The sequence below is a fragment of the Aythya ferina genome, assembly GCF_964211825.1.
Source record: "Aythya ferina genome assembly, chromosome: 25".
NCBI lineage: Eukaryota > Metazoa > Chordata > Aves > Anseriformes > Anatidae > Aythya > Aythya ferina.
Genome location: NC_140323.1, coordinates 3,400,107 through 3,517,876, shown reverse-complemented (window position 1 = coordinate 3,517,876; position 117,770 = coordinate 3,400,107). Strand labels below are relative to the sequence as shown.

The 117,770-nt window shown below is 58.9% G+C and overlaps 2 protein-coding genes across 10 annotated transcripts; both read right to left on the bottom strand.

Moving 5' to 3' along the window:
• Positions 1–11,926: 11,926 nt before the first annotated feature.
• On the bottom strand, positions 11,927–27,037 carry MDFI (MyoD family inhibitor). Its single transcript, XM_084497791.1, has 4 exons — positions 26,785–27,037; positions 16,646–16,828; positions 13,403–13,657; positions 11,927–12,986 (listed from the first exon to the last, which is right to left on the bottom strand). Exons 1-4 carry the CDS (start codon positions 26,888–26,890, stop codon positions 12,730–12,732), a joined length of 801 nt encoding a protein of 266 aa, XP_084353917.1. The 5' UTR covers positions 26,891–27,037; the 3' UTR covers positions 11,927–12,729.
• Positions 27,038–34,054: 7,017 nt separating this feature from the next.
• FOXP4 (forkhead box P4) lies at positions 34,055–95,578 on the bottom strand. Of its 9 annotated transcripts, none has more exons than XM_084497493.1 (17): positions 95,445–95,578; positions 74,873–75,068; positions 65,509–65,598; positions 57,647–57,769; positions 55,739–55,825; positions 50,157–50,304; positions 49,662–49,866; positions 49,355–49,459; positions 47,173–47,260; positions 45,076–45,159; positions 44,152–44,353; positions 43,973–44,049; positions 43,671–43,772; positions 39,736–39,857; positions 39,570–39,636; positions 39,172–39,338; positions 34,055–38,926 (listed from the first exon to the last, which is right to left on the bottom strand). In XM_084497493.1, exons 2-17 carry the CDS (start codon positions 75,050–75,052, stop codon positions 38,779–38,781), a joined length of 1,995 nt encoding a protein of 664 aa, XP_084353619.1. In that variant the 5' UTR covers positions 75,053–75,068; positions 95,445–95,578; the 3' UTR covers positions 34,055–38,778. The 9 variants fall into 9 exon arrangements, with proteins under 9 accessions (XP_084353619.1, XP_084353620.1, XP_084353615.1 ...); XM_084497494.1 differs by having other exon boundaries at positions 34,055–38,923; XM_084497489.1 differs by having other exon boundaries at positions 50,157–50,307; positions 95,445–95,577.
• Between the last annotated feature and the right edge of the window lie 22,192 nt (positions 95,579–117,770).

Genomic DNA, 117,770 nt, shown 5'->3' with positions numbered 1-117,770 from the left:
AGGAGGAAAAGGGAAAAAAAAATGAAGAGGTGAGAAAATTGCTCACATTTGACAAATCTTTCTAATTAGGGGCCAATTATGTCCTCAGATTCCTAATTGGGATTCCGGCAGGTTTTCAGGCTTGTAGGGTAATTACAGGCTCGTAATTCTATTAAGATGGAAATTTGGGAGAAATACCTTATCATAACATTTAGATTTTGCCATCTGTGTTGACGGGCGGGAAGGGGGGTGCTCGCACTCTGCGTTTGGGAGCCCGATGCTGCACTGCTGCCTGCCAGCGCTGCCAGGGGCTGAGCCTGGCTCTGGGGGACAAAACCAAGCGGGGCAGAGGGGGCTCAGCACCTCCTCGGTGCCTTGGGGGCTTGCTGGGCTCTGCAGGGTGCTGGGAGCGTGGATTTAAGCACAGATCCCCGGGGTTGTGCTGGGATGAATGGGATGAATGTGCTGAGACCCATCCCTGTCTCATCCATCTCCACCTCCCTCGTCTCTGAGCATCGCCTGGGTGTTTCTAAACAGAAATAACCGCGATGATCCCCCTGCCTCCTTCCCCATCTGGAGAAGAAAAGGGCTCAATTAGTCCCCAGACAGTCCTGATTTTCATTTGCACTGATGTTCACTTGGCTGGTGGGACCGCAGCTTTAACCCATCCCCACGCAGGGCTGGTGCCTCCTGGAGCATCACCGACCTGGCAGCCAAAACCTGGAAAAAAATGCTTTATTTAAAATAAAAAATAATGACCACTGACATATTTTGTTTCAACAACTGCAATATTTCCCTTTTTTTTTCCTGCTATATTATTTGCAGGAGCTGTGTGACCTGGCTCAGGCTCACCAGTGGTTAGGGTTGCTGTGCCAGCACCCTATACCGTGGGGAATTAGGGGGCTGGGGGTCCAGCTGCAGGGGCACAGGATGCGGGGTGAGGTGCCAGGGATTGATGCCCATGGCACGGAGAAGTGCCTGGGACCCCGTGTGCAGCCCCAAATCCAAAACATGCCAGAAAATCCAAGTTTCTCAGTGGGAAATTCCCTCCTCTCTCCCAGAGCGGTGGCTGAGCTGGCGCTGAAGCTGCATTTTCTGGCTGGTGCTGTTGCAAACCGGGGGGCTCCTGCTCCGTAGGGGGAAATACCGAAGGTGGGAGCTTCAGGGTGGAAGCAGGAGCCTTCTGCTCCATCAGTGGGTGCAGCAGCCCCGGCGGAGAGGACAAAGACCCGCGTTGTTTCCTGCCCTGATTTGGAGAGGTGCAGCTGCACGTGTCGTGGAGCCGTGCCCAGGTGGGTGATGGGGACGTGGGACAGGGGTAAAAGATTTCACCCAGCTGCTGGGACACCTCTGCCACCCACCCTGCTGCAGGGCTGGGGATGTTCGGTGCCAGCCGGGGCTGCCAGGTCCCCACGAGGGCACAGCTGCAGTTTGGGGCTCCCTGCGTTGCGGCGCTGATATTTCTTTCCCCTTGGCTCGTGAAGCCAGCTGTGGGTAATTATTTTAATCTGTGTTACTGGGCGGGAACGCAGCTTCTTCGGGATCTGTGAATTTATACTAACACTAAAAAAAAAAAAAAAAAGAGAGAGAAAAAGAAAGAAAGAAGAGAAGAAAACCCTCCTCGCCGTAAGAGCCTTGCTTGCTTTGATCTTTTGTCTAAGGCCTCTTATCGGGACGAGAGTAGGTTTACATGCTGGAAGATAGGGGAATAATACTCAGCAGAGATAAGCTGCAGCCCTGGCTCGCCTTTGTGTGGCAAATTTGATAGTACTGGGAAAATGTTTACTGGGAGACTCTGGGAGAGAATTAGTCCCCGGTGCAGCTGAGAAAAATAATTGCTTTGCATTGTAATTAACGGGTTTGGGCTCTGCCCCCTGCCCCCGGCTGGGGTTGCGGGGAGGCTTTGCTTTGCAGGGAACCCCTTGGCATTCCTGGTGGTGCCCTGGGTGTGGTGATGGATGTGTCAGGGTGCCCCCATCGCTGTGGGGACACAGTCAAAAATCCTACAGCATGGCTGGAGGGAGCTGCAGCCCCTCAGGGCATCGCTGGTGCTCAGCGGGACCACCTGCAGCTCTGCTCCGTGGGCACGGGGAGATGGAAGCGTTGGGTTATTTTGGTAAGGATGAATGGGGAAAGGGAAATGTTGGCATCTAGATACAATCCCTGGAGCGTTGTCACCAGCTCCAGGGTTGCAGCAGGAGCCATGTGTCGGAGCAGGGCTTGAGGTTTCCCTTTGGCCGCGTGCAGCCCTGCTGGAGCATCCCCAGCAGCTCCCAAACATCCACAGAAAAATCCGGAGATGAGGGAGGAGGAAAGAAAATCCTGCTGAATGTCTGCAGTCCCCTCTGAAGCGAGTTTCCCAACTCTTACAGGTGCCAGGAGGAGTTTCCAGCTGGCTCCATCAGCATCTCCAGGCATTGCCTGGCAAGGACATCATCCCCCCAGGGGTGGGGGCTCAAGGGGATGCCCAGGGGTCACCGAGGAATGGTCCCCCCCTGCCCGCCACCACGTAATCAGTTCCCTATTAATCTGGCATTTTATTATTATTATTATTGTTATTATTATTAAACATCTCTCTTCTCCCAAATCATCTCATAGCTGTGGCGAGGTCCCTGGTAATAGCTCCATAAATTTCAGCCATAAAAAGTAATGGAGGGAGACAAATGAGATAATTAGGAATAAATCTTGGCGAGGTCTCTATTCATCAACATCCCCCAGAACCGGCCAATATTCCAAATCATTAGCAAAGCCCGTAATTAACAAAGAGCCAAGGCTTCCAACGTTAATAAAGCTCTCTCAACTCTATATTATCAGGTAGCGGCTGACGAATCAGCCCTGTTAATATTATGGCCTTTGTTAAGGATCTTCTTTCTTTCTCCCTCTTTTTTTTTAAAGCTAAAAACTGTGTCTTTTTTATTATTGTTATTCTGCTAAATTTTAATTAGATTTTGCATGTGCATCTGTAGCGGGGAAGCGAGGGGACAAAAGGACAGGGTTTTTTTTTGTTTTCTGTTTGGGGATAGCAGCAAAAGAACTTGATAGATTATTTTTTTCCCCCATCTTACTACTTTTATCCATTGCTCTGCACCCCCACCCTTCTGCAGGGAGGAGTCCTCATGCTAACAGCCAACTTTTTTCCATTCAACCTGGCACCAGATGCCCAGAAACCCCCCCAAAACCATCTCCAGGAGGGATAGCTGCAGAGCAGCAGCAGCAGCATGAGGACAAGTCCCTCTTTAACCCCCCTCTTTAAAAATGCTGGTGGGTTTATGCCCCATCAGCGTTTTTATTTTATTAACCAGAGCGCTGCTGTGCTTACACAAACAGCAACAGGAAAAGGGAGAGGGGTGGGGAGGGCGGGAGGCTTCGTGCTTCAGGCTTGCACAGGGGAGCACAGCAGTGCAGGTGAGGATGGGGCTGCAGGAAACGCTCCTCCCTGCCCTCCAGCCTTCCCCCTCATGCCTGGACGAGCTCCTTTTAAGAGCTGGTGAACCCTGAGGTTGCCCCTGGGAAAGGAGAGAGCTGTTCTTAGGGATTTTGATGCTCCCCCAACACTGCTGCCTGCACAGGGCAGCTACGTTTGTCCCTTTTTGCTTGGTTTGCTGGGATGATGCAGAGGGGGCTGCCTCGTGCTGTCTGAAAGCCACAGAGGGAAAGAAGAAAGTGAGAAAACGCGGTACATGTCCTGGCAAAACTCTTCACGGGACAAAAGTCAAAACTCCCTGGATCTGGAAAAAGCAGCAGCAAGGAGCTGAGCCAGCCCCCAGCCAGCCCCAGGGGCGCAGGGCACCCCCATCTCAAAAGCCAAAGCCCTGAGGTGTAACGTGCTCTGAGAGCATTTCTCACCTCTCTGCAGGGGGGTTTGTTAAGTGAGAATTTATCAGGGGCTTTTTTTTTTGTACTTTGTGCAACCATATCGGGAACGGGCGTTTCGTTACGTTCCTGCCCTTTTTACAGCACCAGATCGAGCCATCGCCAACAGCAGCCTCTGTTGAACGTGAAATAGTCGGGACAATAAAAAAAAAAAAAAAAAAAACTTTATTGAAAATAATTCAATGTAAACATAAAACCAAGGGGACATAAACCACAGCCTGGAACAGAGCAAGCTTTACAGGGCGTTACCGTGTTATGCACGCCCAGCAAACCCCAAACAGAGCAGCTCAAAGGGACTAAGGGGCACCCAGCAGGGACAGTCCCAGACCCCAGCACGTTCTGCTTTGTGCCCAGCGAGTCCTTGCAGAGGCCACGGTGATCTCTGGAGAAAGCCAGCCCCTGTTAGAGTAAGGGTATTAAGCATGAGGGGTGTTCGTGTCCTCCCTGGAAGGAAGGGGTATCGATACTCCTCCCAGGAGGGGGGGATTGGAGGTGCTTATGGGCAGCACAGAGGAGCATTGACCCAAAAATGGTCCCTGGGGGGTCCGAGCCAGGATGTGCCCTGCCAGGCAGCCGGGGCTGCTGCTGGGCTGCTCAAAACTGTAAGTAGGAAAATAATCAAAGGGCTATTTATGTGCCGTGGCCACAACAGCTTCCCCTTTACAGCCAGGAAATACTGCCTGGGATGTAAATGTTCACCTCCCTTATTTGCTTCCTTTCTCCCATGGGCGAGTGTTTGCTCTCAATTAGGAGGCTGTAGGAGAGCCAAAGGCTGGTCTGGCAGAAGGACTGCGGGACTGGGGCACCAAGAGGGGTTTCGGGGAGGGGTTTTGGGGAGAGGTTTCCTCCTGGCACAGCTCAGGGTCATCCCTGCACAGCCTGGAGCAGGGCGGCCACAGAGGGGCTACCCTGTGCTAGGTGCTCTGCAGGGCCTGGATGCCAACACCGATATTTTTAATTAAAAGAGGTTGGGTGGGAAGGGGAGAGGGGTTTTCAGTCCTACTTGGTGCCTGAGTGAGGTGAAAGGAGCTGGCTCTGCTGTCTGCCATTCGGAGCTGTGCCCACAAGGCCAGCCTTGCTCTGCGCTCCGGTACATGGGGATAACGGTGGCTGAAGCATGCACGGAGCTGCTCTCACTGCAGGCTTGGAAAGCACCATATAAATCAAAAAACCTCTGGAACAGCCCCACTACAGGCAGCGGTGGCTGTGTGGTTGCTACAGAGGTGCTCAGTCCCCTAGTACAAGGCACGGGGATGGAGGATGCAGAGCTGGGGGCCGTGGGCACCTGGTGTGGTCCTGCACACCAGCCAGGTGAGGGGAGCCCCAGATCTCTACTGCTTTGAAAACAGCCCCGAGGTCAAGCTAGTTTGGCAAAACAGCCCATGAGCAGACCTGTAACAGGCACTCGGGGAACCCCAGGTCCTTCCAGAGGCTGAAGTTTTCCAGGAGAACAGAGCCACGGGGCACCACAGGAACCCGCGTGTGCCCCCAGCCACCCTCCCCTGCTTTATGGGTGGAAGGGGAGCGCGTGCTTACCTTGGCCACTCACTGCAGTCCATCCTACTGACCCCAGCAAAGAGAGCCTTGCCTTGCCGAGACCCTTTTATACCCCAGTCTCTGGGCAGGTGGCTCAATGCAGCCTCCAACATCTTTTTTAATGTCTCTTACAAGGATTTCCCCCAACAAGGGAATTGTCTTTTGGGCTAGAGGCTGCTTCAGATCAAATTCTGTGACGTCTTGGCTGACCTGATGGATGGCACCGAGCGGGGCAGATGCTGAGCAGTAAAAATGGGATGCTCATGCCCTGATTTCCCCCGCGAGGAACCGACCAGAGGCCGGGCAACTGGGCCCAGTACGAGCGTGACTGGGAGCAGAGGCCAGCCCTTCACTAGAGGGCAGCAGCATGCCAGTAACTTCAGCTCCAAATCCGTGCGATTGGGGATTAAACAGGTGGGAGCACCCAAGGAACTTCACACCTTGGTCAAGCTGGCATCGAAAGGCAGCGGCTCGGGTGGAAAAGGCCAGGTCTGGGCTGCCCAAAAAGCCCGGCTGTGATCTCAGAGCGTGGCCGAGCCCGTGTTGAGTGCGAGGGACAGCCTTTTGCTTTGGGGCTGAGCCCCGGAGCAACGTGGTCCGGTTGCTCACGACATCTGGAAACCATCTCGGAGCAGCCGATGCGCAGCGAGGGGTGAGCGGCGCAATGCTCGCACGGCCAGCGGAGGCTGAGCACAAATGAAAGGCAGCGCGGCGATGGCCGGGGTTGGATTTATTGCAAAGCAAAAAAAAAAAAAAAAAAAGAAAAGAAAAAGGCGGCTCGGAGGCGTGAGGTTACTCGGGTAATCGCCAGCACAGGCTGCTCACCCAGCAGCGTGTGCGTGTTATGAGAGTTCCCTTCGTGCTGCCAGAGTCTTGAGTAAAATGACTGCAATGAGCAGCAGCGAGATGACTTTCTGCCCAAAATGTGGCACGAAGTGCACAGCCTCAAGCAGCACCCGGACACCCAGCGGTGCTGAGCACGCAGGCACACTGAAACCCTGATCCTTAAATGCAAAATATTTTGTGGTCCATAGTCTGGAAGAGGCACAGGCACTAAAGAGCTTGAGAATCAACAGGGCTTGGGTGGAAATGGAGCTTGGAGCCACCAGCCCCATTTCCCTCCAGCACCAGCAGTGCTGGCAAATAATTAACACCGAACGGTGCAGGGGTTGGCTCCCGGATTGCTGAGGGGCTGCTGAGCCCTGGTAATTGCAAACGAGAGGGCAAAGGGGACGTCTCCAGCACGGGGAGGGGAAAGCAAACAAGGCTGGGGCATCCCAGTGTTTGGGAAAGCCACCCAGAGCCAGATGAAATCCAGAGCCTGCTGCTGGGACGAAGCCTCCAACAGCAAGATAACGCGGATAGCAGCACCGGGGAGGGTGCGTAAAAATGTGCACGAGCAGATGAATGCATAAAAATATGTCTCTGTGTGTATATGTGTGTGTGTTTGGCTATATATGTGTGTGTGTGTCTATATATATGCAGAAAGGGAAATATATATATAAATACGTGTCTGTCTGTATACACACACACCCCTGCCAGACTCTCTGGCATCTCGCAGGGTCCGTCTCACGCACACACACGAATGGATGGAGGAGGCAGGGGGCTCGGCTCGCCCCCCACCCCACATCTGTGCACACAGGGAAGTGCAGTGGGTGTGAGCGGGAGCCCACACGAGGCCGAGCACGTAAAGAGGAGCGAATTTAATGCGTGGGAGGCGCCCGGCTGCCTCCTGCTCTGTCACGCACGTGTGCGCGGCGTGTGCCAACTTTCCCTGCTCTGGGAGGGACGAGCGCTTTGGTCTCAAAAAAAAATAATAAAATAAAACAAAATAAAAAAATGGTGCCGCTTTTTTCACTCTATAACTCACCGCGGCCGTTCGGTGCGTTTCGGTGTGGGGTTAAAGGTAGGGCTGGATTTTCCTCCCCAGATATTCCCGTTAATGGCTTTCAAATGTTGGCATCCCCGGCGGGTGCCTGCGCATGTGTGTGTGTGTGTTGGCTGCCGGCGCTGTCTCCCGGCACGGCGAGCTCCCCAGCTCCCAGATATTTCAGCTAACTCCGTCTCCTCTCCGGTTTCAGCTGCGTTTTTAAAGAAAACAACTCCCACCGACTGCAGCAGGAAATCACTATTTGGGTTTATGAGGCACCTCTTCCTGACGGGCTGCGTGGAGACGGCTCTGCTGGCTCTGCGAGGTCGGTGTCCGGCCCGGCAGTGTCACACGTGGACCCTCGGCATCGGAGAGGGACAGGGGGACACGGGGAAGCCACTCCTGCAAGGGCTGCAGCTTCTGCCAGCAGGAAAGAAGGAGATGCCTGAGCTGATGGAGCTTGCGTCGGCTCCTCAGATGAAATAGGGGAGAGGAGAGGCACAGCGGTGCCTTTGGTGCACAGAGCTGTGTGCATCGAGGCACTGAAGGTGTGAGAAACGTTAGTCAAACGAAAATAAACTCACTCTGGATTTTGTTGGCCACGTTTCCCCTGCTCTGCACTTACAGAGGACCCAGGACGTGGCTCTTAGGTAGGGACCTGGGGGATGCAACCAGCCCGGGACAGGACGTGTAGCAGCAGCGCTGCTGGGGCAGGATCCGGCCACCCCATGGCTGCTCCCTGGGTGTCTGTGCCCATGGGGACCTTGGTCCGGCTGTGCTGCACACCCTGCCTTCATCCCATGGTGTGTCCCTGGGGTCTTGGTGTTTTTTTTGGGGGGCAAAGCCCTGTCCTGCCCTCCCTGCTGGATGTCTAGCAGCGTGCGAGAGGCTCGCGGGGCTGCTCGGCTCGGCTCGGCTCGGCTCCTCCGCAGGCACCCAGCAGAGGGTTAACACAACCCCTCCTGCATTTTCCTTCTCCAACTTGGTAGCAAGGCAGAACATGGAGATATATGGTCTCTGCTTGGGTCCCGGCCCCCGAGGCTGGCTGGAGGAGGCAGTGCTTGCAGGCAGCTTGCTCTTTGGCAGCGAAACCCTCCAGTGGTGGCCAATTCTGCACTGCTGCACATATCGCCGAGCTCAGACGGCTTCTGCACCCCCCTTCCCCAGGGAAAAGAGACATTTCTGGGTAATCCCCGCTGGCAACAGCAGCGTGGGGCTGTCACACCCTGCTCCCAAAACCCACCATCACGTGGAGCAAAGGGGCTGGGTGCTGGGCTGGCACCCCAGGAACCGGCACCGAGCGTCCCCCCTTGGCACGGGTATGTGCACAGCACCAGGACACCGAGCAGTGATGGTGAACACAGGCTCCTGGGGGGGGTCACTGCCCAATAAACTCTTTCCAGCACCTTGCACTCATGCAGGATGGCAGTGGTTAGCCATCACTGAAGGTCCTGGGATTTTTCCTCCCGCTCCTTGCAGGTTTGGGATCAAAGGCGAAAGCAGCGCCGAGCAGATCCCGCGGGACGCCAGGGATCTTGGAGAGCGGGGAAAAAGTGATGCTGTCAGGCCCGCGGCCTCAAGCTGCTTTTTTGGGGAAGGGTGAAAGCGAGGAGAGGAGCTGGTGGACCTGCAAAGCTAATTCCTTCCAGCTGTTGTCAGTCTGGCAGGCTCTCAAAGGAAGTTTAATAGACTGCAGTCGGCTCCCCTCGGCCCGTCCCCCCATCGCCGCGCTACGAAGACAGCCCAGCAGAATTGGGGATTACACGAGCTGCCGCATCTTCCAGAGCCCTAGTTCTAGGGTATTTTTTTTTTTTTGGTTTTGGCTCTGGCAGGGTTTTCGTGTGTGTGTGTGTGTGTGCACGCATGCACACGTGCGATGCTGTCCTCTCGCTTCCTGCCAAACCTGCCCCTGTGGTTGCGGCGTGTTAGATGGGGCAGGGATTGCACGGGGCCAGGATGGGGAGCGTGGAGCAGGAGTGGGATCAGGAGCAGGAGTGGGATCAGGAGCAGGAGCAGGAGTGGGAGCAGGAGTGGGAGCAGGGACGGGACTGGTGGTGAGGAGGAAGGAGGAGACGGCTCCGTGGGCCTCCTTGCTGGAGCGCGCCCCAGTCCGCCGTGTGAACAGGGAGGAAACAGGATGAAGAAAGCATTTGGAGTGGAAAAATAAAAACCCTCTCACTTGCTTTATTGATTGTGATTGTAGACAGAAATAGCCTGGCCTGCTGAAAGCAATCACCACCGAAGGAGCAGAGGCGCATCCGCACCGCCCGCCCCCCCCAGCATCCTCCTGCTGCCCTCAGCGATGGGGCCGGAGGGGCTCAGCCGTATCCTGATGGGTGCTGCGTCCCTACACACCGTGCTGCCCGCTGACAACGCTCGATAATAAACTTCCATGAGTAACACATTCGATGTCCCAGCCATAATAAATTGCCTGCAGAGAGAGGCAAACGAAAGCCCCGAAGGCAACGAGTGTTGCGGCTCTCCCTGCCCTGGGTGAGGTTTTGGGGAGAGGCTTTGGGTTATCAGCAGAGGGATCAGGGAGCAGGGAGGGCAGGGGTTACCCCCAGCAGCACAGCCCCATATGGGATGAACAATACACCCACCACGTACTCCCCAAACAGACCCAAGTCACTTTGGGAGCCGGTCACCGAGCTTTAACAGAGTGAAGCTATTGCAGGCGCTCAGTAGTTGAATGAATTTTAGCCCATTTCAGTGAATTCCTTCGGTGAGGACCCCATTCGGGCTGGGGGGAGGACACGGATAAGCCCGGGCACCCAGCACAGCCCAGTCTGCAGGGCCAGCACCTGCCTGGGCACGGTGTGACGGCGCCCAGCTCCCAGCAGCTTGCAAGGGAAGCGTGAAAACCAAGTGCTGGCAGGAGAGTAATTAGTTAAAAACTGAGCACATCTGCTGTTAATTAATTCCCAGGCAGGAGGGTTAACCCCTGCCTCCCCCCGGTGCTTTGCAAGGTGCACGGCCAGCAGCAGCTCGCATCCAGAGGAAGGTTTGCACTTTGCTTCCCGAGCCCTTGCCAGGCGCTTGGGCAGCTCGGCTCCCTCATTGCCACATCCCCGTGCCCCCGAGCCAATTTTCAGGAGCAGCTGGGGTATGAGCAGAGCAGCCAGCGCTGCCCAGGGTAGCACATGCTTTTTTTTCCAAACCCAGGCTTGGAAAAAAAAGGGTTTAAAATAAAAATCTGGCCGTGCCCCTGCCAGTGCCCAATAAAGCCAGCGGACGTCGGCCTCCTGGGGGCAGAGCATCACTTGGCAGGGCTGAGCTGTTTCTTTGGGTAGCCCTGCGGAGTCACCGGGTGCTCTTTTATTTGCATTTTTTTGGAAGCAGCCCTCACTAAAGTACATTTGTAGGCGTGAATATCACATACACTCAGCAGCACATCATGCTCCGCGCAGAGCCTGGCGCTGCTCCCCCCCTCCAGCGGTTGAGGACCTGCTCCTTGGGGGCAGCGTGGGATCGCTCCCAGTTCCAAAGGGCTTTTGGAACTGGGGAAACTGGGGGCGTGGGGTGCGTGCCACCCTCCCCACAGGGAGAAGGAGGATCGGGGACACAAGCGTGCACGGCACCACCAGCCGCGGGGCCCTCCCGCACCGGGGAATCTGTTCCCCATTAAGCGGCTCCGGCAGCAGCGCTCGTTACCGCGGCTGGTGGGGTGCTGCCAGCTCCAGCCTCCCTAATTAACACCACGAGTGAGGCCAGGCTGGGGAAGGCCGGCGCCTCCGTCCCTCCTTGCCAAGGATGCGAACGGCTTGGAGCCGAGCCGCAGCCAGAGCCTGTGGCAAAGCTCCCACCGGCTCCGCGATGGGGCCCCGCTCCCGTCCGTGTCCCGGAGCAGGCAGCGAAGTGCAGCCCCCCCAGTTCTTCGTCCTGGGGCTCAGCTGAATTTTGGGAAGGGTTTGAGGCTGGATTTGCCACCCTGAGTCCCATGGGTGGGGTGGAGGAAGGCTGCTCGCACCGTCCTCTTCCCCTCCGTGCACTTGCCCTGCGCTGGGCTCCGGCCGCCTTGCGCTCACCACTAAAAATAGGTTTCATGGCTGAGCCGCAGCCCTGGAGGGCAGGCAGCCCAGATCCCAAACCAGCCTGTGTCACCGTGACCAACTGACCCATTTGGCCTCGGCTTTTAAGCATTTTTCCCTCCTTGCTCAACTGCAGCCCAGCCAGCAGCCTCGCCGGGGCTGTCGGGACCCCGAGGGGCCACGAGACTCTGGGGGGGGTCAAAATCTCTTGCTGGCACAGCACGGCAAAGCATGGCACGGCACGGCATGGCACAGCATGCTCCACAGCCCCTAGGCAGGGCTGGGTGGGTGGCACAAGAGCACCCAGGCCACCAAATTTGGCTGGCGGCCACCTCCCGCAGCACCCCCAAACCCCGGGCACTCTGCGCCCTCCCAGCCCCACAGCTGGGAATTGGCATTTTGATTTTCTCCTGTAAGGACCCCGTGCCCCTGCGGGAAGTGAGGGGTAAAGGGCAGAGCTCCAGGGCTGTCACCGAGCCATCTCAGGGGCTGGAAAGCCTTGCAGCCCCTGCCCGAGCCCCCATGCCCTGCGGTGGGATGAGGGGACACGGCACAGACGAGGGGACACAGTGCAGGGACGGGGGGCACGGTCCCCCCTGGGAGCACCTCGAGGAGCGCATGATGCAGCAGCCCCCGGTCAGAAATGAAGAAAGACCTTTATTTACAGTAACAAAAGGGACCAAAAAAAATATATATATAATAATAATACCATGACACTTATTCTCCCTCCCCTTCTCCCCAGCTCTCCAAGGGGGCGTGCTCCACCCTCACCCAGCCACGAGCCCCGTCCTTGGGGTGACGGCAGCTGGGGGTCATTTGGCCCCAATAGACCCACCAAGGGATGCTCATGGGGTTGGTGCCAGTTTGGCACAGCTGCCCCGGCCCCGCAGGAAGGGACCAGGCAGGGGTGAAGGCATTCGGCTGCAGGGGGATCCCCGCCGTGGGCCGTTTATTGCACTTGGCTGCCGATCTCAGCACTGGGGAGGTGCTGGGGGGCGGCGCTGCGTCCCCGTAACACCAGTCCCGCAGCCTGGCTGAAGGTTTTGGTGTCCGTGGGGTCTCCCCGGGGAGCTGCACCCAGTCTTGGAGGGTCCCAGGGGTGAGGATGCTGCAGGCTCCCCTTTGTCGCCGTGCCCGGAGCAGCTTCCTCGGGCAGCGGGGGCGCGGGATGGGAGCTCCTGCGCTCGGCTCAGGTGGCAGGGTGCTCCCGCGACCCTTGGCGTGTGGGGAAGAGGTAGAGCCCGAAGGCACTGTCCCCAGACAGGGTCTGAGCGGGCTCAGAGGCTCCAAGGACGAGGTTTGCAACGGGGGAATTGCGCTCTCCTCCCTCACCAGGCTTGGCTCTGCCTCGCGCCCGGCTTTCCCCACCGGCGAGGCTCAGGGATCCGCAGGAGGGGGAATCCCGCTCCTGCTCGTCCTCCCTCCCGCTGCCCCCAGCCCTCAGGAGGAGAAGCAGAGCCCGCAGCACTCCATGCAGATCTCCAGGCAGTCGGCTGACTCGCAGCAGGCGTCGATGATGCCGCAGTCCATGTCGCAGGGCAGGTCGCAGTCCGCGCACTCGCCCGAGTTGCAGCAGCAGCAGCAGATGCAGGAGTCCTCGGAGGTGCAGGAGCCGCAGGTGGCGCAGTCCAGCACGATGTTGCAGAGGGTCAGGAACTCGCAGAAGAGGCAGGAGAGGATGCAGTGGACGCAGCAGTCTGCAGGGGAACAGGGCAGGGAGGTGCTGACACCCCAAGATGGGCCGGGGCAGCAGCCGGTGAGCAGACGCTCAGCCCCCAGAGGATGGAAATTCTCCCCTGGGAATTAAGGGATGGGAAGGGGCCGGGAGCCCAGCACCGCTCTAGGGACCTGCCTCAATGCCTGGGCACCAGTTCTGCTACCTGGGACATGCCCAGACCCCAAAAGAGACCGATTTTGGGGGATATGAAATGACCCGGTCAGCGCCAACCCTGGGGAAGAGCAAGAGGTGCAGACGCAGTGGGGTCCCAGGAGGGGAGCAGGGCTGACACCCGGGGTCCCGGTGAGCTGGAAGGGTGCTACACGAGAAACCCCAAGGGATGCGGGGCTGGAGGGGACCAGCTGGGAAGGGCCCCCCCTTGGGGAGAGCCGGTACCTTCTTGCGCCTCGATAGGGATGTGGGACGAAGCCGACTTGGAGCTGCCCTTGCTCTTCTTGCTGCTCTGGCTGTTGATGGAGTGGTGGGACTGCAGCTTACGGTGAGGCTTCTGCGAGCTGGGCAGGGGGCGGAAGACCCCGTTCCCCGCGTCCCCGAGGGCACCTCCCGGATCCGGCCCTCGCCCGGCCCCGTTCTGCAGCAGGTGGGTGCAGGGGCCGGGGGGCTGCGGGGCTGCTCGCACCTGGGGCTGGCCTGGAGGGGAAAGCAGTGCGTTACCATCGGTCCTGCCGCCCCTCCAGCACTGTGAGGGGGGAAAAAATGTGGTCCTGGTCCCCGTCCCCTGCCACTACACGGGGACCTGGTCCCCAGCTGGGCACGGTGCGGCCCCGTAGCGGTCTGAGAGGAGGGAAGAGGGAAAAGGAGCCGCTGGCTGGAGGGAAGGAGGGAGAAGCAGAGCAAGAAAGGGAGGGAGGGATGAAAAAACAGAGCAAGAAATAAAGGCTTGGCGTGCAGGACGTGGCGCAGCTGCCAAAACTCAGCGGAGGACTTGGGGAGGAGGTCCCCAGGGTCCCGGCATCGCCAGCGCAGGCAGCAGGGATGGAGCCACCGGGGGGGGGTGACCGGCGGCACGGAGCGACGAGCTCCCCTCGTGCCGAGCAGGGAAAAGAAGGATCAGCCCCTGCTAGCACCAAAAGGAACCCCAGGGCCATGCCACCATCCCATGGCACAGCCCCCGTGCTGCCTGTGGCCGTCCCCAACGTGCTGCGGGCAGCCAGATAAGGCGAAGCTGGAGAGCTCAGCACCACGACCGCCTCATGAATGGGCTCCCCAGCCTCTGGCTGAACTTTCCTGCTGGAGGAGGGAACAAAGATTTGCTCCGGCTGCCTCTGCCTCCAGCCCTCGCATGCTGGTCCTCGCTCCTGCCCGGTGCCGTGTCCCCCCCGCGGACACGAGGCCCAAGGGAGGGGGCTCGAGCGCTCGCCCCCCGGCGCAGCAGCTCCACTCGAAGGCACAAATCACCCCCTGCTTTTGCCAAACTTTGATTTTTTTTTCCTCTCCTGCGCCAGTAAACAAGGGATGATTCAGCCCAGAGGCTCGAGGGCAAAGGCACCTCTGGCCGCCGGGGAACAGTAGCTGCTTTCTGCGAACCGTGGCCACGGGGGTCCCACAGGAGGAGGGGGCACGGCCGAGCTCCCCCCCGCGCATAGCCCCACCACCTCTGTCTGCACTGGCAAAAATAGATGGAGGCTCGAAAACCACAAGTGTGTGCCCCTGCCCCTTCCAAAAAGGGAGCTGGGCTCAGACCGCGGAGGGAAGTTTACCGGGAGTTTGGGTGAAAACTGCACGAAACGCGCTGGGGAGGGAGCTGGAAATAGGCAGGGCTGAGCTGGAAGATCGGGCTGAAAGCAGGAGGGGAGAAAAAGTAAATGGACCTTGGATAAAATGGGACATTTCTCCCCAAAACCTCCCGAGGCCCCAAGTAGATTCCTTTGGTTTCCAAGGGGCACCCCCCAAAGTGCCATCGTGCACAGGGCTGGGGGGGATGGTGGCACCTGGGGCTGGCCAGAGCCACGGGGAGGGGACAAGGACAGAGCCCAGTGCAGCCACTCACTGGCCCGCAGGTTTGCCTGCTGTTCTTTATTTTATGATATATATATATTCTTTTTTTTTGAGAAGCAGCAGGGCTTACGGCAGCACGGAGTGTGCTGGGTTTGGCGTTCTCCATTTCGCTGCATTCCTCAGATTAAACTGTTTGTAAATCAAAATCACGCTCCGGCTCCAGCCAGCAGCAGCGAGGGCCAGCCAGCCGTCCCCCCCCCCCCACCTCTTCAAGCCACGAAAAAGAGCTCTCATTTCTCAGGGGGGCCTACAGCTCAGAAAGCTCTTCTGACATCTTCAGCCTGGGGCCACCAGGAGCGATGCGGGATGCTCTGTAAGGTGGTGGCACGGCTGGGAGGAGTAGCCCATGGGACAGATCCTGCCTGTGCTTGACCGAAACCCTCCTGGAAGGGCGAAACTTCGTGTTTCACACCGGGGGGATGCTCCTTGGGGTGGCAGTGGCCCCGCATGGGCACACCACCAGCGTGGTTTGGACACCCTGGAGGATCCCTGGGGCTTGGTGGGTGGATGTCTGACCCGTAGCCGTCCTCACCCCGCTGCCACCCAGCTCTGCCAGAGGTCCAGAGGTGCCACCAGCAGGGCTTGGAGCACCTGGCACAGCACCGATGGGGAAAATTGCCCTCCAAAATCAATGACAGCCCCACCGACCACAGCCCCAGCCCTCCCTTTGCACCCGAGCAGGCTGCAAAGCGAGGGCTGCTGGCAACGATGCGAGGAGCTGAACCTCCTGGGGAGGAGATGGAAAGGAGCTGGGGGGGGTTCCCTGTACCCTATGCCCCCGGGTGCCTGCGCTCCTCCCGGCCCCGGGGCCCGCGGCGTGGGGAGGGGGCTGCGCGGGGCCGCACCACGCAGGGTGCAGAGGCTGCGGCGTGACTCAGAGGTGCAGAATGTCTGTGGGCAGCCGGCCCAGCTCCCAGATGCTTGCAAGGGCTCGAGCTGGGGCTGAGGAAACGTGCGCTCGCCTCGCTCCACGTACGCCGCGCCGGCAGGAGCGCCGGCGGTGCGCCGCTCCCCCACCTCCTCCTGCCCGCTCGGCGAAGTTTGTGGCCCCCTTCCCACTTTCTGCTCGCCCCCTTTCCACCTTCTCCTCTCTCCCCCTTTTCCCACCCTCTCCTCTTGCCCCGCGGGGAAGCATCAACCCGCTTTCCACCCCTTGGAAGGGAAAGCTGCGCGCTCGCGTCCAGCGAACGGGGAACGGCCGCGTGCGCCATGGGCAGCCTGGGAGCAAAATCCCAGCAGCCAGGCTGGGAGCCAGGGAAGGGCTGGATGGCGTGGCTGCAGGAGGGGCTGGCCCCCAGCCTCCCCCCTCGGCCAGCTCTCCTCTCCCAGCCCCATAACAGGACCCAGAGCCATGGCCCCCAGCCCTGCTGTTAACCCGGTGTGCCCCAAATCTCCTCTCAGCCCCCATTTCTCCCCAAAACCAGGGGCTGCTCGCTGCCACCCTCGGCTTTCCCCAGCTCCCGGTGACTCACGCTCAGCCCCAGCCTTTTCCTTTGATGTGGGGAAGAACAGAGCGAGGAGGAGCCGGCTTCCCACCGCCGCTGCCCGCCTCGTTAATCAGCCCCATCGCTCATTAACGGGCCGAGCCCTGCCGGGGAGCGTCGTGGAGGGAGCACTCACATGTCACAGCTTCGGGAGCGCCCGCGAGCTCGGTCCTGGCCGGTGCCGTGCCGTTCGTCAGCACTTTGTGGGGCTCCTCCTCGTCTTCTGGGCACTTCTCCTGCCTGGGGGCCGCGGGGCGGGCGGGGGGCCGGGGCTCCGCCGAGGGGGCCGCTGGCGAAGGGCGCGAGGTCTCGCCCGCCTCTGCAAGAGAAACGGGGTTGGAGCCGAGCACCTCGGGGTGCCACCAGGACGCACCCCCCTTGCCATCACGCCCGCTGTGCTGGACAACGCCAGGGGTTGTGTTTTGGGGTATAAATCAGAGCCATCTGCCCCCAGTACACGGCTGGGGGAACAGAGGGGCCGTCGTGAAGGATTTGGGGGGCCGCTCACCCTGCTGCAACACCAGCGGTGTGCGGGCACCCTCCCCAAACTCCCCAAAGTCACAGATTCCTTCTCCAAAAACGAGAGGGGAGCAGGTTACACACAGCCTCCCAAGCTGTTTCTCCCCCCATTCCGATGAAAAGGGCACTGTCGTCCCCACGGGGAGCTGGCTGCCACCACCCCCCCCCGTCACATCCCGCTGCTCTGGGACAGGAGCAGCCCCCAGGGACTGCAAGCAAAACCCCAAAAGCAGTGGATTTATCCCCAGCAGCCTCACGGGGACGAACCCCAGCATCCCACATCCTCTTGCAGAAGCGGTGTGCCCGGGGGGGCTGCACGGGGCTCGGCGCAGAGCTCTGAGCCCCCCCAAGCCCCCTCCTCCTCCCCGGCCCAGGAATAGCTCCCGCTTGCACCACAGGGGCTGGGCTGCACTTTTTATAAAACTAAATTATAGCCTGGGCGAAGGGAGGGAGACCAAACACCCGTCATTTTCCCAGCTATAACAAGAGGCCCTACATGCAGGCAGGCAAGAAGGGGGGGGGAAGAAGGAGAGCTGGGCCGCTTCGTGATGCTCGATATAACGAGCAAAATATTCCTGCAGGCAGGAGCTGGGCAGGAAGGCGAGCAGACCGCACACGTATAATTATAGGGACTATAACAAGAGGCCCTACAAGGGAAGGGGGGGCACCACCCGCAGTCCTAGGGGGGCAGGAGGAGCCCGGGGTTGTCGCAGAGGGGCTGCAACGAGCTGGCAGCGACGCTCGCCCAGCCCCACGCGTGCATCCCCCTGCCTCAGTTTCCCCCCTGCAGAGCTCGGTGATCCAGCCCCAGCTTGGTTTCGGGTTTCCTCCCCAAGACAAAAATCCCCTGACGGAACAGCTTGGTGCGACTTGGCAGGAAAGGACGAACCTGCCTTGGGTTTTTGTTTTACAAACCACCTCCCGGAGCTCCAGCACAGAACTGCTCCCTGGCCCCAAAGTCACCTGGTGGAGGAGGTTTTTTTTTTTGCTGAGTAAAACCTGCAGAGCCCTGAGCGTGGCTCTCCTGCAACCGTTCCCACAGGGGTGGCGATTTTGGTGCTCGACCGAGGCAAACCCACCAGTTCCGGATGAATTTTGCGCATAAATCCAAATGGAGTGGGAGCAAGCAAGCCCTGGAAAGAAACACGTTCCCTGAGAAAGCCCGGGGTGAAAGGGAAGGGAGCAGGCTGTCCTCTACCCCCAGGTATTTGGGCATAGGCGTGGTGAGAAGGTGAATAATAACCACAGGTTGCTGCATCCGAGTCCTCTGTCATGCCCCGACCTGGACCGGCCTGAGTCAGCCCCGCAGGGTTTGGCCCACGCCTGATCTCACGCCTCTTAGCACCAGACACGAACGCCCCGATATCTGGGCAGCTCCAGACAGAGCCCTGAGCCCGAGATGTGTGATTTGGAGCCGTGGATGGAGGGCACGGCTCCAAAAAGTCCCCGGGAAGGGGCTCGAGGTGCTGAGCATCGCTGCGGCCGAGCTCTCTGCAGGCAACGCTTCCCCTCCGGGTAATTACCCCGCACACGCGACCGCAGCGAAGGAGGGAGGAAGCTGGCGATGAAATTACCTCCCACTGGAACGAGCTGGCCAGGAGAGGGACAGAAATAGACGGGAGAGAAATTCGGGTAAAGCTGCTCCCATCCCTACTGCCCCAGTCCGTGGGGTGAGGAGCACGAGGAAGCCTCCTGGAAAATCCCTGGGGGAAACGGAGGTGACACGGGGAGCTCGCCCCGGGGGCTTTAGGAGAGCAGAGGTGACACGGCGTTTAAAACACCAGCTTGGGCTTCAGTAAATCACTGCAGTGCCGTCGGGTACACGTGGATTTAGGGAGGCCGATGGATGTGGAGCTCCTCTGCAAAAGCCCCAAGAAACCGCTGAGCTCCGGTGCCCACCGAACAGCCCAGGGCTTGGGAAAAAAAAAAAAAAGGAGGGAGAAGGGGAAAGAGCTGGTGGATGTCAGAGAGCTGTGAGCTCCCCTTGCCTTTCACCAAGGATCTCACAAGACTTTCGCAAAGCAAAAGGCACAAAATGAGAGTTTTGGGACCGGGGGGAAACCGGGATTGGGATGGACCCCGTGCAGCACCTCTGTGCTGGCTAGGGGTGAGCACACGCATGCCTTGGAAACGCGTTTTGTTCCCAACAAGCTCTCAGGCCTGAGCTGACCCATCTGCAAAATCCCTGGGCACAAGCCGGAGGACACGGCAGCGTCTCAGCAGCCGCCCAGCAGCACAAACAAGAACCACTGAGCCCAGGGTGACTGCGGGTGTCCCATGGGTGGCTTTCCTTCGTCCCCGTGGTGCTCAGCCCCCCAGCTGGCAGGCACGGAGGATGTGGGAAGAGGCGACGCCGCAGCTGCATTTTTGGGTTAAATCCTCCCAGGTTTTCCCATGGCTCCCCCTTGGGTTTTCTCAGCTGCAGCCGAGCGCTAGGGACGAGCTGTTCCCCCGCCGGCTGAGCGGTGCCTTTGGCTGCAGAAAGGGAGAAATCTGGTGGCAGGAGAGGGCCTCGGACACATCTGGAGCCACATCTGAGCTCTTCGGGATCTGAGGAGCACCCAAAGCTGGCACCGGCTGACGTGGAGGAGCTCAGGAGCCTCGTGTCTCCTCTCCCTTTCATGTCCCAGGGCAGGGAAGTGATGGTGTTGGACGGAGACACAAACAGAGACGGTCTAGCGAGGCATTTGCCATGAACAACACGCTACCTCGCAGCAATATTTAGTTTGGGAGCTGTCTAATCTGCTTCGTGCAGATAAAACGGGCGCTTAATCTCTCTTGGTTTTCCCTTACACGCCGCCTGTCCCAATCAGGTGCCTGTCTGACCTATTCGAGGGATATTTCAGAGCTTGATTAAGTGGTTTCAAGTGCAGAAGAGACAGCGCTGAAGCAAATCCTTCCAATCCCACGAGCCAGGCTGGCGGAGAGGAAAGCAAAATCCTGGTTTGAAAGTTTGCTCGACTGGGAGAAGTCCAAATGGCTTATTTACATTCAGTCTGAAATTAATGCACTAAAGCATTTCGCATTCAATGATATTCAGGGAAAGGAAGAGGAGGGCGGGGGGGGAAGGCCCAGAAGTCGCGATGCTCCTGAGCAAGCCCTGGCCTCATCCAGCAGAGCTCAGCTCCCAGCTTCACCCCCCTGCAGCTCCCCATTTGCCCCCGCGCTCACCTGGGCCGTGCTTTGTAAAAACATTTCGGTCCCGGGACAATGAGGAATCCGGTGAGAAAAAAAAAATAAAAATATTGGTTTCTATGAAAAGTTACTTCCTAAATGCAAAAAAGCAAAACAAAGCAGAAAAACCCACAAAACCCCAAATAGCTTGCCAGCCTGGGAGATGTTATTATTTGTTATTTATAGCCAGTGGGTGGGTAGGAAGAGAGGAATTTTGGGCTGGCCAGACGGGCAGGAGCAGCGTCCATCCCGTCCATCCTCCTGGCACAAGGCAGGGTCACAGCACCTGGGCAGGAGCAGGGACAAAACCCCACAGGTCCCACTCGTGGCCAGGACCACGCTCAGCAGCCTCGGACCTGGGCTGAAAGCACACCACCAAGCCTCTTCTCCAGCTGCAAAACCCTCCTGAGAGTTTGGGGCACAGAGCCTGGGCCTGGCTGTGCCTACAAACCCGTCACCCAAAGGGCCTCGTCCACCCAAATGGCTCCTGCCAAGGAGGCACTGACCACCCCAAATCCCTCCTGGAGTACCTGCTCTTGCCCAAAATCTGCTGGTGAGGATGCGATGGTGGGGCAGGAGTGATCCCTTGTCTCCTAAAGAGAGGAAGAGCAAGACTTGGAGCCGCGTCACACCACCAACCTGCCCGAATATCTGCAAGAAGGGAGCCCAGGGAGGGTGAGAAATAAATCACTGCAGGAAGCATCCGTCACTCTGAGCAATGCTGGGGAAATATGCCTCAAGAATATATTTAACATACATATAAAAGGTGGCATTCAAGACCCCTCAGGGGCTGCAGATCCAAGGGAAGAAGCAGTCTCCAAGCCCCAAAGCCCTCGGACTAAACTGGAAGCCGTGGGAGAACGCAGCTTGCCAAGGACACCCACGGACCCAGCAGGATTAGGTTCCTGCCCCAGCTCTGCCTACGGAAACCAAAGAGCATCGTGTTGCATCCCAAACATGTTGTGGGGTCTAGGAGTGGAGAAAAAGGATGGAGAACAACAAAGGGTGAAGGATCCAGTCTGGGATCGAGTCAGCTTTCATGGACACCAAGGAGCACTGTGGTGGCTCGGTGCTTCCTCACCGAGCTGGCCAAGGGGACTTTGAAGCCTCGTAGGATGGGGAGGAGGTCCTGAGACGTGCAAAGTGTCCCTAAGAGCAAGCAATTATCCCTGAAGCCTGGAAAGCAGCGAAGGCGATGCCTATCAGATCCAAGGAGATTCTGGGAATTACAGAGCAGCGAGCCACACCGCTGTGCCGGGGAAAATTATGGAGAGTCTAATTAAGGACCATGCCAGTACAGTAATTGCGTAACCTTACGGGGTCAAACCAGCACAGGTTCTGCCAGGAAAAATTTGTGTCTTTCTAACCTGTTAAGAGTCCTTAAAAAAAAGTTAATTGAAGAGCAGATAAATGTGAGCTGGTGGACATCATTATTAACAAGAATAATAATTTGCACTTATGCAGCACCTTTCATCCGGAGATCTGCCCAGCCTACAGTTTTAAGCCTGTGCCCATCACACGTTCCCCAGTCTTGATGAACCTCATTTTAGCACAGCCACAGCTCTAAGGCAGCATGAAATAGCCTTAACGCTGCTTGGCTCAACAGGGAAGCTGAGGCAGAAGGGATTTGCTCAAGGCAACACCGTACGGTGACGGAGCCCAAAATGTTGCAGTCGTGGTGCACAATCCTTGCGCCGGGCTGCGTGCTTGCAAGGTTGGGGCTTTTCCTAAGCACAGACACTAAAGCAGCTTTGAAGGAGCTGCAGCGAGGTGAGAACAAGCTCTTCTGCAGAGGTCAGGGCACGGCACACGGGGCAGCAGCGTGCCGGCTCGGCGAGGCCGTCCAACGATGAGCCATTTGGGTGGAGCGAGTAATTAACAGCTCCTGGAGCCGGCGAGCCGACCCGCTCCTCGTGAGGTGGCCCTTTGGGAGAACACGCCGCCCCAGCAGCCCAGCCCTGGCACTGAAAGTGGCTGAACCGGGCGGGAGCTGTCCCGTCCCGTCCCTTCCCATCCCGTCCCATCCCTTCCCATCCCGTCCCGTCCCTTCCCATCCCGTCCCACCCCGTGCGCCGCATCCCGCACCAGGGAAGGAGTCGGTGCTGCAGCCAAGAGCCTCCTGTGCTCATGGGGGGTGACCCAAGGGAAAACGGGACTGGGATGGAAGCACGTCCAGAAGCTGCTGTGTGCTCCCTGATATGTCCCATTGCAGAGCAGGACACTCGTCCCAGCAGGACAGCACTGGAGCGAGGGGGTGACCGTCCCCAAAGTCAAGCGCACGAGGCTCAAGCGGGGAAGACGCTGCCAAAGCCTGGCTGAAGGTGAAGCAGAGCTGTGGCTGTGGTGGCTGAGGAAAGCCTCAAGATGGAGATTTGGGGCACAAAAAAAATCCCATTAACCCATTTCTGCTGATACCCAACAACTCATTTCCACCAGCACAGCCTGAGCGGGCAGCACAGCGCCCGGAGCATGCGGGAAGGACCGAGGTGTCCCCATGTGGAGCCTCTCCCACCCCAAACCCAACACCCTGGGTGCTGCTGCCCACACCAGGAGGTATGGCACGAGCAAGGCAGAGTTCTGGGAAAAAATCAGGAAAATCACAGCAAATGCCCAGAGGAGAGTTGAGGTTTCTGCAGCTAACAGGCTCGGGCGAGCGCTTTCCAAGGAAATTCAATTAGGGGCTGGAGCAGCAACGGGACGCTCGGGTGGCAAGCGGCACAGCCCCGAAGGGCCTGCTTTGTTTTGCTCCAAATGAGAAACATTTGAAAAAAGCCAGAAATCTGATTCTTGGCTCTTTTTTTTTTTTTTTTTTTTTTAAAGATTTTCTTTTTTTCTGTTTAAAGAAAAAGGAAAAAATTGAGTGTTTTCATGAGCAGACAAGTAACTATAAAAGAAAAGAGAAATGAATCTTTGGGTGAAAATAAATGAATCTAGGATTTAAAAAAAAAATCTTTGGGGGGCTTTTTTTTTCCCCTCCTTTTTCTCCTTTGCATTTGCTGTGCACAAATCTGCAACGAGTTTCATTTAAATCAGTGCTAGGATTAACACAAACCCTTTTATATTGACCTTGGGGGGAGGAGGGGGGCTTTGTTTCTCCCACCTCTCCGTGCAGGACTGAGCCCCAGCTCCTGCCTGGCGGGGGGGCTTGGGACAGCACCCAGGGACAGCACCCAGGGACAGCACCCAGCACCCTGGGCTCACCGAGCGGAGCTTTGCTGCCATGAAAGCTGCCTTGTTTGGGGCTTGGCCTCATGTTCCACCTCGGGGCAAACTCCTCGGGAACAGGCAGAAAGAATTAAAAAACAAAAACAACCAAAAAGAAAAAAAAAAAAAGAAGAAACACAACAACGAGAAGTGCCTGTGTGCAAGCAACGAGGCGCAGAGCTGCTGGCGCCTGCGGCTGAGCCCGGACGTGGGCACGGAGGGGGGGACGTGGAGGTGGCCCCACGCAGAGTTTGTCCCACTGGGAAGGGTGGTGGGAGGGAGGAGAGGCAGCCTGCAGGGCAAGCTGTTCCTCCTGGAGGCAGTTTTGGGTCCAGCATCCTCACATCTCTTTGCTCCCCTAAGGGCAGCCCAGCTCACCGACCCCCGTCCCCCTTCTTCTGCCTCCCCACAAAGGGAAGGAAGCACAAACCCAGTCCCGTCAGCCAGAGGGGTGCTGGTTTCTCCTGTTTTCAGCTAATTCCTCCGGAAAATAATTACACCCCACATACTTCACGTGAGCAGACAATTGCCTCTTCTCTCCGAGGCTCCTCCGCAAACTCCCTGCGGCTATTCCGAGGGCCGGGCTTGCTGCGTGCCCGATCCCCCGGGCAGGAGGAGGCTGCGGTGGCACGGGGCCCATCCCCAGCCATGCCAAGGAATAAAATCCAGGAGCAGAACTTCCTCTCAGGCTGGGAAACGAGACCGAGCACGGCGACACCATCCCAGCTCTGCCCACATCACCCTGGCTTCGCCCAAACCCCTCCAGCACCTCAGTTTCCCCGTTGATTTTTCCAGGCTTGGCATCGCCAAATTTTCGGGTCCGATTTGAGAAGGGAGAGGAGCGAAAATTCCCAGGCTCCACGCTGCGTGACAGAGCCCCTGGAAAGGGCCCAAGAGATAACGCCTCTGCGCTGCAGCGTCACGAGGCCAAGCCAGCACCAAGCACAAAACGGCCCGTGTCCATTCATCCCTCAAAAATAATTAATTAATTTAAAAAATGGTGCGAGCAAAAAAGCCCGAGCTCACGCCATGCGCCTGGGAAGCTGCTCTCCGGAGCCCTCCTGCTGGGTGAGGAAGGATGGGGAAGTTCTCTCGGTGTGGGACTGGGTCCCTGGAGCCTGGGGGGGGTGTGTGGAAATTGGGGTGTCCTGGAGACCCCCTCTGCACGCCCCAGCTTTGGGGAGGGTCTAAAGGGGGCAACCTTGGAGCAACTCCGCTCAGGTTTCCTCCCTGAGAGGAGCTGGGGAGGAGGAGGGTGGTGTGGGTGCTGGTTTGGAACGGAGATGACACCCCACCACCAGGGTGCACCGGGTTGGGCACCCATGGGTGCCCCCAGGCTCCCTGACGTTGCCCAGCGAGGGCTCGCAGCCCGGCTCCTACCCACCCAGCCCCCCCAAGCTCCCCAAACCTCATCGATTTCTAAACCACTCTTTAAAAGCACTCTTGATCTCACAGCACCGAGTGCACGGCGCTCCCTTAAACCCCTGGCAAGGACACACAAAAAACCTTTTTGCACGAGGCTGGGGCACAATCACTTCCCCATTTCCCACCCAGAGGGAGCTGGGGGGTCACCAGCACGGGGCAGCCCCTGCAGCCACTTCACCCAACCCCTGCAGCACGAGGAGCTCAGCCGGGAAGCGGAGCCAGCAGCAGCCAGCTGGAAACACAGGGGGAAGAGACCAAGAGGACGCGTGCTCCAAAATCTGGGCCCGGTTGTGCCGTGGGCCAAAACCAAGGGGAGCGACCCAGCGGCGCTCGCTTGGGCTCGGCGCATCCCCGCGCCCAGTGTCACAGCACCCAGCTCCTGCTGCTCAGCCCCCAGAGCTGCAGCTCTTTTTGCAGAGCAGGCAGAGCCCGTCCCGGGCTGGATTTGGCCCCTTTTGTGTCTGCTCGGACAGCGTGCGGTGGGGAGTTTCACCCCGTGCCGTCGCCTTCCAGCTCTGGCTTTTTTCTCTCCCCATTTGGGCTTTCGGCACGGGTTTGCCCTTGAGCCCTAGGCAGGGACTGGCCACCAAGCACAGCTCCCCAGCCCCGACAGTGCCACCCCAGCATCTCGAGGGGCTCAGCTCTGCCCTACAAAAAAAACCATCCCCCAAACCCTTCCATCCACTTCTCCACAGCCTGATCCTGCCCCGCTGCCTCCTTTTGGCCAGGGGCCCCCAGGGAACTGCTGTGCACCCTCAACCCCTCTCGGGGTGCTGCCATCGGGGCTGCACCACAGCCCTAACCCCTTGCAGTTCCCCCCCACAAGGCACATTTTTAACCCCTTCAGCTTGCATCGGCCCCAGCAGGGCCCGTGCACTTGGCAAAGTGACAGGAACCGCTGCGAAGTTTGTGCTGCGAGCTCCCCCGGGGGCTCGCCTGCATCAGCTGTGCTCGCACCGAGCCAGGCGTGCACACACGCACGCAGGCGGGAGCGGGGCCACGCGCACGGCCGTGCACGCGCACACGCACACGCGGACCCTCCTGGAGAAGTCCACGGCCCCCCCCTCCCCAGCTGCGTGCACACACGTGTGCGTGCACACGCATGTGCAGACGGCCACATGGACACGCTCCCAGCCACACAGACACACACGGCCACACGCTTGCACGCGCAGAGCCCTGCACACGCGCACGCTCCCAGCCATGCACCCCCCCCCCCCCAGACCACGCACGCCCCGGCCACGCACACACTTTCCACCCCAGCCCCCCCAGACCATGCACACAGCTCACCAGACCCCCCCAGACCACACGCACACACTCCCACACTCTCATACTTTCACACCATACCCCCCAGAAGCCAGGCACCCCCTCCAAGCCCTGCAGCTCCTCGCAGCCCCCCCAGCCCACCACCCAGCCCCCCTACCCACGCACACACACACACCTCTGCACGTCCCAGAGCTGTGCAACCCCCCTAGACACCCCCAGCCATGCACCCACACACCCATTCCCCCCCCGGATACCCCCAAACACACACCCCTCCCACTCCCCCTACATCTCCACACCCCCCCAAACACCCCCAACTGCGCACCCAGACACCCCCAACCACACACGCACACACTTTCCCCCCCAGACACCCCCAGCCATGCACCCCAACACCCCCAAACACACCAACACACACTCCCCACTCCCCCTACACCCCTACTCCCCACCCAAACACCCCCAATTGTGCACCCAGACACCCCCAGCCACACGCGCACGCCCTCCCCACCCCCAGCCACCCCCAGCCACGCACCCCAACACCCCCAAACCAGCATCCTAACACCCCCAAACATCCACCCCCACTCCCCCTACACCCCCACTCTCCCCCCAGACACCCCCCCATGCACCCAAACGCCCCCCCACACTCTCCCCCACTCCCCCCCCAACTCCTCCTTTCTCTCCCCCCCACCCCAATACCTGCCGGGGGCGGCTCTGCGCGGCGGGGCTCCGGGCGGCTCTGCCGGTGGCTGCTGGCCTGGGACATCGGAGAGGGGCCGGGCGCTGCTCGGGACACTCGGCTCATGCACGGCCCCCCCCGGCCGCCCCCTCCGCGGCCCCCTCTCACCTGGGCCCCCCCCGGGGGGCAGCGGCTCAGCCCCGCACCGCGCTGCGCCCCCCGCGCATCCCTTTGCGCTCCCGGCTGCGCGCACGGGACCCTCGCGAAGAGCTGGTTTTTTTTTTAAAAAAAAAAAAAATGTTTTTTTGTTTTGTTTTGTTTTGTTTTGTTTTGTTTGTTTGCTTCCCCAATTCCTAAAAAAAAAAAAAAAAAAAAAAAAAGCCGCGAGAACAACCAACCAACCAACCAACCACCCGCGTCAGCCGAGCAGCTCCGTGCAGGAGGAGGAGGAGGAGGAGGAGGAGGAGGAGGAGGAGGAAGAGGAGGGGGAGGAAAAGTTTCTTTGGGGGCTGGAGCCGGGGAGGGGAGAGGCGCAGGGCAGGCAGAGGCTGCCGGGCCCCCGGGGCCAGCCTCCGGCCGGGGATTTTTCGGCCTGGGGGGGGTGGGAAAGCGGTGGGAAGAAACTTTTGGGGCTGGGGTTGGGGAGGTGCCCCCGCCCCGCGGCCCGGCTGCGGAGCCAGGAGGGTCCCAGCGCCTGGCCGCAGGAACACGGCCCCCGGAGAGCCCCCCCCGGCCCCCCCGTGCCTCAGTTTCCCTACGTGGGAGCAGCCCCCGGAGCGAGCCGGGCTTTGGGGCTCCCCCCTCCCAGCACCAGGATTTTCCAAGGGGGACAAACCAGTCCCCCTCCAAGACCCGGGGGGGACATTTTGAAGGTTGATTTCTTTTCTTTAACAGCCTCACTTTTTGCTGCTTTTTATCCCCAAAGCGTAGGGCTCCATTTTGCAGTCTGGAGCTGCAGGATGCTGAAGCAGGGCCGATGGAGCGGGGTGACACCCGTCCCCGTCCCTCGTCCCACTGCCTGGCGCTGCCGTCGCCCCGCTGCCATCCCCTGCCCCGTGCGTGCAGCTTTTAGGGTGTAGAGGGGTCGGGGGAAGGTGCTGGGACATCACCACCGCAGCCAACATGTTAAAGGAAAGGACTTGGGAAGGGGAAACGAGGGGGGCTGGAGGGACCCGACCAGCTCAGACCCTTTGTGAACACCCGGAGGATGGAGAGGGTTGGGCGAGACCGCAAAAATCCACTCTGCTCGAAGGCAAGTTGGCACTACCAGGGTTTGTGCTCCTTCCAGGCCTGCACCCTACAAAACGGCCCTAAAACCCTCACCAGCAGCATCCTGCCCACCCCGCTGTGCAAGGCACTGCACGTCGTGCTCCCTGGGGAGATGGGCACCCTGACACCGACCCCACACGCACAGGGTGCAGCGTGGGGAGCACCACGGGGCCATGCGCCCACCCTCCTGCCCTCAGCACCCTCACCGGGGGCGCAGTGTCTGATGGCACCGTGCTGCCCCATCCCTGCCACCCCCCGTTAAACCCCGATTTCCACGTGCAAGCAGCACCCAAGCTAGGATCAGGGTGTGCTCACACCGGTGCATGGGGCCGTGGGGTGTGCCGGCATCGCTGGCTTCTGAGGCAGTGCCTGAGTCATGGAGCGGCCCCGCCAGCCCCGCACGCTGCCGTCGCACATTCCTGCCTGTTTCCCTGCCCTCTGACACCCGCCAGCCCCAGGGGATGTGGCACAGGCCAGCACCCAGCAGGATCCAGCAGCCCCAGCATGGCCCAGGAGCAGCCAGCGGGGAGGGGGGAAAGAGGAGGGTGGCTGCGATGCTCTGCCTGGGGGGGCGCCCGGATTTGGGAACCCGGGGCCACGTGCTTGGCTGGGGATACGAGGCTGCAGCTCAGCACTTGCCTCCGTGCTGACAGCTGGGGCTGATAACCCACAGGAAGGAATTTGGGAGTGCTGGCGAGGCTGAGCCACGGCTTCGGTGGCCCAGCACCACCCCTGGGTCTCCGCGGTGGCTGCGCAGGCACCAGGGCTTTGTAGGGTTGCTTTGTAGGGTTGCTTTGTAGGGTTGCTTTAACTTAGGGACTGCAGCAAGATGGGGGAGAGCGCTGACTCGAAAGCCTCTTTGAGGACACAGAAACACGAACCTGACTTTGGGGCTCCTGGGGCCTGATAACCCCCCCCATGGGCTGATTACTGGGATTTGGGGGTGAGCAGCCCCAAGGCTGGGTACACCCTGGGCAGCATTATTGTGTGGGGACACGAAGGGCACCCAGTGGATGGAGGGGACAGGGCTTTACCCAGAGCTGCCCCACAGCCGTGCTGCTGCCTGCCTCCTCTCCTGGGCATCCCTCAGAGCCTTGGTGCCCCTCGCAGGGACGTGGGGACACGGGGACACGGGGACAGAGCCCTGCTCCCCTTCCTAACGACACCAAAACCAAAGGCAGGATCTGACACCCCACACCAGCCCTGCACCCTCCTTTCTTCCACCACCCAAATCCCTTAGCCACAAGGCGAGCTGCCACCCCGGTACCTGCTCCTGGTGCCTGGGCAGGATACATCCCATCTCCGTGCTGCCGACACGAGGGCTGGCAGCGGGGCTGCTCCCTGCTGCCTTACCCCAAGGCTCTGCCCTCCTCTGCCAGCCCCCAGGCTGCTCTGCCTCCTCCCCTTGGGCTTTCCAAACTTCTCTCTGCATCCCACGTTCACCCAGCAGCACGCAGGAGGTGACATTTGGCCAGCACAGCCCCAGCCTTCCCCAGACCTCTCATTAGGGCTGCGGTGGGGATGGTTCGAGCACGTCACCGAAGGCACCCGGTGGGGCGAGCGGCTCGGCCGGCCCTGCCACCACTCTCCCACGGAGCACCCTATAAAAAAAAAACCCGTGGCCACTCTGCTCCGCAGTTGCCCAACGGTGACAAAACCGGCCCCAAAATCCCTCCCTCGCCTCGGGCAGGGCCGTGTACCCCACGGGCCCGTCCCCGTGCTGCAAAGCCCTGGGGAGAGGCGCGGGGCCGTCCTCGTCCCAGCGGATGCAGGCGGGCAGGAGGCGTGCAAACGAGTCCAGCCTGTTCTCGCTCCTGGGTTAACTTTACTCCGCGGTGCCAAGCACTCAGCGAGCCGACGGGAGTGTTTTCTTCCCGTAAAAAACAAGTATTTTTGCTCGGAGCGTTGTCCCCTCTAAAGAAAACATCCCCTGAGCAGTTGTTGGCAGGGCGCTGGGGTGGGCAGGGGGAGGTTTGCGGGCGCCGTGCCGCAGCAAAGTCAAATCCTGCAGGGAAAATACACCCGGGGCTGCTGCGCCCCGAGGAGCTGGCTGGATTTTGGAAAACAAGGCCGGTTATGTAGGTGTGGGACTTCACTGACCCACATTCACAAGCATCTGGCAGCAGCCTCCGCGCCGGGCTCGCACGGGGCGGCCGCGGCCAAAATAAATCCTCCCCAGTGCTCCCGGCTACGGGGTCTGCGCCCCAGCTTCTGCCCCACTCCACCCCAAAAAAAAACCCAGTGAGGGGAAGGGGAGAGGAGATTTTGGGCAGCTGAAAAGCCCCTCCTGACCTTTCCGACTCGGCATGGATTTAGAGCTAAGCCCCAGCTTCGCAGCTCACCGGGGAGGTTTTGCAACACCCGCGGGCGGCTGTCCCGCGGCGGGCCCCGTGCTGGTCCGAAAGAAAAACAAATAAATAAGAGAAAAAATGCGTGGATCTGAAAACAACAACCAAAAAAAAAAAAAAAAAAAAAAACAACCCAACGCCCCCCTGAGCCGCGCCGTGCGGTCAACCTGCTGTGAATGGGGCCGTAGATTTCGGCTGGGTCGCAGCACAGAGCCGGGCTGTGCAGCCCAAGCCGTGTTTGCTCAGGGCCCAAGCCACAACCCCCCGATCTGCCGAGCAGAATTACCCGCGGCTGGGCTCATACACACACACACAAAAAAAAAATATCTCGGCAAAATAACCTTCCCAAAAGCAGGCGGGAAGGGGAGGAGGGGAGCCCGCTCCGCTGGGTCCGCAGTGAATGACCCCACTGTTTCACATTTGCTGCTGAAAGATTTTTGATGAGTCACGAGCTATTTCTGTAAATAATAAAAAAAAAAAAAAAAAAAAAAAAAAAGGAAATGGACATTTAAAAAAAAAATAAATAAATAAATAAAAAAGAAAAGAAGAAGGGCCCCACGAACATTCATCTTTTGAAGATGGAAAAATTAAAGACTTCCCCCTCCCCTCCGCGCCGCGCTCCGGCCCCGGGGGCTTTGTGTGCAGCCTGTTGCTGGCAGGGACGCAGCGGCACGCGAGGGTCCGGGTCGGGCAGCACCGTGCTGCACGTCTTGGAGAGACCCCACCGCTGCCACCCCTTTGGGGACAGCAGGGGACCATGGCTGGGGGCTCCCACTGTTGTCACCCCTTTGGGGACCGCAGGGGATTTGTGGTTGGGGCTCACCAGGGCAGGGGGCTCAGCTGCTTGGGCTGCCCGGGCTTTGAGCAGCTCCGGGGGTCCCACGGGTGGCCAGATTTGCTCCTGCTCCCCAACAAGCCCCTTTTGTTCTCCCTCCCCATCCTGGTGCGCAGGGAAGCGCAGGTTCCTGGTGAGGTTTGTGGGTTTTCTGCCTGGCCCTGTAAGAGGTGAGGCGCTCGGAGAGGGCAGCGTGGCAAAAGCGGGCGCGTGCAGCCAGCCAGGCAGCGTGCTCCGCCGCTTACAGGTTGTCTTCTTCTTGGCTGCTGAAGCCCAAATGACTCTTCCCATCACTTTTTTATTTCAGCAATCCTGACCCGCAGGCTGAAATCCTCAGGTTGTTCCAAAACTGCCACCAAGCCTGGGTGATGGTGACACCGAGGTTGGGGTGCGCCTCGCACCCATCCTGGCACACAGCAGCGAGGAGCTGAGCCCCCTTTGCCCCTCAGACCCCCCCCGTGATCCCCCTGCTGTGAAGGGCTCCCAGCTCCGGACACGCCGTGACACTGGTACTGAATTGGCCGCGCTCTCCATCTCTCCGCAGGGAATACTTTGCTGTCTGAGTGGCAAGAGGAAAATAAATCAGCTGCGCGCAGTCAGAGCATGTCCGTGGTCTGCTCTTACAGTAACTCGTTTGTGCCCTGTCTGGGGTGTAAAAGGCCAGGGGCGTGCACAGGCCGAGAAGCAAAACCAGTGCAAAAGAGACGAAAAAGCACGGCGCAAAGCCGCTCGCCGCTCCTTTGGCCACATCCCTTCCTGACCGCAGCCGTTGCAGTTCCTTAATGCTGATTTAAGAAAACGCAACAAAACACCCCAAAGCGTTCCCTCCTTTTTTTTTTTGTTCTTTTTAACTGTTCGAAAGCCGGCCCAGCCGTGCATATCCAGATTCGTTTGTTACTGGTGGCAGCCTTTTAATTTAACGGTGGCAGGGATGAAGTGGAGTAACAGGGATGGCGATGGGAGCGTGGTGCAGGTTCAGGGACAAACACACTCACTCCGAGGCAGCCACTCACCTATGGCACATCCCAAAACGGGGTTCAGCTCCCAGCAGAAAAGCCTGTTTTGTGCTCCAGGACTGGATAAACTCCCCCAGATTTCGGGCAGAGCATCAGGGCGGTGGGAGAGGAGCACCCAGCAGCACCCAGGAGGGGAGAGCCGCGAGGAGGAGCGGGTTGGGTGCCTCCTGCTGTGTGCTTGGGGTTGCTCCGGACCGGGGTGGCTGCTCCCAGTCTCTTTCCCCGGCCACTCACTGGTTTAGCAATCAAACCAAGCCAGCTTTCATGTTCCTAGCAAAGGGAAACAAAACAGAAAGAAACAACACACACACAAAAAAAAAGTTAAAAAAAAAAGGGGTGGGGGGTGGGGGGGGGGAAATGTTTCAGCTTGAAAAGCTACGAGCTCTTTCTCCAAGTGTTAAATCAATCAAAGCCACATGCTCCCCCCAGCGATCCGCAGCCCGTGCCGAGCCCCAGGCGCTGTGGGAGTTGAGGATGGGGTCGGGGTCTCTGCGTGGCTCCTGCACCCATGGGTGCTGGCTGGGGGCCGTGTGGGGGGGGGTCCTGTTGGCACAGGCACGTTCAGCGCGCCCCAGGAAGACACCGGCGAGCTGGCTGCGGTTCAAAGAGCCCTGGAAAAGGCCCACTGGAAAAAAGATTAAGGAAGTTTGGCCGAGACGGAGCAGCGGAGGGAAAGGGGATATAGCAGTCTATTAATATTGGCAGGGTCTAGACGCAGATGGGAGCGAGCCATCTCGCTGCGCTGCGGAGCAGGGGGGCTGCGAGCCGGCCGGGGGCCACGGCGGTGGCCAAAACCTGCTCCCAGCCCCATCCCTGTCCCTCTTGGTGCTGCGGCTCCAGCTGGGACTCAGAGTACAGAGATTCAGGGAGAAAAAATAATAATACAATGGCCCAAAGCTCCTGGTGGCAATGGGTTCCCCGTGAAGTCGATTCCCCGGTGGCGGTGCCAAAATCTCCCCGCTGTTGCTGCGTTTTGGAAAGGGCAGATCCCGAGGCTGCACATCTGGCCCTCGTTTCGGAGATGCGTGCCGAAAGCTTTCAAAAAAAAAAACCTTCTGCTCCTCCAGCAGCGGGTGCCGAGGCGTCAGAGCTGCCCCTCGCTCGGTGTCGGGATGAACCCAGCTCCGTGTGTCCCCCTGGATGGCCCTGGGGGGATGTGGGGGCTGTGGGGTGGGTGCTGGGTGCCCGCTGCTGCTGCTGCTGAGTTGAAAAAGCCTCTGAAAACCAAGCACTGAAGCTACTGAAGGTGCTGGTGGAGGTGCTTTGGCGCACAACTGGTCTTTAACAACAACAAAAAAAAAGGAGCAGGAAAATTTCCTAAGGGCAGAGGCAACAGCTCTGCCTTACCAGTTGTTAACTTCTCAATGATTGGTTTTCTGTTTGGTTTTTGTACTGGCAGATCCCCCACTGCAAGGTAACTCCAGCACCCATCCGACCACTCACCTTCTTCCCAGCCTTTGGAAAAACCCTTCCCGTACCAGCGGGATGGAGCAGGGGCTGCTTGGTGCACGGGGTGAGGAAGAGGAGGGACACCACTGCTTGAGCTGTGCCTTTCTTGGGGCCGCTGCTGCTTCATCCCATCCCATCCCATCCCATCCCATCCCATCCCATCCCATCCCATCCCATCCCATCCCATCCCATCCCATCCCATCCCATCCCATCCCATCCCATCCCATTGACTCGAACCTGCAGAGAAATCCCGAGTCAGCTTGTGCTGGGAACCACCAATCCCTCCGTTTTCAGCAGCTCACACCGACTGCACCCACAGACTTTGGGGGGGGGGGGGGGGAATTAAAACAATAATTTAAACAATCAGGCGGTGTGATAGGTAATTTCTTTTATTGCATTTTATAATGCCGTTGTCCATACAGATTACATGCAGCTAGACCTACTGTACAAGGGTTTACCGTCTGCCAAAGCAGACACACGGAAGTTCGGAGTACAAATACACAGCAATGCTATTTCCTTTATACAGCACGAGGGAGGCGGCGGCGGGAGGGGAAGGGGGCTTTATACACGTCCCCCCCCCTCCGCCTCCCCTCCGGCCCCAGCCCTCGGCGCCCCCCCGGCCCCCTCTGTGGGGTCGCCGTCCCACCCGGCGCTGAGGAGGAGGATGGGGGCAAAAAAAATGGGGGAGAAAAAGGAAAAGGAGGCGGCGGGCACGGTGCTTCCCAGCCCGACGAGTTGGGGGCAGCGCCAGGACCCCCCCTCCCCGCGTCCCCTCGCCCCTCCTGGGCTGCACCAAGCGCGGCCCCGTGCCCGTCAAGGGGTTTCGCTGGGGCTCAGGGGGGTCCCCAAACCCCCGCTTCTGGCCCCATTCCCCGCCTTGCACAACTTTTCCAGGACAAAAACCTAGATTTGGGGCTTTTTCTGGCGCGGGACGGTCATGTAAACAAAGCAAAGAAACCCTTTGGTTTAATGCAGTTGGGGCTCCCCTCCCGGCAGCACCCCAGCCCCTGCCCCTTGGGCTCCCTTCCCCACCCCGGCTCTACCAATTCTAGCTATCCTGCGACAACAAAAAATAAAATAAAATAAAATAAAATAATAAATCATTAAAATAAAATAAAATAAAAAAGAAAGGCCGACACAGAAAACGGAGTGATTCCTTCAGGACACCAGTGAGAGAGACCAGCAAAATGCCTTTACTTACAGAGAAGTGCCCACACCGCTCCGCTCAGCGACGCCCCGCCGGGGAAAGCGGCAGCAAACGGAACCCAAAAAAAATCCCAAATAAAAAGCAAACAGTCCGCGGTAGTAAGGTTTCAACCCAGTATATATATATCTCAGTATATACAGACGTACAACTCTGCCACACGGTGCGTTTGGTCCTTGATCCTTCCTTCTCTCCCCTCCCCGTGCGCCAGGCGCGTGTTTGAGGTAAGACGAGCAGAATTTGGTACAAATTCACACCGGCAAAAATAAAACACGCGCCTAAGGGCGGCGGGGGTGGGCAGGGGGGGCCGGGGGCTCTGTACCTGTGTGTGGACGTGACCCTGCAGGAGCGGCCGGGGTGGGGGGGGATAGGGGGCACGGGAACGAAACCAATTCACCCCTGAGTATCCAAACGGGCGCGTTTCGCCTCAAATCCCCGGCCGCGATTCCCGTTTCGGCCGGGGGAGAGGCACGACTTGGAGCCACGTGACTTCCCAAATCTGTGCATGTTTAAAAAGAGAAAAAAAAAAAACAACAAAAAACCCTAAAAACAGAACTCCTTTATATTTATATATTTACTTTCATATATATATAATATATTTATAGTGCTCTCGTGAGCCGGGACCGCGGTAACAACCTAAAGGGCGCGGAGGGGTCTGGGGGTGCCGGCGTGGAGCCCGCAGGCAGGCGGCTCGCCCTGGCTCTGAGGGGGAATTTTGGGGTCTGTACCGCTGGAAAAGGTAAAAAAATAAACCCCACAGCCCGAGCGGGAACCGTGGCGGGTGCTGGAGGGGCTCGCCAGTGCCGGGGGCGCTTCCTGCGTGGACTGCACTTGGGTTTGGCCACACTTAGGGAAGAAAATGGGGTTGCAGAGGTGCTAATGAATTAAATCCGAAGAGAGGAAGGAGCTTGGTAAAAGAAAAAGAAACTGGGGCAGGTACCAAAACTCCCAGCCTAAATTGAGAGGGGCGCTTTGAACCCATGCACAGCCTGGAGCCAGGTGGATGCCGGGCAGGAGCCACCAGCAAAACGGCTCCAGGGTGGCTGGGGGTAGGGGGGGATGTTTGGGCACCCCCCCTCCTGCCTGGCACCCCCTGGCAGGGCTGGGTGCCCCCGGCCCCATAGGGCTGGGATCAGGACCCCGCTGTTCCCTGCATCCCCTACAGCAGCATCAAAAAGTCCAGCAAAAAGGGATGGAGGGGTGGGAGAGGGGGGAAGGACCCCCAGCGTTTCGATGGATAAAGCGAAAAAAAAATCCCCCGAAGATGGGAGGAAAAAGGTCCGGATGGATGCAGGGAGTCCTGCTGGGGGTGAAACACTCGGGGCCGTCAGAGCTGCAATGGGGAGGGGTCTGGGGGGGGGGTCTGGGGGCACGAAATGCCGCGGAGGCGCCCACCCACCCCTCCGTGCTCCCGCGGGGCAGGGCAGCAAGGCGGCGGCTGTAAACTCGGCTAAAACAATAACTTAAAAAGCCAAAAGCTGGGAAAAAAAATTAAAAAAAAAAATAAAAAAAAATACAAGAAGAAGAAAAAAAGGGAGCGGGGAAACCCCCCCCCCCCAGGCTTGGCCCCTCTTTGGTGGGGAGCGGGGTGGGCGAGCAGGGAGGCTGAAATTTGGGTTGTGCGCCTGCGATTTTGGCAGCGGCGATGGAGCGAGCGGGGCTGCTGGCGCAGGGAGAAACAGGGGGAGAGTGGAGACACCTAGCGAAGGCCGGCACGGCACGGCACGGCGAGCTGGGGAGGATTTTGCAGCTTTTTTTGTTTGTTTCGTCTCGTTTTTTTGAAGGAATTTGGGGCAGGGGAAGCGGAGGGGAGGATGGCGGTGACCCCCCCGTCGCGGTCCCCAGCGGGGTGAGCCCACGGGTCTCAGCATCCCCTGGGTGGTGTGGGGGGGTCACGGGGGAACCCCCCCCATCTCTGCAGCCACCCAGTGCTGCAGTGGGCAGAGAGAGGTCGGGGTGATCCCAAATAGGGGTGCACCCCGGGGGCGCACGCTGCAGGGTCACGGAGCACCTCGGGAACATCACGGAGGTGACACAGGGGGGGCAAAGAAGCGCCCCCCAAATCCTGCTGGTCCCGGCCCTCCCTCCTGCTGCTGTGCCGAGGGCCCCCGTGCCCCACTTCCAACCCAAAACGCAGCTCCTGGGGCACCACGTTCCCCCCCCAGGACCTGCAGGGGGCCAAGGACCCCCAGTCCCAGAGCGCGTCCCCACACCACGCTACCGGGGTGCCCCACGCAGCCCTGGCTCTGCCTGCTGTGAGGTTTGCAGGCAGAGAGGGGGCAAAAAGATTTGGGGGGGGGGGGACACCAGGACCGCTCTGGGGGCTCCAGCTCCCAACCCCGTGCTCCCTGCCACACACGTTTATGCCCCGCAGCAGAGGAAAACGGTCTGACCCTACAGAAATGCTGGAGCCAGGTGGCACCAATTGTCATGTCCCTCTCCAAAACACAGCCCGCAGCCCAGCACAGCACCCCCTGGGCACAGAGGGGGGGGGAATAACTGGTCCCCAAGGCCAGTACGGGGCCCTGGGGGGAGCACAGCCCGGCCCCGGGTACCCCCATCACCACCAGAGAAAGAAAGAGCAGGGAGAAGAGGGGTGTTTGGTTGTGTCGTTCTCGTTATTATTAACATTTCTTTTTGGCATCAACACCATCTGGTCACCTGAACTACGGCCCTTCCGGCTCTGGACATCTTTTGGTATCTCCCCACCGGGACGCAGACGCTCGACGCGCACAAAAAAGGAGAACGGAAAAGGGGAGAAATGAAGGAACGGGGAGAGCCCGGGCTCCTGAGGGCACAGCACCGAGCACCCACATCGCCCCAGGACCCTTGGGGCACCCCGGCTGGGGTTTCCCAGCTGGATTCTGCACGCCAGCCTCCTCGTGGGGGTCCTGCAGGACCACAGCCCCCCCGGAGAACCCGGCACGGCTTCGGAGGAGGAACCGGGTGCACGGAGGACGCAGGAGCCGTTCCCTGAAGCCCAACTCGCCCTCAAAACCATCTCAGCCTTTCGCAGCGGGGTTTGGGCTGGGCAAGCTGCCCCCCGCACCAAGGAGGAGCCGAAATTTTGTCCTTGCTGCCCGGCCAGGGACGGTCATCGTTGTCAGGATGCCACCGGCCCCTGGTGGTGCTGGGGACCGGAGGGCTCGGGGAGGACGGCACGCAGGGGTCGGGGACCTGGCGGTGGTGACCACGGGGTGACACGAGCCAGGTGGCACACGCAGGGTGAGGGTCCCACCGACGCTGCTCCTCATCCTTCCCCAACGCGAGGCGCAGGACAGCGGCGTAAAGCTGCAGCAGAGGGCTCGGCCCCGTTTCTGCGGATTCTTCCCCCAAAAGCTGGCTGGAAGGGGAAGATCCCCAGGTCCTCCTAGTGCAAAACCCGCCGGGGAACGGGGCTCGAGGGCGGGCTCCGGCCTCCTCGGGGTGCTCGATGGCAGAGGGTGGCACACGGGGTGCGCAGGGGACGTCCTGGAGCTGCGTGGTGCCGGCCCCCGCCACGCGCCACGGGGCCAGGGGACGGAGGAGCCTTCCTCGGGGCACGGGGAGGGAAGGAGGGACAATTTCGGACAGAAACAACCTACCATCCTCGTTCGCCAGTTACTAACCAAGGGAGGAAGGGAGACAAAAGTTCACCTCTGGGGGTCTTTCGTTTCTCGTTTTCGCTGCACGATTCCCCGCGCCGGGGACCTGTCAGCCGGGGAGGGGACGCGCCGGCAGCGGCAGCTTGCACCGAGGAAACCCTTCTGGAAACCTTTTTGCTTTGTGGAAGTGCCTCGAAGAAAACGGGTCGGCGCCGGAGGTCACCTTGGGGAGGTGGGAGCCGTGGCTTTGTGTCTCCAGGAGGGACAGGGTGGGGACGCGCTCGCCCCTCGGGCGGGAGGAAGGGGTCCTTAGGACAAGTCTTCCACCGGCAGCTCCTCCTCCAGGTCCCTGTCGTCGGCGATCGTCACATTCTGGTTGGTGGTGGCCAGGAGCGAGACGGGCCTGCTGTCGTCCTCGGCCTCGGCTGGTTCTTCCTTCACGTGCACTGGGTGGCTGCTGGGAGGGAGGAGAGCGGGGCTGAAAGCCTTCAGCCTCGGGGACGGGGTCCTGATGGCCGCAGCAAGAGGGTCGCCCACTCTCGGGGACCCCGTGCTGCCCCTTGCCAGGGGGACACGAGCCACAGGAGGCAACGAGCAGCTCCCAAACCCCAAAACGCCACGCTACCACCACCCTTCAACCCCAAACCCTTCTTCCCCTTGCACCCAGAGGGGACACGGGTGTCCCTCGTCCCCCCAACGGACCTGTACTGCTGCGGGGACAGGCGGGGGCTGTTGCTGCCGTTGCTGTTGACCTGCTCCACCGTGCTGCTCACGTCGTCGTGGCCCACGTGCAGCATCCCGCTGGCGGAGCTGGTGTTGATCATGGTGGGGCTGTTGAGCAGGGGGAAGCTGCTCTCCGCCAGCGCAGCCTGCAACAGAAAGCGGCTCGAGGGGTGGCTCAGGCTAGGGGCGAGTAGGGGCAAGGGGGGAAATCGCCCAAAAATGGGGTTGCTACGGAGCAGCAGAGGCTTGGTGCTCCGCTGGGATGTGATGGGGGTCACAGGATTTTGGAGCCAAGATGGGCAAATGGGGTGAAAATGCTATCGGGGCACAGCTGGCCGCATGCTCCCGGGGTTGGGGACGGGCCAGAGCATCCTCACCTGGTAACTCGCGTTAAGTGCTCCGTAACCGAGTCCTGAAATCATGTTTTTGACTAAAGTCGGACTCCTGCAGAAGACAGAAAGCAGACCCATGCCCATCTGAGCACCCCTGGCCCCGAGGCGTGCCGGCTCGGCACCGGGGGGGGACACCCAAACCCGCACCCACCCCGTCATCTTTGGTGGCCTTCGCTTTTGGTACTCGTGCTCGTCGACGGTCCAGACGGCTCCCTTGACGTTCTCCACGCGCACGAAGCACTTGTGCAGGCTCAGGTTGTGGCGGACGGCGTTCTGCGGGTGCAGGAGGTGTCAGAGCTCGTAGCACAGCCCACACCCTGCTGCCCACCCCCTTTCGCCTCCTCCTCTTCCTCCTCTTCCTCCCCCAGCCCCTGGTGGTGCCACCACGGCCACCTGCAACTTGGCGGCTGCGGCGAAACGCTCGCCCTGTGAGCACCCGGAGGGTTTTAGGAGCCCAGGTCCTGAGCCAAACACAAGCCACGGCCCCGTTTTGTGAACCCTGGCCCAACACCGGGCACCGAGGAAGATGGGACAAGGCACAGGGACGAGGGAAAGGGACAAGGGACACGTCACGGCACCAAGGACCCCGGGGCACGGCCACTGTCTCCGCCGCAGCTCGCTGGGAGATGCTGAGCGAAGCCGGCTGATCTTCTCCTTTCTTTTCTTTCCCCCCCCACCCTCCCTCCTTTTTTTTTTTTTTTGGTCCTTTCCCTCCCTTTCTTCTTTACGTCGACCATCTTTACATTTCTAAATGTAAAATAAAGAGACGCACACGTAGGCAGACAGCGCAGCCCCGAGAGATACCAGCTCCCTTTTCCCCTTCCAACTCCCTGCCATTTGCTACTGCCCCTATTTCATTACCAATTTTAATTTGCCTCTAATTAAATCCTGTGTATTTTTCCGACTCACTTGCTAATCCATGAGGGAGGCAGGAGGCTGGAGTGGAATCTCTCCGAGCTATAATTACAAAGGGCCTAATCACGCCGGGGCTCTGCCTTTGAATAAATTTCCTTGCATTAAGGGTCTCAGATTCTCTGCCTTGCAAATGAGAATGACCCCAATTTCAGGAAGTTGGCCTCGGAGGGTTTTTTTTTTTTTTCTTTCTTTCTTTTTTTTTTTTATTTCGAGTCCTGATTCGTGATGAGAGACTAATTCGTTACGCTAAAACATTAACAGCAATTTAAAAGGTCGGACGGGGGCTGTATAAACAAAGGAGGCGGCCAACACAACAAGGCGAAAGGAGCCACCAGGACCGAACCCCCCGTGCTGGGAAGTGGTCGAGTTCCTGGAAACTCACCCCATTGCACTGTGTCCCCCCCCCCTTTTTTTTACTCATCTAAGGACAAAACCAAAGCTCGGCTCCTTCCCAAATCCTCCATCCTCCTGTCCACTGACTCTGTGTCCCCGTGGTCACGGTGGCCACCGGTGGCCCCGGCTGTGCCATGGTGCTGTGGCCAGCAGCCAGGGCCCCCCAGGGGATGCTCGGAGTGGGGCAAAGCCGGGTCCCCCCATCCCATCCCACTGCCACCACCGCTCTCCTCGGCTTTGGGATGTGCCCCACATCGGGGCAGCTCTCCTCAAGCTGCCGTCACCCCGAACCAAACGGACCGAGCTGGAAATCCCAAAAGGGAACCCCCAAAAAAAACACTTTGAGGCCAGAGCCAAAAGGGAACCCCCAAAAAAACCACTTTGAGGCCAGAGCCAAAAGGGAACCCCAAAAAAACCCACTTTGAGGCCAGAACCGAGGTGAGGACGCAGCACCCAGCCCCCCCGTGCGCCCCCAACCCAGGTCCCAGCGCCGGGGCCAGGATCCGGCCGCTGCCCTTGAACCCCCATCCCCTGGCGAGCAAACACAGGACTTCCTCCCCCCAGCCGGGGCCGGATCCTGCCCCACGGCCCCCTTCTTCCTTCCTGTGCACGTTGGGGGCTCCCCGTCCAAACAAAGCTGATTAAAGGCAGCGCCGAAGTCACCCCCCCCTCCGTGTGTGTCCCCCTCCCGGACACCCCGGTGCCACCGAGGCATCGTCGGGGACCAGTCTGCAAGGGCAGAGGTGGAGAGCAAAGCACTGCTGGCACCTGGGGGGTTGGAAAATTACCCCCTGGTTGTCCCCAACAAGCAGTGGTGGCCCCCAGAGCACAGCAGCAGCCCCCTCAATGGCACAGGGGGCACGCAGGTGGCACCGGCAGGCGGTGGATGTCACCAAAGTGCCACCGAAGCTCAGGCCACCCCGGGGCAGGTGACACTGGGGGGTGGGGGGGGGGCTCCTGCCTGGTTTTCCTGTGGTTTTTGTATTTTCTCAGGGTGTTTGTTTAGTGCCAGACTCGGCTGCTCTGTTTGCTTCTCATCTTTGCCTTCTCTAATGATGTTTGCTTTATGCCCCTGGCCCCGTTCCCCCCCGCCCCGCAGCGCTGGGCATCCCCCCGGGACCCTCCCCACTGTAGGGACGGGGTCCCCCCCTCGTCCCCTGCCTCATCCTGGGGGGGCAGTGAAGGTAGGAGACGAGGGAGGAGCCAAAATGGTCTTTTTTGGAGGAGAGGAAATATGTTTTTTTTTTTTTTTTCCTGCGCATCCCCCTCCTTCAAAAGGAACCTGGCCTTGGGCACGGAAAGTTGCGAGGGGAATCGGCCACCCCCGGGCCCTTCTGAATCCCCCCCCCGTCCCTTTTGGTGACCAAACAGGAAAAAACAAAGCAAAAAAGGGAAATGCACAGGATGGGGGCAGCCCCCCTCGGAGACCACTGTGGTCCCTGCTGTGCCCCACGGCCAGACACCGTCCTGGGGGCAATGGGACACATCCTACCGGCCCCATGCAACGTCCCCAAATCTTCCCATCCTGTCCCCAAACTGGGGACGGCTGCAGGGGCTCAGGGGGTTGCAGGGCCCCGTGCACAGCGGGGACACGGTGCAGCACGGCTGGGCTTGCAGTGCTGCCTGTGTGCCGTGAGGGGGACTCCAGGCTGCCACCGGGCTCGGCGAGCACCGGCAGCGGCCGCCGAGGTGCTCGGGGTGAGCTGGGCGAGCTGGCGGCCCTTGGAGCCAAAACGCTCCTTTTTCACCCCAAGTTTGCTGCCGAGACCCACGCTCCTGCTCCCGTCGGCTCCGCTCTTCAGGAGCAACGCACGGGGACCCCGGGCTCCAGAGTCACCAATTCCTCCTTCCCAACCTCGTTTGCTCCAATTTTGTGTCTTAACCCATTCAAGTTTTAGTCGCTTTGCTTCGTGTTACTGTGCCGCGGGAGACAATAAATAAATCTCCCTGGTCAGGGCAACAACCCCTCTTTTCACAATAACCCCTTTCATCTGTAACATGTCTTTTTTTTTTAATTCTTTCCAATTTGGTGCTTTCTAAACAACCAGCAAGCTGCACGATCCACGCGTGCCAGCCCAGACGGGTTGCACCATGCCCAAACCGCCCCCAGCACCCTGCCCCGGGATGCTGAGGGGTGCCCGCACCCTCCAGCACCCCGCGGGTCCTCCAAGAGAGGCAACGGGGCCAAGGGACCCCTCCGGCTCCCTCCTTGCACCATACGGCCCCAAAAACCACAACGGGAAGCTCCAGAGGGGGGGAAGGAAAGGCACCCGTTGGGGTCCTGCTGCTGGCCCCATCCCATCCACCCCTCGCCCAGCACCCGCGTCCCTGTCCCCGAGCCCCACGCCGCCTTTCGCCAGCTGCCGTTCGCTGCGTGCCGCCAGCCCCCGGGTTATCATTAACCTTGTTTGCTATTTCGAGTGCCTCGCTCTCCTCTCTCTCCCCTTCTCCTGGCGCTGAGACGTGCTGGCTCTGCTCACCCCCCCTCCCGGGCTCCTCGCCCTGCAAAGAGCCGCTGCTTCCCAAAACACAGCCCTTGGGGCGCTGGGACGGATCCCACCACACGGCCAAAACCTCCCCAGAATCCAGGGATGGATTTCAGGGGGGCAAAACCGCTTGAATTTATCCATAAAATCATTTCCTACGTGATTTCAGAGCTGGGCAACGAACCAGTCCTCGAGCACGGGGTGGTGCCTGCACAAACCGGTGCAGCAGGGGACCCGGCCACCCCGCGCGGGGGACACGTGAGCCCCGTGCCCGAGCGGGGGCTGCGCTCACCTTCCAGGTGGCCGTGTTCCTCCTGAAGTAGGCGAACATCCGCGTGAACCAGTTGTAGATTTCATTCAACGTTAGCTGCCTGTCGGGGGTCTCCAGGATGGCCTGGGGAACCAGAGAGAAGGACGAGAGCATCACTCGCGCAGCCCGAGCGCGCCCGGGGGCAGGATTTAGGGTTTGGGGAGGGGGTCCCTGGGGATTCCCATCAGCTCCCACCGTACCAAGAAGGCAGGGAGAGGGCAGCTTGCCCACAGCAAGGTTTTGGGAGCAGGAGCTGAACCAGCACGGCGCAGGGAAGCACTCACCTGCCGGATGAGCGAGGCGTACGTGAAGGGCGGCCGGACGTCGGCGTTTTTGTAAAACTCGTGATTCTGTGCAAGTTCTGCCGGGGAAGGGACAAAAAAGGGGACAGGGGAAAGGTGAAGGGCCCCGATATCGGACCCGGGGAGGGTGCCGGTCCCCGGGGCCCCGTGGCGATGCCCACCTGAGGATATCGGGGTGCAGAACTTCTCCGAGTTCCTCCTGCGGATGGGCCCCACGTTGTGTAAAGTGGAAGAGCTGATGACGGAGGGGCCCTGCCGCAGCGGGGTGATGGGCGCCGTGGCGGAGGTGGGGGGATGAGGTAAACCGTCGGGGAACGTGTCCGAAGTGCTCTTGGAGAGGGTGGCACTCGAGACCAGGTTCAGCTGCGGGAAGGGAGAGGGGCTGGGCACTGGCACGGGGCGGGCGCGGGGCTGGGTGGGCTGCGGGAGCCCCCCCTGTGTGCCAGGAGGGGGTGCACAACGCAGGGCTTGCTGTGGGGGTGTGACACGGCTGAGGGGTGGGGATGGAGCCATGGGATGGGGACACGGCCATGGGATGGGGACACGGCCATGGGATGGGGACGCAGCCATGGAGTGGGGATGCAGCTATGGGATGGGGCTGGAGCCGCGGGATGGGGATAAAATCATGGAATGGGGGCACAGCTGTGGGATGGGGACACAACCATGGGACAGGGACATGGCCATGGGATGGGGACGCAGCCCTGGGATGGGGATAAAACCATGGGATGGGGACAGAGCTGTGGGGTAGGGACACAGCCGTGGTATGGGAATAAAGCCACGGGATGAGGGCGCAGCTATGGGATGGGGTTGGAGCTGCGGGATGGGGATAAAACCATGGGATGGGGACACAGCTGTGGGGTAGGGACACAACCATGGGACAGGGACACAGCCACGGGATGGGAATAAAGCCATGGGATGGGGACGCAACCATGGTTTGGGGCCACAGCCATGGGATGGGGACGCAGCCACAGGACAGGGACACAACTGCAGGACAGGGACACCAAGCAACCTCAGCCGAAGGGGCAGCCGTGGGGGGAAATATGGAGGGGGGGGACATGGGCGCAGGGAGGGGAACGCAGGCTTACAGGTTGGCTGAAAGGCTTTGGCTCTGAAGGTCTCATGTGAAGGTGAGCCATCATTGCTTGGAGGCGCTCGCTCTCCTTCGCCAGCTGAGGGAGGCAAGCGGCAGAGGGACGGGGTTAGGCGGTGCTGGGGGGGGCCCTGGGGGTGCCCCCCAGCCACCCGCCCAAGCCCCCAAATCCTTCTTTGCGCAGGGAGCATCCTCCAGTGTCCCTGCACGTGGCTGTGAGCCACCAGAGCCCCCCTCCCTGCCACCTCCTGCCTGGTGCTGAGCCCCCCCCTCAGCCCCAGCGGGGAGCTCCTGCGCCGTGGGGGGGCCGCTGCTGCTCCAGCTCCGCGTGTGCAGCCGGATGAAAAATCTCTTGTGAAACGGAGCCAGCGCGGTGGGGGCCATCAGCACATCCCCATCCTGTCCGTCTGTCCCTCCCTGTCCTCCCCAGGTCCCTGCTGTCCCTCGTGCCAGCTGGGGGGGGCAGGACAGGCCCCCTCCCCGTCCCCTTGGGTCCCTCCAGCATCGTGCTCAGCCCCCTGCGTGCCCACCCATCCATCCATCCACCTGTCCATCTGTCCATCCATCCACCCGGACGGAGCACATCGCTTTAATTGTGTCCCCCCCCCCGGCCGCCTGTTTACCCTCCCCGCAGCGTGGGGACGGGTGAAAGATTCGCCGTGGCACCGGGAGGGATTTTGAGCTCGGCGGAGCCGATGGGACCTGACACCCGCTCTCTTCCCATCACCTCCCCTCCCCGCTGCGCCCCCTCAAACCCGCGCCCCCCCCACGTTCCCGACCAAGGCATCGTGGCCGGGTGACGAAGGGGTTAAAGGCAGGAGCCGGAGCAGAGTTTGCAGCAAGTTTGGAGCAGCTCTGATGCCTTCGTGCTGTCGCAGCGCTCATTAGAGCTGACAGCTCGCCCCTCGTGATGCAGACGCCCTCCGCCGACACAGCGGGAGCTCCGCGCTGAAAACTTTATAATTGGTAGCTCTGGTGGCAGGTTCTCCTCTCTCTCCTCTCCGCAGCTTTCTGCGAGCCCTTCAGGTATTTTTTTTTTTTTTTTTTTCCCTCCCTCCCCTCTTTAAGCCCCGGTAATTGCTTTCAACCTCGTGCTTCGGCGAGGGCTGGGGAAGAGGATGCGAGCGCACGGCACCGCGCAGGCGGCTCTGCAGCCCCCCTGGCAAGGGGAAAGGGGGGGCTGGGGGCTTTGCTGAGTGTCCCCCCCCAGCTTCACAGCCCGTTTTGTGCCCACCTTGATGGGCACAAACTGCTCCGAGCCCCTGGCAGCCCTCAGATACAGGAGCTGGGGCTGCCAGGAGAGAAGCAAGAACACCGGTCCCTGTGTCCCCCCTCTTTTTGCCCCCCCCCCACACCAGCAGGGGCTTCATGAGCCACCCCAGGCAGGGACAACGTGCAGAGCCCTGTCCAGCCCTCCAGCATCCTTCACAGCTTCCAATCTTCACGACGAAAAACCTCCGAAACCTCCGTTTCCTCCCACTCCGTCTCCTCCCGTCCCCATTCAGTGAATTACGCGCGGCACTTTGGGGAGCCGGAGGTGGTGGGGAAAGCTCTATTTCAAGAACCATATTTTCCAGAAATAGCACCCCGAAGCCAGGCTCCAGAGACCACGCTCGGGCACCTCAGCAAGCGGCCTGATTTCCAGCAGCACGGGCAGCGAGGCAAGCACAGGGCTGGGGGCACAGGCACTCGGCATCACCACCAAGGAGCACGTGGCTTATAGGATTTGGGCATCTCCTTGTACCCCCAGAAGGAATTTGGGGTGCTTTGGGCTGGAGGGCTGGCTCATCCCTTCCTCCAACACCAATATAACCGTGCGGGGATGCTGGTATTGACTGGGGAGTGGTTTGAGGGTCTCCATGCCCTGATGCCCACCAAGAAGACCACCGTGGGACCAGCCAAGAGCATGGCACTGTTGGGGAAAGCCGCTTAAAAGGAGCCCCGTGACACCAGGGCTGGCTGCTTGTCCTGCTGGAGGGCCCTGACCTGGCTGCTCCCCTCCTGCAGGGAGCAGCCGAGACCCAGCAGGCGAAGCTGGAGAGGAGATCGCCTCCAAAACACCCGGCCCTGGAGGCTCCCCGGCAGCACCCACCTGGATTTCCAGCTGCTGGACCACTTGCATCTGAACTCGACACTGGGCCGTGCTCCGGTCATCGAGTGCGTGTTCTGTGTTGAGGTGTCTGCGGAGGAGCAGAGGGAGAGGGTAAAACTGGCAAGCAGGAGGGAAACTGAGGCACGGAGGCGGCCCAGCGCCCCTCCTCCCCATCTCCTTATTTCGGGCTGCAGCTCGCCTTCGAGAGGAGGTTCGGAGGTGAGCCATGCCCACGGCAGCCCCACCGACCTGGGGCAAGCACCCGAGGTCTTTGGGAGCTTAAAACTCCTGGAGAAACCCCACTGCTGGCAGGAGGCAGCCAGCAGCACCCACGGGACCTGAGGAGCAGGTTTCCAGCACAAAGGCAGCATTATGGGGCCCTGTTTACGCCCTCGAAGGAAAGGCCCGAAGGCAGGAGGTGACATTTCCAGGTTGCTCCTCATCCTACCACCTCGGTGCCTTATGTTTACCGGGCAATTTGTGTTCAATAAACGCGGGGACCTTGGGTTTTTGCCTCCCTTTCCTTCCCCTGCTAGCAGCCGGGCCCCTCCTGACGCTCTCCGCTCCCGAGCAAGCCCAAGCCCAAGCCAATTTTTGCTCAGAAAAAGGTGCCCAAAGAGCACTGCCCCTCGTTTCGGATGTGGAAGGCGGCGGGGAGGCTCGGCGGGCTGTTTGCGAGAGGTTTCCAGCCCCAACTTGCAGAAAGGAGTTAGGTAACCGGGCCCGGCTGCCAAGCCCGCCGTGCTCCTGCCTTCCTGCACTGCAGGCCCCGGGCACGGCCGCTTGTCCAAGCAGAAAACCACCCCCAGAGCCTCAAATGTATGGGAACGGAGACATCTCCCCCTGACACCCCACAGGTTTTAATAAATCAGAGCCCCACGGAGGTGCTCTCTTTTTCCCCGAGCTGCCTCTCCGCCGTGCCGTGGAGCCACCCAGCGCTGGGTCCCCTGGTTCAAGGCGAGCTCCTCGCTGGGGCCGTGCTGAGCCTTTGGGGCTGGACGCTTTCTGTGTGTCCGTCCCACACCCAGACACACGCTCACATTCGCAGAGAGGGGGCAGAAACACCTCACGAGTGCTTCCAGGGCGCAGGCTGAAGTCTTTTCTCCATCCTCAGCCCGGCGCACAAGCACTGGGTGCGTTTTGGGGGGGCTTTGTAGGATGGGTGCAGGCCCCCCTCAGGTCCCTGGGGGCACGGCAGGGCTCTGCTGGCACCTCCACCCAGCCCTTGGACACCCCCTGGCAGCCCCAGCTCCGGTTTCCGAATTTCCAAAGCGGAGTTTTACTCATCTGCCCTGTGCAAACATGCCCCGAGAGCCGCGGTGCTGCCTTATCGAGGCTCACCCGCTGAGTCAGGGGAAGGAGCCCACAGCAGCCGGGCTCACCAGCTCCCTGCACAGCCCCCAGGCATCGCCCTGCCGCCCCCGGCCTCCTTCACACCTCCTCCGGCCTCCCCCTGCTGCCTTCACACCTCCTCCTCCTCCTCCTCTTCCTCCCCAGAGGGCTCTGCCCCGCTTCCATCCCTGGGAGCGGGGAGGTTGCTGCGGGCTGAGCTGCCTCTGCCGTGCCCAAGACCCCAAAACCCAAAACTTTTTTCCCAAAAAAACCCAAAAACGTGGCCGAGGCAGAGCCCAGGGCCTGCCCCATGCCTCTCGCCTCAGCAGCACGCGGAGCAGACAGCAGGGAGGAGAGGGGGGGGGGGGGGACAGCAGCGAGCCCGTCACTTCCTTCTGATGTCTTTGCTAAAAATCCCGGCTACAAAGAGATCTAATTGCAAATGAACTAATTAAGTAAACCTCTGACGAAGCGTGAAAACAATTTGTTTGACCCTGACGCTGGCAGAGGGCTCCTCGACAGCCGAGTTAATCAGTCAGCGGCGGGGCCCACGAGCGGTGTCAGCGGCTGCCGCGCTGCCATCTGCTTCCTCCCCTCCTCTTCCTCCCCCTGCTCTGCCCCCCAGGAGGGAGCCGCCAGCCCCCCTCGCCTCCTGCCGGGGGCTTTTCTCCTCCAGCATCGAGGCCTGGCACGTTTTTCCCTTTTTCCCCAAGGTTTTCTCCCTTTTGGATAGCCGAGCCTGGGGGGCTGCACCTAATTTTAGGGTCCCCCCTCCCCGTGCTGCAGTTTTTGGGGGTGACCCCGTGAGCTCGGCTGGCCCCTTCTCGCCCCAAAAAGCGGCAGCACTTACTTGACAAACTGTCCCAGGTCCTCACAGAGGGTTTCGCAGCCGGGCCACTTGCATTCTCCGTGGCCGTAGAGCGGGTGAGAGCCGGGGGTCTCTTCGTGGGAAGAGCTGCAAAAAAAAAAAAAAATAGAGGGAAGAGCCCCAAAAGAGGGAAAAGCCCCGTCAGGAGGGGAAGCCGGGGGGGTTCAGGGATTTCCACGCGTGGGGCCAGCCCTCGAGACCTTCCCCAGGCACCGTGGGGACCTGAAGCCTCCCCGGGGATGGCTCTGGGGGGGGGATAAAAGCCTGAGGGGCCGGAGCTCGGCTCTACCTGTCCCTTCTCGGCGTGTGCATGGTGCTCTGCCCATTGGGCAGAGGGTGGTGGGAAATGGGAGGCGAGACCTTGGCGGCCGAAAACGAGGTAGAGTTGGAGGTGTTGGTGGTGAGGTCGAGCCCCTCTTGTTTGATGCTGTCCTCGACGGGCTGGGCGGCCGTGACCTCCTTCCAGAGCTGCTGGAGGTCCGAGGGGCACACGGCTGAGGGGGGGAGAACATGAAAAAACAGGGCCGTCAGCAGCAGGGGGGGCAGAGGACGGCAGCACCCACGTGCTGGGCTCGCTCAGGACCCGATAAAACCCCCCCAGCCCCGCCGAGGAGCCCTCACCACCCTCAAACCCCAAACTTTTGGGGTAGGGGAAGCGCCAAAGCCCGCACCGCTCCTCGGCACCGCTCCCGGCCTTGCTGCTGCAGCCTCCCCTCGCCGCTTTTTGGGGGAAAAACCGCAGCCGTGGGGGCGTCCCCCGGTGCCCCCCAACCCCGTGCCTTACCTTGGGGAAGGGTCTGCAGGGGCACGGTGCCCTGGCCGGGCGGGAGGCTCACCAGCCCCTGGCGCTGCAGGTTTAACAGGTGCTGCTGCTGGAGCTGCTGCATCTGCAGGAGCTGCTGCTGGAACGCCAGCTGCTTATTCCCTAACGGCTGCTGGGAGACAAAAGGGAGGAAAAGAAAAACCCCGTTAGCGCCGGCATGGCAGGGGGGGCCTGCCGGGGAGCAGGGGGCACGGCTGCACGGCTTGCCGGTGCCGGCGGTGCGCGCCGCGGCCCCGCGCCTCCATCGTCCTGCCCGCGCTCAGCTCGCGGCCGAGGCAGGCAGAGGCTTTGATCTATCGGAAGAGGAGGGGAAGAAAAGGAGAAAAGGGAAGAGAGAGAGGAAAAAAAAAAAAAAAAAAAAAGGCATTGAAAAGAGAGGGAGCGAGCGGGAGCCGGGGGGGTTTGCTCGGCGCGCCGAGAGCCGGCTCCGCTCGCCAAGCGCACGGTGCCCGCACGCCGGGGCTCGGCCACGGGGCAGCGCCGAAGGAGAGGGGGGCTCCAGCTCCCAAAATGCATCCTAACGCTACCCGGATGTACAACGCCCTTCGTCAAGCACGGAAACAATCCCTCTTCACCCAAAATGATTCGCACGAGCCCCTCTTTGGGGGAAGGAGGGGGGGCACAAAACGGGCGCCGCAAGGGAGCAGGCGCCCAGCGCTCCCGGCCAGCGGGCGCCAGCCCCGATTTCCCCCCCCGCGTGGGGGGCACGGCCCCGAGCATCCCGGGGGGGCTCCCCCACCCACTGTGGGGGGGGAGCCGGCCGTGTTCTGCCCGGCATAAGCGGCCCTAAACTTGTTAGGCAGGACGGGTCTCTGGGGAGGCCCCGAGAAATCCATGAGAATTAACTGAAGGGGAGAGAATTCAATTAGGGATGGGGAAAGGCAGCTGCTAATCCGAGCCGGCCACGAGAGGGGAGCTGCCCCGGGCTCGGCCGGCCTCATTAGCGGGGCAGGCGGCTCGGTAACCCCTTGAACCCCTCTGTTTGCTCAGACGTTGTTTGCAGGTTGCGAGGAGCCGGGCTGGCAGCAGCGCCCTGACCTCCCCCAGCTCCAGCCCTGCCCTGCAGCTCCGGGGAGGGGGGGAGGTGATCAGGATGGGGCCCTGCTCGGAAATCCAAGCCCCTGTGCCAACGTGCTGCCCTTATCCCCCTTCCCACAGCTCTCCCCAGCTAGATGGTATTTTTTTCTGCTCCTGGCTGGGGCTGAGCGTTGTGGGATTCGGGCCCCGAGCCCCCTGCCCGGTGCTCGGGGATCCCGTGGCACCCCCCAGCCTGTTCCTGCTGGGTGCAACGATCCCCGAGCCCGGCCACCAGGCACAGCCCCCATCCCCACACCCTACAGACGCTGCTGATGCTCAGCCTTGGCTCTGAAATGGAGCAAGGACAGGCTCCAGGCACTGCCCTGCAAATCCCTCTTGGGCCGCGATGTAAGGCACGACCGCGAGCCCTCAGCGGGGCACAGAGCGTCAAAATCTGGTCTCTGAGCCTCCGAGGGATGCCCCAAGCCCTCCCTGCCCTGCAGCCAGCCCCAGGAGCCATTTCCAGGACTGACTCCTCTCCGATCTCCCCCCAGCCGTGCACCTCTGGAGATGGAGGCGCCCGAATCCGAGCCAGTTCTGCTTGGAAAAAAAGAAAACCCTGCAAAAAGCCGAGCGGTGAGGAGCCAGGAGGATACCTGGAGACCGTGACCCCGCAGGGCCATGAGTGATAAGGGGAAGGAAACGGGGCCAGGGCTGCGTGACAGACACAAACACACGTGTCCCCAAACTGGAGTGGGGCCGGGCTCTTCCTCCTCTTGCCCCGCTCTGCCACCACCCTCCTCAGTGGCCCTGGAAAAACCCAGGCTCCCCAAACACTGCCTCATCCACAGCCCTTCCCGGCTGGAAGCAGGGGGAAATTGGGATGGGTGAAGCTATTAGGGTCCCCGGCACGGTGTCCCCGAGCTGTGGAGGCTGCTGGTGGAGCCACAGCACCCCGGGGCCGTGGGGGACCCACGCGTGGTTCTGCGCCTTTGCACGGCTTAAAGCACCACGTGCGTCCTTCCAGCTCTGCCAGACCACGAGCACGGGGCCCAGAGGGGGAAAACGAGCCCGGGAGCTCAGCACGGAGCTCTGGGGGGTTGGAAAATTGGGGTTCACCCACACCATGGCACGCTGCTGTCTGCCAGGCCCCAGGGAGGATCCAAATCCTGATGGGCTCAAACCTGCTGAGCACAGCGTGGGTGGAGGGGACCCGTCCAAGGCACCCAACGGCAAGGGGTCCCCGGGGATCAGCCACACAGGGGTGCAGGAGCAGACCCTAAGGGCTATAGGGCAAGCCCTGGGGTCAAGGCTTGCAGTCTGACCACGAGCAAAGCCCTGAGCCCGGCCTGAGGGCCAAATCCTGCCCCAACAGCCACCGCCACGCACGGGAACATCCTAAATCCCGGCTCAAAACCTGGAAAAAAAGCCAAGCAGCGAGGTCACTGGTTTGCTCCGGAGAAGACAGAGCCTGAATTCCCCCCCAGCCTGGTCTCCCTGATGGGTGCTGAGCCCGGCTCCACCAGCTCCTCTCCCCCAGCCCTCCTGGGGGGGCTCCCCTGGCTTCTGGGGGTCAGGGCGCAGCGCTGGGAGAAGCAGAGAAAAACCCCAAAACGCACAGAAAGCAGTGACCCATCCTCGTTAGGACGGCTCCTCGTTAGGGCCTTCAGCCCCAAAGTGTCCCCCCTTGCTGCCAGCGACCCCCCCGGTGCTGGGTGGGGGGCTCCGAGCCCGTATTTTCTCCCCCCCCTGTGCTCCGTTTACATTAGACGCAGCTGAGTGGGTGCAGCTACCGGGGCAAGAGGCGCCGTCACTTTGATTTATGAGCACATCAAGAGGACTTTCGGCGTGACACTGGGGACTGACAGGAGCAGTTCATTAAGCTGACGCCGAGGTCAGGCAGCAGGCAGCCCCCCGCCGCCCCCCTTCCCGGCCCCAATGGACTCGGGGGGCGCTGCCGGAGCTGGGGGGACCCCGCGCAGCTGGTACCAGCGGGGAGAGCCGGGTGCCTGCACCCCAGCTGGGTTTGGGGTGAAAAAAGGGAAAAGAGGGAGGGCAGCTGCTCGGCAGCCCCCTGCCACCAGGTTAAGGGGCGGCACGGAGCCGTCCCGGTGCTGCGCTGCACCCAGGGTGCTGCTGGGGCCGTGCCTTCACCCTTACAAAGCCACGTGGTAAAAGGCTATGGGGTGGCTGGGACGTGCCACAGCCGTCCCCCTAATGTCCCACCCTGCTGCCCTGCTCGCCCCAAGCCCCCCCCGGCGTGCCACAGCTCCCACTAACCGAGCACCCCCCTGCATCCTCCCGGCCAGGACGCTGCCGACGGGCGCTTCCCGGCACGCTTCCACCCTCTGCTCTCCTGCTTTTCCTGCTCTCCCCCCAGCCCCCATTTTCCCCGCGGGGGCTCCTGCCGGGGAGATCTGAGCTGCTGCTCCTCCGCAGCCTGCCAGAGGCTCCCGGCACGACGCCGTGCCCACCTGCTGCTCCCCCCGCGGCGCTCCGAGCCGAGCCGAGCCGAGCCGCCGGCATCCAGCCACGGCGAGGCGAGCCCTCGGAATCAGGAGAGGGAAAGCAGAGCGCGCCGGGTTTCCAAACCTCGCGGCGGCCTGTAATTAAAGACCGCCGTGGATTTCCATGAAGGAGCCCCAAGGCCGGCCAAAAGCGGCTCTGCGGCGGCATCCCAGACACGCCAGCGATCCCCTGCGCCGTCGGGGGAAGCGACGGCACCGCCGCTCCCAGCAGGCGCGCGCGGCTGCCAGATGCAGGCTTTATTAATAGCAGCCGGGTGAACCCGCAGGGGGGGGAGCTGACCCCGCTTTACGGGGCTCGCCGCAGCCCCCCCGGGGCTGATCCGCCTGCCCAGAGCCAAGGAGAGCTCCCTGAATGGGGCCAGGGCCGCTTTTCACGCGATGCTCTCCTCCCGCGAGCAGCTCGGAGCTGGCTGGGGGATGCTTTGCCTCTTTGCTCTGGTTTTTGGGGAGGGGGGATGCCGTGGCAGGCACCCCGGGGACCCCTCGCTGTTTGTCCGGGGTGCGGGGAGCCGGGCACGCAGCCCTTCAGCAGCACCCCTGCGTGCCCCTTCTGCCCTCCAGCCTGCTCCGACACTCTCAGCAGATAAATTTCTCGCTTCCCCTGCACTGTTTCACCCAAACACGCGCTTTTCAGACCGGGAGCCCACTCCGCGAGCCCTTTGGAGGAGCTTAATTACCTCCTAGCCAGTTGCTGCAATCTAACATCGCCCCGGCCAAGAGGGAAGTCCTTGAGGAAGCCCAGATTTATGCCTCCCCCATTCCTGGAGCGCAAGCAGCTCCTCCAGCTCCTGGAGATGGCTCCGATAAAGCCTGACCCCGCACACACTGCGTAAATACGGCAACAGCCCGCAATGAAAGCCCGGGTCAAAGCCTATTGAAGGCTCGAGTGGGCGCCAGCACGACCCCGAGGCGCTCGAGGCTCCCCGCTCGCCCCGCGCCGACGCGTGCGCTCGCAAGCTGCAGCCTGAAGTCGTGCACGGGCTTCGATGCTTTCTTCCTCAAAGCCAGCTGGGATTTTTTTATTTTTACTTTTTTAATGCAATTCACTTAAATCGGGGAGGTTTTCCAGGAGTTGAGGTTGCAACACACGGCCCCAGCACCCTCACGTGCTGATGCTGAGCTAGGGACAGGGGTTGAGCAGCTCGGGTCCACGTCCCCCTGCACCATGGGGCAAGGCAGGAGCCGAGGGATGGCCCCACGGCGATGCTGCAGGCACAGCACCACGCAAAACCCCCCCTTGCAGCACCAGGTGCACTGATCGGGGAGGAGAGGGGTGAAAATATCTGGGGTTTGGGAAGAAAACAAAGGGAGAGGCGATGTCTGACTGCTGCAGGTCAGGGCTGACCCCACAACGCCGTGCCAGCGCATCCCCAAAAGTGGGCCCAGGGGAAGAGCTCTGAGTGTGCTCCTACGGTCAGGAACAGGAAAACCTGTTGTGGGAATGGAGTTATTATACAAGATCGATGCGATCCTGCTAGCATAAACGCTCCCATATCCCCAAATTCCCTCCCCAGCCAAGGGCCCAGCACGGCACAGCGCCGCCGACCGCTCGCTGTGCGCTGCCGCCAGCCCCTGCCCGAGCCTCTCCCTCCAGAAAACCTTGCTGGAAACGCTGCGATTTCACACAGTGCCTTGGCTTCGTCAGAACCGCCTTTCCTGGCACGAAAAGCCTTGTTTTGGGTTCCTACCTGACCAGCCCTGCCTGCCTACCTGCCAGGGTGCTGCCGCGCTGGTTAGATCAGGACTGCGCCGCCCGACCCAAGCCGTGCCGAGAGCCCGCTCTGCCCTCACCCCACAAGGAGCATTTGGGGGGCCCCCCTGTGTCCCGGGGGGGGCCGATCCCGTGCCCCGCGTCCCCTTGGACATCCCCTGTCGGCTCCCAGCCAGCTGCCAGGATCCGCACACGCCTTGTTGTTTTGCTGCTGGTCCCCCTTTCATTCGCAGCCAGATCTGATGGCAGCCGGAGGCTGGGCCCAGCACCCATCTGCGTGAGCTCACCTCTTTGGGCTGCTGCTTTCCAGCTTGCTGTTGTGTCAATAGCTGCAGGTGAAGCTGCTCCTGTTGCTTCTTGTAGTATTCCTGCAACTGGGAGGGAGAGGGGGAGGAGAGAGAGAGAGCGGGACGGATCAGCAGCAGGAACACCCGCTCGGCTTCCTGTGTCTTGGTGCCACCCCGTTCCCGGTGCCACCCCATGCCCACCAGCTCCCGGAGCTTTGCTTCAAGCCCTCTGTGAGGAGCTCCACCACCTTCCATCAGTTCCTGGCTTTGAGTTCAGAGGAAAAGCCCCTCTCCGAGGCCATCCCAAAACCTGGGAGCCCACTCCAAGGGCCTCCCGAGCGCTCCGGATCCCCACAGCAAATTAAATCCCCCAACGCGCAGCAAATCCCCAACCTGCTGTGCCTTTTACCCTGCCTGTTTTTTACCCACCGGTTTGGGATCCTCCACTTGTCTATCACCCACCGAGGGGGTCCCAAGCCCCAGCTGAAGGAAGGAACGTGCACCCCGGGGATTTTCCAGCTGCTCTGGGGGGGTTTGTCTGATGGGGCAGAGACGAGGAGGCGAGCAGCCCCTTTGCAGCAGGATTTTTTAGGGAGAGATGCCCCAAACACCTCATAAAAAGCGCTGCTGAACTGGGGGGGCTCCCGGTGGGCACAGCTTTGCCTGGTGCAACCCCACAAACAGCACCACAGACGTTGCCCCATCCCCTCTGCGGGCACGGGGGGGACCTTGGGGCACCCGGCCGTGCTGGCACAGCGCAGACACCCCACATCCTCGCAGCACCCCATTTCCCGAGCTGGGAAAACAGCCCGAAACAAACCACCGGGGAGGCTCCCAGCCCCCATCACCACGGGAGGGATGCTCTCACCCCGGCCCCAAAATAAACTCCTGCGGGCTGGATTTGCTGCGCGCAGGAGGGGCCGGAGGCACGGGGAGGTCAGCGCAGGCAGGCAGCCCTCGCCCCGCACAGGGGCGACGGCGGCGGCTCAGGAATGCCCCTTTGGATGCCGGGAAGCCTTTATCAGCTCGGGGCTGACAGCGCTGACAGCAGCAACTTTGCTTTTTCTGTCGGCGAACAGGTTTGGAAAGGCTCGGTGTTTACCCGAAAGCCAATCAAAGCCGGGGCTCTGCAACATGGTCGAGCGAGGCTGCGGGAACATTGGGTCAGGGGTGAGAGGTGTGATGTTTGGTTTTCTGCTGGTGGAGAATGCGAGCTATTCCGGCCTGGGTTGTTTAATTTGCAGTCAAACGTGTTTCTTTATCCGGCTCCAAAGAGGCTCGGAGAAGGACCCACCCAGGGTAGTGTTTACCCTTTGTTCTTTCCCTGGGGCCAACCTTGAGTCCTTATCAGCCTGTTTGGAGTAAACAGGTACTGGAGGCAGGAGGAAGGGTGTGGAGGATGCTTGTGGGATTTCTCCTTCCCTCTCTCCCGCCAGCGGGAGGTGTTTACCCAAGCAGCCCTGCTTTGTTTCGGAGGTTGGGGTTGTTTTTTTGTGTTTTTTTTTTTTTTTTTCCTGGCCTCCCTTTTGCTTCCCTCCCCTCTCCTTTGACGCTGGGGAACGCCGTGAGAGGCAAACCCAGGTCTGGATCCTGAGCCGCGGGGAGGTCTCCAGCAGCCACCCCAACTCCCGGCCCTCCCCAGGAACCGGCCAGCCCCAAACTGGCCCCTTGGTGTGCTCTGAAATCCCGAATCGCAGCCGGCTGTGCACCATCAGCACGCACAGCACCCTTCACCCCTTGGTGCTGGACACTCTGGGGATCCCCAGGGAAACACAGGGGGAACACAGAAGCTACGGGGGACGGGTTCCAGACCCTCTGCCTGTGCCAACTGAGCTCCAGCACTCAAGGGGAAAAGAAATGGTGTGGCAGGACCCGGGCGATGCCCAGGCGGGGTGGGAGCAGCCTTACCTGCTGCAGCATTATCGCCTGCTGCTGCTGCAGGAGGGCCTGGAGCTGGGGCGGGGAGAGGATCTGCTGCATCTGCTGCGGGGTGATCATCTGCGGGGACATCATGGCCACGGACACGGGGACCTGCGGAGAGGAGAGACGCGTCACGCCAGGCCTGGGGAGCTCAGGGTGGCATCACCCTGCCAGGCTCCCCGTTCCAGCCTCAAAAGCCTTCCCCAAATGCCTCCCGTCCCTAAATCCTCTGCCTCCTGCTTGACCCGCTCCCACCACGCCTTCCCCATCTGGGCACGCCGAGGCCACCGCAGGGGATGTGGTGGGGAGGTGGCGATGGCACGGAGACGCTTCCTTCACCTCTGCAGGAATTGGGCATCGAGAGCACCCAGTGGCACCTGGCTTCCCAACCCCAACCCCAGCCCCTTCCTCTCCTGCAAGGCCACGAAAAGCCCCCGAGAGCTGGGACTGGGCTCCTTCCCTTAAGGTTTGGGGAGGAGAAGCGCCGCGGGAAGCAGGGCAGGTCACCGCTCACCCAAATAACTCTGCACAGCAGAGGAAGAGGTGACCAAGGTTCTCCGCAGGCACATCAAAGCTTCACCTCCAGCTGACACCAGTAACTCACCTCGTTACCGTGCCAAGCGTAGAGAGGGCTCAGAAAACCTGCCAGCCCCTGCCTTTTGGTCAGCCTAACGTGGGCGCACGCCCCCGCGACGACGCGGGGAAGGTGTCGGTGACGGATCCCAGGCCGGCCGCGAGCAGGTCCTGCCCAGGTGGGGCAACGCCGCCTTCCTCAGGGCAGGCAGACGGCCTCCCTTACGCAGCCCCCGTGATCCTGGTGGCCAGAAACCAGCCCCAGTCCCTTTTCCCAGCCCGTAGAAAGGGTTACGGCCCTGCTGTCGGTGCGTAATGCTCCCTGGTTGCTGCTTCTTGTAGGAAAGCAGCCTGGCTCCCCCGTGCAAGCCAAGCGCAAGGCACCTCGTCCCTCTGCTTGAGGATCCCAACACATCAAGCACCAAGAGACAGAGAAATAAAGCCACCGGCCCCAGCTCACCCAGCAAATCCCAAAGCTGAGCCTGGGATCCTACAGCCCCAGGGCTCCCGAGCGATGCCCAAAGCCCCCTGGCTCCTGACCCGCCTCCCCCCTGCGGCACCCCGTGGCAGGCGTTGGGCCGTGCCGCAGCGCGCTGACCTTCAAGGGAGATTGCAGCGGCTTATCTGTTTACTCAGGCATTTTGCTGGAGGGAGGCGAGCGGGCCGAGGCCCATTTGTCACCGGCGAGCCCCCCCAGCTGCCGCCGGGTCCGAGTTATTTATTAATTGCTGCCTGTTCACACCCAGGGCTGCTGCTGGGGCGCCCTCGCCGAAACCAGCCTGGGTGGCGGCGATGGGGATGCCTGCGGGCACGAAGCTCGCCACTGCCCTGGTGTCCCTGCAGGGACGCTGGCCACCCTAAATCAGACTCCCCCTTCCACGCAGAAAAGGGAGCAACCAAACTATCCCATCCCAAGAATTATAAAACCAGGAGCATCCCCAGCACAGAGCTGCAAAACCCGGTGCCTGCAGCACCATCGACGCCGACTACAGCAGCATCAATTCTGGTCAGAGAAACCCAAACCACGGCAAATCCGCCTTGCAAAACAGGCAAGGAGCTGCTGTTCGGGCGCTCCATCTCCGTGCACGAGTGCTGAGGGCGGCCAGGTGCCGGCAGACAGCTGTGCACAGCGCTCGGTGAACATCTGGCCAGGAGGGATGCTGGCGGGGACGGCAGCCCACGCGGCAGCACCGGCACGGCGAGCGTGCTCGAGGTCCGCGCCCGCTCGCCGGGAGCTAAGCATCCTGCTAATTTCCCTTTGCCAATTCATCAGCTGGCAACGTGCTCGGAATGAGAGCCCCTAATTAATTGCTCATCCGCATCCCCCCCACCCAGGCTGCCTCCCCGCCCCCCGGCGCCGCGCGGCCTCTCGTACACGTTTGCTGGCATTTTCAAATCGGAGGCATCCTAATTACCGGAGAGTTATAACACCTTCCATTTCTCGCCCAACGGACTGACACCCTGTCAAGAGCAAAGAGAATTGCCAGAGGTTTTGACAACACTAATTGCCCCTATAATCTAAAAACACAAAGGAGAGGCGATTAGTCGAGAGGGCCCCAGCTCTCGATCCGACACGAGGTTTTCACAATGTTACAAGAAAACAAAAGCGACGCTTTTTAGAGTTTGATGGCTGCTAACAAAAGCAGAATTATATTTTCATACAACCTTTGTCTGCATTAAATGGCTTTTTCTTTCCGCGCTCAGATGCGGGGTTTGACACGGGGAAATGGCGGCGGCGCCGAGGTGTGAACGGGGCGCGCGCGCGCGGGCGCCAGGAGCAGCAGCACGCGGTGCCTTCGCCGGCTTCCCGAGCCCTGCTGGCCAAGGCCGAATTTCCCCCCACCCTCTGCCAACGCCCCCCTCCTCGCCGAGGTTTCCAGGGAGGGCAGGAACTCGAAGCAAAACGGGAAATTCCCGCATGCAGCAAGTTTTCGCTCCTGCTGCGGTCGCTCATCCGGTTACAGCCCCAGCTGCCTCCAGCGCCTCGTGGGGACGGTGACAGCTGCTGCCTGGCACGGAGACCCCGAGGAAACGGCTCCCCCCAGCCTGGCTGAAAGCCCCCGGGGGCACCCGCTGGCTGCTGACCCTCTTGAGGGGGGGGACAACATGTGGCAGCCCCCGGTGCGCCGAGGAGTTGCAGTGCCTTGGGGTGCTTGCGGGAGGCACACGGTGTGTGAGCTCCACTGCAGCTGGGGACGGGCAGCCCAGGTGTAGGGGGGATTTTGGGGTCCAACACCCCCAGGAGGGCTGAAGAGAAGGTGCTGAGGAGCTCAGCACACCGTAAGGACGGTGTGTGAGCATTCCCCAAGCTGGCTTTTCATCTCCCACGCACCCAGCAGCGAAGTCTCCTCCACGCAGCAAAGCCCAACCTTGCACGCGGGACGAGCCGCAGCACCCACACCGCTCTGCGCAGCCCCAAACCCACACTAAGGCAACACCAGCAGCAGAATTTGGGGGTTTTCCCTTCTTCTGCATCCCCCACTTTGGGAACCGACCCCGCAGCGCCCAGCGTAGTGGCTCAGGGTCTCGTCCCCGGCCGCGTCTCTCCGTGAGCGGCGCGGGCGGCGTGCGACGAGCGGGCATCTGCCAGACACGGCGCTGGAGAAGGGCTTGACTCACTCCTTGGCCTCCTGCCACCCCGCAAAACTGCTTACTAACAGCTTTGGCTGCCTCACAAAAAGCCCCGACGCTGTATCTCCGCTTCGCGAACACAATCTCGAGGGGGTGATTTTCCAGGCGGTCGGGGTTGTAATCCCGCCGTGCCAGAGGACAGGGGCGGCCGGCGAGGGGGCGGATAAAGCAGGCGGCGGGTGGAAAACAAGACGGGTATTAAAGGGGGAGCTCGGCGCTCGCTGTAAGCCCGGAGCAGCCCTGCCAAAGCCGGCTGCGCGAAACGGGATTTGGCCGGGCGTAAAACGCAGCGGGATTGGGGAGCGATGCCTTTTTATTATTATTATTATTATTTATTTATTTATTTATTTATTTATTTTTACGGGAAGCGGATTGCAGGGAACGCGCCGTCCTCTGTACCAGGGGAACGCCGCTGCCGGCTCGGGGGATGAGGCAGAGCGAGGGATGCCGCAGACCAAAGGCTGGGCTGGGCTTGGCCGCCTGCTCGCAGCACCTCCCAATGGGGCCAGGGGAGCCCCCGGCAGCCCCAGAGTGCCAGAAACCCCACAGCCTGCCAGAAACCCCCCCCGGAGTGCCAAAATCCCCACAGCAGCTCAGCCTCAAAGCATCCCTGCACTCTCCGGAACCGTCACGCCGAGCCATCGCTCCCACCAGGAGCCACCTCGGCCACCCGGGAGGTAGAGTCTGGGTTTCCACACCTAAAGCCCCATTTCCAAGCGCGTCCCAAACCCTGCCACCTTCTTGACCTGGGGGGTTTTGGGGTTGTGGGGACAGAGCAAAGCTCTCGTCCCGCTGTGGCACGGCGCACGCCAGCTCCCCGCTGCCCGCAGAGCCCAAGGCGCTGCGCATCCTTGTCTCTGATCTAATCTCGGGTTTTAACTCCCAATTAGAAACAACAGCAAACACGCTGGCGCTGTTTGTCTTTTTTTTTTATTTTTTTTTTAAAGCACCCATTTCAAATCCAAAACCAACAGAAACAAGCCCGGGACGTCTGCTCGGGAGGCGGGGAGCTGGAAACGGCAGGAGGAGCGAGGGAAGGAGCCACAACCAAGAGCAGCCTCGCATCTGCTGCTGTCAGGGGCCAGGGATGAGAGCAAACACCCTGGTGGACCCCCCAGCACCCCCTTCCCATGGGTGGAAGCAAGCAAACCGCCCGCTTCCAGCCCCTCTAGGGCGAGCAGGTGCTTGCACCCATCCCCTCCAGCCCCCAGCCCTGATCCTGCACCACAAACCCCAAGGCCGAGCGGGCTCCAACCATCTGCAAGAGCTTCAGGTGCCCGTGGCCAGGCAGCCACCCATGGGTGTAAGCCCAGCACCATCACCCGGGCTCCCCTGCTTTACACCAGGCTGGGGAGAGAGGAATCGGACACGCGCAGTCCTGCGAGGGAACCCCCAGCTCCGTGCTCAGGCTGGAGCTGGGGGCTGTGGGGTTATTTTGTGCCCACCCGGGAGGACAGGGTGCTGCGCCCTCCGGGTCAGAGCACGGCATTAGGGCCTTGCCCCCGCTGTCCAGCTGCACGGGAAGAAAAGGAGGACTCAATCCCCTGCGTGCGCAACCCGACGCGCATCCTCATTAGCACCGCGCCCCGCCGGGGAGCACTAATCGCGCATAATTGGGCTGCGAGTTGCTGGAAGTTGAAAGGAGCTGGCTGGGGGATGCGGCGGCGGTGGAAGGGGGCTCCTGGGCTGGGAGAGCCGGGGTTCGGGAAGGAAAAGGGGCAGAAGTGGGGGCGAGCAGGGGACGGACCCCGGGGCCGCAAGTTTGAATGGAAAACCCAGCGCGGCGCGAGCCCAGCCGGCCGGGCTGCTGTGTTTTTTTTTTTTCCTGGATGGGAACGCAGAAGGGCTGGTATTGATCTGTCTTCATTACCCATTTCACTCAAGTTTCAAATCAACAAAATACACTTTTCCGCTCCGCTGCCCTCCCCGCCACAGCAGACAAAAGAAAAGCAATTTCCCGCAGTTTGCTCCAAACTCCTCGCCCCTTCCCTCGGCGCCCTTCGTCCCTTCTCCCCTTTCAGAGGCTCCGTTACCGCAGCGAGTCGCTCGCCAGTGGCTCGGAGACCCCAAATCCGTGCGCAAGGGACCCCAGAAAGCCAACTTCCACGGACACCCCGTGATTCAGCAGCGTCTCAGAGCCAGAAAGTGGCCCAGCACCAAAACCCCACAGCATCCTCCGGGCACGTGCAGCCTCCCTGCTCCCAAACACCCCAGGTTCACGCAGGAGGAGCACCGCGCCAACCATCCCCGGCAAAGCCCTCAGCCACGGGGCTCCGGCAGCCCTCCGCCGACGAGCCGAATGGTTTTGAAGTTGCAAGGAAACCAAATCATTTAAAAAACGTTTCAGGGTGTTGGTTTTTTTTTTGTTTTGTTTTGTTTTTTCAGGCGCAGCTGCAGTCCCAGCGTCAGCTGCGGGGCTCGGCGCACAGCTACACCTCCAGGCATCTGGGGGCAGAGAGGGTTCATAGTAAAAAAAAAAAAAAAAAAAAAGGGGAAAAAAAAAAAAAAAAACAACCATAACCCAAGATCCCTATCGAGCCCAGCAGCTCCTTGTTTGTTTTTAGGAGCGTGCCGTTGCCGACTGTCATTAATATTCCTGCTGGCGTGGTGCCCCACAAACGTCCCGTCCCCTCGGCACGGTGGCAGCGAGGGCACGGTGAGAGCGGGGACCCCGCAGGGCTCCTGGGGTCCGAGTGCTCGGCACGGGGCCGCGGCGGGGATGCTCCACCGGGGAGCTGGGGGGGGCTACGAGCCAGCTTCACCCCCCCAAAAAAAATCCCTGGTGGTGTGGAAATCGAGCACTTGGTCCTTTTGCAGGCTCAGCCACCGGCTCGCGCGGTTATCGGGGATCCTGGGCGCTCACCTCCCAGCCAGCCTTCCTCCTCCTCCTCCTCCTCCTCCCCGAGCGGCCGTCCTGGCCAGTCTCATCCACACCACGGCCGTCAGATAAACTTCCTTTCAAAGGAGCCTGCTTAATCCTCTATCTCCCCTCGTTCAGATCCCGCTCCAGCTGCCGGGCAGGGGGAGGAAGAGGCCGGCGGCTGAGTTATGAGCTATTTCTGACTCACGTCTACAACTTTCACAAGTTCTTTTGCAACACAAAAAAAGGGAGGAGGGGGGTGGGGGGGGGTGAAAGAGGGCGGCAGATCCAGTTAACTCTGGCAAAGCCGGGCCAGATGGACGGCAGGACGGCCAGGACGGACGGACGGAGGTGGGAGAAGGGAGGCGAGGGCACGAGGAGGCGCCGGGGGGCCGGGGAGGCTGCGGGCGCAGCGCGGCCGGGGGAGCGGGGCGCCGGTTCCCGGAATCTGACTTCACTCTTACTGCCTTTGTCCTTCGCAGATATTTTCCATGCAGTGACTGCATTTCCTTCCTGAAAACGCTGCTGGAAAAAAGCCGCCCGGTTTGTGTGCCGCAGAAGCCCTGAGTAATTAGCGCTGCTCAGCCCCAGCTGCGGCTTTCCCTGGTGCTTCCCAACCCTGCGGGTCCCCCCATTCGGGGCAGGTTGGGGGCACAGGGGGCTCCCCCGGTCCCAGCGAGGACAGGGTGGCATCCACACAGCTCCACCAGCACCTCACACACGCCGAAATCGAGCCGTTTCGTGAATTTTGGGGGGAAATTCATATTTCCCCCAAACGGAGCTTGGCAAGGCCACGCATCTCGGCTGCCGGCCAGGAGCACAGGGGCGCACGGGGGCAGCCCCCAGCCCCCCAAAAAAGCCAACCCGGTGATATTGGGGGGGGAAAAGCAACTTCAGACTCGCATCCGAGATGCAATTCTGCAGCTTGGGGAGAAATAAATGGGAAGCGTGCCGGGGGGAGCTTTAATCCCCCAGGTTTGGGGAGGAGAGGAGCCCGGCCCCAGCCCCGCTCGCCTCCTCCCCGCTGCCTGCGCCTGGCATGGGCAGGACCTCCAGCTCTGAGAGCGCGCGTGCTAATTACTTTCCTTTGTTAATTAAGCCCACGTGGCTCTAATAAGGTAACCTGCTGTTCTCCGATAAATTTAATTAGCCTGAAGGGAGAGCCCCTCCGCACAGCTATTTAAATTGTCACTTCCCATTCGCTCGGGCTTTGCTTCTTTCCGCCTGGCCCCCTCTCCGGGTTCATATCCCTTCGCTGCCCCTTTTCTCGCTGTTTTTTGCCCCGTTTGGCTGGCCGAGGGAGGGAGCAGCAGGACGGTTCCCCTTCCACCAAGGGTGCAGGGTGCAGCCTGTGGGTGCTGTGCCCACCCAAAGCTGGGTTTTCCTCTCCAGCCCCACACAACGCTGGACCCCGTGCCGAGGCCAAGGGGGCCACCAAATGGGCCACCAAGTGGGCCACCAAGGGTCCCCATTCCCCCAAAAAAACACACAGCCTTGGTCCCCGAGAGCATTTCCCTCCCGAGCTGCTCTTACAGAGGAAAACCTAAAGGAAAGGGATGTGCATGCAGCCTGGGGCCGACACTAAAAAAAAAAAACAAAAAAACAAAAACCACAACAAATTTCTGGAGGTTTACAGGGGATTTAACTCTTTGTGGGCGCGCTGCGGCCATCCCGAAGGGGGAGGCGATGCGTGCTGGTGCCTGCGCTGCCCCCCCCCCCCCAGCATCAGCACCAGTTTGCAGCCGAGCCCTTCCCGAAAAAGCAGGGGGAGGTCCCTGGGGCTCACCTGCACCGCCGGCTGCTTGCCCTCATTGCTGCTGGGGGAGCTCAGCCCCGTGGCCTGCTGCAGCAGGAACTGGCGTGCCACCTGGAGAGCCTGCAAAAGAGACACACTGGGGTGGGCAGGAGGAAGAGGCCCCCCCCTTTCCCCATGCCTTCGTCCCTCTTCCTCCTCCTCCTCCTCCTCCTCCTCCCTCTGGGCACGCTCGCCCTCCAGCTCCGGGGGCAGCCGCACGGGGTCTCCGCGGGTTTTTGTTCCTGGGGTGTGAGCAAGAGGCTGGAAAGGAGGGCAGCACCCCCGGCACGCTCTCCTGCAACACCAGTATGACCAGTACATCCCATTGCAAACCCCGCTGTGCCCCCAGGCATTCAGGGCATCGCTTGGGGCCAGCCTCAGCCCCGTTCCCATTCCCTCCTCCGGCCATGCGCACCCTGCCCCAAGCAAAGGGCGCCCAAACTGCGCATGGGAGAGCTGCAGGAAGGGTCTGGCTCCCTGCTGGGCTATTCCACGGGGCCACCACCAGGATTTTTTGCTGAAGCTGACGGCCCACGTGTCTAAAGACAGAGCATGTTTAATGACACCGCTGGTCATCACCCTGCAGCACCAAAATGTCCCAGGCACTACCCAAATTCGGGTCATGGCCAGCGCAGGATTACTCCCTGAATTAATAACCTGTGAGCACGTCTGCATGGAGTTCACGAAGATACCAAAGGAGTTTAGCAAGCGGCACAAGCGACCGAGATAAAACCCGCTCCTTTTTATGGGTGTTTGCCTTCGAGTTATTAATTTCCTTAACACGCACTTGTTTGCAGGGATAGGGGTGTCTCGCTGCGAAGTCGCGCAACAGGCAAAAGAGGTAGAAACCCAAGGAAATCAATAAAAAAAAACCCTGGTGGAAACACACGTAGGCACCAGCACTGAGCAAGCCACGCATAAGGAAAATCCCTTTCCCATAAGGCAAATCCCACAAGGAGACTCGGAGCAGAGAGGAGTCCGGGTGAACACGCAAATGGGCCGGCACCGTGCAAAAAGGGCTTCGTCGGGAAGGGGGAACAAAGCTCCAACAAACCCAACCCCGCAGCATTCTAAAAAGTTGCTTCTAAAGCACCTTTTTTTTTTTTTTGGAGGGGGCACATTTCCCAACAACCAAGCCCTCGTGGTCCTGCCTGCCCACCAGGGTTTTATTATGGCGGGGGGTGGCCCAGTGCGGGGGTTCCCCGGCTGTCAGCGCCCCCCCGGCCGTAAATCACCGCGTGCGCCCCGAGGAAGGGCTGCTGGATAATTCAGAGGAAGGGCCGCTGGTTAATTTGTCACATTTCCAGCTCTAAAGAACAAAGTCGTGCCCTGGCTGGTGGCCCCGTGCTGCCTCCATGAATCCGAATGCAAACCGGAGCAGCGTGCGCAGTGTGAACGCGCCCCAGCGCACAGCCCCGCTCCACTTCCCTATTTATTTCCCCCCTGCTCACCCCGTGCCCCTCTCACACTGCTGCTCAGTGCAGCACCCACCAGGACTCGTTACCCACTTTTCCACCCAAAGCTCCCCTTTAGCACTTCTCCCCATGGCGGGGTCGCTCGGGAACGGTGCATGCGACGGATTTAGCACCAAGATGTCTGGGTTGTGCCACAACTTTTTGGTTTGGTGGATAAAAGCCCCCTGCACATGGACAGGATGCTCGAGGAACGAGGTAAATTGTAGAAGCAAGCAGAGGTTTTGGCTGCAGAGGTTTTGGCTGCGGTCTGGGAATCTCAAAACCGGAGGGAGCCCTAAAGGAGAGCCCGCGATGGGGGCTGCTGGATTTGAAGGAAAACAAATGAAAAAGCAATTTCCCTGCCTTGGACCTCGCTGCTGAGGCCAGAGTCCTGGCCGGCACCTTGTTTAGCAGCTCCCCGAGGGCTTTGCCACTCCCAGCTTGCAAAGCCCCAAATTTTAATGCCACCCCCCTGAAGTTTGCCAAGCCCCCGCGCTCGGCGTGGGCACCCCGGCACCCGCACCAAAGCTCTCCCATTGCCACCACTTCTTCCCCAGCATCCCACGAGGGCTGCTGGGGATGCTCGGGAACTTCACGACCAATAACTCACCAACTCCTCGCTTTACCCAAATGATGAAATAAATAAAATAAAACCCCCTCAGCTCCTACTGCTGGCGGAGCCGGCGCAGCCCCAGCGCAGGGCGCGCTTCTCCACGGGCACGTTATTTCCCTGTTATTACCCCTAATAGATGTGCATCGGTAATAGGAACACAAAGCCGTGTGACAGTTATGACAGCTCCAGGTCTGATATTTTAATTACTTTTTGAAATGAAAACAGTAATTCCAGTTAAAAGCCAAGGGTGGAGGAAGTCAATCTAAGGCTGCTCAGCACCCGCGCGGCTTCTCCTGGCAGGGGAGAGCCGGGCACCCACCCGGGACGGGTGCTGGATCACCCACTGACCCCAGCCACGTGTGCACACCGGCTGCCCGAGCTCTGAGGATCTCTCCACGTGTCCGTTTGACGGAGCTTTGTAGGGATTTGCTTTCTCCGAAGTTCCTCTGCAGCTTGCAAGGGCTGTGCAGAGCTGCTGGAAGCGGCTTGTGCGCAACGAAGGGGTGAAGGAAGGCAAACCCCGGGTGTTGTGGCGAGCCCTGCGCGCTGCTGGGGATGGGGACACCGGTGCCACACTGCCACTGCTTTGCAAACGAGCTGCCTGCTGCTTGTCACCCAGCCAGAGAGCTTTCCTGCTTGCCCTGGGGCACACCATCACTGCTTTCCTCCAGGGAAAGGCAACTTTGGTTCTGGAGCACGGAGATGTCACCTCTGCTCAGGGACAGCCACGTGCCGAGGGCTGCCACGTCCCTGCTGGCCAACAGGGACGGATGCCACCGCGCTAAAGGCAGCGGGATGGGGTGAGGTGGTGAGGCAGGTCCCCCAAAACCTGGGCAAAAATCAGCACGGAGGTGGAGAAAACACAGCCAAGGCCGAGCAGAGACTCACTACAGTGCAGGCGATGCGCAAGGCAGAGCTGCTCCCAGAATCTCTCTTTCTACACCCAAATAATCCCTGGGACATAACAGGGGACAGAAACTCCCCGAGAGCTGATATCGGCGATGCCACCCCCAAACCCTGTTTGCTGGGGGTTTATTAATTTTTTTTTTTGCATAGGCAGCAAGCAGCAGCGCTGCTGGCGGGGAGCTGTGGGGCAGCCCCCAGTTTTTAGGAGTCTCCATGGTCCCTGCAAACTCCACGCTGAGTTTTATTCGAGCTGGCAAATGACTGGTGGCAGAAGGTGGCTCGTGCCAGCGCCGGGGAGGGGACAGGAGCCCAGCTGGCACGGGTGCCACCGAGCCCCCAGCAACCGGGGCCACGGGGGGCCCGGCCGCCTGCCCTGCTCCACATCTCAGGGGGGAATTTAATTCACTCCCCGCTGGCTCCCTCACTTTGTTGTGCTCTGAAGCACGAAATTACAAGATTTACAGGAAAAAATGACATGGCCTTACAATCGCACACGGGGGCCTCCCCGGCTGCCCCCCTCCCCTCCCTCCCTGCCGCCTGGCAGCGATCCCAAGCAAAGCCCAAATCGGGCTCGGCCGCGGACCAAAGGATGCTGCAGACATGGTGTGCACGGGGAGCCCCGAAAATGTCATACCAGGGGAAGATCAAAGGTAAAAGGCGCTCAGGAGCTGATAGCTGGGAAGAAATTAGGGCACCCTCGGTACCTGCAGGCATTAATCTCCCGCCCCCAAGGCAGGAGGAACAGCCCCAGGTGCCCCCCAGGGGGGATAAGCACAGAGGGTGTCGTCCACAATCTGTCCTCCTGGCTCAAAACACGAGAAAGCAGAGGGAAGAAAGTCTTCTCCCCTAAAAGCAGATGTGCTTTCACCTCCTGGGTCTACGAACTGGAGAAAAAATGATTTTTCTTAAATTGTATCCTGCTGCATGGTGTTATTCAAGAGTCATTAGCACGTTACCCGTAATTAGGAACGAATGGGTTGTGTCAAATTCATCATGCTCCTGGATGGCTCCCTTTGATCAGCAAATTATCCCATAAAAAAAGTTTGTAATGTCTCAGACACTTACGTCAAGAGCTGATGCCGTTCAGCTTTGCCCTCCTCGAGAGCAGCAGGGCTCGGGGCTGAGGAAGAGGATGAGGAAGGGGACGGTGACCCTGCCCCATGGAGGGGCAGCTCACACCGAGAGCCCCCAGACCCACTGGATGCCTGGGGCAGGAAGGATTTGAACCTCGAATCTTGCATTTTGCTCGTTTCATTATTCTAGCTTTTTGCCTTCCTCTTTTAAGCATGAAAAAACTCCGTTGCACCATTTTGGACGCGGTTTCGCCAGCGCCTCGTTACATTCTGCACTACTGCTCTAATGAGGCAGCACAGGGCCCGTAATAAAACAACCTGTAGCTACCCTGGTTTCCACACAAGCATTTTTAAAGCTGACCACAACCCTGAGAAGTACCCGGACAAGCTGGCAGCACGCTGGAGGAAACCCCCCCCAAATTCAGCGCTCCCATCTCCGTCCACTTTTGGTGCTGCCCCATCCGCGAGCTGCTCTGCAGCTGAGCTCCCGAGCACCAGGAAGGCTAAAAGAAGCAGGGGAGGGTAAATAAAACACACCTCGCATGCGCCCATGGAGGGGACGCCGCCAGCCCCATGATGCATGGAGGTGGAGGCTGCACCAGCCGGCACGGAGAGGCTGCTTTTGGCTGCCTCCCCCCGGCAAGGATCGCAAAATTCGCTTTTTTCCCCTGGGGAAACAAAGTTTGCACCAGGCCCAGGTGATGGAGGAGGCAGGGAGAGAAAAGCACGGCTCACCAGCAGCGGTTGGGATGCCTGAATCCCACTTCAGCCCCTGAGTTATCCCCTTGTCCTTTATCTTCCACCTTTTAGTCCACGAAAGCTGTCAGCACCGAACCTCTCCAAGGTCATCGCCGCCTGCTCCGACGGAGAAGCAGCAGGTGAAGAGCTTCCAAAGTTTGGCGAGGACGGAGACACCCCTGGGTCTAAAAGCATTCCTCAAAAACCCAACAGCTCAATGGAAAGATCTCTGCCAGGGTATTTTGTAGCTCCCTTGCCCCAGCAGGTATTTCGTTTCGCAGCGTTGCCGGTGCTGGGATGCCGCAGCTGCCGGAGCCAAAAGCACAGCCACTGCTCCCTGCCCAGCCCAGGGTGGGACCCGCCACCCAAAAATAGTGGAGGGAGTTTCCACCTGGACGGGATCAAAGCTTCGCACGGGGTTTAAACCTCCAGCACCTTAAAAACCGCCCTAAAAATTACACCAAGCCCAGGATTTTGCGAGGAAAGGGGGCAGAGCATCGGCAGCCTCGATCTCCTCTTTTCCCTCCGCTCCTTTTGGAAGATAAAAAGAGGTCGGGAAGGGATGAAAAAATTCAAACAGACTTTTTACACTAGCCTCATAAAAAATGACATCGTCGCATTCCAGAATTAGAGCCATTAAAACAACACACACACACGGATATTTTTAGCTGGATATTAGCAGTAAATGATGCCATATTGAAAAGCACTTCCACCCGGCCCAGCCCCGGTCTGGCTTAACCAGAACCAAATGGCTTGAAGAGATCAGAATTAACAAAATGACACAATTCTTCACAGGGAGAGAAGAAAAAAAAAATAAAGAAGAAAAAAAAAGGCCTTTTTGCAACCAGCTCCGTGCCTCTCTCCCGGCCCCAGCTGTTCTCCCTTTCGCGGCACACACTAATACTTCTGGACTTTATTCCTCCACTCTTGACTCTTCGATCCTCCCAGGCGAGGGGTTAAACCCATTTCCACTAATGAAGAACACAAGGAACAAGCTCCCGACAATCCCACCCCTCCCTCCGCCCCACAAAAAAGCAGGAAAAAAAGGAAAAAAAAAAAACAAAAAACACACCAAACCCTCCTGCATGCGTAGTCAGTAAAATATGAAATACGAATCGAGGAACCTAATAGAGAGATGAGTTTCACTTAAGTGCTCCAGTCTCGTTTTTATCTGAAATACCCTAATAATAGCGGATTACACAATATATTTGAGATGTGATCACATGTTTTATGGAACGGTATCTTTCCCATCGCGGCAAAGTGCCTCTCCTCCCCCCATCCACACCCTTCTCCAACTGCAGAAAAAGTCCGATTCGCTTCTTTTAAAAGCCTCAGTTTTGCTTAATAACTTACCACCGATTTTACATGCATCTGCAATAAACTGTAAATATATATATATATATTTTTTTTCTTACTTTCTGCCTAATAAAAAAACCCCAGAGCAATGCTGGAGCCGCTGGGTTTTCCAGATGGCTCCCTTTCCATAGGGCTGCAAGTTGGGAAGCGCTACCGTGCAGGCCTGCACAGTCGGATTTTAGGGTGGAATTTGAAAAAAAACAAACAAAAACCACACCAACACACCCCAGCGCCAAGGAAACCCGAGCCAGGCGCGCTTTGCTCAGCACCCTGCGGCACCGTGCAAGGTGTCCCGAGTTTGTGTGGCCTCTGCTTTCCTTGGGGACACCGGGGAGGCTCTGAATGTCCCTATTTAACAGTGAGGGGGGGCAAACCCTACTTTTTTTTTTTTTTTTTTTTTTTTTTTTTTTTTTTTTTTTGTGGCCCTACTTTGGGCAACAAATGCAAATAAATCCGGGCAGTGATGGCTGAGCAAGGTGCCATGAGCACGTGGGGGACCCCAGATTTCCGCAGCCATTTGGGGACGCCCCCACACCCCAAAAGCCCCAACCCATGGGGATTTGCTTCAGCATGGCCCCAAACATCACCCATCAACGGGGGGGTCCCCAAACCCCTGTCATCCCCCCCAAAACCCCCGTCTTGAAGCCGGGCCGGGTCGGTGCCGTGCCCCCCGCTTCCTGCCCGGCGAGGATTAACGGGGAGGGGGCCGGGGCCGGCCCCCACCTCCCAAAAACTCATTCATGCGCCTAGGCGGCGGGCCCTTTGGAGGCCGGGTGCGGGATGGCGGCTCGCTGGAGGTCTCCTGCCCGTTCCCACAGCAACGGTGCTGGGAGATGCCGGGGGGCCGGGCAGCCCTCCCATGCCCCCGGCCGACCTCTCCCCTCCGCCAGCCCCGGCACAATGCGAGCCCTGCGGCCTATTCAAGTTTTTCAGCCCTGGGGCCCCCTCCATTGAAATCCAGGGATTTAACCCCAAACGCCGAGTCCCTCGAGGCCCGGCCCGCTTCTGGAGGAGCTGGGGAGTAAAAGGGAGGGGGGCTGGAATGGCTGCCGGGGGGAGGACAGACGGACGGCAGAGGGCTGGGATGTGGGGACGGACACGCGTGGCAGCCCCAAGTGGGTTGTGAGCACCCCACAGCTTGCAAATCCCTCCCCAAAAAGTCCCTCTCCTGCCCACGTGAATCCAAGCTGCCTCCACAGGGACGCATTTTAATCCCAAACTTCTCCCCCCACCCCAGTTTAGGACACTGTGGCACCCGTGGGAGCCGGGTGCCCACGGACCTCAGGCACCAAAGGTCCAAGCCACCCCTCCTTGCACCAGAAGGTACAAAACTGGCCCCAAAATCCATGGGCAGAGCATGAGCCCCCCTTGGGGACCACCCCATCCAACCAACCCCTTGAGCTTTAAGCCACCGCTGGCTCCTCGAGCTCAGGTGGGGGCACTCGGTTGGGTTTCTGACCCCCACCCCGCAGTGTTCACACACAATTAATTAAGAAAAAGCAGCACGAGGCGACATTTCGGGAGCCGGGCCGGGGGGAGATGTCAGACAGGAGCACCCAAGGGTGCAGGAGCGCCGAGGGGCGAATGCTGGATGCTCATCGGATGGTGTAAGGCCTCCATGAGGCACCTAATTGTGCAAAACTCCCTGTACGGGGCCATTTATCCCTGACCCCAGCTGCTGCTCAGCCCCGTGCCCTGGAGCATGAAGATTGATGGTCCTCGGGATGTCCCCGTCCCCCCCCCGGCCCCGAGGTGCTGTCATTGCGGATGTCATTCGGGTTTGGAAGTTCACCAAAGCCTCTCCCTTCATAACAACACGTGCCAGAGACTTTCCCAGGGTCATTACAGCGGGAGCCCCAAGGGAGTGACACCAAACGAAGCTGGGCAGGGCAGGATTTGGGGGCTGAACTGGGAGAAAACCCACAAGGATTTGGGGACACAGCACCAGAGGACAACCACGGGGACGAGCCAAAAGCATCAGCACACCCCACATAAAACCCTTTTTCCCCTTTCCTACGGACCAGGCAACCGCTTTGCCAGCATGCCACCCGCTCACACTGCCTTGGCCATATAGGAACAAGCGTCCCCAATTCCTCCTGGCTCCAGCAAAGGGAAATTCGGGGCCGTCCCCAGCGCGGGGAGGGAGGGGAGCGCGGCGGCGCGTTCGGCAGGGGTGACTTGCAGCAGCATTACACGCATGATTACCCTTCAGATCAGGGGAACAGGGGCTTAACTGCGTGAGAAACGGCTGTTATTCAGGTAATGGATTTACAGCACTCACTACTAAAGTATCAGACACAGCAATTTTTTACAGCTTTCACGCTGGAATTTATGGCTCAGGGAGGCGATCTCCATACGAGGCAGGGATCATTGCCTTATTTAGTATCCGAGGAGGAAAATTTATGTTTTCGCCCAAGTTTGTTTTGAAAGGTAACCTGCAGGCACGCACACGCAGCCCCCTTCCCCGCGGGCGCGCAGGCAGAGCACCGGGTGCCCCGGGGGGGGACACGCACCGAGAGGGCTCCTCTGAGGTGCACACGTGTGCGTGCAAGGACAGAGCTCATGCACGCGGCTGCCACACGTGTTTTAGGCTGTCACACATGTTTTAGGCTGTTCCGTGTATTTTAAACCACATGCAAAAGGTTAATTCTTCATCTTAACGCACCGTGAGCCCCAAAAACTTGGGGAGCGCCTCTGCTCGCCCACCTGGATGCCTGAATGCTGCTCAGATCAAAACCTGTCCTTATTTTGATCATCAACGGGTCTTCATTTTGTCCCCAGAGCCCTCCTGCATCACACCAAGGGGGTCGGAGCGTGCTGACCCCACCAGCACAGGCAGGACCTGCTCCCCCCACCCCAAAACACAGCCACCTGCAGCAGGGACAGCCAGGGGCCACCTCCAGCACCTGCAGCCCTCAACAAGGATGGGTGCAAAGAGACCGGGGCTGCTGCAACCAGCCCTGGGGACACGGGGAGGGTAGAAACTAGAATTGCCCCAACCCTAAATACTCAGAAAACCCCCCAAAAGCTTGTCTAGAGAGGTTGTGGAGGCTCCTCCTTGGAGATCTCCAAAAGCTGCTTGGACGTGGTGCTGGGCACCCTGCTCGGGGGTGGCCCTGGTGGCACACGGGGTGGCCCCAGAGGTCCCTGAACCTTTCCCATATTTTGGGATGAGCTCATGGAGGCACCATAGCGCGCCGGGGCGTCCGTCCTACCTGCTGCTGCTGGAAGTGCAGGAGCTCCACCGGGCTCATCTCTCCGTTGGCCTCCCCGCTGGCGGCTCCTTCTCTCCCCCCGCCGCCCCCGCCGCCATCGGGCTGGTTGGTGAGGCTGCTGACCCCGTTCTGGCCGGAGGGAGTGGAGCGTATCGTCTCTGAGGCGGATTCAACCATCATGACTTGCTAGCAGGACCTGAGGAGCGAGGAGGGAGAAAAGTTGAGGCTGAGAAGAGAAACCGAGCATCCCCCCCCGCTGGCACCCCGACTTCTGCCCCCGTGCCTGTTCTGTGGTCAGGCTACACCCAGTTTTAGCTGAGGTCACTGCACTCCAAAAAAATAATTTTTTTAAAAAAGGGGGAAAAAAAAGAAAAAAAGTTCTTGGAAAATCAAATGTGGGGCAGGTGGGTGCGGGCAGTGGCACGAGCTGTCCCCAAGGCGCTGCCAGCCAGGGGTGCCCCGTCCCCTGGGGAACCGCTGTGCTTTTTGGCTTTCCCCCTGCCTGACGGAAACCCTGCAAGCTGCGAATTTTTCACAGAACCAGGAATTCCAAAATGTTTTGCTCGGCGAAGGCAGAAGTGGCAAAGTTGCAGAGTTTTGATGCGGCCGAAAACCGAGCACGTGGAGCTGTGCGTTTCGCCCTGAAAACCTCGACGATCTCCACCAAGCCCCTGCGGAGCATCTCAGCTCCGGCACCCAGCACCCTCTTTCCCTGCTCCAGCCCCTGGCAGCAGCGTTTGTGTCTCTTGAGCTCCGTTTCCCCCAAATACAGGCTCTAGGAAGGCACACCACTTTTCTGCATCCAGGGCTTTTATCCCTGAGCACCGTCCCGTGACGCAGGGCAGAGGATCAGGGTGCTGCGTCCCACTCCAGCCATCTCAGGGACCATCCAGGGCTCGGTTTCCCCAGCACGAGCACCCGAAGCACCGCAGGGAGGTGGGGGAGCACCAGCTGGAGCTGGAGAGGCCGCGGGCCGGGGAATTTGGTGGTGCTGGGGCGTCACGGCCAGCTGCACAAGCACCGAGTGCTCGCCGCCGAGCGTCCCGCGGAGCCGCTTTGTAAAGCAGCACAGCCTGGCTAGGGGAGGGACTCCCGAGGAGTTGCAGGGAGTGGTTTCGGAGAGACCTCAGTTGGGTTTAATTAGTGGGTACCTCGTTAGCTGTAAAGCTCAGGGTCCCCCCGTGCAAAGCGCAGGACATTTGCAGGATCCCCTCCGGCCAAAGCCCCGCGCATCCTCGTGTCCCCCCCAGGCTCTGCGCAGGAGCAGCGTGGGGACGCTGTGGGACTCGGGGACGGGATCCACCTGCAGGAGTGCCGGGTCCAGGGGGAAGGAAAACCCTTGGGATTTGGGAACAATGAACACCCCCAGCCCCAGCCTGCAGAGCTGCAACCCCCTGGCTCCCAGGGGCCACATCCAGCCCCAAGTGGCTGGGAGCAGGCAGGAGGCAGGGTGCTGGGTCTCTCCCTCCCTCCCGACACACATTTTGCCCTACAGAAGGGCAGAGGACGCAGTTTTGCCCCCACTTTTCTCTCCTTTTTCCCCACATCAGAACCAAAACGGCGTCGACCACCACCGCTCAGAGCCAGCCCGCGGCTTCGAAACAGGAGGGGAACAAATAAAGCAAGAGGGACGGGGAGAAGGAACACCATTTCTCCCTTTTTTTTCTTCTCTTTTTTCCCCCCTTCTTCCCCCACCCCGCCCCAAAAGACAGAACGACAAACCGCGAACAACATAATTGCTGAAATGTGGCGTGTAATAATAGCTATTCAGGAGCTGATCATTCATATTAAACAGGGTGAAGCAAGCTTCTCATTTGCATGTTTGAGATTATATGCATTTCAAAAGTCATTTCCGCAGGGTATATGACTGACATTAATTCCCATGCGGAGCTGCTGGCTCCCTCTCCACAGCCCGCGCGCCGCAAGCACGCGCGTGTGCACGTTGCACGGGGACGCACTGGCAGCCCCGGGAGAGCTCAAGGTTAAGGGGATTACGGCGTTCCAGCTGCCTTCGAAGGGCAAGGCGAAGGAAAGGATGCTCGCCTGCAGGTGCCGAGTTAGGAGAGAAAAAGCTGCAGGAGACAGAGCCCCCGTTTGCTCCGATTTTGCCCCAGATTCCTCCCTCCGAGCACCACGGGGCTTTCAGCCCTGTTAGCGAAGGTGCCCAGAAGGGAAGGGAGCCCTTGAAGGCAAGAAAACACCTTTTGCCCTTGAAAACCATGTTTGCTCGCTGGCCCCTCAACGCCCCACAAGAGCCTTTAGAAAAAATAAATTCGGTTTTGTTACTTTTCTCGTTTTCCTTCAGAAAAGCCCCAGCTCCGAAGGCGCGCAGCCCCGCGGTGACCGGGCCCCGTCCCGGAGTCACAAGGTATCACCACGGCCAAAAAACTCAGCAGGATTCAAAAAAAAAAAAAAAAAAAAAAAAAAAGGGGATTTGACTTTTATATGGAGAACAAGAATATCCAGAGTTACAACAGGAAGTATTAAAAAAGGCCAAAAAAAAAAAAAAAAAAAAAAAAGAGGAAGAAAAAAGTTTTGGAAAGGATATAAACTTTCCTGGCTTCGGGGCATAAATTGAAGCCTAACTATTGGGAATTAGGAGGAAATCTCTTCCCATCGAGGAGCTGGAGCCGGGGGCTTGCTTCGCCTTCCCCCAGCAGGGCCGGGATGCTGCAGCAGAGCCGGGCGAATCCCGCAGCCAGCGCCGGTCCCTTTCCAAACCTAGTAAAGTCGCCTTCCCGCTCGCAAACCCGACCGGGACTCGGGTGTGTTTGGGTTCCCAGCGCCGCGAGGGAAGTCATAAAAGCAAGCAATAATAATAACCATGAAAATATTTCCATTCACATAAAACTTTTACAAAACCTTAAAGGAAAAAAAAAAAATAATATATATATATATATATGTGATGTAGCCAAGGGCTGCGGCGCTGCTGTGATTTAGGAAGGAGCAGGCGCTGGGCTCCGTAAGTGCCCCGGCACATGTGCGGCCCCGCGCACGGACGGAGGTCTGTGCAGCATCACAGCGCCGGCTTTTCATCTATTTTCGTTCGCCCCAGACAGGCAATATTTTAGGGATTCTCCTTCACGCCGGGATCCGGAGGGTCTAATCGGGATCAGACCTTCCCCCAGGCACCAAGGCATGGCCCCTGGCCAGACCGGCCCCGCCGCCGGCAGATCCGACAGCCAGATAAAGTACAAAATGATGGTTTTACTTAAAAGGGGAGGGGAGGGGACCCCTCTAATGGCAATGAGCAACAGAAGCTGCGCAAATGGATCGCTAATTACCATCGCAGACTCAAAACCATTTCACTGAACGAGCACTCTTCCTTTTTTTTTTTTTTTCCCCCCCTTTTACTTAAGTGCGCACCTTTCGCAGGACAAAGAAAGAGAAGTGGAATTGCAAATAAAGAATCCCCCAGCCTTTAGCAGGACCATATGGCGATGAGAGTATATTAATTACGGTCGCTTTTAATTAACAGTTGCTTCATCTGAGCAGTAACATTTCCTTGACATCCCCTGACTTGCCGCTAACCTGCAAAGCGCCCGCGCCACGCCAAGTCATCAATTCAGTTTTATTGACCCACCCCCCCCTCCAAAACAGGCACGATACCAGGGCTTTCCAATTAACACCTCCACACTCTCTAATTAGCACAATTAACAGCCTGATAGATGCCCACAGCTTCCCCGGGAGGGCAGGCACAGATCAGGGGGTTTGCTGCCGGACAGGGTGCGCACGTGGCCATCCCGTGGGGGCCCGCGCACCACAACACAAAGCATTTGGGACCCTCGGTGGCCAGGGGAGGATGAACTTGGGGCAAAGACTCGTGCAGGAGGATGTGGGAGCCACGCTCAGGGCTCACGGGTCTTTACAAGGGACGAGGCATCTGCTCCGGAGGACTTTTGGGACACCCCAACCCGCCCACCGCGGTGAGGCTGCTTCTCCTCCGCCCAACTCAGCGCAACGGATGCAAACCCAAATAACGCTGCTCAGCCCCCGGGGACACACACAAAAGCAGGCACATCCCAGGCCGCGAGCTCCTAAGAAGCCCGAACACCTATTTTAGCTGCCTCCCCTAGTTTATGTACCCTTATTATAGCGGTCCTCGGGGGCTCCGTAACTTTGCGCCGCCCTTCGCGGGCTGCGCTCATGCTGCTGCCACCCCAAACCAGAGCCTGGCATGGGTGGGGAAACGAAGGGCACAGCCCCCAATAGCATCCAAATGCCCAAACCGAAGCAGGGCAAGAGCAGAGGCAGGCAAGGAATTATTCCCAGGGGGGGCGAGGGAAGTTAAGGCACGGTTTTGTGGGATCGCATCGTGCCAGCACAGAACAAGCCGATGACACCAGCCATTTGCAAGCAAACCCCAATCGCGCTGCTCCGGAGGCTTTTTCCACCCTTCTCTCCACCCCCCAGCCCCAAAACGATCTCCCCAACCCTTTTATCCAGCTCCATCCTCGCCAGGCTGCAGAGACGAGGACGGGGGCACCCCGTGGCACCGCAGCTCGCCGCCAACCTCTCCGGCGGGCGCCGGCAGCATCGGCACGAGTCGAGCAAATCCCCCAAAGGCTGGGCAGCAGCGGGGACAGATCCAGGACTGCCACGAATCCGGCTAAACCAGGACCTTCAGGGATCCCCACGCCGTGGTGGGATGCTCCCCGTGCTGCTGGGAGCAGGCGCGCGCGTGCACGAGGCTGGGGCGCAGGCGGTGGATTTGCTCCGAGCCATGGGAAGTTGAGCAACTTGCCTGGCTGGATCCGGCACCGAGCGAGGCTCGGGGAAGTGGCTGGCTAATCTTAAAAGGCTTTGGCTCGGCGAGGAGAAGCAGCAGCCGGGATTGCTCGGAGAATGGCTTTTTACCCTTTAATTAACACATAAACACATGGAAATGTGGAAAGGGGATTAAAATACAAGTCTAGGGGAGCTAAAATGAATCTAAAGCATTACTGTAAATTAGAAGAGATTTAAGGAACCAAGGATTGGCTAAGCCCAGGCACTGCTTTAATGGGATCACACCTCTGGGCACTTTCATCTCCCACTTTCATCTTGCTCCCAGCAACTTCCCTGGGCAGGACCGCGAGCTCTGGGTGCTGCTCCCCATCCGCAGCTCTCCCCGGGGCCACCCCAAAGCCTCCCTCACCCCAGCTGGGTTCACGAGCACCCCGGGGCCATCAGGCAGCGGCGAGCATTTGCCGCTACTCGGAAATTGAGCAAGAACAACCCCGGAGAGGTTTGCTGCCTCCCCGAAAAACTGGCTCGCCCTACTCACTGTACATCTGGAAAGCTGAGAGTCACCACCAAGAAAAGTCCTTAGGAGAGCGTTGGGCACGGTGCAGCTCCTGCTCAGCTTCAAAATAACTCCTTTCGAGCAAGCTTCGCTCTCCAGACCTTGCTCCAGCAGCGTTGAGGATGCTCCAACAGCACCGAGGACGCTCCACGAGCATCGAGGATGTCCCGACTGCTGCAAACCCCACGGACGATTCTCCCCGGGACCCCAGCCCGTTCCCACCCGTGGCAGCACCCAGGGTGGGCAGCGGCCCCGGCTGCTCCCCGCCGAGCTCCGGGACGGCCGAAACCCCTCCGGTGGGGCCGGGCACGCGCCGGGGCCGCGGCTCCATCCTGCGCTTCCCTCCGCTGCGCTCTTGAAAAGATTAAAAAAAAAAAAAAGAAAAAAAAAGAAAAAAAAAAAGAGAGAGCCCCACTCCATCTCATTAAGAAAGTAAACACAAGAGCCGTCTAAGTGTCTAATTAAGCTTCTAATTAGTCCCTGCTTGTTACTAATGCAAATTAGATTACGCCGCTTAACTACAGCATGTCCACAACACCCTTGTTAATTGCGGCCTTTTGAAATTAAATTACTCCCTAATTAGCATATCAAAGCCATTGATTCGGAGCCAGGAAAGATGGGGGCAGGAGGAAGCCGAACGCCAAGTTTTGTTAATCAGGGACGTCTAATTAAATAGTGACGTGGCACACGGGGGCTCCGGTCGCGCTGCTCAAGAGCCGCATGTGGGGGTCCCGGGGGAGCCCGAGCTGGGCAGCACCCAGGGAGCTGCCAGCACCCACCCATGGGTGCCCACCACCTGCACCCAGCATCCCGGCGGGTCCAGCAGCTCTGTCCCTGCAGGTGGAAGCTGTTGGAGTAGAGCTGGGGGTCAGGGGGCTGGAGGAGCCCAAAAGCAGCAGTGTTGGGGCAGAGCACGAGGAATCGGAGAGCCCCTGGTGTGCCCGTGCTGAAATAGGGCCCAGAATGGTGCCGGGATAAAGCAGACCCCAGAAATAGCCACTTGATTCCCTTCTGCTCGATGTAAAGGGGAATCTAAAGGAAAAATGTGCGGCGGGGCAGCCTCTGAAACCCTTGGCATCCCCAGGGAGCAGAACTGGCACCAAAGCTGGGACAGCTCTGGAAGCAGGCAACGGCATCTCCCACCTGCAGGGCCCACAGCAAGCCACGTCGAGGAAAAAAAAAACACCCAAAGTCCCCCTACACTCGTGGAGAGGGGGATGTGACCGCCCCCAGAAGCATCCCACAAGGGGCACCGAGCGCCTGGTGTGGGTTTGGTCCTTGGAGGAAACCAAGCGCGTCCGCGACCCCATCAACCAGAAGCGGGGATGCGCTCGCTCGAGTTACCCAAAGCCCTAAAAACCCCACGAGGGGACATAAAGGGGGCACTAGGGGAGAGCCTGTACCTAAAGGCAGCCAGGTAGATTCCCTCCACGGAGAGTTACGCTCAAACTAATGCCTAATTTTTTTTTTTTTCCTAAGTTATTGAAATAACTTCCTGAATGACCCAGTTCTCTCAATCGTATAACTTTTCCTCTCCTTTTTTTTTTTTTTTTTTGTTTAAAGAGGTGGGAAGGGAAAAAAAAATAAAGGGACGAAGATTGGAAAAGTTTAATAGAGGGAGAAAAAGTCTATTAAAAAAAAAAAACGCAGGCAGCCCGTCTCGGGGGAAGAGTTGAAATATTAAAGAAAGGAAAATCGCTTCTCCGGCTGCAGAGACAGAGGAGGAGAATAGAGCGGGCTTAAGAGAAGGAGCCGCGCACTTTTAATTGAAAAGAGGGAGATTCAAATGAAATATCCAATATCCCCAGTTAAAGAAAGGAAGAAAGACGGACCCCGGCCGCTTTGCTACGCCGAGAAATTGCTAAAGCCCGAACTTTCTTTCTCTCCCCCTGCCTCGTAAGTTATAGGAGAGAGGGATGAGAGAAAGAGCGAAAAAAAGGGTCTTTCATAGACGAGGAACTCAAGGGAATGGGGGAGGAGGGTGGGAAGAGAGACCAAGTTTTATTCATTTATTTTATTTTATGAGATGAGTTAAAAATAATAAGAAAAGGCCGAGTTTTATAATGTCACAGTGTTTGGAAGCAGCAGCAGAAGGGAGAAGAGAGGGGGGAAAGCAACTAAGAACAGAAGGGCCAGCTCCAACCACCCGCCGCACGAGCCTCTCTCCCAACGAGATTCAATTAATTGATAACAAGAGGCATCAAATTAATTTTTCAAGGATGTTAGATTTTGATGAAGGAAAAAATCTCTCTGATTTTAATCGGGGCGGCGTTTAAAAGGCATAAATGAATATCCCTTTCTAATCATCTGAGGCGCCGAGGAAGCACCAAGCGGTTAACGTGAAAATTCAAATCGTTTAATTAGGGGGGGGGGACCCGGGGGGGCCGGATGGGGGAAGGGTAACCGGGTTTTTCTTTTAAAGAGCTTTATGAAGAAATTATTTTTAAAATGATTTCTTTCAAGCATCCTTGCTCCCCCCCCACCCCGAAACACGCACGCTCGTCCAAACATATCTCAGAGGTTTTTTCCTTTGAATAGAGACCATTCCCATCACAATCTAATTAACAAAAATGATAATGAATAGGGTGGGGAAAAAAAAAAAAATTCACAGGGAAGAAAAAATGCTCCAAACTCCCAGGAAAAAAAAAAAAAAAAAAAGAAAAACACAGGAGGAGAACCCGGCTGATTTCCCAACACGCACAGCTCGCTGTCAGAACCGCTCCGCGCCTCCACACGGGACGAAGCCTTTAAGATTTGCAGCCCGAGCGCGCTCCTTCCTCAAAATCCTATTAAAATAATTAAAAGCACCTCCCCTCGCTGCTCTTCCAGGGGAAGAACTTGCAGCCCAAGCCCCGGAGGAGAGCGCCGTGCACACCCACGTGCGTGCGTACGTCTGCCCGTGCACGCGTGCGCGCCCCGCAGCCTTGCACCCGTGGCCCCGTGCGGCACCCAGGGCCCTGTGTAGCACCCACCAGCCACACATCGATGTTTCCAGCCACGGGGACACTCCAGCATCTCACAGAATAAAGCCAGCCTGAGGGTTAAGGCTCTGCCTGATTGTGGTGCACGAGGCTCTTTTTGCTCCTCGCCAACCCAAGCGCGCGCGGCGGGGAGGCACGGACGTGGCGCACGCATCCTGCCCGCTGCAGAGCCCCAGGCCAGCCTCTGGGGCACACACAACGCGTGCCCAACGTGCCAGGCACCCAACACATCCCAAACCCAACGTGTCACTCACCCGAGTCGCCACGTGCTGTGATCCCTTCCCTCCCTGTTGCACACCAACAGCCTGAAGCCACCTGCGCCCGCGGGTGTCTCTCTGAGGCACCCACCTACCGCAGCCTCCAGCCGGTGCCGAGGAAGAGGAGGGCTCTTCCTCCTGGACAGAGCCACTGACAGCATCGTGTCCCACGCCTGCCCCACGGCAAGATGAGGAAGAGGAGGGCAGGGAAATGTCCGGATGTGTCTGGGGTTGAGAAAGGCACCCACGGCACGGGAGCGGCACCCAGCAGCCCTGGGAGCTGGAAGGGCAGCGCCGGGGCGGAGGAAGGCTCCTGGTGACGGCGTGTTTATGGGGAAAATAAAAAATAAAATAAAAAAAAGAAAACCAGTTTGAGGCTGAGCAGGGTGAGGACACAGCCAAGAAGGGAGAAAATGAACTGGAAGCAGGCGGGAGCCAGACGGGACCAGGAAAAGGAGCAACGGGGGCGCGCGGGCGTACCGACGCCGCCAGCCCCGAGGGATGCGGTGCTGGGACACACGGCCCCGAGCAAAATTTTCCAGCTGAGTTTGCATGAAGTCAGGCTGGAGGTTGCTAAAAGTCTCTTCTGGCCTTTAAATAATCCAGAGGGTGGAAATAAAAAAAAAAAAACAACAACGCGGTGCCTATTAAATGCGAGGGAAGAACTCAGATGCTGCAAGTTTTCCCAGACTCGGTCATGTTTGTGCAAAAATTCATCCAGAAACGCTCTACTTAACGCACTCCCCGCTGCACAGTGATGCTTTCCACTGCAAGTCCCATTTCTATTCAGGAAGAGGCCTGGTTTTCATCCAGAAATTATGCTGCTCATGAGGAGAAAGAAGAAAAAAGGCGGTGGGGGGGGAGAACTATCCTTGGGCATTTTCAAACTCTCGGTCTGAAGTCCTTTTTTTGCATCCGAATCAGAGGCAGGCATGACCTGAGGCCGGCTCCCCGTCTCGCCAGCACCCCTGGAGCAGGGCTCGGCTGTTTCGAACCCCTTCCCGATGCTGTTTCTGCACGGCTCGGCTGCCCCGCATGGGTTCAGCACCTCCTGCCTGGTTCCAGCACACCCCGAGGACAAACATGGCTCCTCCCGACAGCAGCACCGGGAGCCGCGGCTGGAGGAACGCGAGCAGGTTCAGGAGTTGCCTTAAAACGTGGGAAGCGGCACCCGAAGATGGCATCAGCGCAGGGAGGGAGGTGTGCAGGAAGTTTTGGGCGTGCAGAAGAGGGTTCAGAGGCTCAGAGCATCCCCACAAGCCGGGGAAGCACCTCCCCACGCCAGGGTCCCCCACGCGCCGCGGTCCTTGGTGGGCGACCCGGGATGAGCCGCGTTCAGCTGCTGCATCCTCTTCGATCCTGAGCTGAGCGGGGCCGGGGAGAGCCCCCCCTGCACCCTTTCCATGGTGCCATGTGCAGGGATGGAGCAGGAGCTCGTCTCCTTTCCCAGCAGGGACTGCGTTGCACGGCTGCGCTTCCAGCATCCCTCTGGCCGGGCAGGCGAGCTGGTCCCGCAGCACCACCCCCGGCATCTCCAGACCACGCTGGGCTCCGGAACCCCGCTGCAAACCCAAGAGCTCAGCTCTTAAAGCACGCAGCGGGACTCAGCACCCTCCCAAATCCCAGCAGCGTGTCCCTGCTGTGCAAACTGGGACAGAGCTATGGAAGGACTGCGGAGACTGACAGAGGCGCAATAAAGCTGTGCCAGAAGGGGTCCGCACCCCCAAATCCCTGATAATCACCGCCAATGGGTGATGCTTCCTCCTGGAAGACCCCAAACTCATCCAGCCGTGGGGTGCACACACACAGCAGCAGCAGGCAGGGCACTGCTGAGGCTCCAGCCAGAAGTGACCGGGGTTTGGTGGCCGAGTGTCACTGGGGGCATCCCCGGTGGCACGGGACGGACGGTGCCGCGCTAGGGAGGTGGTGTGAGATGCAGCCTCATTGCAGAGCACATCTGGAATCCTGTGGGGTTTTCTCCCCTCTGTCCCTCTTTAAAAAAGCAAAAAATCCTCGTTCTTTACGATATTAATTTAGGATTCACTGCCAGGGCAGAGGGGGCACGGTGGGACCGGTGCCCACCCCAAGCTGGGTGCAGGCAAAGCTCCAGCACAGCCCCTGCTGCTGCGGGGTCTGTCACGTCCCCGGTGAAGCAGGCAGCTGGGGCAGCCCCCGCCTGCCCCAAAAATGCATCCCCCAGAGGTGGAGATGGAGCACCTCGCTCTGGGGGCATTGGGCAGGGTGTGTTGGGGACATGGGCCCAGCAGCGCCTTTCCTCGCCATCCCTGGAACTGGCGGGTTTCACCCCAAAGCAGCGTGGCTGTCCCACATCAGGACATTCCTTGTGAGCACACTGCCGTGGGCACGCTGAAGTGCTCCTGAGCAGCACGGGCCTCGTCAGCAGCTGCACCAAGCAGGGCACATCCCTAAAACAACCACGGCAGGACAAGGGACGGCAAAGACACCGGGACGCAGCGCGGTCACCATCCAGGTCACCAAAACTCCACCGGCCACGAGCCCCTGGGTGCCCCACGTGGACCAACGCTCCTAACCCTAGCCGTAATCCTGCAGACAACTTTAAAGATGTCTGTCTGTCTGTCTGTCTGTCCGTGTGTCCCAAACCTGCCCCCGAGCACAGCGATGGAGCTCAGCAGCACCGTGGGCTCCTCGCGCATCACCGCAGATAATCAACCAGCTGGCCCCGACCTTCCCTAAATCCCTCTCCGATCCCCAAACGCTTCCCCTCGGCCCGGCAGCTTTCCCTCATCACATTTCTAAACGGGCTGCCCTTTCCAGCAGAGTTTTCAAAGGCTCTGTAACCCGAGGGGCGTCGGGGGGACCTTTGTGCTACCTGCGAGGAACAATGCGGCGTTTGATCCCGGACGGGGCTGCTCCGACAGCCCCCGAGCTTGACCCAGATTCGGAGCGGCGGCTCCTCTTCCCACAGACAAGGACGTTTGTTCAGGCTACAGCCCGCCAGCATCAAGGGAAAGACTTCAAGGGATTTGGAAGCGGAGCCTAAAAGCGGAATGTGCCACGCTAGGTATAAATAAAAACCTGGGTTAAAAGAGGAAGAGAGAATAACCCGACCGGAGCCGTGCCGAGCAGGGAGCGAGTGACCTTTGGGGACGGATCCGGAGAGCCCCGAGCATCCTCCAGGGAAGGCAGGGATCAGCCCCGGGACCTGTCCCGTTCACACCGGGTCCCTGCCACATCCCCTGGTGATGGGGGAACTCGGACCCGAATTTCGGCAGGGCTGAAGCCAGCACAAACCTTCTGCCTGCAGCTCCAGCAAAAGAGGAACGAAGCAAACCTCGTGCCACGCCGCGAGAGGGAAGCTCGGCCGGCAATCCCTGCTCCGGGACGCTTACACACACCTCGCCCTCGAAGGGATTTTAGGACTTCTTCCCTATTTCTCTTCCCTTCCCCGCAGCAGCAGCTTTGCAGGGTTTCCCCATCGCCCGGCTGCTCCACGGCTTTCATCCCAGCCCTCTGAAACGCTGCAGGAACAGGGGTGGCTCTGCCACCCCCCAAAAAAGCCTTGTCCTGGCGCAGGATGCGGCCTGACACCCAGCCTGCCCGTCTGCTCTCCGTTGCCCATTTCTCTCCTTTTTCCCCCCATTCCCACCTTGCACCTGCCTATAGGAGGGACCCGACTCCACTCCCCCTGCTACAAACCCTAAGCCCAACACTGCCACAACCCCCAGCTCAGGTTTTCCAGCAGGGCAGGAGCCGAGCATCCCTTTTGCTTCCCAGCTGAAAAATCCTGGCCCTTTGGGGGGGTCATTTACACGCAAACAGCCGAGGCTGAGAGCAGGGCACAGCGGCGCAATTCAGGCACAGGAGTGAGCAAAACCCAGCCCGGAGCCCCCGTGCAGAAGAGAAGTGGCACGGCTCCGGTCGGGAAGGGATTTCCCTGCAGGGAAAGCAGCCTGGGGAGCAGAGGATAAGGCGTAAATACTTTGGAGACAATATCAGAGAAGGGCAAAGCTGGAAACATCATTTTATAAAAGCCACTTCACCGGCTTTTTTTTTTTTCCAGCCACACAAATCCGTGGAGGCAAAAGAAGTGGGGTTTGCGGCTGCGCCCGGGACAGCAGATTTTCAAAATCCACATTTCCTGCCGCAGAAGTTACGGGACTTTGTCCCCAGGCACGCTTTTTTATTTTCTCTCCTCCTTCCGTTTCCAATAAGCCGAACGTGGCTGCATTTGGGAATTTCCCTCCCGGCCTCAGGTCTGGCCGCATCCAGGAGGGATCGGCCGCGGACTTTGGACGCCGGGGGCCAGCCGCCCACCGGTGCAGCACCGAGCATCTCACTGCCACCTCTTGCCCCTGCTAGGAGCCCAGAGGTCCCGTCGGAGGGGGAGATGCCCCAGATGGGACACGTGTGGTTAAAGGTTTGGGTTTGGGTCCAGGCATCGCCGTCCCGCTCTGCTTCCACACCTCGGGGTGCAGCCACAACAGTGCCTCTGCAGGGTGGCCACCAGGACAGAGTAGGTGGCACCCGGAGGGGACACGACACTACCTGGGGACCCTCAGGCTTGGCCAGGCCGTGGCAGGGGGTCTTTACCCAAAATCTCTTCCCAAAACCAGGCCCAGGGGAGCCCAAACCTGCCGACGCTCACCACGAAACCGCTCCAGCTGACAATTCTTGCCATACGCCGTCCCCTTGCCCAGAGGCAGGGGCAGCTCCAACACCCTTGGGACCACCCCACGTCCCGGACAGCCCCACAGCTTCTGCCCATGCAGAGGGGGGGCAGCTTCCCCCTCCTGGGGCCTGCTCTGCCAAGCTGGGCTGGGGACAGTCATCCTCATCTTCATCCGCGTGCCACGAGGACCCCCCCAGCGTGGCCAAAGCGGGGTTATCCATCCTGGAAACCCCATCCCACAGCAGCCGACCTCAGCATGTGGTGCCACACATCCAAGCAAGCCACCAGCCCAGCTGCAAGCCACCAGCGAGCCAGCCCCGGGCAAAATATGAGCCACCAAGAGGAGACGTCCCCGGGTGGACGGGACCTGTGCGCATCCCTCGCTCCTGAGCACAAGCCCTGGCTGCAGCACGCTCCTGGGGCTGGAGACAGCATTTATCCAGCCCGTGACAGCTTCTCCGAGGTGGTCCCCATCCCGATCTCACTACACACAGCGCAGTCCCCAGCTTGCACGTTCACATCAGGCAGGCAAAAACAGCTACTCACCACTGATCCCCGGCGCACGGAATAAACTCGGAGGTCTCGAGCGAGCCGCCGAGGCTCACGCAGGGAGGGCAGGACGGAGCCAGGCTCTGACACCGTTTGGCACGATGCTCGGCGAGGCACACGCTGCCCCGGATGGCAGCAGGGAGCACACCCCGCTGCCGTTTTCTCCCTCTGCTCGCCCCAGCCTGGTTAAATCCCACCGGATAAACCCAGTCCTGCAAGCGCCCGGGGAAGGTGTGTTGAAACGAGCCCTTTCGACACCGCCCGCCGCCAGCGGGGCCGCTCATCCCGGCCGATCCCTGCCGCGGCCCCTTTCTCCTCCTGTTTGTTTAACCAGCACCAGCGGTGCCCGAGCAAACGCCCAGCCCCGTGCCGGCGTCACCCCAAATCCCCGAGCCTCTTGGCACCGATCCAGCCCCGGCACACGAAACCCTCGACGGCTCCTCCTCGGTGCCACCACCACTGCCACCACCAGCACGCGGTGAGCGGCTCGAGCTGGCCCCCACCCCTCCAAACCCACCCCCCCTAAACATCCACGGGGGGGGGAATCGGGGGTCCCCAACACGTACCCGAACACCCCTTGGAGCGCGCAGCCCTCGCAGGCGCCCCGCTGGCAGCGTGGAGCCCGCGGCCCAGCCGGGAGCAGCCCCAGGCGCCCGGATCCGGCCGGCAGCTTCCCCATCGGCCCGTGCCAGCTCCCGACCAAACACGGTCACGTGGAAGAGGTTTGCCAATGAGGCAGAATAAACAGCTTTCAAACTGCCTCCGAAGCAGGGCCCCCGACGGGATTTTCTTCCCCCTCTAGTACCTTAAAAAGGATTTTTTTATTTTTTTTTTTTTTGTGTGTGTGTGCGCGCGCGTGTTTTCACAGCTGCCCGCGTTTCGGAGAGCAGAGCAATCCCCCCCCCTCCCCACCCCAATCCAAAAAAAAAAAAAAGAAAAAAGAAAAAAGTTTTGTTAGTGCACCTTTCGCTCCTGATAAAACGCACGCAGGATCCGCTGGGACCGGGAGAAATTTCCTCCCCCTTCGCGGCCACCCTCCTCTCCCTGCTTTGCTTACAGAAAATACAGACGTAGAAAAAAAAATAAAAAACTGAAAGTGCTTTTGCTGCTGATCCGGACCCGACAACCGCGGCACAGGAGAAGGATTTCCGTTTGAGCACGAAGCAAAAAGACTTTTTTTTTTTTTTCTTGCCAACTTGCCAGGGCATGAAAGCCAGGCAGCGAGCGTCGCCTGGGGCCGGCGAGCGCCGACACCGGCTTGCTTCAACCGAGCTAACAACCCAGCTAACAACTCCGAGCACATCTCCAACGCAGGCTTTTATATTTTTTTTCCCCTTTAAAAAAAAAAAAAAAGGGAAAAAAAAAAAAAAAAAAAAGACAAGCGGATGGAGACAGCCCGTGCCAAGTGCTTCGAGCATGCAGGGTTCATTTGTTTCGGTATCCAGGTACCGTTAGGGCCGGCCCCGTACCCACGTCTGCGCTCCCGGCACAAGGCATCGTAATCCCTTAATGACTTCCCTTCAGCTCCGTCCCCAGATCTAATCTCTGCGGGCAGGGAGCGAGATCTTTATGAAATAAAACGCGGACGGACAGGCTCAGCATCTCGCTGCAGACCTCCGAGGGAAGGTGGATTTTTGCCTCCCAATTCTCCCCCCCCTGCCCTGGTGCTGCTGCGTTTTTGTCGCGAGCGTCGCGCTTCAGCGCAGCAACTCGGTCGCCAAAAGGGCTTTAAATCAGAGCAGGAAAAAGTTTTCAAGAAAACCTCCCCGGCGGCGCCTCCGCTGCGCATCACACAACTGTAAAATGCTCTCGGGGTGAGAAGAATTGGGAAGTTTTTCCAGCTCCGACCACCCCTACCCTGAGCCGCAGGTCTTGGTGCCGCACGCGGTGCCCCCCCGAGTGCCGGGAGCCCCTTCCCACTCTGTCCCTGTGCTGCCTGGCAGTGGGGCCGAGCTGCCAGCCAGGAATCCCCAGCGGACAAGGGTATTTTTTTTTTCTGGAAAAATCAAAATACAGCGAGGGGAGGCGACGTCGAAGGGCAGAGGCAGGCAGCACTTCTCTCAGGTGCGCCAGGGTGCCCAGAAGCCGCACGTTGTCGTGTTTTTACATCTCCTGAGACGCAAGGGTGGCTTTCCGAGTGCTTTTAGGGCTTTATTCCCCCCGTTTTTCCTCTCCCTCTCTGGGTATCACCACGCTCGCCCCTCCAAGGGGCAGATGCCAGCTGTGCCCCCGGCTTCAAGGTGCCCTCCTGCGAGCGGCTGCGCCGGAGGAGATGGAAATGAAAGCGGACAGGGCAGGAAATTTCACGTTTCCACTTCCAGAAACGGCAGGTGACAGCGGCGCAGCGGCAAGCAGAAGGAAGAGGGGGGGGGGAAAGGGGAAATCACCCCCAGCCCCCAGGGCTGGGAGCTGTAGGGAGGCAGCGGGGAGCATCCCCCGGAGCCCCCGCACCACCCGCGGCCGGGGCTCAGCGCTTCGGAAACACCACGGCCAAGGGGGGCAAACGGCCCCTGCCACGAATAAAAAGGATTTCCCGAACCCTTCCAGCCACCAAAGCCCGCTCTGCGGTGGGAAACGAGGTGCCAAAAAGATAGAGCCGTGCCTTCCTTTTAAATGAACCGTGGGGGGGGTGAAAGAAAGGAGGGGGGCTCGGCGCTGTCCTGCCTTTCTTGGGGAAGAAGAATGGGACGCGTCCCCGCGTGGGGCTCGCCCCCCACATTGCCACCACAAAAGCGAAGCCGGCCCCGCACCTCCAGCCCCTCTGCCCCCCGCGGGACAGCCGAGAAGGAGCCGAGGAGGAAGGAGGGGGGGGGGGGGAGAGGAATAAAATAATGAAAAAAAAAAAAAAAGCAGAGAAAAAAAAAAAACACAACTCAAAGCCGGAGCCTCGCCGCCCCCCTCCCCAGCCCCACTGCGCGACACAAACAGCCTCAAAGCGTCCCCCTCTCCGGCGGCAGAAAAGAAAAGCTGCCGGGCTCTCCGGGCAGCAACTTCACAAGTGAGTGCACTCGCATTCCTGCCGGGTTATGAGGAGGGAGAAGAAGGGGCACGGGCCCGCAGCGGGGATTTCGGCGGCGCTGGGTTTTACGGGGTGCGCTCCTTGCCCAAACCCTCTCCGGCCGTGGCACCAGGACGTGTCCTCGGAGGGCAGGGAGGGGAGCGGGGCTGCTGGTGTTCCCCCCCTCTGCACGCTCTCAGCCCCCCTCCTCGCCTCCCCCCGCCCCCAAACCACAACTTTTCAGCCCTTTTCATCCCATTTCTCCACCGGTTTTCTCAGCTTTCTGCCCCCCTCCCCAAAGCAAACCTGCCCCAAAAGGCGCCCGGGTGCTTCCCAGTGCATCCTCCTCACCCGGCCCCTTCCCCACGGGGGGCAACCAAGACTCCCCCCCCCGGGGCCCAGGACCCTGCAGCACCTTCCTGGGGCCGAGGGGGAGAATTTCCCACTTTTTCCCCAAAAACCAAGCCCGAGTTTGGGCTCTGCACCAGGTCACAGCAGCGTTTGCTTCTCCCAGCGATGCTCAGCCCCCTGCTTCGGGCTCAAATGGACTTGGAGGGGGGGGACCCCAACAACAACAACAACAAAAAAACCCAACAACTAATAAATTCTAATAATTTTTTTTAAAAAAGCAGCATCTCCGAGCCGGGATGATCCCCAGCACTACTCCAAGTCCCGTCCCCCCCTGGCCCCCAGCCCCGCACCACAAAGGGCCAGGCAGGAGCCGGAGCCACCCCAGGGCTCCGCAGCCCTGACAAAAGCCTCGGCACACGAAATTTCCTCCCTGCTTTTCGTCACATTTCTCCCCCCAACGCATCCCCACCCCCCCCGCCTTTTGCAGTTCGATTTGAGCAACCTGAAGGGGGAAAAAATAATAATAATTTTTAAAAAAGCAAAGAAAAAAAGGGGGGTAGATTTTACGAACCCGGTGATTTCTCCGTCCACCCACCCCCGGGGGCTCGCCGGGTTTTAAAAAGACCCGAAGAGGGGGTGGGAATTAAAAAAATAAATTCAGAGCTGGGTTTCGCAGCAGCCTGAGACTTTCACCGTGTTTAATTGACAAGCTGGGGAGGACGAAGGGGGACGAGGTCCCCAGGAACCCACAGCGACCAGGGGCGCGAGCCCCACGTTGTGATTTCCCCACCGAACGCCTGCTCCCAGCCCAACGCGGTGCTCGCGTAAAATTGCTTCGCACACAAGCAGAAATTTGTAAAAAGCAAATCCTCCTTCTGGTTCGGGTTAAGGAACAACCCGGGCTTTTTAATACAGAAACTAATAACGTTTTTATGGTGTGCCCCACAGCTTTATGACGCTCGCGGAAAAGCCAGGGCTTAACCCGGTGCTAAGTTGGGTCCGACCGTGGCAAGAGGCAACCTCGGGAGCCCGCGGCCGCCGAGCGGAGCCGGTGGAGCTGCCTAAATCCAAAAAGGGGTCCAGGGGAGGAATCCGGACCCAAATCCCTTTAGGACTACATTAAGAGGAGGAAAAACCCAGGGCAAGTTTTTCACAGGGTGCGCTTCGCCCGCTCCGAGCGAAGTTGAGCTTGCAGGCGGCCGCGATTTATTCCTGCTCTCCCCCACGCGGGTTTTCATTCGATTTAGAAAGCACACGGGGGGAGAAGACAAGGCGACAGCCCTTCACTTTGCTTTTTTTTTTTTAAAAAAAAAAAAAATAAAAAGGGGGGGGGGGGAAGAACAAAAAAAGAATCAATCCCAAATGGCCAAAGCAAACCCAATTACGCTCCACTTGTTCTCCCCTACACACACCTTCGGACCGCGCCTGCCAACTCGAACCAGATTTCCAACCACCGACAGAAATTATTCGGAGCGATCTGCTGCTAGCACGGCACTTTGTGGAGAGCCTTTCTTTTTTTTTTTTTTTTTTTCCGGGGGGGAGCGGGAGAGAAGAGACAGAGCCGCGTTTGTTTCGGACACGGACGAGGGAGAGGGCTCGGGGAAGAATAGGAGCGAGCGAACTTTGCCGGGGCAGCATCGCGCCACCGAGCCGGGACCGCGCCGAGCCAGGCTGAGCCGAAACAGCCCCGGGGGAGGGGGGCTCTCAGTGGGCTCTGAGGCTTCGCCACCCCCATTTTAATTTTTTAGGTTGTTCCCCAGCAATTTCTGACCCCCCAGAAGGCGACGGCTCCGTCCGCAACAACTCTTCGCCAAGGCGCCCCCGATCGCCGCCGTCACCACCCGCGGCAGGCACCCCCCCGAGCCCTCCCGCGGGCTGTGGGCATCACACCGCAGCCCCCAACCCCCCCCAAAACCTCACAGGACCCCCCCCTAGGCCAAACCACCCCATCTCCCACCCCAAACAAAGGCGCACCGAAGACTCCCAAACTTCTCAGCCGGGCGCACGGCGGGCACGGATTCGGGTCGGGGCGCGCGGCGGTGGCCCCCACCCCGGTGCCAAACCCGCGGCCGGTTCCTCCGGCTCCCTGCAACGGGGTTTGAGTTTTTTGGCGGTGCCGGTGGGTTTTCTCCTCCTCTCCCTCACCTTGTGGGTTTTCTAGAGGGTTTCCCAGGGCGCCGGGCGATCTCGCTGCAGGTTGACGGCGGCGGCGGCTGCTGCTTTCCTCCCAGCAATTGGAAAAACTTGGGGCCGCTCGGCCGCCCGACTTAATTTATCTCGAGCGAGGAGCGGCGGGGCTGGGGGGGGGCGAGTTGGAAAAGTGGGGTTGGGTGGGAGGAAGGGGGGGAAAAATAATAATAAAAAAAAAAAATTAAAAAAAAAATAAAATAAAATACAAAAGAGCCCACCCCGAGCCCCCCGGCGAGCAGCTGGTGTTAAAGCAAAACTGCCAGCGGGGGAAGAAAGAAGGGGGAAAAAGGCGAAGCCCCAACAAAGGGAGCGCGGCGGAGGCTCGGCATGGCGGGGGCCGTGTGTCTGGGTGTCTGTCTGTGTCTGTCTGTCCCCCCCCCACCTCGGTGCTGGGACCCCCGGCCCGCCGGGGAGCGGCACCTCCGGAGCCCGGCTCGGCTCAGCCCAGCTCGCCCCGTGTGTGTGTGTCCCCCCCCCCCCAACCCACCCCCCCCAAGCCCCAACCCGCCCCGAGGGGGCTGCCGGGGGCCGCCTTCCTCCTCCTCCTCCTCCTCCTCCTCCTCCTCTTCTTCCTCCTCCGCTGCCGGCCGGGGAACGCCTCGAGGGGGGGGGGGGCGGCGGAGACCCTCGAGCCCCCCCCCCCCCCATCACCACTACCAAGAGAGGGGCGCAATGGGGACCCCCCCACCCCACCGGGATCCCCCCCACCCCCTTCGGGACCCCCCCCTCCTCATTAAGCTCCCTTCCTAATTAATGTCGTCCCCCCCCCCACCCCCAATTCAGCCCCCCCCCCCCCGCTGCCTTTGTCCCGGCTCCGCAGCAAACTTCCGAGGAGGGGGGGGAATAAGGGGAAAAAAAAGGGGAAAGGGGGGAAAAATGGGGAGAAAAGGGGGTAAAGGGGGGGTGAAGGGGGAAAAGAGGGGGTAAAAGGGGGGAGAAGAGGGGAAAAAGGGGGGAGAAGGGGGGGGAAGAGGGGAAAAATGGGGGGAAAGAGGGGAAAAGAGGGAGGGAGAATGGGGGGAGAAGGGGAAAAAGAGGGAAAAGTGGGGGGAAATGGGAGGAAAGGGGGGGGATAAGGGGGAAAAAAAAGGGGGAAATTGGGGAAAAAAGAGGGAAAAGGGGGAAAAAAAAGGAAAAGGGGGGAAAAAAGGGGAAAGGGGAAAAAGGGGGGGAAAAGGGGGAAAAGGGGAAAAAAAGGGGAAAAGGGGAAAAAAAGGGGGAAAGGGGGGGTCCTGTCGAAGCTCCCCGATGGGGGGGGGCGGCACCGGGACCCCCCCCCCCCCCCTAAAGCCCCGCTCCGCTCTCACCCACCTGGTAGCGCGGGGGCCGCGGCGGGCATGCGGCCGCCTCCTCTTCCTCCCCTTCCTCCCCTTCCTCCTCCTCCTCCTCCTCCTCCTCCTCCTTCCTCCCCCCCAAAGTTGGACGGGGCGCGCCTCTAGGACGGCCGCTGCATGGCACGAGGAGGCGGCTGCTGCTGTTAAACGAGTCGCGGGAGGGGGGGGGGGGAACCGGCACCGGCGCCCTCTTGGCGCTTCCCCCCCCCCTTGTAATTTTTTTGGGACCCCCCCCCTCCTCCGGGACCCCCGAAGGCTGTGGGGAGGCTGCGGGGCCGGGCAGGGCTCCGGGGGCCGCCCCTGTCCCGGTTGGGCTCGGCTCGGCGCGGGCGCGGTGGAGCGGGGCGGGAGGCGGCCGCCCTACCATAGTTCCTCTAAAGCAGGTGCAGACGCTTTCCTTGCCCCCCCCCCGCCTCCTCTTGGGCCCGAGGAAGAGGAGGAGGAAGGCTACGGAGAGAGGGGGGGGTGCCCCGTGCTGTCCCCGTGGCCCCACACCCGCCCGCTTGGTCGGTGGTGTGAGGGGTGCGGTGGGTTCACCGCCACCGTCACCCCCCAAGCGGGGCTTGCTGCCCCCCCTCTGTGTGTTCCCCGTGGTCCTAATTAGCGCCAGCGCTAATTGTGGGATTCCCCAAGCCCATGAGGAACGTATGGGCTGGGGGGTGCACGGGGAAACTGAGGCACGGGGGATGGGGTGGTTGTGGGGTGAAGCGCTGCCGGGGGGAGCGGAGGTGGTGTGGGGTCGCTGAGCCCATTTTACAGATGGGAAAGGTGAGGCCCTGAGCCAGCAGCCCCCCAAACCCTGCTCCATAACACCCCACAGCCACATCCAGCCAGGCAATGAGGGTCCCCAGGGCCTGAACCGGGGCGCTGAACCCAAACTGGCACCCAGCTGCTGACCCCACACGTCTGGATTTGGCCCCCAACCTCCATACAGCTGCTGGACCCCAAACACTGCCCGGCCGCAAGACCCCAAATCCTTCCCCACACCCCAAAAACACCCTCCCTTGGGTGTCAGGGCTGACCCCGAGCAGGGCAGGGGGACGCGGTGATGTGCCCGGCTGGGTGCTGTCCCCACCAGGCCCATGGGGTGGGCACAACCTCGCATGGAAGCAGCAAAAGGAAGATTTTTGGGAAGTCCCATGGGCACTTTGTTTCACTAGCACCAATTCCATGTTCTTTTTTTCACTTCTAAAGCAGCTTTTTAGACATTTCTGGGGTTTGGGCAGATGAAATAGCTTTAAAAAGTGAAATTGGGATGAAAAGTGGTTTAATACACCCAGATTATTTTATTCTTTACCATTTCATTTTAATTTATTTATTTATTTATTTAGTTAGTTAGTTATTCTTGAATGAAAATTCCCCTACACCTGGAATTTCCACGTGGCAGAAAAGCCCCCTCCCGCCAGCCTCAAGCTCTGGTGCCCCCAGCAAACATCCCGGTGACCCCATTAGTGGCATCTCCCCAAAAATCTTTCCAGGGGGGGCAAAGAGATCGTGGTGAGGGCAGGGTGGTGCTGAGCCTCCAGCCCTTCTCCCACCTCCTCTGGAGGCCTGGGATTTCCCGGAGGGCTCCCCTCGGCCGTGTGTTTGCTGCGCACCCGCTTCTGCACAGCCTTCTCCTCCAAGGGGCTGGCTTTCTTGGAAGGGGCCCCCCGGGACAGGGTTCTCTGAAATGCCATGCCCCGACCCCGCTGTGGTGAGGGGAGGGCTTCGTTTCCTGCTGGCAAACTTTTCTTTGGTGCAGGACGGCCTCCCCCATTCCCTCACAGTGAAAAACCCCAAGCAGCCTTCTCCCTGCTCCCAGGTTTCGGCACCGTGTGCCCCCTCATGGGGTTTCCTGTGAGGCTCAGTCCCCTGTGCTGTGTCCCCGCAGCTCCGCACCCCAAAAACACCCCCAGGCCACCCACAGCCACGCAGCCTCTCTTTAGCTCTTTGCTCCAAAGGGCAATTTTCCCAAAAGTGGTGGAAAAGGGCAGTTCTGTGCTCATCACAGCAAGCGATTCCCATGCACGGTGCGCTTGGAAGGATGCTGGAGCCCCCCCCTTGATTTGGGGTGCAGGGGATGAGCACAGCCTGGCGCACGGTGCTCGGGCAGAGGGTTTGCTCCGGGGGTGGCCGTGACCCACAGAGGCACCACAAGTCGTTGCCTGCCCCTGGCTTCACGAAGAGCCAATTTTCCCAAGGTGTTTTTGTGGGTTCACGGAGCTTTGTTTCCCCCTCCCCGGGTACGTGAAGGCTGTTTTCCTGCTCGCCTTCCTCCCCAGGTTTGTAGCCTACGAGAGCCCCAGCGTTCTGACTTTTCAAGCTTTTCACCCCAATATCAGGCTGCGAGCACCAGGCTGTTTTTTTTCAATCCCGAACTGGCACTCTTCGGAGTGAAAAATAGCTTTGCTTTGAGTGAAGAGCCTCGTCAAACCCGCGCCTGCCCTCTTTTCTCAACATAAGAATAGCCCCTTTGAAGACATCAAATAGCATCCGAGTGGGAAGGATTTGCACAAAAAGACATGGGCAGACTTCCACCGAGGGGAGTTTGTGAATTGAGCGTGGCCCAAAGATCCCTCTTTGTTCGTCTGTGTCAGCCAGGAAGAAAATATTAGGAACGGGACCTGGGTGAGGTCCCAAAGCGGCGCTCGCCACGGCACCTTGCGGGCTCCGATCCTGCTCCCAGGGGCTGCCTCGCTCCTGCCCCAGCTGGAAACCTCATTTTTGGGGGGACTTTGGGGCTGCTGCAGGCAAGGGATGTTCCTGGGATGGCAGGAGAGACCGTAGATGCTCGTGCTACAGTGCTGAAGTCCCAAGAGAGGGGAAAAATAAAAGGAAGGGAAAAAAGTTCCTTTATTCTGCAGCAGGAGAAGCTTTCGGCGTGCATCGTCTCCAAAAAGATGTGACGGAGGCAGCAGGATTTATCGCCCTGGGATCAGACGTTGTGCTTAGTGCCTGGTTATAAAGCACGGAGACACGCGACGGGAGGACAGTTTGTGTCGCTCAAGTGGGGGGGGTCCCACATGGCGGGGGGCTTCCCCTCCAGATTTGTACATCCCAGCTCCCCCCAGCAGGACACATCTCACTCTCTTACACCTCCACCGTTATTCCCCAAGTCCTTGGGATTCCCATATCTCTAGGATTTTTTTTTTTCTTTCTATTTATTTTTTTCTCCTCCGCAAAGTGCCTGCTTCTCCACCCGGAACATTGGAAATCTTTAAAAAGTGAAAATCCTCACTCGGAGGTGTTTACCCGGAATGGAGGAATTCCCAGGTTGCCGTAAGCTTGGCAGAAAGCTGCAAACTTCCATGGAAAAGGTCGCTTCGGGTCTGCTCTAATCCCACTGAAGGCTCCGACCCGGGCAGCAGCCTCATCCTGCCAGGAAAGTCCGAGCTGGCCCCAAAACCTTTTTGCCACAGGTTACGGGTTCACCATTGCTGGCAAATCGATGGAGGAGAGCACGAGAGCTAAAGCTCGTTTGTCTTCTGTCTCTTCTTACATCGTGAGAGTGACTTAAAAAAGAAAACCTGAGTTTTCCAAAGATGCTCGTTTGAAAATCAATGAGTGGCCAAAAATGTGAACGCCACCCCTGAACCTTCCGCTTCCTACCTCTCTCCCTCCTTCGGTCAAGGCAAAATAAAGAAAAATAGGACGGAAAGAAGGGAAAGGAAAATCGGGAATGGGAAAACAGGGAGAACAAGGGAAAAGTGTTCATGTTTTGGGGAGGGAGCTGTGCATTCACACAGCTTAGCCCCAAATTCCCATCCCTTCCAAGGCGGAAAGCTCGAGAGCAGAAAAGCTGTTTTTCCACCCAAAATGTGCCAGCCATTTCCATGCCCATCGCTTCCCCTTGGGGACCGGGGCTGGATCTGAGCCACGCTCCCTGCCCTGTACGGGGCTCACCTGGGCAGCTCCCGCACCCCTCTGCCAGCACCGAGGGATGCTCAGCACGGGGAGCAGGGGCAGGATCCGTGCCGGGGGGCAAGCGGGGAGCCCCGGGTGCTGCTGGGGGGGGCCGGGGGAAGCCGGCTTCGCCTGGACGTGCTGGCGGGCCCGTGGCCGCCGCCGCTCTTGGACCCTGCGCACATGTTGCGTAAGGCAAAGAAATGATGCACCGAGTTACTGTAAGTGATGAGAGGCTCCTGGCTGCCTTTTAAAGCGACAGGCTGCCGGGTGCACCGCAGGCAGCACAGCTCTCTCTGCCCCCTCCGGTGTCCCCCCCCCCCTCCCCGGCAGCCCCGATGCCAAAAAGCCCCTCGGTATTCCCCGAGCGAGCAGCACCTGGGGATGGGATGGGGACGGCACGAAACTCGTGGCCCTGCTCTGAACTGCAAGGAAACAGGGGAATATTGCAGGGGGTGCAGTGTCCTTAGCTTTGGAGCTTGGCTGGGGGTTGCAGCCCCTCTGGCTTGCAGCCGTGCCGTGCCTCAGTTTCCCCTTCTTGCACAGAAGGAGGAGGTCGGGCAGCTGGGCTCGGCTGGGGTTCGCTGAGCTGAAGCTTCTGGTTAAAGGAGAGAGCACAGAGGTGAAAACGCCAGCGCCTGGCTGTGCTGCTCCCACACATGGAGCAAAGGATGTGGCGTGGGGGGTCTCCACACTGGGACCAATTTTCCTCCGTGCCTGCAAAGCCTCAGCACAGGAGAGGGAGGAGGCTGCGAGGCGAGGGGATGGATGTTGTACAGCGTGCCAGCGGCGATGTGGGCACCACGGCACCCCAAAAGGGCCAGACCCCATGTGCCATGCTGTGCTTCTGGCACCCAGACACACAGGACGCCTGGCTTCTCTCTCCCCACCAGCACGCGCGCTGCTTTTATTTTTTTTTTGTTTCCCTTTCCCCTCTTCCTTTTTTTTTTTTTTTTTCTTTTTTTTTTTTTTCTTCTTTTTTTTTTTTTTCATTTATCTGCTTTTCAAATAACGTTACTCATCCAGAGCGGGACGTCTGCGCTCACCACTCCCGGTGTTTGTCTGCATTGTTTCCTTAGGGGAGATGCTCACCCGCACGCGGTGACTACTTGTCTGAGCCGTCACGGTGCCGAGCGGCGGGGATTACTCATGGTGTAAGGTTTAAGAAAGGGGGGGGGTGGGGGGAGAGAGAGAGAGGCCAGACTTGGCCCTTTGTCTGCAGTTGTTCATTTCTCGCTCTTTGATATATTTTTCCCCTCCTCTCTTTCTTCCTCTGCCAATGCTCTCCGTCCCGGCTCCCCGAGCTCCCTCCTCCTCCTCGTGCTCACACCGGAGCTCCGGGCCAAATCCCCGCAGGGTGCCCGCCAGCCTCCGCTGCGCCGCCGCACCGGCACGGGGGGGTCCCCGTCCCCTTGTGCTCCCCCCGGCAGAGCCAAGCCCTCCCCATGGGCCTCCCTCTGCAGCCACCTCTGCAAGTTGCCCATTTCCACAAGTTCTTGGCCCAACTTTCCCGATGGCCCCGCGTGGCACCTGCCCACCGCGGTGCTGCCAGAGCCGGTGCGCCAAACCTCAGCCAACGGTGGGTGCAGCAGCAAGGAAACTGGGGGAAAACAGGGGGAAAGAGGGGAAAAAAAAAGATCTTGGCATCACTTCGGGCTCCAGCAGGACTCCCTGTGCTCTGCTGAGGGCAATATACCCGTTCCCACCTCTGCAGTGCCAGGGCACAATCCTCAGATTTCGGCACGTGCTTGGGAAGGCGCAGCAGGAAAGCATTGGGGACGCGCTCCTTCCCTTTCTCCACGCGAACCCGCGGCAGATCGATGAATATTTTAACAAAGAAATATTTCATTAAAAGAGTTGATTGCTTAATGAACTGTCCCTGTGAGCCATCAAAATGCAATGTTGCTTTTTTTTTTTTTTTTTTTCCTCCCCTTAACGAAGGCGAAGATTCATATCACGAAGAACTGGCTTATCGCATTACCGTAATAGCCTGAGTAGACCAAGCCCACGGAGCGGCGTGGGGTGGCCGGGGGCTGCCTCGAGTGGGTGCCAGGCACGTGGCAGGACCAGGCTGGGGGAATAACAGCAGTGGGGACAGGGCTGTGTGCCTTGGGGCTGCCAATACTGGAAGGGAAAGAAAATTATGTGATTTTTTTTTTTTTCCTGCTCAAGAACTTTGTTATAAGGGGATGGTGTCTGGTTAAAAAAAGACATTAAAAACTGGTTCTGATGTATTTCCCGGATTTGCACCGGTGCCCAAGCCTCATTTACCTGGTTAAAATAGAATTATTAAGTGATTAAAGCAGAAAGGAACCCCAAAATTGAATCAGCTCTCTCCTGGCGATGTTGCTCATTTGCTTTTGTGCCATGAGGTGTCCGCTCCTCCGGCCCTGGAGCGGAGGGCATCATCCTCCTTCTTCACTCCTTGGGGAAGTTTCCTTTTTGTCACTTTTTGAAAGTTTGTTAGTGGCAATATTCCTGTTCGGCTCAGGTTTTGTGGCAGCTCCGCTGAGGACAAGAGGTGCCAGGGCTGCACAGGGAGAGGGGTGCTCAGTCCTTCAGGAGGGAAATGAACAATTACCTGCCAAGAAACAAACGATTTTCCATCAGTTGGAGCGAGGCCTCTTCTTGTCTTCTTGCAAAATTAAGTTTTGCTGATTGGGGATGACTTTAGTACCTGGGGAGGATGTTAGCGGTGCGGCTGGGGAAGGAGAGGCGGGGTGGTACAGCAGCTGGTGCTGCATGGAAAAGTGGCTTTGGAGGCTCGGGAGGTCAGGATCTGACCCATGCAATGCTCCAAGCCGAGGAGGAGGGCTTGGAATTTGTGGGACCAGGGCTGGGCAGAGCTGGTCCTGCAGGAGCAGCTGGGGAGGTCACTGGCAGCACCTCGAGCAACTGCACAAACCCGATGTGAAGGAGACCGAACTTAGAGAGCGAGGGGAAAACACACATCACGTCCTGCAAGGAGCCCCTCCTAACTACTGTCTGCCCTTTGGAAAACTTCCCTGGCAAAGCTGCCTTTCAGCGAGCCTAACCCCAAGCTTTCGCATTTATTTACTTATTTGTAAATGTTTCTCGATGCTTCCGAGTCTGGCACGCATCTGCGCTGATTTTTCTGCGGAAAGGAGCTGCCGAGCGCGTTGCCTGTGCAATCCCTTCCCAGGGAAACGGGCAGGGATTAGATCATCAGATGGCGATTGTGAAAGCTAAGTGAGTATTTACTGTAAGAGGGCTTTGATTCAGCAAGGCGGGTGTTTGAGTGCTAAGTCAATGGGACGGGAGCATGTGCTCCTGTGCTGGGCTGAATCAGAGCCGCGCCGGACACCTCGCTTTTCCCACAGCCTTTGGCTCCCTGCTCTCTCGAGACGTACGCTGACATCCCTGTCCTGCAGCAACGGGTCTGGAGGAGGCAAAGATTGAGCAGGAAAACATCAGGTTCGCACTGGGTTCTTTTCTTTTTCTTCCAAAAACCCACGGCAAGCCTGCAGGAAGTGCAGAAGTGGTGAAATCTGGATTTTTAGCAGCGCACAGCTGGGCGTACCGCGTAAACACACAGATGTTTTGCTCCGTGCACTTTTTGGCCACTCTGTTTACAACTTTACTTGGGACCACAGAAACTGGGGTTTCCTACTGAAAAGCCTTTTCCTGTTCTTTCATGACCTTTGCTCAGCAATGACCCAATTTCACTCCAAATGTGGCATATACGATTCCTTAGGTGAGAGGAGAACCGGCATGCAAAATTGGGCCGCTTTTCTTTAAAAATGCTGCCAATTGCTCACAGCTTTTTGTTTGTTGGGAAGACCGGGTTCTGCTCCGAATGCCACTCATGGCGGAGGGGGTGGCTGACTTGAGCAATGAGTTAATCTTCCCAGGAAACCACCCACAACCGCTTCTTGTGCTCAAGGACTCGCTGCCTTTTGGCCAGGACCTTTCTCCCCCAAAGGGCTTGAGTGGATGCAATGCCCGGGGATGGCACAGTGGCCTTGATGGCTGCACAGTCCCAAGGGCTCAAGACTGAGTGCAAGGACCACGCAGGGACAGAGGAGCTCGAAGCCAGGCTGCAGCGTTGTGCCCATGCCATACGTTGTGCGTAATGCCCACTGGTCCACCTGCACAGGCTGTGGTTTGGCCAGGAAGGCTCCGGTTTGCCCCAAGGAAGATACAGGGGGGAAACAAGAAAGCACCGTGGAGGATGAAAGACCCGATACCCTGACCTAATTCAGAGCCTAATCCACAGCCTGCCCTAATAGGGAGGATCTGAATCTTAAAGTCTGATCCCCCCCAAGCGAGGCAAATGGTAAAAAGCAGCGGGACTTGGGCGATGCGAGCCAGCTGCTGCATGTCCACTGAGGATCCCAGAGGACTCCCAGGGACAGATCCCAATAAAAGGGGAGCGATGACCAGTGGGGGACATCACCACAACCACGGCCTCTCCTGGTCCCGTGGCTTGGGAAGGGAACTTGGCCTTGGTGCCCCGGCACGGCGAGAGGCATGGAACTGCACTTTTGGAGCCTCTTGGGATGGGACAGGAGGGAAGATGCTACGAAAGAGCAGCAGAGCCACGGACCCCGTGATAAAACCCTGCGGGAGCTGCGGGGTGGGCAAAGCCGGCGATCAACCGGCTAAAAACCAAGCGAGAAGCAGAGCCAGCTCCCGCCTGCACCGCGGTCGCGCCGCCGCGTCGCAAATGCGCAAATTATGCAGCCATTTCACGGGACACTTAGGAGTCAATTTGCAACGCGGCTCAGGGGGGAAATTGGGCACATAATTCCCCCGCGCCATAACCGGGAGCAGCCCGCTTCGTTTAACTCCGAGCCTGCCCCTTGTTAGCGCTTGCCGAGGGGAGGACGCTGCGGGCACCATGGGGCCGCGTGTCCCCGTCCCGGGGGGGCTCCGCTCGCGGGGCCGGGGGCGCAGCGCTCGCACCCCCCGTGCACACGCGCCGCCGGATCCGGCAGCCCGGAGCACAGTGGCAGCAGGCTGTTCTCATTACAGCCCAATGAGGCTGTTTACTCACCCAGCTGGAGACAGTTAGAGAGTGATAAATAATGAAAGAGAAAACATGATTTTCCCCTCTGTGGTTTCTATTTGTGTAACCATATGTCACAGCTCAATACGGCAGCATTTTTTTCTGCTTTATTCAGGAAAGAGTTGATTTTTTCCACAGAGTGGCTATTTTTTTTCCCTCTTTTTTTTTTTTTTTTTTTTTTTCTTCTTTTTTTCTTTTTTCTTTTTTTTTTTCTTCTGGTGCAGTGACAAAAGTATTTCTGTTTGTTTTCCCGTGAAACTCACTCATATGCCGTCTCCTTAAAGTCTGGCTCGTCCCGGTAACTGCGAGGGCTCGATAGCGCTGTTCTCAGCTTCTTTTCAAATACCTGTCATGTGGCTGCGGGGAGAAGAACCAGCTGAAAACGGAGCAGGGGAGGAACACCACTGCAGGGTAGGGACCGCTTCGCTCTGAGGCTGCAACAACTTTGTGCTGGAGGATGAAACACGGTGGAGTTTTCCCTGGCGGTGAGCGGGGAGGGTTAGGTGAGCGATAACATCGCTCCGGTGACATTTTTGCCAACAACGCTTTCCGACTGCTTTGCGAGGGCGGTAGGGCATCGTTCCTGCTCTTGTGCAAGCAGGGAAACTGAGGCACGGCGTGCTGCAGGGATTTGCTCCAGGTACAGCCCTAGAGCTGAGCCAACCTGCTGAAATTCGGCCACGCCGAGCTCCCCGGTGTCTGCAGGGCTCTGTCCCGGAGCGTCTGGAGCCCTGCTCCACGCGGCGAGCCCAGCCCCGTGTGCCCTGGGGAGGGCAGGTCCCTGCAAGGTCGCACCCGTTGCCTGTGGGGAACCGCGGATCTTCCTCCTGCAATTATCCCCCTGGCTTCCCCCAGCGCCCGATCTTGGCTGCCGGCGTCTCTTCCCCTGCCATGCCCCCGGAGCCTGAGGTCTGTTTTTTGGAGGTCTTGGCACGCTCTGCTGCCGAGCTTCCCTCTCGGCCAGGGGCATACAACGTACTTTCTGCCTTAGCAAGTTCTCCAGCTTCATAACAGCCTCTTCCCGCAAGATACGGCGTTTTGGGAGGGCAATTATCCCAGTGACCTCATCCATGTCTGCAGCATGAGGTCACCGACGTGCAGGGAGGTGCGCACCTACCCCGCGCCGAGCGGGGCGCGCCACGAGCTGGGCTCATCCCAATCCCACCTCTGGGCTCCCTCCGGATCCCAATCCTGTTGCCGAGGAAACGGGCAATTAATTGTGGCATAACTCCCCGAGGCCAAATCAGATACCCGAGTGTAGATAGGAAGCGATAGGAAGGGTGCAAGGGCCCAAACAGCGCGGATTACCGATATTCCTGCCTGGTGTGGGCTTTGGGAGAGATGTGCCGGGGCTGAATGTGTGCATTTGACCTAAAATAGACCTCCTGAAAGGAGACCCACAGGCCCACCGTGCCTCCAGGTCCTGGTCCTTGGTGCGTAATCACTGCGATACCTAACCTCTACAGCCAGAAGCCCAAAGCCTTGGCTGCGTTTGACTTAGCTCAATTAAATTCAGAGGGCACACCTTCTCAGATGGCTGATCACTTTTTTAATGTATGAAAACTATTCATCTGGGGGTTCGTGTAATCATTCCCACGTGCCTGGAAGGGAGGAGATCACCCCGTGCCCCTCACACACACGTGTGTTACACAGGTGTTTGCACAGCACCTCGCTGGTTCCTCCGTTGGGCACTCGTGGCTTCCCTCGTGGTACCCAGCAGCACGTTTGGCATTTCATCACCTGGGTTTGAGCAAGTCTGGAGTTTCATCAGCTGCACCACCTCTTCTGGTTCTCAGAGGTGAGGTCCCATCATTGGGGAGTGAGCTGGGAAAACACCGTCCTCAGAAATGTGCTCACGTCCACATCCACCCAGGAGCTGGAGAGCGAGCTGCGACCTGAAAATGCTGCTACTGAGAGCGAAGCCACCACGTCTCCAGCAAAAACATCCCGGCTCTGAGCCACACTCCGAGTGCCTTAACACTTTCAGCATCGATGGAGTTGTCCTTTTTTAAAGCAATTTAAAGGAGTAAAATCAGTATCTTCTTGCTTCCGGTCACAGCGAGCTCCCCCTGTATGACTTGAGCTGGAGCTGAGGGGAAGATGGGTCCCGCTGGCTGCCCTATTATTTTTTACAGGCTCCCACCAGCAGCCCAAACACACTCCCCTCGCCCCCAGGTCCTGCTCCTCTCCCCACCAGCACCAAAAAATGAGGGCTGGGGATTTGTTGCAGGTTAATTGAGGTTATTTCTTATTAAAGCCCGTTGCCTCAGCAAACCCAACCTTTGCAGCACGGCACCAGTGGTTTCACCGTGCCGTGTTGCCCCCCCTTTGCGCTCAGCAGAGGTATGTGGATGCTTCCCTGCTCACCTCTCCCCACTCCATCCCCACGTTGCTGTCCTGGCAGATGTGATGTGGGCCTTTACCTTGCCACGATGCCCAGACAGGTCCTTGCTGTTCAAAGCTTGTGCACACCTTGCAGGAAACCCTCTTAGCCATCACCACACCGCTGCCGTGAGCGCAGCCTGCCCCGTGCCCCCATTGCTTGGAGGCAGACCTGTAAAAAAAAACAACCAACCAAACAAAAAACCAAATTCTCTTGCCCTTGTGTTGAATACCAGGACTGAAACCATCCTGGAGACCACCAAGGTGGCATCTGGAAGGAGGCTGCAGCCTCTGGAGAAGACGCCCATCAGCTGGGAACCGCGTCTGCATGGGAATACCGAAATGCTTCCTCTGGGTAACGTCACTGCCCGCAAGCTCGCGGCTCCGGGCTCGCAACCCCCGTGTGCCAGGAAACACAAAGGGCTCTCCACGGCTTTTTCCACTCCTGGCTGTGCAAACACACGGCCTCTGCTCCTGCCAGCGGTGTCCGCCTCCGCGCCTCCCCTGCCTCCCTGGCCCCGGCACCGCCTGGGTTAACGGGAGGCGGTTGGATGGAAAAGGCCCTTTTTATTGTAACAGCAGATACGGAGAAGAAAAAGCGCTAGAATCATTTATCTGGCTCACAGTTTCGCTAATGCCCTCGGCTTTAGGCCAACGTGAGATATTATGAGGTAAATCGGCCAAGTCATGCTATACAAACATTTCAAAAAAGAAAGATATTTTCAGGCTCTTGAAGGAATTCAGCCCTCCCCCTCTGCCCCCGCGTTGGGTTACTGCAGACCTCAGCCGGGGCCGTAGCCCCCTTCACGTTGATCTGAGAATTAAAGAAAAAAAAAAAAAAAGGGGGGAAAACTTGGGCCAAAAGACAGCACTCGGGTTTGGCGTGGGGTTTGCTCCACGATGCCACCACCCTGGCAGCAGCCGGGCACTGCGCAGAGCTCCCTGCGCATCCCCTCCGTCCTTGCCCAGTGCTCCACGGGCACCCCAGGAGCAAAGGGGAAGGGCAGGGCTGGGGGTGCCAGCAAGGGGGATTTCCTAAAAGGAAAACATGCTTCATGGTCCCACACAGATGGTTCTTTCCTTATAACATCCCCAGATTTGCCCTACAAAGCGAGCCTCCCCAGGTGCACCACGCCACCAGACTGCCCCTCGGTGTCTCCATCGTGCCCTGGGTGCACGAGACCCTCCTGCACCTTTCACCCCAAACCCCAAAAGTGGAAATCTTCTTGGCCGGGTAGCAGGCACGGCTGGATTTCTGGGATAATAAAGGATTTTAAGGTCAGAGGAACTATGTGTGTTCAATAATATATACGCTTTTTATTGCTTACAACATTTAAATCGATGTGTTTTGTTATTTATTAAAGCGCCATTGAAAATCTCTTTCCATTCTTGTTCCTGTGTCCTGAGCAGTTCGTTAAAATGCCCACCTTTTCTGTCATAAAACCCACGTAGGCAGGCTAATAAAATCCAACCATGTACAGTTAAAGTCCCCACACAGAGAATTAAAAAACCAACCCGCAGCCCATCTGCCGAGTGCCCACGTAAAGCACAGAAAAAGCTTCATGCCGTGGCACTGACACCCGGGTGCGGGATCAGAGCACAGGGAGAGGTGACAAGGAGAGGTGACAAGTGCCTGAGTGGCTCGGGGCTGGCTCGGGTGGACCCAGCAGGGGACAAAGCCCTGGGGTCCACCCTGGTGAACCGGGGGCTCCCGGGGCACCCGCGGCCGCTCTCGGTCCCACCTCCCCACTTGGGATTGGGAAAGGGGCCTGAGGGTGGATGTGAGAAGCCGTCATCCCCTCTCCAACCGAGGGGGAAGTTCGTTGGAGGAGTTTCAGTTGGGCTTGGTTGGTTTTTATTGAGGAAACCCACCCGAACGCGGAGCCTGTTGCTCACAGCCAGGGAACGCGCTCGGTTTTCCAGCCTCCTGAAGGCAGAGGTGCTCGGGTCCGGGCCCTGCTTCCACCTGAGGCACAAACCCCCAGCTGATGACCCCTGCCCCATGCTGCTGCCACAGCTACAAGTAGCCAGGTGAGAAGATTTCAGCATACAAACTTATTTCCCTTCTTCCCCTGCTGCACCTCGGAGGTTAGGGCGAGAAGGGCTCAGCCGCGGTCACCAGCCCCCGGTGTCACACCAGGAGGGGAGAGCTGGTGGCACCTGGCACGGGGCTGGGAGACCCACCTGGAGAAAGCCCCATGCTCTCCTGGGGTCCTCCCTACCCCAAAGGTTATGGGGTGGCATAGTCAGGCAGGCAGCCCATGGGATGCACCTGTCCCTAAATGCTCACAGCCTCTGATCAATGGCGAGCTGGGCAAAATCAGGAGCATAAAGGAGCATTACCATAAAGGCATAACAGCAAAATGATGAAGGTGTCTGGGGTGATAGGTATGTCTTCCACCACCCCAGGCACCAGCAGCAGCACCCTGTCCCTGCCCACCCTTTGCTCTTGCTTTTGCCCAACCCCGCTGAGATGCCCGGAGCCTCGGTGCGCAGCCGGAGCATCCGGCGGCACGGCATCGGCACCGCAGCCCCCGTCCCCCCTCCGCCTGCTTCTTCCCCCCGGGGAGCCCCAGCGCTTTGCTGGAGGGCACGGAGTGAATCATCCAGTAACACAGAAATCTCGGAGTCCTCTTTAGACGTCCCAGGAGGAGGCAGATCTGAGGGAAGGCAGCGGAGAAGATGCCTGCAGCAATGTCAGTGCGAGAACAGCCGGGCTGACAGGATTCAGTGCGGGGATTAAGGTTGGGATCAGGGATGCAGGGAAAATGAAAAAAGACTCCGGCTTTCAGGCACGCCTCCACTGTGTTTGTCTTCTTGTTTGCTCTGGAGGAGGACGGGCTCCCGTGGTACTCTGCTTTAAAAGGCCCTGGATCACCTTCCCAAAGGGGCCGGGGTTCACGTCAGCACTGCATCCGGAGGTGTTGGCAAGGGAGCAAGGATGCGGAGGGCATGAAGGTACCAGGTGGGCATCTCTGCCCTGGCTGGCCCCAAAACCATCCCACCCATGGATGCACTGAGCAGCACTGAGCAGCTGCAGGGCCCCGAGGGTTGTCTGCCTTGTCCCAGGGTTTCCCAAATTTCCCTGTTCCGCTTCCTGATGAAACTGCTCCCCCTTCAATCCTCCACAAGGTTTCTCGTCTGGGCACTGAAAGCACGGTGGCTGCCTTTCGCCGTGCTCCAGCTTCTGCTAAAAGCAGGCCCACGGGTCATGGGAAGCTCACAGAGAGCAAGAGAGGAGGAGGAAAAGCCAAGCCAATTAGGCAGCTCACTTAGGTGTGAAGGGGACCCAGAAGTCCCAAGCTCCCGAAGAGAAGCCTGCCCCTCTGTTATTCGCTAACAAAGGCACAGAGCAGCCCTTGGTGATCCAGGAGAGAGAGGAGACAGCGAAAGGTGGGCACCAGGGAAAGCAGAACGCACCCAAAATCACATTTCCAACCCTGCTCCTGACCCAGACAGAGGCAGCGCTCTGCGCCCACCCTCTGCTCCGTTCAGCACTCCCACTCCAAGCAAACCCAGACTCTCATTCCTCCGACCTATTTCTCCTCCTTGCCTTCCCTGCCTCTTTTCTCCCCACCAGCTTCCCCCAGTCCTTCCCCAGCTGGGGGCTCCTTGGCACGGCCATCCCCACACTCACACCTTGCTTGCACGCTGGTGGCCGCGCTCCTGGCTCGAGGACACCGAGCTGGGGTGACCCCAGAGCTGCTCATGAGGCCGCTGAGCTCACACAGCGCTCTCCGACTCCTTGCTCTGAGGCTTTTTTTTTTTCCTCCCCTTCCAGATACAAGAAACACCAAGTTTTTCCTTCGCATCCCTCTTTTTCCCCCCTTCTTCCCTTCCTTTGATTCCATATCCACCCCTTGGTTTTCAAGGTTTTTTTTTCCCCATTCTTTCCTACCCCTCTCCTTTTTTTTTTTTTTATTTAAGTTTTTCTTTTAACTTTCAAGGTCAACACGGACAGACAATGCCACCAGTGCCTGTTTGATATGTGAGCGCTATTGGCGTCCATTGCCACGGTTTCCGTGGTAACACAGTAACCATTAATTTTCAATTAAAGTAGACAAAAAGCCCGATGACAGCTCCAGGTCTGCTGAAGATGTCAAGAATCCGTATTAATATACAGCAAGAGAGCATAATTGTGTGTCCATCTTCCCGAGCAACGAAAATGGAGGGATAATTACCAGCTAGAAAGCCACTCTGTAATTTTGTTCTTACTGTCACCACAACCCTACATATTAGCATAAATTAAAAGCAGGGTTTATTGTTACCAAAGTGCATTGATATTTCCAGCCTATTTTCTTCCTTTTAACTGTTTGTTGTTGACGAGTGACTCCTGGACACATGGAGGGTGAGCCCACAAGGAGCGATCGAGACGCCGGAGAGTGATGGATGGAGCCGCGCGATGCCACCCAGGTGGCAGCGAGGGGAAGGAGAGCGAAGACGGAGCACGGAGAGGGGAGGCAGAGAAATCCCAGGTCCCTTCGCAGCCACTTTCCAGCCCCGCATCCCCGAGGAGCTCCCGGTGCCCGCGCCGTCCGTCCCCGCTCGCCCATTGCCGCCTCCGCTGGGGGACTCGCGCCCCTTCCAGCTCCCGCGCGCACAGTGACAGCCGCTGAATTCATGAATTTAAGTGAATGGAAAAAAAAAAGCGGGTTCCTTGTATCATATCCAGCGAAAGCTGTCCTTCAAAAGGAAATTTAGTGTAATTACCCTTAAGGGAGCGATCCTCACTCAGTCAGTCACAACACTGACCTGCTGCTAGGATCTGACAGGGAAATTACAGGCTGTGTACTCAACAAAAGGGGCTTCCTTCCTTCTTAGAGGGAAGATGAAATGCTGAGGTTTGAAAAGAAAAGTATTGGCTTCTGGGTTTTAAATCAGTATCTCGCTGAGGGCTTTCCTTTGCACAGGAACGAGGAGGGGAAGGACAGAGCCAGGGAGGGGAATGGGCGTTTTATGGGCTGGAAAAGGAACCAAGAAGACCCAAATCCCCACCGGGCGAGGAAGGTGGGACCTTGGGATCTGATTTTGTGATATGCAGCGGGGTGACGGGCATGGCAAAGAGCTCTGCTGCCAGCGAGCCTGGCATATCCCTGCCCATCTCCCATGGGAGCAGCAAAGTTGTCACCTCACCGTGACTGTCACCATTCAACGCGGAGCCCCAAAGGGCCCCCAAGACCTTGCCACTGCTCCACTTGGAGACAGGCTTAGAGAAGCCCCTTGGGTCCCCTCTTGTACACCAGGAGGGCCCAAATCCCTCCGGATCCACCAGTTCGCACTCAGGTGGTGAATTCCCAGAGGGCCGGAGGAGATGGTCGCAATGCCTGTGATTAAAGGGGGGGGATTAGCCAGAATAAATTGATACGCAGAAAAACGCACAGATAGATTATTAAGCAATCAGTTTGTAAAGAGACGAGAGAGAACAGCAAAGGGAGGAGGTGGCTGGGCAGTGGAAATGAGGAAAGCAGAGGATGGGACCACAGCCGGCTTCAGAAAAGCTGGTGCAGCACCCGGTGTTCTCCTAAGCAAGTGGAGGCAGTGGTCTCGAGGTGAAATCTTCGCCCTGCAGCAGCACAGGAGGGTGGGAAAGCCCACCAGGAGCTGCCAGCTCTTCACCACCAGTGTGAAAGGGCTGGGGAGGAGGGGCTGCCCCCAGCCTGGGTTCATGGTTCAGGTGGTGGGAAGCGCGTCCAAAAGAGCACCCTAGAGAGGGGAGGCAGGATTATCCCCAGAACATCTCGGTAAGCAGAGGAACGATCTAAGGGGATGCTCTCAGCCCAACAGCAAAATAATTATGGCAGCTGGTGAGCCAGGGGCACAACAAAAAGTGATCTGGGACGTCTCCATCTGATGGAGAGCTTGGCACAGACCCACGGGGTGTGGAGCAAAAGGGGCTGCAGTGGGGATGCTTGGCTGGTGCTCGTCCCGTAGTGCTCCTTGGGAAGGAGATCAGCAAAGCAGAGGGAGTTCAAAGAAGAGCAGAGAAACAACGATAAGAGGTTGGGAAAGCACAACCCACAAGGAGAGACTGGAGGAGCTGCGGTTGTTTAGTCTAGCCCGGAGAAGGCTAAGGAGGGCAGCCGATAACGGTGTAAGAGGTCGCTGCGAGGAGGACGGGATCGCTGCTCCCTGTGATCCTGGTGCAGGGACAGCCAAGTTTTGGGGCAGGGAAAAGTACAAGAGCACTGCAATGTACAACCAAGGGAGATCATGGCCTGTTTTGTAAGGCACAGGAGAGCAGAGGACACTGCTGCAAGGGGGAGCCAGGGCAGCTCCTTGAGCATCCCCTGGGGCAGTGCTGGGAGGCGAGGGGGTGCAGCAGCTCCATCCCCAGTGCCAGGCTCCCTCCAGCTTGTCCCAAATGTTAATATCCATCCTAGGAGTACAGCAAATTCTTCCACAACCAGCCTCGGGGTGCTCGATAGCCTTGTGATAGACCCAGCAGTAAGGATAAATGCATCAAAATTCACCACCTTTGGCCAAATCAAAACTTCTCCAAAGCAGATCAGCTTGAGCAGCCTTCTGCAGCAGAAAGGAGGAAACAGGAGCAGGCCAACAGTGCCTTGGTTGTGCAGCTCAGAGATGGGGAGGCGCTTTCCAAAGGGATTTGTTTGGAGAACATTTAGTGCCTCTAACAATTACAAGTATGACAACAGTTTTAAACGCTCAAAACAGGATCATCTGATTTTCTGTAAACAAAACACTCAGCTAAAGATCTGTTTTTTTCTTCTAAATTCCATTTCACACTAATTTTTTAAAAAATGTAGTGTTTCTATTCTATTTGCAGCTTTTTATTTTTATCTTACATTCCTTGTTTTTTATTTATTTATTTATTTATTTTATTTAACTGGGGCACTTGCACTGACTACGAACTGCTATTATACCTGCAAAAATACAGCAGGTAAGAGAAGACAGCCTGCATTCCCTTCAGGCTGCAAAGCATCAGACACAATTATCCTGCAGATTTTGGGTCCTACCTGCAGCTTCTGGGACTTGCTGCCCAAATCAAGAGTCACCTCGCAGACCTCAGAGCCAGCACCCTGTCCCCAAGGAGCATCAATACTGCCACAAGGAGTGGGGAAACACAGCCCCTGCCCTGAGCCCCTTTTATCCAGGTGCCCTGGGTTGCCAGTGGTGGAGAATACGAGCACCGGCTGCACCTCAATCCCCTCTGGGCCAAATCATCTGGTGTATTTGGTGCTACTTCCCTGGCACCAGTGATTTAAAGTAGTTGAGGGTTCACGTCTCAGTGTGTGAGTTCCACCTGGTAGAGTTGGCTCTTCCTAGCCCAGTCCAGTTCAGTCCCATCCCTTCATCCCTTCCCATGTCCAGCAGATCTGTAGGATACTCTGATCCTGACCCCAGCACCTGCCCTGGAAGTGGCAGAAGAAGCACTGAGCGGACCTGGAGGATCCATAAGTGCTGCCGGGATCCCTGAGGACGAGGGAGGATGCTATAAGCGATATTCACGTGCCCAGCTCAGCTGGTTGGGATGCTGCGTGTGCCCTGCCAGCTGAGGAAACAGGCCAAATCCTGCTTCTGGCTACACGAGGATAAATCTAGAGCAAGTCCCTTCTGAGAGCACCTCCTTTCTGGAGGCAGGCTGTTAAGCATCCACATTCGTTTAATTCAGGGAGGTGAAAACCATCATTTACCAGGGCAGGTCTGAGAGGGAAGGTGACAGAAGCAGCTCGCTGCCAGGAAAACCCCAGCTCTGCCATCTGGGGTGCTCTGATGGGGGCTCCCCAGCCTCTGCCATGCCCGAGGGGCTGTGCCATGGGACCCATGGGTGCCAAGTGATGGTGCTTGGGTGCGTGTGCAAGCACTTGGGTGCGCATTTGGGTGCTCAGGTGCTCATCTGGGTGCTCGGGTGGCTCAGTCATGGGCTCTCCAGAGAGCTGTGACCGAAAGGCACCTCCCAGCCCCGTGTTGCTGCTGCTCGGGGGCGGTTCAGGTGCCCTCTGCTCTCCCCTTCCCATCCTGTCCCTGGGACCACCGCGGTCAGGATGCTTCAGCGTGTCACCCTCCAGACAACGTCACTCAAAATGCAGCCCCCTTCCCTCAGCCCCCTTCTGCTGCCTGCCGAGGGGCCGTTTCCAGCAGGAGAAGGCTTCGAGCTCTGCTGGCAGCGGGCTGAGCCCCCCTCCTGCCTGCCGGGCTTTGCGCATCCTTCTCCCTCCCCTCTCCTCATGCTGCTGGTTCCAACCCCGAGCCCTGTGCGTTGGGGAATCCCTGGCCAGGCGTTTATCCAGCCGGTGCCTGGCACGGCCAGCTCAGCCGGGACCTCGCACGCCTCTGCACGATGGGGAAACGAAGCCCCCGCGCCCCTCGCGTCCCCCCCCAGCTCCTGCAGCACCCAAGTTCACGCAGCCCGAGCTAGCAAAGGGTCAAAAAGCTCCTCGCTCTCCTTCCCCCCCCCCTCGATATAAATACCAGCCTACCAGTCGACACAGAGTACATACATCTTAAACAAACACTTGGCCGGGCTGTTTATCTCCACAGCCTTTAAACAAACTCTTTCAAAGGTTTCTGCTGATATGAGAGATTTACTGAAAACCATTCGCCCTTCTTAAAAGCCTCTCAGTTTATGCTGCTATGGGTGAAACGAATAGTGTTTTAGCCTGGAGTTTTCTGTCTTCTGACCGCATGTTTATCCTAGGGGCCACTGCTGGCTTTGATAGGAGAGCAGCACGGACACAAATCTTTACGAGGGAAAATATAAAATAAACCCAGGAACGCTGTGTGTGCGTGCGTGCGTGTGCAAGCGCATGCGTGTGTGGCACGGGCTGGGGGGGGGCTGAAGGAAAAGTTTTGTCCCCGTGGGTGTCACACTCAGCACCTCCCCAGCCTCTGTGTGGCCGTCCCGCTGTTCCCTGGGGTTGTCCGTCCCCAAAATTGGTGGGGGTCTCCCTGAGATTAGGGATTTATGGCAGCTCTCAGCAGCACCCGCCACAGCTCAGCACCTCCCGGGCTCGCTGCCTCCCTGCTCTTTAAATCCCTGGCAAAAAGGGAGAGCCATCGGAGGTACTGCCAGAGAGCGGCCCCGGCATCTGCACGGCCCAAGGCACTGCCTTGCTCCTTTTTTGCAGCTTTCAGCCCCATTTCACAGGTGGGGAACCTGAGGCAAAGGGAAATGATGCCCTCAGGGATGCTCGGGAAGTAAATGGGAGGAACTGGACCTGAGTTTAAATAATGATGGCTCTGCCTTGAGTCAGGCTGACCTGCAGCATCCCTCTCTGACCTAAGAAGAAGAAATGGGTGAAGACAGGCTGAAAGTGCTTTTGGAGGAGCCGTGCAAGATTGTGGCTGAAGGGAAAGGAGAGAAAACCTCTTTCCCCTGCCTGCAGGCATGCAGCCCCTCCTGCCCACCACCTGCAGCAATTGGGGACAGGGATGTCCCCAGGGCACGGAGGTGCTTGGGGGGGGGGGGGGGGGGGGAAAGGCTCTGAGCAGGGAATGGGCAGGGGAAGAGACATTTTCCGTCCTCACTTGTGCCCGTGCATATCCAGGCGAGCTGCTTCAATAAGGCTTTTGCTCCAGACTTTGATGGGCTTTCTGCTGAAATCCAGGCTCATTTCTCCAAAGCCTTGGGCCTGCCTGGCACCCGCAGCAGTGTAATTAAGAGATTCTGGCACGGCAGTAATTACCGCCCGTTGGATTTTGTTCAGGGGAGGATGCGGCGAGGCGTGAGCTGGGCTCTGGCTGCAGCCCTGGGTGTGGGGGGGACACCGTGGCCAGCGTGGGGGTCCCAGAGCACCGTCTATGAGCCAGCAGCTGTGGCACGGGGACTGCTCCAAGAGGCTTTGCACAAGGTTTTTGCCTCTGTCCCCAGGAGCATCATGCCCACATGGAACTTTCTTTCCAGCCCTGACACGATGCCCACATGTGCTGGGCAAACTCAGGTAGAAACAGCCCCTGCCCCAAAGACTTATGATCTAGGGGCGAGGTAAAATGTTCCCTTTCTCCTTTTCCAAGCAGCTGATGCTTTCTCTGGTGTTTTCCAAGGAGATGACCGAGCGTTCGATTTGCTTCTGCCACAACGTGCCACGCAGAGGAGGAACCTGCTCCTTTGTTTCCAGCGGCCCAGGGCTTTGCAGCGTTACGTGTCATCGCTTATTTACCGTCCTCCCTCGCTTATGACACACTCAGGTAAAGACCTGTTTGTTGTCAGCATGACACCCACGTTGGTAAACAAGGCGAGTTTGCCCAGCCATCAATCAGGGAGTTATCGACAGCTTTCCACCAGCACGAGCGACCTCGGGGTGGGCGAGCTCGCAGTGAGCACCGGCGAGGCTCCGACACCCGGTGTCCTCGGGGTCTCCGTGCGCAGAGGGCGAGGGGCTGCTCTTGCCCCACCAAAACCCAGCCACCCACACCGTGGGGCCTGCAGGGAGAAGGTTGCAATCAGGCCCGGGCTCCTCCAGGTCTTATTTTTCTTTTATTGCTCTCTGGATGTGTTTTCTCCTCTCGAGCTCCCTGGATCTCCCAGCGTTTTAGCGAGCTGGAGAGAACAAAGCCACACGACAGGTTTCAGAGTAAACACCGGCTACCACGAGACTCCTGATCAAACTGCAAAAGCTCTGGCCACCCAGCCACGCTTGGAGATACAACCTCGCTTCCCCAGCAGGCCTGCAAACCAGAAGGCAAAAAAAGAGAGCCTCAACAGACTCAGCAGTGGGGGCTGCTGTCGGCACCGGGGGTTCACAGCCCGGCTCGGTGCAAGCCGGAGGCCTCGCCTGCGATCTGTGAATGCTGGCATTGATGGCACTGCTTTTCCATCCCTCCTCCGGCCCCTCCTCAGCTCGGGGCAGGAGCAATGCTGACATTTCAGGGTCTCTCCCGAACTTAGGGTCCAGGGAGGAGGATGCAGAAGGCGGCCACCAGCTCTCCCCCTGAACTGCCATGCGCGCACCCGCCCGGAGACGCGGTGCTCGGGGCTCCTTTCTGGCTACCCGGCTCTATTTCGTGTGCTCTGCACTTAGGAGAAACCCGGCAAGAGAGTAAAGG

Coding starts and splice junctions, on each gene's coding strand:
- MDFI (XM_084497791.1), bottom strand. CDS start 26,890: ATGAGCCGAGTGTCCCGAGCAGCGCCCGGCCCCTCTCCGATGTCCCAG. Junction 16,829..26,784: donor CGCAGAGCCGCCCCCGGCAG/GTATTGGGGTGG, acceptor TTTCTCTTGCAG/AGGCGGGCGAGACCTCGCGC. Junction 13,658..16,645: donor CGCTCCCGAAGCTGTGACAT/GTGAGTGCTCCC, acceptor TTTCCCCTCCAG/GCCAGCCCCAGGTGCGAGCA.
- FOXP4 (XM_084497489.1), bottom strand. CDS start 75,052: ATGATGGTTGAATCCGCCTCAGAGACGATACGCTCCACTCCCTCCGGC. Junction 50,308..55,738: donor GAAAGCAGCAGCCCAAAGAG/GTGAGCTCACGC, acceptor TTTGTCTCCCAG/CAGCCGTTAGGGAATAAGCA. Junction 39,339..39,569: donor CACTTAACGCGAGTTACCAG/GTGAGGATGCTC, acceptor TTTCTGTTGCAG/GCTGCGCTGGCGGAGAGCAG.